General features: G+C 46.2%; 31 protein-coding genes across 31 annotated transcripts; 11 read left to right on the top strand and 20 right to left on the bottom strand.

Moving 5' to 3' along the window:
• Positions 1–20,342: 20,342 nt before the first annotated feature.
• M406DRAFT_358511 (uncharacterized protein) lies at positions 20,343–22,988 on the bottom strand. Its single transcript, XM_040923918.1, has one exon. The coding sequence runs from the start codon at positions 22,672–22,674 to the stop codon at positions 22,240–22,242; it is 435 nt and encodes a 144-aa protein (XP_040772186.1). The 5' UTR covers positions 22,675–22,988; the 3' UTR covers positions 20,343–22,239.
• Positions 22,989–33,497: 10,509 nt separating this feature from the next.
• On the top strand, positions 33,498–34,019 carry M406DRAFT_268448 (glucose-methanol-choline oxidoreductase; the record flags this gene model as incomplete). Its single annotated transcript, XM_040917942.1, has 1 exon — positions 33,498–34,019. One exon carries the CDS (start codon positions 33,498–33,500, stop codon positions 34,017–34,019), a length of 522 nt encoding a protein of 173 aa, XP_040772185.1.
• A 2,124-nt stretch (positions 34,020–36,143) lies between these two features.
• M406DRAFT_73640 (uncharacterized protein) lies at positions 36,144–36,788 on the top strand (the record flags this gene model as incomplete). The annotated part of the gene is made up of 4 exons (XM_040925638.1): positions 36,144–36,218; positions 36,269–36,354; positions 36,405–36,572; positions 36,629–36,788. 4 exons carry the CDS (start codon positions 36,144–36,146, stop codon positions 36,786–36,788), a joined length of 489 nt encoding a protein of 162 aa, XP_040772184.1.
• A 561-nt stretch (positions 36,789–37,349) lies between these two features.
• Positions 37,350–37,992, bottom strand: M406DRAFT_73639 (uncharacterized protein; the record flags this gene model as incomplete). Its single annotated transcript, XM_040925637.1, has 2 exons — positions 37,350–37,717; positions 37,977–37,992. 2 exons carry the CDS (start codon positions 37,990–37,992, stop codon positions 37,350–37,352), a joined length of 384 nt encoding a protein of 127 aa, XP_040772183.1.
• A 965-nt stretch (positions 37,993–38,957) lies between these two features.
• Positions 38,958–40,718, top strand: M406DRAFT_267336 (alpha/beta-hydrolase; the record flags this gene model as incomplete). Its single annotated transcript, XM_040917872.1, has 2 exons — positions 38,958–39,643; positions 39,773–40,718. The coding sequence occupies 2 exons, from the start codon at positions 38,958–38,960 to the stop codon at positions 40,716–40,718; spliced, it is 1,632 nt and encodes a 543-aa protein (XP_040772182.1).
• A 4,619-nt stretch (positions 40,719–45,337) lies between these two features.
• On the bottom strand, positions 45,338–46,784 carry M406DRAFT_73637 (family 79 glycoside hydrolase; the record flags this gene model as incomplete). Its single annotated transcript, XM_040925636.1, has 6 exons — positions 45,338–45,367; positions 45,527–45,973; positions 46,031–46,177; positions 46,315–46,378; positions 46,411–46,479; positions 46,534–46,784. 6 exons carry the CDS (start codon positions 46,782–46,784, stop codon positions 45,338–45,340), a joined length of 1,008 nt encoding a protein of 335 aa, XP_040772181.1.
• Positions 46,785–49,923: 3,139 nt separating this feature from the next.
• M406DRAFT_73636 (uncharacterized protein) lies at positions 49,924–50,684 on the top strand (the record flags this gene model as incomplete). Its single annotated transcript, XM_040925635.1, has 6 exons — positions 49,924–49,972; positions 50,030–50,095; positions 50,157–50,251; positions 50,306–50,340; positions 50,394–50,479; positions 50,530–50,684. 6 exons carry the CDS (start codon positions 49,924–49,926, stop codon positions 50,682–50,684), a joined length of 486 nt encoding a protein of 161 aa, XP_040772180.1.
• Positions 50,685–52,369: 1,685 nt separating this feature from the next.
• Positions 52,370–53,746, bottom strand: M406DRAFT_229850 (uncharacterized protein; the record flags this gene model as incomplete). The annotated part of the gene is made up of 1 exon (XM_040915822.1): positions 52,370–53,746. A coding segment is annotated over one exon (1,377 nt), but the record flags the coding sequence as incomplete, so codon positions are not given.
• A 905-nt stretch (positions 53,747–54,651) lies between these two features.
• M406DRAFT_73634 (uncharacterized protein) lies at positions 54,652–56,221 on the top strand (the record flags this gene model as incomplete). Its single annotated transcript, XM_040925634.1, has 4 exons — positions 54,652–55,050; positions 55,110–55,672; positions 55,721–55,828; positions 55,975–56,221. 4 exons carry the CDS (start codon positions 54,652–54,654, stop codon positions 56,219–56,221), a joined length of 1,317 nt encoding a protein of 438 aa, XP_040772178.1.
• Positions 56,222–57,205: 984 nt separating this feature from the next.
• Positions 57,206–58,288, bottom strand: M406DRAFT_348469 (uncharacterized protein). Its single transcript, XM_040922393.1, has 3 exons — positions 57,792–58,288; positions 57,615–57,721; positions 57,206–57,573 (listed from the first exon to the last, which is right to left on the bottom strand). Exons 1-3 carry the CDS (start codon positions 58,174–58,176, stop codon positions 57,466–57,468), a joined length of 600 nt encoding a protein of 199 aa, XP_040772177.1. The 5' UTR covers positions 58,177–58,288; the 3' UTR covers positions 57,206–57,465.
• Positions 58,289–59,800: 1,512 nt separating this feature from the next.
• Positions 59,801–61,257, bottom strand: M406DRAFT_73632 (uncharacterized protein; the record flags this gene model as incomplete). Its single annotated transcript, XM_040925633.1, has 3 exons — positions 59,801–60,230; positions 60,538–61,015; positions 61,089–61,257. 3 exons carry the CDS (start codon positions 61,255–61,257, stop codon positions 59,801–59,803), a joined length of 1,077 nt encoding a protein of 358 aa, XP_040772176.1.
• A 4,078-nt stretch (positions 61,258–65,335) lies between these two features.
• Positions 65,336–66,696, bottom strand: M406DRAFT_73631 (uncharacterized protein; the record flags this gene model as incomplete). The annotated part of the gene is made up of 4 exons (XM_040925632.1): positions 65,336–65,647; positions 65,767–65,922; positions 65,983–66,262; positions 66,560–66,696. The coding sequence occupies 4 exons, from the start codon at positions 66,694–66,696 to the stop codon at positions 65,336–65,338; spliced, it is 885 nt and encodes a 294-aa protein (XP_040772175.1).
• A 1,554-nt stretch (positions 66,697–68,250) lies between these two features.
• M406DRAFT_343282 (cytochrome P450) lies at positions 68,251–71,826 on the bottom strand (the record flags this gene model as incomplete). The annotated part of the gene is made up of 6 exons (XM_040921856.1): positions 68,251–68,295; positions 70,092–70,213; positions 70,262–70,340; positions 70,406–71,408; positions 71,482–71,575; positions 71,787–71,826. The coding sequence occupies 6 exons, from the start codon at positions 71,824–71,826 to the stop codon at positions 68,251–68,253; spliced, it is 1,383 nt and encodes a 460-aa protein (XP_040772174.1).
• A 694-nt stretch (positions 71,827–72,520) lies between these two features.
• Positions 72,521–73,327, bottom strand: M406DRAFT_334797 (uncharacterized protein; the record flags this gene model as incomplete). The annotated part of the gene is made up of 3 exons (XM_040920972.1): positions 72,521–73,086; positions 73,129–73,233; positions 73,279–73,327. The coding sequence occupies 3 exons, from the start codon at positions 73,325–73,327 to the stop codon at positions 72,521–72,523; spliced, it is 720 nt and encodes a 239-aa protein (XP_040772173.1).
• Positions 73,328–75,254: 1,927 nt separating this feature from the next.
• M406DRAFT_343281 (DUF1212-domain-containing protein) lies at positions 75,255–76,836 on the bottom strand (the record flags this gene model as incomplete). Its single annotated transcript, XM_040921855.1, has 3 exons — positions 75,255–75,628; positions 75,799–76,344; positions 76,479–76,836. The coding sequence occupies 3 exons, from the start codon at positions 76,834–76,836 to the stop codon at positions 75,255–75,257; spliced, it is 1,278 nt and encodes a 425-aa protein (XP_040772172.1).
• Positions 76,837–79,180: 2,344 nt separating this feature from the next.
• M406DRAFT_73626 (uncharacterized protein) lies at positions 79,181–80,779 on the bottom strand (the record flags this gene model as incomplete). The annotated part of the gene is made up of 2 exons (XM_040925631.1): positions 79,181–80,662; positions 80,723–80,779. The coding sequence occupies 2 exons, from the start codon at positions 80,777–80,779 to the stop codon at positions 79,181–79,183; spliced, it is 1,539 nt and encodes a 512-aa protein (XP_040772171.1).
• Positions 80,780–83,093: 2,314 nt separating this feature from the next.
• M406DRAFT_296776 (cytochrome P450) lies at positions 83,094–85,186 on the bottom strand (the record flags this gene model as incomplete). Its single annotated transcript, XM_040919273.1, has 7 exons — positions 84,913–85,186; positions 84,810–84,858; positions 84,633–84,724; positions 84,450–84,534; positions 83,847–84,366; positions 83,590–83,759; positions 83,094–83,521 (listed from the first exon to the last, which is right to left on the bottom strand). The coding sequence occupies exons 1-7, from the start codon at positions 85,138–85,140 to the stop codon at positions 83,094–83,096; spliced, it is 1,572 nt and encodes a 523-aa protein (XP_040772170.1). The 5' UTR covers positions 85,141–85,186.
• Positions 85,187–86,875: 1,689 nt separating this feature from the next.
• Positions 86,876–87,929, top strand: M406DRAFT_343277 (uncharacterized protein; the record flags this gene model as incomplete). Its single annotated transcript, XM_040921854.1, has 3 exons — positions 86,876–87,174; positions 87,311–87,770; positions 87,903–87,929. The coding sequence occupies 3 exons, from the start codon at positions 86,876–86,878 to the stop codon at positions 87,927–87,929; spliced, it is 786 nt and encodes a 261-aa protein (XP_040772169.1).
• Positions 87,930–89,024: 1,095 nt separating this feature from the next.
• On the bottom strand, positions 89,025–90,677 carry M406DRAFT_296771 (MFS general substrate transporter; the record flags this gene model as incomplete). The annotated part of the gene is made up of 3 exons (XM_040919272.1): positions 89,025–89,858; positions 89,942–90,398; positions 90,466–90,677. The coding sequence occupies 3 exons, from the start codon at positions 90,675–90,677 to the stop codon at positions 89,025–89,027; spliced, it is 1,503 nt and encodes a 500-aa protein (XP_040772168.1).
• A 7,660-nt stretch (positions 90,678–98,337) lies between these two features.
• M406DRAFT_358509 (uncharacterized protein) lies at positions 98,338–99,567 on the bottom strand. The gene is made up of 2 exons (XM_040923917.1): positions 98,587–99,567; positions 98,338–98,533 (listed from the first exon to the last, which is right to left on the bottom strand). The coding sequence occupies exons 1-2, from the start codon at positions 99,492–99,494 to the stop codon at positions 98,371–98,373; spliced, it is 1,071 nt and encodes a 356-aa protein (XP_040772167.1). The 5' UTR covers positions 99,495–99,567; the 3' UTR covers positions 98,338–98,370.
• Positions 99,568–100,759: 1,192 nt separating this feature from the next.
• On the top strand, positions 100,760–102,901 carry M406DRAFT_358507 (uncharacterized protein). Its single transcript, XM_040923916.1, has 2 exons — positions 100,760–100,863; positions 101,522–102,901. The coding sequence occupies exon 2, from the start codon at positions 101,546–101,548 to the stop codon at positions 102,845–102,847; it is 1,302 nt and encodes a 433-aa protein (XP_040772166.1). The 5' UTR covers positions 100,760–100,863; positions 101,522–101,545; the 3' UTR covers positions 102,848–102,901.
• Positions 102,902–105,418: 2,517 nt separating this feature from the next.
• On the bottom strand, positions 105,419–105,619 carry M406DRAFT_235109 (ankyrin; the record flags this gene model as incomplete). The annotated part of the gene is made up of 1 exon (XM_040916010.1): positions 105,419–105,619. A coding segment is annotated over one exon (201 nt), but the record flags the coding sequence as incomplete, so codon positions are not given.
• Positions 105,620–106,721: 1,102 nt separating this feature from the next.
• Positions 106,722–106,985, bottom strand: M406DRAFT_32256 (uncharacterized protein; the record flags this gene model as incomplete). Its single annotated transcript, XM_040919653.1, has 1 exon — positions 106,722–106,985. A coding segment is annotated over one exon (264 nt), but the record flags the coding sequence as incomplete, so codon positions are not given.
• A 4,040-nt stretch (positions 106,986–111,025) lies between these two features.
• On the bottom strand, positions 111,026–113,451 carry M406DRAFT_296766 (amino acid permease; the record flags this gene model as incomplete). Its single annotated transcript, XM_040919271.1, has 5 exons — positions 111,026–111,481; positions 111,586–112,646; positions 112,868–112,936; positions 113,003–113,210; positions 113,326–113,451. 5 exons carry the CDS (start codon positions 113,449–113,451, stop codon positions 111,299–111,301), a joined length of 1,647 nt encoding a protein of 548 aa, XP_040772163.1. The 3' UTR covers positions 111,026–111,298.
• A 3,358-nt stretch (positions 113,452–116,809) lies between these two features.
• M406DRAFT_268110 (PC4-domain-containing protein) lies at positions 116,810–117,434 on the bottom strand (the record flags this gene model as incomplete). Its single annotated transcript, XM_040917914.1, has 3 exons — positions 116,810–117,034; positions 117,098–117,205; positions 117,294–117,434. The coding sequence occupies 3 exons, from the start codon at positions 117,432–117,434 to the stop codon at positions 116,810–116,812; spliced, it is 474 nt and encodes a 157-aa protein (XP_040772162.1).
• Positions 117,435–118,177: 743 nt separating this feature from the next.
• M406DRAFT_348463 (uncharacterized protein) lies at positions 118,178–121,800 on the top strand (the record flags this gene model as incomplete). The annotated part of the gene is made up of 4 exons (XM_040922392.1): positions 118,178–118,261; positions 118,394–119,603; positions 119,635–119,703; positions 119,805–121,800. 4 exons carry the CDS (start codon positions 118,178–118,180, stop codon positions 121,487–121,489), a joined length of 3,048 nt encoding a protein of 1,015 aa, XP_040772161.1. The 3' UTR covers positions 121,490–121,800.
• Positions 121,801–123,015: 1,215 nt separating this feature from the next.
• Positions 123,016–125,136, bottom strand: M406DRAFT_108428 (uncharacterized protein). Its single transcript, XM_040915300.1, has 4 exons — positions 124,490–125,136; positions 123,744–124,406; positions 123,501–123,687; positions 123,016–123,440 (listed from the first exon to the last, which is right to left on the bottom strand). The coding sequence occupies exons 1-4, from the start codon at positions 125,121–125,123 to the stop codon at positions 123,098–123,100; spliced, it is 1,827 nt and encodes a 608-aa protein (XP_040772160.1). The 5' UTR covers positions 125,124–125,136; the 3' UTR covers positions 123,016–123,097.
• A 1,783-nt stretch (positions 125,137–126,919) lies between these two features.
• On the top strand, positions 126,920–129,988 carry M406DRAFT_348462 (putative mRNA splicing factor; the record flags this gene model as incomplete). The annotated part of the gene is made up of 2 exons (XM_040922391.1): positions 126,920–127,279; positions 127,370–129,988. 2 exons carry the CDS (start codon positions 126,920–126,922, stop codon positions 129,812–129,814), a joined length of 2,805 nt encoding a protein of 934 aa, XP_040772159.1. The 3' UTR covers positions 129,815–129,988.
• A 43-nt stretch (positions 129,989–130,031) lies between these two features.
• M406DRAFT_358505 (uncharacterized protein) lies at positions 130,032–130,905 on the bottom strand. The gene is made up of 3 exons (XM_040923915.1): positions 130,670–130,905; positions 130,452–130,567; positions 130,032–130,321 (listed from the first exon to the last, which is right to left on the bottom strand). The coding sequence occupies exons 1-3, from the start codon at positions 130,779–130,781 to the stop codon at positions 130,133–130,135; spliced, it is 417 nt and encodes a 138-aa protein (XP_040772158.1). The 5' UTR covers positions 130,782–130,905; the 3' UTR covers positions 130,032–130,132.
• A 979-nt stretch (positions 130,906–131,884) lies between these two features.
• Positions 131,885–133,308, top strand: M406DRAFT_267991 (uncharacterized protein; the record flags this gene model as incomplete). Its single annotated transcript, XM_040917903.1, has 2 exons — positions 131,885–132,219; positions 132,411–133,308. 2 exons carry the CDS (start codon positions 131,885–131,887, stop codon positions 133,306–133,308), a joined length of 1,233 nt encoding a protein of 410 aa, XP_040772157.1.
• A 395-nt stretch (positions 133,309–133,703) lies between these two features.
• On the top strand, positions 133,704–136,776 carry M406DRAFT_108424 (uncharacterized protein). The gene has a single exon (XM_040915299.1). It carries the CDS (start codon positions 133,740–133,742, stop codon positions 136,740–136,742), a length of 3,003 nt encoding a protein of 1,000 aa, XP_040772156.1. The 5' UTR covers positions 133,704–133,739; the 3' UTR covers positions 136,743–136,776.
• Positions 136,777–137,456: the final 680 nt, after the last annotated feature.

The raw sequence follows: 137,456 nt of genomic DNA, 5'->3' as shown, positions 1-137,456 counted from the left end.
ATAGTATTCTGTGGCAAGTGGTAGCAGATAATACTTTGTTTCTTCTTCTTCAGCAAAATATACAAGATGGAATAGGAAAGATGAAAAGAAAATATATTTTGCAAACAAAAAGAAAATATAAATAGAAAGAAATCAATCTTTCTTATGAGCTAAAAATGCTGATTTAGTTAGGATTGATATAAACATCTTACTTCTATCTGCTTTCTCTTGTTCTTGCTTCTTCTTCTCTGCTATCTGTATGAAATGTTTACTATTACTAACTCCATTTCCATTCTTAGCATCATCATTCGTTTCAGTTGCTAGATTAACAATCTCTGAATCAGAACTAGTTTAGCTAGGTATAGAATTGTGCTTAATGATGTCTGGAATCCAAAATGTAGTGTTGTTGCTTGAATCTGCTTTCTGAACTTCGAGAATATTGTTGTTTGATTCTTCTTGCTAGGAAGCTTTTATTGAATCTAGCTTTTCTGCTAATAGTTAGCTAGATTAAAGCTTAATATCTTCTTCTTAGAATATAAGCATTTTGGGTTTTCAAATGCTATCTATATTCTATATGAACTTTTTGAGATTAGTAGCTGAATATATGCTTTTTAGCAGAATTCCATTTGTAATCTTAAGCTTATAAGCATATTTGTTTAAGATCTGAGCAATCAGATATGAATTCTTTCATTTATAAGAAATCTTAGCATTGTATGAATAGCTTATTTTCCGGATATAGTTATAAACAAGTATAAGATTTTTAATATTCAGTTAAGATTTTCATATCAGATTCTGTATTTAACTTTTAGCTGCAATCTTTTAATAGTATGCCTGAATAGCTTTAATTGCCTTCTGCATATTATCTTCCTTAGCTATAATCATTCTTAACTGCATTTCAAATGCTTTCTGAGAGGATTGGTTTTCGATTCATATAAGAACTCTCTATATTAGAATTTCAGTTTTAATTGAAATAAGCAGCTTTTAATCAAAAATCAAATAGAAGGAGCTGTATTCATGCAACTAGCAGATCGTAATCCTTTCAGCAAAGAGTGCAAGTTTCAAATACTATCTTCATCTCTAGAATTAAGCATTAGCTAGCTTAGCAAAAGCATTTGCTAAGGAAAGATAATTAGCTTCTACTTGTTCTTGAGCATAGGGATTGTAACTGAAGATCTGAATAAGCAGGATTCCAAGAGCTCTGATAATCTTAGCTATCTTAGCTTTGTTTTCTAGTTCTTCATTAATAGTAATTTTGAGAGAGTATCCGAATATAAGAATGATTTCTTTCAAAATAAACTTTCTTATTTCTGCAGCTGTAGCTTTCTTGAGAAGTCTTGCAAGCATATAGCTAGTTAGGTTATAGCGAGCCTCTGCAAGATATCTGTAATTGCTATTCTCAGCTATATATTGAATATTAATGCTAATTCTTATAAAGAATTAACTTGGAAAGATTGGAATTACTTCTTCCTTTTATATTTTTGAATCAAACTTTGCATACTTCTTGCAATCCGAGATAGCATTAGCTATATTTATTCAGAAATCTCTCTAGTAGTAGAATTGCTTAATACAAGCTATTATAGAATCTCAATCTCAATATTCAAACTTAATATAATATTCTCTAATAATTCAGTAATAAAGATTAGAATTATCTACTATCTATTAGCATAGAAGTTTTGTATTAGCATAGCGCTATAGAGCCTGATTAAGTACTTAATGCTTTAATGCTTCTATTATAAAGTTCTTGCAATTCCTTTTGGAAAGTTTTGATAGAATGATTCTATAATATAAGAACTCTATATATTATTTTGATTATTCTGTTTACTAAAGAGTTGAATTTAGCAGTAATATTAGATTAGCTCTATTTGAATTTATATTATTAAGCTAAGCATTATACTAGTTCTTAATATTACTATCTTTATTTTCCTTAAATAGTATTAAATATAAAGATTGAGAAAGAGCATTAGCTATAGAATTCTTTGATTCAGAAATGTATTTAATAATAAAATCAAACATTTTAATTACTGCTACTTATCTGTTTAGAAGAGTACTGGATATATTATTCATTTCTTTATTAAGTTAGTTTACTAGAATACAAGTATTAGTTTTCAGAATGAAATAGCAATTATAGAGATGCTGCTAAAGAGACTGTAAAGCATAGAGAATAGTATAATACTCTCTCTTAATAGCATTATACTTCTATATTGCAACTATTCAGGTTCTGCTAACGAAATGTGCTAGCTTTCATTTATTCTTTATTATCTGCATCAATATAGCGCTCCAGCTTAACAAGCTTGCATTTATTATAAGAATGATCTTCTTAGTATTAATGCTATAATCAATTGAAATGATGATTGGATGAGATATGAGTATTTGAATAAATATAGCAACAGCTTTTTTCTATTTCTTCTTCTATCTTTATGCAGCATCTTTTTTGAGAAGATTGTAAAGTGATTAAGCAATGATTGCAAAGTTTCAAATCCAAGCTGCATAATAGATAATCAGTTCAATAAAAGAGCAGATATTCTTAATATTCTTGCATTCTGTTCAAGCTAGAAGCTTTTTTATCTTTCTGTTCTGAGGTTATTATCTGCTGGAACTAATGATATAATTAATCATATCAACTTTCACTCAGCATTATTCTGACTTAAATACTGAGATTGTAGCTTTAGCTAGCTCTGTATTTACAAGAATCTTATTAAGATTTCCGATATACTTAGCAATATATCTATATATTTTGGAAAGGCTCGGAATCTCTTCATTCTTATAGATTATTGTAGAATTATAAACAGAAATATTGTTAAGAAAAAGCTAGTATATATAAGGAATAAGATTATATAGAAGTTTAACTATTATTCTTATAAACTAAGCAATAGAGTTAGTAGCACTCTGGAATAGAATATATATTCTAAACAAGCTTAAGAGCATTAAGAAGATTGTTATATTTCTGCTATTAGGATGTAGTTATACTTAGTTATACTTGGAAAAGAAGTTAAGCAGTAAAAGAATCTTGCATATAGCAAACTTCTTCGAGAATTCATCTAAGGCAAGCAGTATGAAAGCATTCTTGAGGCTATGCTTGTTATACTTTTAAGCATTATTAATCAGATATAAGCTATTATTCTTTTTAATAATAAGAAACTAGTTGTTTCTGTATAATATATAGCTTTTCTTAATAATCTTCTGCTTAATATATTGTTTCAGAAGCTTTATTAGCTTTAGCTTAAGAGCATTAGGAATTGAAATGTGCTTCGCTTGAAAGATCTTATAGAATATAGTTCTGATTTCTTATAAGGGAGCTACTTTCTCAATAATCTTTCTAATCTTAGTAAAATCTCATGCAAGAGCTTTGATTCTATTTCTTAATATATATTTGAATATTTCCTTCTCAGCTTCAGAAAACTCTTCATAGTTTTTCTCTTGTATAGCAGCCTATTAATCAGATCTTAGATACTGATCAGAATTCAGATTGCTAAACTTGAATTCAATCCACTCATCATACTTAGTAAGCTTTGTGAATTGCTGAGCTCATCTTATCTTCTCAATCTTAGCAAGCTTTCATTCGATTATTCCTTTCAATACTAAACTATTAGGCTAGGAATCATTAATTAGCTTAATCTTCTTATCTTTAAGCTTATAAAGAGTATTAATCAGGCTTAAGACATCTTTTCTTTCCTTCCCCATACAATATAGCTAGTATGAATAGCACTAGCTGCTATGCATTCTATACAAGCAAGACTCTTGAGTTGCTCCTTTCTTATTCACTATAGAGCAACTCTTCTTCAACTTCCTCTTTATCAGTTCTACTATTAACTCATTTATAACAGCTGCAATATCTCGTTCAGATATGAATATTACAGCTATATCTCCTTTCTTTAACAATATTCACTCTAGAACAACTTCTCCGCTAATAGCTCTGCATTCCTCAGAGTAGCTGCTAGCATTCAGTTTTTTGATATAGTTTTGTATAAACTCTTCCCTTTAAGGAGTTTCTAATCGCTGATTATAGTGATCAGTTATACTTCTCCAAAGGCGAAGCTTGTACAGAGAAATCCGGAAATGGAGTAATTAAAGGAAAGCTTGATCTGCATTACAAATAGCATTTCTAATAGCATAGAATGATTTGATAATATCAATCTATTGTTAATAATATAGAATATTATTTGTTTAGAGAAGCTGCTACAGAAAATATTAGTTTCAAGAATTTTAATAAGCATTATATTTAATTCATTATATATATATAAGATAATATTCAATATTAGTATATAAGATAAGCATATACTTGAATATAGAGAGAGAGCTACTAAGCTCATTTCAGCATCTGTATTCAGCATTGCTTGTATAAATTCATTCTCTTTATCTCCTAGTTGCAAAGGGATATATGCTACCAGAGCAATGCTCCTATCTCGGATGCTGCTAAAAGCAATTATGGAAGCTGTTACAGAAGGAAATAAGGATTTGTTGAAAGCTCGAATCATGTTAACAATAAGCTTGATATAGCTAGGTTTAGCAATAAGAGATAAAGCTTGAACTGCGGATAGTTAAGCTAGTTTTGAAAGATACTTAGTAATATCTCAAGTATTAATAATCTAATTATCAATAAGCTTTTCAGGCTGGGAAAATATCAAGATTTCGAGTTTATGCTGCAATGAATTAGCTAATCCAGCAGTATTTATCTTATACAGATTCAAGCTAGTTTGATTATTGAGATTAACAACTTTTCGAGCTCTAGAGCTAATTCCTTGAAAACTATGAATCAGATAAGCTTCTTATTCTGATAATATAACTATTATCTTTCAGCTTAAAATCTTTAATAAGTAATTTAGAAACTGATTTAGAAGCTTGTTACTAATAGCTTGAACTATTAGCTTTCTATTTAGACTATTGAATTGCTTATTGAATTTCTCTGATTCAATATTTCCGAAATATATAGAAATCTTAATAATTCTTATACTTGCATTTCCTCCAATCTTACCATCATTATATTCAGCCTTTTCAATATAGCGCTTCTTTGCTTTATCTGCATTTATCTGAGCTTGAATAAGCTTAATATTTACAGCATTAATGCTAAGAAGCTTTGATAGATATAGTTCAGCTTGGGTTGAAATGAGATATAACTTCCCTACTTGAATCTTGCTAGCATTGCTAAGAATCTCAATATTATTAGTTCTATACTAATTATTGCATTTGGGAATAGAGTTAGTTTCTTCTTATAGTATCTTATTCTTGATTATCTTAGAATCTTTATATTATTTCTTGTTCTCTTAAATCAAGCTAATATATTAAAAGATCCAAGAATTCTCAATACTCTTTAGCTGCTAATTCTTACAGAAACTGAGAATTAAACGGATTATATTGCTTTTGGGATTATCTCGAGCGGATATAATCTAGCTATATAATACTAATTTTAATCTAGAATCCAGAAACTCTAAGCAATTGCTAAGATGCTACTCTAGCTTTACTAATACTAGAGTATAGCAAATGCTACAGTTCATAATAGTACGGAGTTCTATGCATTCATGAGCTCTATAGGATTTCGATCTATAGCTGTAGCATCTGCATAGAGTTCCGTTCTTCTTCAGAATTTTATTAATCTCTGCTTGCTATACTTCAGAGTACTGCTTACTCTCATTCTCCAAACTTGTATAGATAATATCCATCTACAAGGAATTTGCATTTCTCTAGAAAGAATTTCTTGCAGAAACAGTTTAGAAATGCTTGATTAGTTATAAGATCTTCTGTAGAGCTTTAGTTTGATTATATAAGATATTCTGTATCTGTTTGAAAGTATTAGTTTGTAGCTTTAAGGATTTTGCTATTGCAATTTAGTTAATATAAAGTTGCTTTATTATTAAAGCTAACTGGTTATATTCTTAATTGCTCTTCTGAGCAGATTCAGCTTTCAAGATCTGCTTAGTTAGTTTAAGCTAAGCTTACTAATTATAAGTTAACTATTGAAGCAGTTAATAGTATGATAGCCTTACTGCTTATTTCAATGAGTTTATTGGTTAACTAGAAGTATTATATATTAAATATAGAATAGGAATGAGCTATATCTGATTAAGGACTAGCTGAGGTGAAAGCATAGAAAGATCTTGAAATTAAGCTTATTGATGAAGTTGAAGATTAGTAGTATTGGAAGCAAGTTAGTCTTGAATCTTCTTCTGAAATGCTTTACGATGAATCTCTAACAGCTTTTCCATAAGATAAGGCTACTTCTTATTGCTGATGCTTTCAGCAGTAATACTATAATCAGCTTGGAAATGCTTAATCCAGATCGAAGAGAGCTTCATTCATGCTTCTGCTACAGATTAATTATCTCTAATCTTAAAATAAGTAAAAGCATTGTTATAATCTATAATGAATAATCAGAAGCTAGTAGCATTAGTAATAAAACAGTTATTAATAATATTCAGATGCTTCTGCTTGGAAATATATGCTTGAAAATAGTCCCAAGAGCAATAAGCAACTAACAGTTGCTCCTTCTGTTCATTCTAAGTTTTAGCACTTGTAATAAATCTCTCCACTTCTTCAGCAACGATTGTATCTGCACAGAAGCCTTTCATGAAGTTGAATGCTTGAATATCATCAATCCCTTTAATCTAACGCCACCAGTTGAATTGCTTTAGCTACAAGAAGACTTTCATACAAGCAAACAACATTAACTTACTATTAGCAAGCTTACTGTGAAAAGGAAATCTGAAGTTCTAACTATAGTGATTATTAGCTAGATAATCAGCTGAACTGAATATCTGATTGGAAGAGCTTTCAGATGTGAAAGCTATCTTCCCTCTTGATTATTGCTTCCTCCGATATTTCTTTGCTTTCCTGATTCGAGATCCTTGAGTTGAAAGCGCTACAGCTGGAATGCCTTTCATATTCTGCAGAAGATAATACTATAAAAATCAAGAGAGTTCAGATGCTTAAAGAAGATTTAATCTATAAGTAAAGCATATATAAGATTTATCTTATAATAAATAACAAAGGATTGAATTAGCTATTCTATACTGCATTGGGATTTCCTTTATTAATAGTTCTGCTAATTAATAGAAGCATTTCTGATTAGATATAAAATATTAATTAAAATTCGATATTGGATAATATTATTATAATCCTTAATTTCTATTTCTTGTATATATTAATAGTTTCTTATCTTTATTTCTTTGTATTCTTCGCTTTTAAAATAATGCAATCAGCAAGCTTTTGATCTAAAGAATCAATATAGCTAGATATATTCAGATAAAATATGCTAATCAGACTATTGTAAGAAGCATAGATCTTGTTAATCATGCTATTTTTCTCTACAGAATATTATTTACCAAAAGCATTTCATTCTATAATTTAATCATAAACTCATATCCAACATAGTTAAACTTTTTGCTGCAGCTTATACAGATCTAAGCTATATCAGCTTCTATATAGAATTGTTGATTAATATGGGAAATGTTGGAAAAAGGAATTCATTTCTTCGTAATATTAGCTCGCAAGCTCAATGCATCATTTACTAGCCTATAATCAGAACTTATACTACTCCTTCTCTATCTACTCATCTCCTCTCTACAAGAGATCTCAAGCATGATCCAGAGTTCAGATATAATGCACAGCTTATTGTATAAGCATAATAGATAAAGGAAATAGAAAAGCTCAGCAGAGAAAAAGAGTACATCTATTCATAGGATAAACTTGCTACTCTTACTAATCCTTACAAACTGTAACGCAAACAGCCCTAAGCTACCAGCCTAAACAGCTAAGTTTATACTCATTATACCATTGAATCAGAACTAGAGCGCTGTTGCTCTCGAAAGAAAAAGGAACAAATAGCTACTGAAGCAATAAGCAAGAGCTCATGCAATCCAAGCATGCCTGTACAGATGAGAATAGCAAACTAAGGCTACACAGGCGCAAGAACAGAGTGAAAAACCTGTCTTAGATCTGTCCAAAGGGTTCAAAATTGAAAGGAAGAGAAAGGATGCTTGATTGTTGCTTATAGCTAAAGAATTTGAAAAGTGGGTGGTATTCTTTATATGTATAAGGACTCTTGACCTACTGTACTCCATGTCCCACGGACTACCACCCTGGCCACCACAACAATAGCAACAGTAGAATGAGAATATATGCTTAGCATCCTTATGAATAGCAACTCGAACTGCTCTAATATCGTGGAACAGAGCATTCAAGCATTGGAAGAAGAGCTTAGTAATAATACCCTTCATCATTCCTTATTACCTATGCTAAGCACTATAACCAGGGATATGAATAAAGGATAATACCTTCTTGGTTATTGATATGAATATTTAAACAACACTGAAAACGCTTCTCAAGCAACAGAAAGATCAAGCCAGAATAAGCAATCTAACAGTTTACTAGAATCTCCTATAAACAATGAACCCGAGAAATCTATAGGAAGATTCCCCTTTGATATTGAGTAGAACAAGGAAACAATAGAGATTAAATATCTTGTTTATAAGATAGAATTAGAAAAGCTCTTTATCTGCATTCCCTTGCAAGATATTAAAGCATAATAAAGCGAAGATCCTTGAATTAGTTCACTTTACAACCTATATCACGAACTAGCTTGAATCTTCTGTATTTATCATAGCTGCAGAACGCATTTCTTGAAAAAAGTGCAATACGAATAGTTCCCTGTTAGAGAACTAGAATAGATTCTTCAAGCTGTTAAAGAATAGAAACTCCGCTTCAGAGAAGTTTTCAATAAGCAATATTATAATGCATACATCGAGCTACTAAACAATTATTCTATACAATACGTAAATAAAAAGATAGAATAATAGCAATGCAAGATAATATTCTGCATAATCTATATTAATAACAAAGTTTGCGATTAGCATTGATAGAAGAAAGATTAGAAATAATAATAATACAAGCAAAAGCAAGCTAAGAAGCTCGCTTAAGAAGCAGCAAAGCAAGCTCAGAAGAACAAGCAGTTCTTAACAAACTCAAAAGAACAGGATTGCTTGTAAAGAGATTGCAGATAATCAGACTAGAATAGTTTCTATATAAAGCTTCTAGAACAGATTATACTCATATCAAGTTCAATATATATATTTAAGAATACAAATATAGCGCACTATTGAATAGTAGCGCTTAAAGAAACTTTATATCTCTACACATCATCAATTAAGCATAATTACAATAAAGATGAAAGAGATGCTTATATATTCTCAGTATTATAAAAGAATAATCTGTTGCATACAATCAAGAAATAATTGATAAGGAAACTAATCATTTATCTATCTTAATCCAAGAATACATAACCAGAGCTTCCTTTAATATCACGGATATAGTATAGCATGAGCTGATTATAGAGCTTCTATAGCTTAAGAAGCATAATTCTCAAATTGATTGAATTACTAGCTAAGTCTTATGGAAACAAGCTGTACCTAGAGAAATAGTTATAATCAACAGCGCAGGATCAAAGCTAGTAATTGAAAAATACTCAGAAAAAGAAGCTTTATACAACTTCTCATATATTTCCAAGTTAGCAGAGCTAGCAGTTCAAGGAAAAGAACCTAGTAATAAGCGAATTCAAACAGTGCTAGAGTACCAACAGATTAGCAAAACAATAGAAGCGAGACTCTTAGTGTTGTGGTGGCCAGGGTGGTAGTCCGTGAGACATGGAGTACAGTGGGTCAAGGATCCTCATACATATAAAGAATACCACCCACTTTTCAAATTCTTTAGCTATAAGCAACAATGAAGCATCCTTTCTCTTCCTTTCAATTTTGAATCCTTTAGACAGATCTAAGATAGGTTTTTCACCCTGTTCTTGCACCTGTATAGCCTTAGTTTGCTGTTTTCATCTGCACAGGCACGCTTGGGTTACACAAGCTCTTGCTCATTGCTTCGGTAGCTATTTGTTCCTTTTTCTTTCGAGAGCGATAGCGCTCTAGTTCTGGTTCAATAGTACGGTAAGTGTAGACTTAGCTGTTCAGGCTGGTAGCTTAGAGCTGTTTGCATCATAGTTCGTGAGGATTAGTAAGAGCAGCAAGTTTACTCTATGAACGGACGCACTCTTTTTCCCTGCTAAGCTCTTCTATTTCCTTTATCTATTATGCTTATATAATAAGCTGTATATTATGTCTGGACTCTGGATTATGCCTGAGATCTTTTGTAGAGAGGAGATGGGTGAATAGAGAAGGAGTGGTATGAGTTCTGATTGTAGATCAGTAAATAATGCGTTGAGCTTGTAAGCTAATATTATGAAGAAACGAATTCCTTTTTCCAATATTTCTCATATTAATCAACGATTCTATACAGAAGCTGATACAGCTTAGATCTGTACAAGCTGCAGCGGAAAGTTTAACTATGTTGGATATGGATTTATGATTAAATTACAGAGTAGAATGCTTTTGATAGATAGTACTCTGTAGAGAAAAGTAGTATAGTTAACAAGGTTTATGCTTCTTGCAATGGTTCGATTAGCATGCTCTATCTGAATATATCTGGCCACATTGATTCTTTGAATCAAAAGCTTGCTGATTGCATTATCTCAAAAGCGAAGGATACAGGGAGGTGAAGATGAGAAACTGTTAGTACATACAAGGAATAGAAGTTGAGAATTATAATAATATTATCCAATATCAAACTTTAATCAACGCTTTATATCTAGTTAGAAATGCTTCTATTGATTAGCAGAACTATTAATAAAGAAAATCCCAATGCAATACAGAATAGCTAATTCAATCTCTTATTATTCATTATAAGATAAACTTTATGCACGCTCCACTTACAAACTAAACCTCTTTCAAGCACCTAAACCCTCTTGATCTCCATAATATTGTTTTCTGCAAGATACAGAAGGCATTCCGGCTGTAACGCTCTCAACTCAAGAACTTTGAACCAGGAAAGCAAAGAAATATTGAAGGAAGCAACAACCAAGAGGGAAGATAGCCTTTACATCTGAGAGCTCTTCCAATCAGATACCTAGTTCGGCTAACTACCTAGCTAACAACCACTATAGTTAGAACTTCAGATTCCTCTCCTATAGTAAGCTTGCTGATAGTGGATTAATATTGTTTGCTTGTATAGAAGTTTCCTTGTAGCTGAAGCGATTCGATTAGTAGCATTAGATTAAAGAAATTAATAATACTTAAGCATTTAACTTCATGAAAAGCTTCTGTGCAGATACAATTGTTGCTGGAAAAGTAGAGAGATTTACTATAAGCGCTAAAACTTGGAATGAATAGAAGAAGCAACTGTTAGTTGCTTATCGCTCTTGAAACTATCTCCAGGCGTATACTCCCGAGCAGAAGCGCCTGAACATTATTAACAATCGTTTTATTACTGATACTGCTAGCTTCTGATTATTCATTGTAGATTATAATAATGCTCTTATTCGTTTTAAGATCAGAGATAGTTAATCTGTAGCAGAAGCATAAATAAAGCTCTCTTCAATCTGAATCAAGCGCTTTCAAGCTAATCATGATATTACTGCTGAAAGCATTAGCAACAAGAAGTAGCCTTATCTTATGGAAAAGCTGTTGGAGGTTTATCGTGAAGTACTCCAGGAGAAGATTCAAGACTAACTTGCTTCCAGTGCTACCAACCTTTAACTTCATTAATAAGCTCAATTCCAAGATCCTTCTATGCTTTTATCTTAGCTAGTTCTTAACTAAACACAGCTCATTCCTGTTCTATATTCGATACATAATGCTCTCAGTCAACTAATAAATCTGTTGAAACAAGTAATAGAGCTATTATACTATTAACTGCTTCAATAATCAACTTGTGATTAGCAAGCTCAGCCTGAACTAACTAAGCAGATCTTAAAAGCTGAATCTGCTTAGAAGAGCAACTAAGAATACAATCAGTTAGCTTCAATAATGAAACAACTCTGTATTAATCAAATTGTAATAGCAAAATCCTTAAAGCTGCAGACTAATACTCTTAGATAGATGCAGGATATCTTATATAATCAAACTAAAGCTCTATAGAAGATCTTATAACTAATCAGACATTTCCAAACTGTTTCTGCAAGAAATCCTTTTCAGGAGAATGCAAATTCCTTACAGATAAGTATTATCTATACAAGTCCGGAGAACGAGAGGGAGCAGTATTCTGAAGTATAGTAAGCGAAGATCAATGAAATTCTAAAGAAGAATGGAACTCTGTACAGATGCTACAGCTGTAGATCGAAGTTCCATAGAGCTTATAAGTACATGAAACTCCGTATTATTATAAACTATAGCATTTGCTATACTTCAATATTAGCGAAGCTAGAATAGCATCTTAGCAATTGCTTAGAGTTTCTGAATTCTAGATCAAAACTAGTATTATATAGCTAGATTATATCCGCTCGAGATAACTTCAAAGGCAGTATGATCCGTCTGATTCTTAGTTTCTGTAAGGATTAGTAGCTGAAGGGTATTGAGGATTCTTGGATCTCTTAATATATCAGCCTGATTTAAGAGAATGAGAAATAGCGTAGAGATTCTGAGATAGCTAAGAATAAGATATTATGAAAAGAAACTGATTCCATTCCTAGATGCAATAATTAGTATAGGATCAATAATATTGAGATCTTTAGCAATGCTAGTAAGATTTAAGTAGGAAAGTTATATCTTATTTCAGCTTAAGCTGAACTGTATCTACTAAAGCTTTTTAGCATTAATGCTGTAAGTGTTAGGCTTGTTCAAGCTCAGGTAAATGCAGGTGAAGTAAAGAAGCGCTGTATTGGGAAGGCTAGGTATGATAATGGTGAGGTTGAAGGAAATGCAAGTATAAGAACTATTGAGATCTTTATATATTTCGGGAATATTGGACTAGAGAAATCCAACAAGCAATCCAACAGTCTGAACAGAGAGCTAACAATTCAAGCTATTAGTAACAAGCTTCTGAATTAGTTTCTAAACTACTCGTTAAAGATCTCAGGCTAGAAGATAATAATTATATTACTAAAATAAGAAGCTTATCTGATTTATAGTTTTCAAGAAGTCAGCTCTGAAGCTTGAAAAGTTATTGATCTCAATAATCAAACCAGCTTGAACCTATATAAGGCAGATACTGCTGGATTAGCTAATTCATTGCAGTATAAATCCGGAATCTCAATACTTTCCCAATCTGAAGAACTTATTAATAATTAGATTATCAATACTCGGAATATTACTGAATACTTTTCGAGACTAGCTCAACTATCTGCAGTTCAAGCTTTATCTCTTGTTGCTAAATCTAGCTATATCAAGCTTACTGTTAACATAATTCGAACCTTTAACAAATTCTCATTTCCTTCTGTAACAGCTTCTATAACTGCTCTCAGCAGCATCCGAGATAGGAGCATCGCTCCGGTAGCATACATTTCTCTGCAGCTGGAAGATAAAGAGAATAAACTTATACAAGCAATGCTGAATACAGATGCTGAAATAAGCTTAGTAGCTCTCTCTCTGTATTCGAGCATACACTTATCTTATATGCTAACATTGAATATTATCTTATGCATATATAATAGATCAGATATAGCACTTATTAAAATTCTTAAAACTAATATTTTCTATAGCAGCTTCTCTAAACAGATAATATTCTATATTATTAATAACAGATTAATATTGCTAAATCATTCTATACTATTAGAAATGCTGTTTATAATGCAAATCAAGCTTTTCTTTAATTACTCCATTCCCAGATTTCTCTGTACAAGCTTCGCTTTTGGAGAAGTACAACTAATTACTACAATCAGCAATCAGAAACTCCTTGAAGGGAAGAGTTTATACAGAACCATACCAAAAAACTGAGTGCTAGCAGCTATTCTAAGAAATGCAGAGCTGTTAGCGGAGAAGTCGTTCCAGAGTGGGTATTGTTGGAGGAGAGAGATACAGCTGTGATGTTTATATCTGAATGAGATATTGCAGCTGTTATGAATGAGTTAATAGTAGAACTGATGGGAAGAAAGTTGAAGAAGGGTTGCTCTATAGTAAATGAGAAAGGAGTAACTTAAGGGTTTTGCTTGTATGGAATGCATAGCAGCTAGCGCTATTTATGCTAGCTACATTGTATGGGGAAGGAAAGAAAAGATGTTTTAAGCTTAATTAATACTCTTTATAAGCTCAAAGATAAGAAGATCAAGCTAATTAATGATTCTCAGCCTAATAATTCAGTACTGGAAGGAATGATTGAGTGGAAGCTTGCTAAGATTGAGAAGATGAAACGAGCTCAGCAATCTACAAAGCTTACTAAATATGATGAGTAGATTAAACCCAAATTCAGCGATCTGAATTCTGATCAGCATCTAAGATCTGATTAATGAGCTGCTATATAAGAGAAAAACTATAAAGGGTTTTCTAAAGCTGAGAAGGAAATGTTCAAATATATATTAAGAAACAGGATCAAAGCTTTTGCATAGGACTTTACTGAGATTGGAAAGATTATTGAGAAAGTAGCTTTCTTGCAAGAAATCAAAACTGTATTTTACGAGATCTTTCAAGCGAAGCACATTCCAATTCCTAATGCTCTCAAGCTAAAGTTAATAGAGCTTCTAAAACAATATATCAGGCGGAAAATTATTGAAGAAAGCTATATATTATATAGAAATAACTGATTTCTAATTATCAAAAAGAATAGTAGCTTATATCTGATTAATAATGCTCAAAAGTATAATAAGTATAGCTTTAAGGATGCTTTCATGCTGCCTGCTTCAGATGAATTCTTGGAGGAGTTTGCTATATGCAAGATTCTTTTACTGCTCAATTTCTTTTTCAAATACAATTAAGTGCAACTGCATCCTAATAGCAGGGATATAATGATCTTTTCAATGCTTTTAGGCTTGTTCAGGATATATATTCTATTCCAGAATGCTACTAACTCTGTTGCTCAGTTTATGAGGATAATAGTTAGACTTCTGTATAATCTTATTTCTTATATATGCTAGCTTTTTCTTGATAACATTCCTATTTGTAATTCTACAATAATCTATGGAAATAAAGAGGTTTCGAGCCTTTCCGGAGTGTATAGATACATTGCTAAGCATATCGGAAACCTTAACAAGATTCTTATAAATGCAGAGCTAGCTGGAGCTATAATCTCAGCATTTAAGTTAGAATAGTGCTAAGTAAAAGTTGATATAATTGATTATATTATTGATTCCAGCGAACAACAATCTCAGAATAGGAAGGTAGAAAAGCTTCTAGCCTGAATAGAATGCAAGAATATCAAGAATATCCGCTTTTTCATTGAACTGATTGTTTATTATGCAGCTTGAATTTGGAACTTTGCAATTATTGCCTGATTACTCTATAATCTTCTTAAGAAAGATGCTGTATAGAGATGGGAAAAGGAACAGAAAGAAGCTATTGCTATACTTATTCGGATATTCACATCTCGTTTAGTTATCATTTCAATTAATTATAGCACTAATGCTAGAAAGATCGTTCTTATGATAAATGCAAGCTTATTAAGCTAAAGTGCTGCATTAATGCAAATAGTAGAAGATAAACGAAAGCTAGCATATTTCATTAGCAGAATCTGAATAGTTATAGTACAGAAATACAATGCTACTAAGAAGGAGTATTGCATTATTCTCTATGCTTTACAATCTCTTCAGCAGCATCTCTATAGTTGCTATTTCATTTTGAAAATCAATGCTTACATTCTAGTAAACTAATTCAATAGAGGAATGAATAACATACTCAGTACTCTTCTGAATAGATGGATAGCAGTAATCAAGATGTTTAACTTTACTATCAAATACATTCCCGAGTTAAAGAATCCTATAGCTAATGCTCTTTCTCAATCTCTATACTCAATGCTACCTAAGGAAGATAAAGATAACAATATTGAGAACTAGTATAATGCTCAGCTTAACAGCATAAATTCAGATAAAGCTAATCTAATACTACTGCTAAATCCAATTCTTTAATAGATAGAATAGTTGAAACAGTATGCAGAGTTCTTATATCACAGGATTATTCTATCAAAACTCTTCAAAAAGAATTGTAAGAATTTCATAGTAAAGGCATTAAAGCATTAAGTATTTAATCAGGCTCTGTAGCGCTGCACTAATACGAAACTTCTATGCTAACGAGTAGTAGATGATTCTGATCTTCATTGCTGAATTATTAGAGAATGTTATACTAAGTTTGAATATTGAGATCAAGATTCTACAGTAGCTTGTATCAAGCAATTCTACTACTGAAGAGATCTCTGAACAGATATAGCTAATGCTATCTCGGATTGCAAGAAGTATGCAAAGTTCGATTCAAAGATGTGAAAGGAAGAAGTGATCCCAATCCTTTCAAGTTAATCCTTTACAAGAATCAGTATTAACATTCAATATATAGCTGAGAATAGCAGTTACAAATATCTTGCAAAGGCTTGCTGTGATCTGATCAGCTATATGCTTGCAAGATCCTTTAAGAAAGCTATAGCTGCAGAAATAAGAAAGTTTATTTTGGAAGAGATTATTCTTGTATTCGGATGCTTTCTCAAAATTACTATTAACAGAGAATCAGAAAACAAGGCTGAGATAGCAAAGACTATTAAAGCTCTTGAAATCCTGCTTATCCAGATCTCTAGTTACAATTCCCATACTTAAGAATAAGTAGAAGCTAGTTATCTTTTCTTAGCAAGTGCTTTTATTAAGCTAGCTAATATTCAATTCTGAAAATAGAAGCAATACTTGAAACTTGCACTTTTTGCTGAAAAAACTATAATCTGCTAATTGCATAGATATAGCTTCTTCTATTTGATTTTCGGTTGAAAGCTGCTTATTCCAATTGAAACTGAAATCCCAACGTAAAGAGTTCTTATATAAACCGAAAACTAATCCCCTCAGAAAGCATTTGAAATGCAATTGAAAATGATTGCAGCTAAGGAAGATAATATACAGAAAGCAATTAAAGCTGTTTAGGCATACTATTAAAAGATTGCAGCTAAAAGTTAAATGCAGAATCTAATATAAAAATCTTAACTGAGTATTAAAGATCTTGTGCTTATCTATAATTATATTCAAAAAATGAGCTACTTATGCAATGCTAAGATTTCTTATAAGTGAAAGAATTCATATCTAATTACTCAGATTCTAGATAAACATGCTTATAAGCTCAAGACTACAGATGGAGTTCTGCTAAAAGATATATATTCAGCTACTAATCTCAAAAAGTTCGTATGGAATATGAATAGCATTTGAGAACCCGAGATGCTCATGTTCTGAAAAGAAGATATCGAGCTTCAATCTAGCTAACTATTAGCAGAAAAGCTGGATTCGATAAGAGCTTTCTAGCGAAAGGAACTAAACAATAATATTCTCGAAATTTAGAAAGCAGATTTAAGCAACAACGCTACATTCTGAATTTCAGATATCATTGAGCACAATCTTATGCCTAGCTAAACCAGTCCTGATTCAGAGATTATTAAGCTAGCAACTGAAGTAGATGATAATGCTGAAGATGGAAATGGAATTAGTAATAGTAAATATTTCATATGAGCAGCAGAGAAGAAGAGATAAGAATAGAAAAAAGCAGATAGAAGTGAGATGTTTATACTAATTCTAACTAAATTAGCATTCCTAGCTTATAAGGAAAGTTGATTTCTTTCTATTTATATTTTCTTTTTGTTTGCAAAATACGTTTTCTTTTCATCTTTCTTATTCCATCTTATATGTTTTGCTAAGGGAAGAGGAACGAAGTATCGTCTGCTATTACTTGCTACAGAATACTATAAATTCATTTAAAAATTTCAAAGCACTCAGCATAGAGCATGTTAATCAGCTCTGAAGCTATTTTCATTATTCAAAAATTGCAGTATATTGGAATGCAATGCATAAAAAATGCAGAGTACTAAAGAAACACTGCAATCTATAGAAATCTCTTACTTTTATATATCATTCTTATTATCAGAATATTTATAAATATTATTCAATAGCTCTTTTCTTATCCTGTTTAGATTCATATCATCCATATTATCTGCTAAAGAATTATTATCAAAAACAGAGAAAGAATCTTAAAACTAAACAAACTTAGCTCGTTTCTCAATACAAGATCCTATTATAGCCTTGCTCTTGCTTTTATTCTTGCTGCGAGATATAGATTATAAAGCTGCTTGCTTAGACTCAGATACTCCCTTCTTAGAAGCAGAAGGAGCAATACTCTTCTTGCTAATCTATACAGATAAAGTTAGCAGTAATCTCCTTAAGTATTGCAACTATAGTTAGTTATAAGACTTATAGTATTCTGTAAGTATTATTTTCTTAGTATAAGAAGAATTTATTTAATCTGATTATATACAATATCTTTATTCTGTATAAGCTTGTATTAAGCTTTAATAATATGCTTGATATTAGCATTGGAGTTGATTTGAGAATCTATCTTAATTATATATTGAAAGCTGAGTTAGTAAAATGAGTGCTAATGCTGCAAGAAGAATAATGATTAGTATATGCTCAAATCTGATTAAGAATATCAGAATGGAAATCTTATTTATATACTGCACTCTTTAATATAAGAGAAGTTTTTAGTATAGTTATACTCAGACTCTGTATAATAAATGCAGTTGCTGTACTTCCTATTGAAGAAGCTTTTTATTAAGATGCATTCTAGAAAAAGCTAGTTGATATTGATCTGCTATCTCTGAACAGGCATGCAAGCAGTAGCATACTGATGAGAGCAGCAATTGCAAGGAACTAGATTATGCTAATTATAGAATTGAATGAGAAGAGAATTTACTTGCTTAGATTGGAAGAAGATGCAGGTAAGATACTTGCTGAAGAGCTTCTAACTGGCTTTATATATCACAATAGGATTTAGTTTGATAGAATTCTTATTATTCAGCCTTGCGAAATAAGCAGCAAAGCTAGAGCTTAGCAGTGAGTTGTTCTAAAATATAATATCGCTTTGAATATCTTAAGAAGCGTATATCAAGCTAAGGTTTCCCTTGATAGTATTGAAGTTTGTAATATTAAGGAAGTTAATATGAATATTCTTGAGCTAGTAATAATTACTGCTCTAAGAAGAAGGAACTGAAGAAGAAAATCAGATTCAAACCTTATTAACCTCTTGAGAAGCAGTATTTATATGCAAAGAGAAAACAGCATTAGTAATAATTCGAGATATCTTGAGCATATTGCAGAGCTGGGCAAGAGAAGGTTGATAGAAGGAGAAGTTGTTGTGCAAAGAACGAATTAAAAGGCAAGATGAACTGAGGGAGAGATTATTAAACAGATTGCTGAAGATTGATGAGATAGCAATGAGTAATAAATACATTCAACTGAGTTATTATATCTTCTATCCAGTCTATTGCTAAACAGCTTTTATCTAGCTAAGAGTAAAGCTATTTGCTTTGTAATAAATGAAAAGCAGTGAATTACTTGAGTAGTTGCTAGATAAGATAAATTAGCTATTTCATCTATACTTGCAGCTAGCTATTCTTCTTCCTCCTTCAATCTTTTTATAACTATTTTTCTCAAGCATATATATACTCTTTTTCTTTCTTATCAACGCTGCTCTAGATCTATATACTAATATCAGAGCAAATTATTAATTACTCTGCTTATATAACATTATTTTTCTTAATAGATCTTTAGGCTGAAGCTGCATTCTTCTCTATCTTTCTTTCTCAGTTAATACTCTCTCAGTTTCTTGATTTTATATCTTTGCAAATCCTTCTCACAATTGCTTATCTTCCGATAAAGCTGTTCTTTTCTTTTTACTTTTCTTTCAATTCAGCAGCAATAGCCGAATTCAAGTACTCTCTGTTCCTATCTATTCAGCATAGCTAAGAGGACTGGATAATCAAGACTTACTGCTTTCGAACTGTTTTTCCCAGAGCGCTATACTCAACTGAAGTAATCAAGAGTTGTTCGCTCTACTTCAGTCTAAGGAACGAAGAAAATTATCTAGCAGCAGGACTCGTCGAGAAGTACTTTCCAGAGTTACTCCCTTGCAAGTTATACTTGCTTATGATCTTCAGCGCTAATTCTTTCAGATATCTTCTCGATATCTATGATCTGGTTGGATTCTTAGATGCAGGAATCTCTCAAGATATTAGTTTGCAGCATGCTGTAGCTGCTTTTCATCATTATGCTCAGTATAACTAATAAGATGTATTCTTGATGAGATGTCTTCGTATTTCATTAATAGCTTATCCATCTAGCTCTTCTAATATTCTTAATAAGCAGGATCTGCTTAGATATAAAGCTAGATAGAAGCATCTATGAATTCTCTTCTTAGTTAATATAGTGAACCAGAACTAGGGCGCCGTCGCCCTCGAAAGAAAAAGGGACAAACAGCTGCCGAAGCAATGGGCAAGGGCTCATGCAACCCAAGCGTGCCTGTACAGATGAGGACAGCAAACTAAGGCCACACGGGCACAAGAACAGGGTGAAAAACCTGTCTTAGACCTGTCCAAGGGGTTCAAAAATTGAAAAGAAGAGAAAAGGATGCTTCATTGTTGCTTATAGCTAAAGAATTTGAAAAGTGGGTGGTATCCTTTATATGTATGAGGACCCTTGACCCACTGTACTCCATGTCCCACGGACTACCACCCTGGCCACCACAACAGTCCTCCCCCAGCAACTTTCTTCCAAAGTTGCGACAAGTCCAATGGTGTGCCAGGTCTGGTCAGATAGAAAGGAAAAGAAAGAACTAAAGAATCCATCGCAAGCTGTCGAAGGAAGCACTGCAACCCAAACCATTTCGCAATCCGACCTCTGCACCCAGTTTGATTGTCTGAGTCCTCACTCAAGTCAACGCAGTATTACCAATATCCGCCCATGATCTGTTTGCAGCGCGGGCGCAATCTGGATACATCCTAATGTCGACCTTCCCTTCGTCCCTGTCTGTTCTCGAACTCCGCCCGGGCAGCAGCAGTAGCAGTGGCCCTCTCTCTATTCTGAACCACCGTCCGTTCAATCCTTTCACAGTCTGCTCTCCACACATCCATCCTGATAGCATGCTCGAATCCTGTCCAATTCTCAAGACCTACTGAGGGTCTGACAGGAGCAAGACTATGGAGCTCACTCCACAAAGGCACATGAGGTTGCCGAGGTCTGTCAGGAAGATTAGAACGCATGATATTGCTGCTTCTCAATCTTCGGTGCAATGGAACATCAGTAGTCTGACCAGGCCTGGCCGTTTGCTGCATTGACAGCTGGATTGTTGCTCCTGGACCGGCTGGCGATCTTCGAGGTGAGCTGGCATAGGGGTCGGAAGGAGTTCTTTTAGGTTGCGGCGTTCTTCAACGCTTTGCATTTTCATGCCTTGCATTCCAATACATTGCGTTTCTGCAGCTGCGGTCTTCATAGTGAAATGGTCTCAGAGCTGGTCAACATGCTCTGTACCGGGTGCTTTTAAAATTTGGGTGATTTTATAGTATTCTGTAGTGGGTGGTAGCAGACGACACTTCGTCCCTCCTCCCCCAGCAAAACACACGAGATAACATAGGAAAGACAAAAGGAAAACGTGTTTTGCGAACCAAAGGAAATATGGATAGAAAGAAATCAGCCTCCCCCACGAGCCAAGAAGGCAGACTTGGTCGGAATTGTTATAAACATCCCGCTTCTATCCGCTTTCTCCTGTTCTCGCTTCTCTTTCTCCCTTGCCCGTGTAAGACGTCCGTCGTCTCCACCATTATTTTCTTCCCTGACATTATCATCGGTCTCGGTTGTCAGATCTATGTCTCCTGGGTTTGGACTTGGTTGACCAGGTATAGGATCATGGCCAATGATATCTGGGACCCAGAATGTAGTGTCGTCGCTCATGTCCATCTCCCGAACCTCGAGGGTGTTGTTGTCTGGTTCACCCCGCCAAGGAGCTCGCATAAGCAGTGCTCATCTGCAAAGAGTTTGTGCTCCCTTGAAGGGGATTCCTTGCAGAGATGGTTTGGGGGCGCCTGATCAGCTGTGAGATCTCCCGCAGAGCCTTGGTCTGATCGTATGAGACATCCCGGGTTTGTCTGAGAGTCTCAGATTGCAGTCTCAAAGAGTGAGCCATTGCAATCTGATCGATGCGAAGTTGCTCCATCAGAGATGCCAAGTGGTTCAACCCCTGCTCGGGCTTCTGGACAGATTCGGGCTTCAGGATCTGTTTAGTTGCTTCAGGCTGGCCTTGCCATTCGCCGGTTGAGTGCTGAGGAGGTTGGTAGTGCAATGGTCCCCCCAGTTTGCCCAACCTGAGCTGGCGGGTGATTGGGGAAACCATGAGTCGGCTGAGAAACAAGCACAGGTCGCGCCTGGTCAGGAATCGGTTGAGGTGGTGGCACCAAAGGAGCTTGGAATTGCGCCTGCTGATGGAGTTGAGGATTTGCAGCGCCAGATGCAAGCTAGTCTTGAGTCTCCTCCTTCTCAGCGGTAATACCGTGGTCAGCTCGAAGACGCTTGATCCAAGTCGAGAGGAGTTTCATCCAAGCCTCAGCAATAGGCTGAGTATCCCTGATCTTGAGACGGGTAAGAGCGTTGTTATAGTCAACAACGAATGACCACAAGCTCGCAGCATCAGTAATGAAACGGTTGTTGATGATGTTCAGCCGCTCCTGCTCAGGTGTGTATGCTTGGAGATGATCCCAGGGCTGATATGCAACCAACAGTCGGTCCTTCTGTTCGCCCCATGTCTTGGCACTCGTGGTATATCTCTCTACTTTCCCAGCAACGACTGCATCTGAACAGAAGCCTTTCATGAAGTTGAGCGCCTGAGTGTCGTCAATGCCTTTGATTTGACGCCACCAGTCGAAACGCTTCAGCCATGATGAGACTTCCATCCGAGAAAACAGTGTCAAGCTGCCACCAGCGAGTTCGCTATGGGAAGGGAACCGGAAGTTAGATCCATACTGTCCACTCGCAGAGGAACCAAACGAGCTCGGGGTTGGGTCAGGAGACTTGTCAGATGAAGAAGCTATCCTTTTTCCTGGTTGTCGCTTCCCTCGATGTTTCTTTGGCTTTCTGGTTCGAGATCCTTGAGTTGAGGGCGCCACAGCCGGAATGCCTTCCGTATCCTGCGGAAGACAATACTGTGGAGGTCGAGGGGGTTCAGGTGCTTGAGGGAGGTTCAGTCTGTGAGTGGAGCGTGCATGAGGTCTGTCTTGTGATGAACAACAAGGGATTGAGTTGGCTGTTCTGTGCTGCACTGGGATTTCCTTTATCAATAGTCCTGCCAACCAATGGAGGCATTTCTGACCAGGTGTAAGGCGTCGATTAAAGTTCGACATCGGATGATGTCGTCGTAATCCTCGACCTCTATTCCTCGTGTGCACTGACGGTTCCTCATCTTCACCTCCCTGTGTCCTTCGCTTTTGGGATAATGCAACCAGCAAGCTTTTGATCCAAAGGATCAATGTGGCCAGACGTGTCCAGGTAGAGCGTGCTGATCGGACCATCGCAAGGAGCACAGACCTTGTTAACCATGCCACTTTTCTCCACAGAGTACCATCCACCAAAAGCATCCCACTCTGTAATTTAACCATGGACCCACATCCGACATGGTTAAACTTTCCGCCGCAGCCTGTACAGGTCTGAGCTGTATCAGCTTCTGTGTAGGATCGTTGATTGATGTGGGAAATGTTGGAAAAAGGAATTCGTTTCTTCGTAATATTGGCCCGCGGGCTCAACGCATCGTTCACCAGCCCACGACCAGAACTCACACCACTCCTCCTCTGTCCACCCATCTCCCCTTTACGAGAGGTCTCAGGCATGACCCAGAGTCCAGACATGATGCACAGCCTGTCGTGTAAGCGTGATAGATAAAGGAAAATAAAAGAGCTCAGCAGGGAAAAAGAGTGCGCCCGTCCATAGGGTAAACTTGCTGCTCTTACTGATCCTCACGAACTGTGACGCAAACAGCCCTGAGCTACCAGCCTGAACAGCTAAGTCCACACTCACCGCACCATTGAACCAGAACTAGGGCGCCGTCGCCCTCGAAAGAAAAAGGGACAAACAGCTGCCGAAGCAATGGGCAAGGGCTCATGCAACCCAAGCGTGCCTGTACAGATGAGGACAGCAAACTAAGGCCACACGGGCACAAGAACAGGGTGAAAAACCTGTCTTAGACCTGTCCAAGGGGTTCAAAAATTGAAAAGAAGAGAAAAGGATGCTTCATTGTTGCTTATAGCTAAAGAATTTGAAAAGTGGGTGGTATCCTTTATATGTATGAGGACCCTTGACCCACTGTACTCCATGTCCCACGGACTACCACCCTGGCCACCACAACAATAGCAACTTCAGCTTATGCTCTGTCTTAGCTCGATATAAAGACTGAAAAAGGATTTTACATTGCTATATACAAATTCAGCAATATCCTACTAGCTTATGCAAGCAAGTACTATCTGAATAGTTAGCTCAGAAGTACTGGAGCTAATCGGGATTGGGATTTTGAGAATGTTCTAACTATACTGCTAAATAACGATTCGAATGCAGCTCTGCTCTATGCAATCGAACTATTTCGCCTTCGAATCCTGGAATCTACTGATTTCTACTAATCATCTAGTAGCTGTTCAGACTGAAAGCAAGCTCTCTATCTTAACTATAGAGAGATTGTATAAAATGTGAAAGAATGGGGTATAGAGATGGCTATAATGAGCTTGCACTGCTAAGCCTTCTCCTATGAGCTGGGATACAGCAACTATATGCGATATCCTAATCAGCTATTAAGAAGAAGTGCTTTACTTCAAGAATACAAGGCTGTACAAGTGAAAGCTAGTGGAGTACTGAATATAATCTACAAGCTGAATGTTATCTTCTTCGTAGGAAGAGTTGCAGATTTGCCTGAACTATCTATTAAAAGCGATTTCAATAGAATGAGAAGAAATATATTAGCCTTTGCTCTAGAGAATTTCAGAGCGAGTAAAGCATCTAGCCTAATTCTGTTAAGATAACAGTTCCGAGAGAGTACAGCTCCAGCTAGCCCAATCTTGCATTTATCAAAAGGATGTAATATCAGCTCAGAGTTAAGTTAACTCCTATTCGAAACTCCTACTAATCCTTACTCCTCTTTATCTCGAGAAACGCTTGTCGGTTCAGAACCGATAATCAATCTATCAATGCAGCAAACAGCTAGGCTTGAACGTACTACTGAAGCTCCATTGCATTAGAAACTGAGAAGCAGCAATATCATGCTTCTCAGTTTTCCTGATAGATCTTAGAAGCTTCATATGCTTCTATGGAATAAGCTTCATAGCCTTAATCTTATCAGGCTCTCAGTAGATTCTCTGAACTGAATAGAATTCGATTATGCTATCAAGATGGATATGTATGAAGCAGACTGCGAAAGGATTCGTCGAATAAGAATGCAGAATCAGAAGAGAACTGCTGCTGCTGCTGCTGCTTAAGCAGAGTTTGAAAGCAGATAGAAATAGAGAAGAGATTAGCATTAGAATCTATCCAAATCGTGCTCGTATTACGAATGAACTGAAGATGAATACTAATACTCCTGCATTGATTTGAATAATAGCTTAAGCAATAGAGAGAGATATAAGAGTTGAATTGGAAGGATAGTTTGATTTGCAATGTTTCCTTTAGCAGTTTGCAATAAATTCTTTCTTTCTTTACTTCATCTCCTTCTGATCAGACCTAGCATACCATTGGACTTGTTGCAACTTTGGAAGAAAGTTGCTGGGGGAGAACTGTTGTGGTAGCCAGGGTAGTAGTCCGTAGGATATGGAATACAGTGGATCAAGGATCCTCATACATATAAAGGATACCACCCACTTTTCAAATTCTTTAGCTATAAGCAATAATGAAGTATCCTTTCTCTTCCTTTCAATTTTGAATCCTTTGGACAGATCTAAGACAGGTTTTTCATCCTGTTCTTGCGCCTGTGTAGCCTTAGTTTGCTGTTCTCATCTGCACAGGCACGCTTGGGTTGCACGAGCCCTTGCTCATTGCTTCGGCAGCTGTTTATCTCTTTTTCTTTCGAGGGCGACGGCGCCCTAGTTCTGGTTCATTAGCAAGTTAGTTCGCTTCGAAGCAACAAGGAAAAGCTTCAGAATATGAATTGTAGAACCACACAGGAAAAACTCCGAAACTAGGCTTTCAAGCGCTCAATCCAGCCCGGAGCGAATGCTCAAAGCTCTCAAAAACGTTACCAAAAACGCTATCAGAAAAGAAGCATGCTCAACAGTACCTACTATTCCTCCAGATAGCAGAAATAGTACAGAGATCAGAACTAACACTTGCGAACATACTACGAGAATATTACAAGTTTAAGAAACTGTTCCAGAAAGAATTGGATACAGGATTGCTAGAATACAGCTTATACAACTACAAGATCCTGCTACAAGAAGGAAAATAGCCCAAATTCTTCCCTATCTATGAACTAAACAAGATATAATTAGAAGCATTTTAGAAATATCTTAATGAGAATCTTAAGAAAGAATATATACAATTATTACAATTATCAGCAGAATATCTTATTCTGTTTATATCTAAGAAAAACAGTAAGCTTAAGCTATATATTGATTATAAGCAACTCAATAATATTATAATCAAGAACTGATACTTGTTACTACTTATTAAGGAACTATGAAATAGATTGCAAGGAGCATAATAGTTTACAGTTCTAGATCTAAAAGAAGCTTACAATCTGATTAGAATAAAGAAAGAAGAAGAATGAAAAACTGCTTTTAGAATATACTATAAATACTACAAATATTTGATTATGCTCTTTAGTTTAATGAATGCTCCAGCTTCATTTCAAGAAATAATCAATTACATTCTATGCAAGCATCTGAATCAGTTCATTATTATCTATCTTGATAATATTCTTATCTACTCTCGAATACTTAAAGAATATAAGGAACATGTGAAAACAGTATTGCAAACGCTTCAAGATGCAAAACTTCTTATAGAACCTGCAAAGAGTTACTTTCACATACAAAAGATCAATTATCTCGGATTTACAATCAAGCCAGAATGTATTAAGCTATAGAAAGATAAAGTAGAAACTATCAGAAATTAGCTAGTTCCCAGAAATATTAGGAATATTAGATCTTTTCTTGAATACATCAATTTCTATAAGCAGTTTATTAAGAACTATAGCTAGATTATATATTCCTTTATAAATCTTACCAAAAAAGAACAGCTTTTCGAATAAACTCCCAAAGCACAAAAAGCCTTTAATAAGATCATCAAGTACATCACCTCAGAGCCAATTCTATATAAAGCAGATCTCTATAAACCTTTTGAAGTTGAGATCAATACATTAGAATATGCACTCGGAGAACAACTTGGCTAGCGAGATAACTAAGAATATCTAAGAATTATAAGCAACTTCTCAAAGAAGTTGAATAGCTCAGAAATCAACTACAGAATTCCTAATTAGAAACTTATAACAATAGTAAAAGCTTTCAAGAAGTAATAATACTACTTCATTAGCATATAATATCCAATTATAGTTTATTCGAATTATAAGAATCTGATTACATTTATAATAACTAAGATTTTGAATAAGCAATAAGTTAGATAAGCAGAATTCCTCTTACAGTTCAACTTCAAGATTGTATACTGCAAAAGCTCAGAGAACGGATAAGCAGATGCTCTTAGCAGAAGATCAAACTATCAAGATACAGATTCCTTGAACATACAGAACATCTTTGCCCAAGACGAGTTGGAAAATCTTATTAATGTATACAAAGAACTGAATGCTGCTCTCAGAATAAGACTCTCGGAAAAGAATTCAGAATTAATAACTTCAGATGAATAAGATAATTATATCAAGAATGTATATAGTATACTAGTATATGGATATTAGAGAATTAAAGCAATCTATAAATATATCAAAAGATATTAGAACTTATCAGATCTTAGGAAAAGAATTAAGAGCATTCTATAATAATATAATAGCTGCAAAAAGAATAAAGCAGAAAGATATAAGCCTTATAAACTACTGTATCTCTTACTAGTATCTATAACTATTTAGCAATCTATTAATCTAAACTTTATTACTAAGCTATTTCTCTTATAAGAACTCTTAATTAAAGTGCAATACAATAGCATTCTAATAGTAATTTGCAAACTAAGCAAGTATGCTTATTTTCTTCTTTATAAGAAAAGCAATATAGCAGAGAAACTCGTATATGCATTCCTTAGAATGATTATTGCTAACTATAGTACATCAGAAGAAGTGATCTCCAATAGAAATAGAAAGTTCAATTCAAAGTTTTGAATTTCGCTTATAAAACAGCTTGAAATATATTACAGAATATCTACAGCATTTCATCCGCAAATAGATAAACAAATAGAAAGAATAAATCAGATTATCGAATAATACTTTTAATACTATATTAACTAGAAATAGAACAACTAAGTTAATCTATTGCTTCTTATATAGTTCGCTTATAATAGTGCGGATACAAGTATAACGAAGAAATCACCATTCTTCACGCTTTACGAATATAATCCAACAGCTTATTACAAAGCACTGCAAGAAGCAGATGCAGAAGCTGCAGATAAAAGAGTTAAGAAGATTAAGAAAGTTCAAAAGGAATTCTAATTAGAATTACAATTCATCCAGGAACAAATAGTACAATATGCAAATTCCAAGAGAATTAAGAAACTAATTCTACAGAAGGAAGATAAGATCTATCTACTTCGGAAAAATATCAAAACAATTAGACTCAGCAACAAACTTGATTATAAGAAGCTAGGATTATTCAAAATCTTGCAGCAGATTTCTCTAGTTAATTACAAGTTAGCATTACCTTATGAGATGAGAATATATTCAGTTTTCCACATTTTACTGCTGGAATCAGTAGTACAGGAAATACTAATAGACAATACAGCAGAAGTGGAAAATAATGAATCAGAGTATGAGATAGAGAAGATTCTTAAGCATAAAGGCATAGATAATACAAGAGAATATCTTATTAAATGGAAAGATTATTCAGCAAGCGAAAATTCTTGGAAACTGAAGAAAAACGTTGAAAATGCTTAGGAAAAGGTAGCTGAATATTGGAAAAGGAAAGCTAGCATCTAAGATAATCGCTCCGCCCCGGACTGAGGTTCAGGAGCCTTAGAGACCTCGCTCTCCAGGAAACCCGACCAATCCACCACTGCATTCCTCACATCTACAGAATTCCAGTCGAAACCTTCAGAGGAAGAACCTCCAGAAGCAATAACGAGCTCCGCAGAAATCACAGCCTGCACCTCAGCAGCTATGCGCTCGCGCTCCTTCTCCTCCAAGCTCTTGTTTACCAGCTTTATCCCCTTCTCCTGAAGAAAGCGTTGCTGCTTCTTCAGCTGTAACAAACGAGCTAGCAATTCGTTCATGCAAGCCTGAAATTCCAACAACCGCTCCTCCTCCTCAAGCTTGCATCCATCGATACGGATTAACTCATCAGTAATCCGGGATACTAAGGGAAAAGTCTTAGTTAATAAAGAAAGATATTCAGAAGGAAATACCAACAGAAAGAAACGAGCATGCAATCTGCATTGCAGGAACAATCCCGCTTGGTGCATTGCGAATAACTCTTTATCCTATCTACCATCTTATACAATACCCCTTCTTCCAAACACAAAGAATATAGCATTATCTCGTATCCGTTGGATTTAATATAACCGAAACGTTCCCAACGAGCAAAGCTCTTCTTGGAAAGAACAAAGGAAGAAGATTTACCAACGCAAGAATTTAAGGTTCTATTCGATATCTCGATTAGGAAGGCATAACCACGCATTCGGAGAACTTGCTGAATACTTACAGGAGATTGTTAAGAACAACAACTGATAGGAGGGAGATGATATTATGATTCATCCAACATGCAGATCACGAAAACAGGTTACAGGCAGATAAGAACCAGATGTTATAACTCAACGTTAGACAATTCACAAGGATTACGTAATCCAGGGTTAGGGTTACAGGCTAACCAATCAGAAGAGCTCATCTGTGCTTACCGAGCCTCAGTGAGCACCACCGAACAGCAGTAAGCCCCAGTGAGCATTAGCGAGCTATACTGAAGAGCTGAATATATAATCCCACGTTCATTACCATTAGACAGATTATCGTACATAGCTCTTCAGTTGTCAATCTAAGTATCCGATTACTCTCTACTCGGATAGCTCCAAAGGCAGTGAACACTTGCATCGCTTACTGAGACTTGTACGGTTCCGTATTCAAGGACTTGGCACTTTGACACCGCTCTTGTTAGCATAAAACCCCCTTTGTGTACTTTGGAATCTTCGGATTGCTGCAGTGCTCATTACATCTCTGCATTTGCTAGCGCCGAAAATTCTCCTACTCAAAAAAACTATTCTCTACCTTAAGGATACTTTGACTTTAGGATAGGGCTCATGCAACCCAAGCATGCTTGTACAGATGAGAATAGCAAACTAAGGCTATACAAGCGCAAGAACAGAGTGAAAAACCTGTCTTAGATCTATTCAAAGGGTTTAAAATTGAAAGGAAGAGAAAGAATGCTTTTTTTTTTTTTTTTTTCTATAGCTAAAGAATTTGAAAAGTGAGTAATATTCTTTATATATATGAAAACTCTTAACTCACTGTACTCCATATCCCACGAACTACCACCCTAGCCACCACAACAACAGATACAAATATAACGAAGAAATTATTATTCTTTATACTCTATAAATATAATTCAACAGCTTACTATAAAGCACTACTAGAAGCAGATACAGAAGCTGCAGATAAAAAGATTAGAAAGATTAAGAAGATTTAGAAAGAACTTCAGTCAGAATTACAATTCATTCAGAAATAAATAATATAATATGCAAACTCCAAAAGAATTGAGAAATCAATCTTACAGAAAAGAGATAAGATCTATCTATTTCGGAAAAACATCAAAATAACTAGATCTAGCAATAAACTCGATTACAAGAAGTTAGAACTATTCAAAATCTTGCAACAAATTTCCCTAGTTAACTACGAATTAGTATTATTCTATGGAATAAGAATACATTCGGTTTTTTATATTTCATTGCTAAAATCAGCAGTACAGGAAATATTAATGAATAATATAGCAGAAGTAGAAAATAATGAATTGGAGTATAAGATAGAGAAGATTCTCAAGTACAGAAGTATAAATAGCACAAGAGAATACCTCATCAAGTAGAAAGATTACTTAGCAAGCGAAAATTCATGAAAACTACAGAAGAACATCAAAAATGCTCAGAGAAAAATAGCTGAGTATTGGAAAAAGAAGGAAACCAGCATCTAGAACGATCGCTCTGCCCTAGACTGAGACTCAGGGATCTCAGAAATCTTACTCTTCAGGAAATCCAATCAATCTACCACTGAATTTCCTACGTTCACAGAATTCCAGTCAAAGCTCTCAAAGAAAGGATTACCAGCAACAGCAGCAGACTCCTCTGCAACCACGGAACAAACCCTGGCAGCTACACGAGCTCGCTCCTCCTCAGCCTCCTCACGCTCTAACTCCTCCACGCTGGAAAGGCCTCGGCGAATAGCCTTCATCATCCTCTCAAACTACAGACGTTTCTATCTCTGCAGACATTCCATCTCTGCAGCAGTATTACGCAGCCGCTCCTCAGCACTCTCGAGTTGGTCCTCCAGGCGTTGGTATTGAACGCCTATCCAGCGAATTTCCACTGCGCTCAGCCCTTGAACATCGTACCGGGAGCGGCCCAAGCGAACACATTCAGCGCAGCGGGAGGAGTTCTCAACAGAGACTTAACAAAGCTGAATATCACAACCCTTGCAGAAAGAACAGAAAGGCATGGTAGTAGCGTTTGTAAGGATCAAAGAGAGAAGGGAATCCTTTTGTTTAGTCTTCTTAGCACGAGAACAAGATTTGTTAACTCTGTTTAACATCTCGATTAGGAAGGCAAGATCATGCATAAAAGATTTGCTAGGATACTTATAAAGGATCGTTGGAACAACAACTGATAGGAGGGAGATAATGTTATAACTCATCCAACATGCAGGTTACAGAACAGGTTATGAGTAACAAGAACCAGGTATTAAGAACCCAATGTTCTAACAAAGCATTGATTACCTAATTCAGAATCAGAGTTATAAGCACAACTAATCAGGAAGGATAGCTTCGGATATATGCTATTCAGAGCTAGCAGGATAACTTGGATATATTGCTATCCAACATATCCATACTGAAGAGCTGGATATATAAGAACACGTTCATTACCATTAGATAGATTCAGTATATAGCTCTTCAGTTATCAATCTAAGTATCAGATTACTCTCCTACTCTGATAGCTCCAAAGGCAGTGAACACTTGCACAGTTACCCCAGTTGTATTTCCGTATTCAAGGCCTGTACTTAGCACTGCTCTTGTTAGCATAAACCCTTTGTATACTTTGGAATCTTCGGATTGCTGCAGTGCTCATTACATCCTACTCAAAAAAACTGTTCTCTATCTTGAGAATACTTTGACTTTAGGATAGGATCTGAGGATCTCCGAGCAGATCTATAGATCCTTCTTCTATTACAACCCTAACCCTGGGTTATGTAATACTGTCTGTTATCCGATGCTGGGTTGCAACACTTGGTTCCTTGTTGGTGGGGCCTGTTCTGTGACCTGCATGCTGAATGGGTTATAACACCTGGCTTACTGTAATCCTCGATCCGGAGCTTGGTAATCCAGTGAGCAGCTCACTGTGATCCAGTAAGCAGCTCACCATGATCCAGTGAGTGGCTCACTCTTTCCATTGTAATCCAACCCTAACTCCTGCTTATCTAATCTCAATGGTTGTTCATCGCTGGATCCTAATCCCTGGGTCCTTGTTTGGCGGAGCCTGCTTCATGACCTGCATGCTGAATGAGTCATAACAGCAGACAAGATATAAAGCTATTTATAGCAGTATTTGCAGCAACAATATGCATTCTATTTTCTATACGTATATTCCTACCTTTGATATGCATAAATCCTGGTTTATGTGAAACTCTAAGTCTGAAATGGGAAGCTCACTCTAGAAATAAATAGCTAATCAGCAGCACAGCTCAGCATTAACTGATTCAGCAACAAAGCACAAGCTACCTAATCTGGTTTGTATGGCGGATTCTGGCAGAATTGCTGAAGAATAGAACCTAGGGTTGAAAAAGAGGTCTGAAGATGTGAATATAGTTAAGCTGAAAGGATATAGTAAAGCTGGAATATTTAATAGCTATACTCATCTCTCTAAGCGCTCTTAATTCAGCTGGTTTAAGGAGCGCACGGGCTACTGCGTGTGAGTCGGCTAAGTAGGTTGTATGAGCTGGTATAAGAGTCGGCAGCCCGCTTTTGCTGACTACGGATGCCATGGTTGTGTGAGTACGGGCTCTCCCAAGACTTTCATATGTTAAGGAATCACAAGTGAAGGTTATTAGCGTTTCAGACTTCGAACGCTCTCACGTCAAGTTCGTCACTTCGCTTTTGCAAAATCCGTCAGAAGCCACGGGAGCACTATGCGAGGGCAAAAGGGGCTCGTATTGCTGGCGCTGAAGAAAAGAGAAAGGAAGAGAAAAGCCACAGGGGCAACTATCTGAGGCTATCAACAGGCTTGGCTGTTGGCTGGCTGGCTAGGCTGTGCACGGCCTAGGGCCAGTGACTCACTGGCCCTCGCACAAGCACTGTTTGCCATCCCCGCGCAGGTGAACCTGCACAATGGTCCTCGACAGAAGGGTATGACTGCCGACCCAGTCGAAGGTGACTACATGAGTCTGGGCGCTGCTCTCATGCACCCACTCTCGCGAAGCAGCTGCCACATTTCGTCCAGCGATCGTGAAGTACACCCGATCATCGACCCTCGATATCTAAGCCATCCACTCGACCTGGAGGTGTTCGCTCAGCACCTCATGGCTATAGAAGTGCTTACTAAAACAGAACCTCTAGCGGGGTTCCTCAAGCCCAACGGCCGACGGGCCCAACCGGGGCCCAATGGAGCAAAGGTCGACACATTAAACAGAGCAAAGGAGTACATCCGTGCTACAACGCTCAGTGACAACCATCCTGTTGGGACTTGTACTATGCTGCCTCGTGAAAAGGGCGGCGTTGTAGATTCAGCTCTTAAGGTGTACGGAGTCGACAAGCTAAGGATCGTCGACTCGAGTATCATGCCCATCATTCCGCGAGCTAATACGCAGACGACGGTTTATGCTGCTGCGGAGAACGCGGCGGATTTGATTAAGACTGAATATTCAATCTAAGATAGAAGCATTGCTAGCTCTTAATGATGAAGCTCTATACTCAAGATTATGATTTGTTTCAAAGATTCCACGCAAAATTTAGTTAAAGAATATCAACTGATTATAGAGTACTAGTAATCATTCTGAGTAGTAGAAAATAACATAGTTTATAATTAAAGATTAAACTAGCAGCGATCGCGAGTATTCTAGCAATGTATCTAGTACTAATATCAATGTAACTCTTTCAGCATATTCATAGATGGTAGTTTGAATATGACAGAGATATAAATTAGACAGTTATATCTATGTACTATTAGACTCTGAAGACCCTTTCTTTCCTTGAGGCACCCCCTTCCGCGAGGTTGTCGAGTATAATGGTTCCGAGGCTAATGTTATAATCTTCCTCTCAACCGTGCGGAAATCCTAGCAACAAAGATTTGAAGACCAGATCTAGCAATAGGATTCGATCGAGTTCTAAGACTATTATCTTATCTTACAGCAATCCGAAGATCCTTTGAAACAATTTTTAAAAAAGACCCCCTTCTCTAATCTGTTTAGTGACGCTGGACAAGGACCAAATCTCGTTCCTCGTTGCATGCCTTATCCACATACCACTGGGGCAGCATCTAGGCAGCGAGTCGCATGATAAATGCTATAGAAACATATCAGATACAGCCCTTTGTGCCGCTCAGCAGCTGTATAACCAGTGAACCAGAAACAGAGCGCTATCACTCTCTGAAAAGAAACGACAGCCAGCCTAGCAATAAGCAAGAGCTTATGCAGCATAAGCATTCCAGTGTGAATAACAACAGGGAGTCTAAGGCTACACGAGCATAAATACAGAGTGAGAACCCTACCTTGGACCAGAGGATTTAAAAGAAAGATGAGAAGAGAAGTTGCTTGATTATTATCTCGTCAAGAAAATCTAAGGTGGGTAGTGTTCTTATATACATAAGAATCCATACCTTGCTCCACTCGATATCCCAGGAACCACCACACTAGCCACCACAACACTAGGTACTCAACAAAGGCGCTGACCTGCATCGACTCCTTAGCATAGTCCATTGGCTGCTTATAGGCTGTATTGGTCATGTTGAGTTAGTGGGATGTCTCAGGCAATTGCATCTTGCTGCTGGACTTGTTGAAGATAAGCGTTCTCACGGATCCGCACACCCTGAGCAGCTTTGACACAACCCGGGGGATTTCGAGCATGGGCACCTCAGCTGCTTTGGAGCTAGCGTAATTTCCCTTTTTTTTTTCCTTTTTTTTTTTTTTTTTTTGAAATATATAACACACCGGATACATGGGCATACAGCGTTCTTAGCTTCTGAAAAGCGTTAATCCAATGTTTAGTATAGTGGAGCCCAGAGAGCATGAACGCCTCCAGACGAAACTATTGGTCTGCTATTAGCATTGACTTATTTTATAGCTCAGCTAAGACTAATAGAATATCTAGCATAGCCTCAAATGCAAAACGTTATTTCATAAGTTACACATCATGTTCTTTGGTTGTTGGTTTTTTTGAATTCAAACCTATTTAGAGAACGACTGTGGGACTTTGATTCAGAAGCATTTACATTGTGCAGAATTCTAGAAGGACTAAGGACATGAACATATAATGCAAGCTATTAGATGTATAATGCAGCCCCTTTATTTCAAGCCAGACTTAAGCTGTTTTAAAGAACTACAGAAACTATTGAATGTGACTAAGGCTCTGGATTTGTGAATTGAGTGCAATTTCGGTCATAATACGAATGCAGTGGTCATTCAGGTTCTTGCATTCATTATAGTTTCAACTAATGCCCAATGCTAGAAGAACTATCGCATTCATGTTCTCAGCTAGCCACTACTATAGTGCTACTAATGCATTCTCAGCCAGCCACTCCTAGTTCGTCTAGCATAAGCGAATTCGGCGGGTCCGGGTCTGAAACTAGAATCAATACACTAGCCAACCATGACCGCGCACGTAACAGATGAATAGCCTGCCTCATTCGAATTGCGGTGTTCCGATAAATATATAAGCGAGCTCCAGGTATCTAGTCTACATCAATCTTCAGACGTTTCCGGATGAAAAACACTCTAGCATTCAATCCAATTCGCCTTACTCAATTCAAGTATTCAAGCACTTCCTGCTTTCCCTTCAAAATGCCTTCGCAGTCGACCTCCAGCGATGCCGTCAACTACACTCGTGATTGCGGAGAATTCTTCTCTTGGTTTGATGTGCGTGAAACCCCATCCTCAAATGTCAAGAAGACGCCCTAACAAGATAGATCTGCTACGATGACGACAAGCCCAGTGGCTCCATTGAAGAGATCAGTGGTCAGTCTGCCGATATCAATAAAGGCCATGGAGGCTCGTAAGTCGATCAGTTCCGGCAGCAATTAAGGCAATACTAACAGTACACAGCTATGTCTGGCTTACTGTACGCCGGGCTCCCAAGCCTACCATGATGGTCGACAAGATCTGGACCGACATCCGCAGCAACTCTGATGGCGGCCGTAAGGACGACCTTGCTAAGGGTGCTGGCGGACCCTACCGCTACTTCTCGTGGTCTAATAATATGAATGCCAACAAGTAAGTATTTCTATAACCATTTATGCGTTTGTCAGAATCTGATGAATCTCCTTCAGCTTTGTCACCGATGTTGCTCTCTGGAGGTCCTCTGACGCTCAGGGGAACCCCCCGAATGGTTGGCACCACAAGTCTGATGATATTAATGAGGGCCGTGGTGGTGACTACCTATATCTCGTCTGGCGAACTAAGTCATACTATGGGCCCAGGAGCCCCTAATCTTTGTACTCTCTTAGATAGAAAGCATACTAGAGGAACTCATAGCTCACTCGTTTGAGTAAGCTTTAAGAACTATTGAATAGATAGAAGCACTATCAATACAAGGACCCATCTCACCCTTGATGCAAATGCTTATGAAAATGTTTCGATAGCCAAATAGTTCAGAGAGGGGGGGGGGGGGGGAATGAAAAAATATTCTGCTCATGAGTATGTATAGTCTGAGTTAGAAGGTAGTATAATCAGGTGTTATGCTAATGAAACCCCTTCATATATTTAATACCTATTTCTATTACCATGAAGATTTGTGATTCACCGCTACTAATTATTGTGAAAACGTCTCTGAAACTATGCATTGTGGATCTCAATTTTCTTTTTCGGCTTAGAACATTTTAGTGAACCTCGCTCGAACAAGAACGCCCTTGAAGAATACCATTTCCTTTTATTCAAATCGAGTGCTGTTAACATATGCGTCCTATGTGCCTGAATAGTGCATTATCTGATGCCGGATTGCGCAATTTGAGAATTCTAATCTGAGCTAGTGCAGTAACGAACGGTTTAGTATTATATGACTCTGAACATATTTGCTTTAACGCCCCTCCTCAGGCCTTCAGCTTTTCCATTCTCATATTCCACGCCGGCCGAGCCCCCCTCCCCGGATAAACCCTCCATCTTCAGCCTTAGTTCCTCATCCAGTTGTTTGACAGTCTTTTTGGCGAAATGAGTAGAGTTCTGCTGGATCTCCTTGGAGTTTGATGTTTCAGCCATGCTTGTCCCTTTGACCTCTTGGTTTGATACGATAGCCGTATCCTTATTGCTCGTTCGTAATGTTGAGTGTGTTAGACTGATATATCGCGCCAGCTGATTGTGCAGCATCTTCCGAGGAATGATATAATGCGCACGTCGGAGGAATAAATACATATTGCGAAAGACTGAGAAAAGCAACTGTAAGTAGCAAGTGTTATGATTTAGCTAGAATTTTGAGCTTCCGGATTATTGCGTGACATCATCTCAGGAGTGATAAAGCACGCTGCTAAAACCCTAACCCAGTGTGAGGCGAAGAAGCAGAAATGACGTCAAGATGCAGATTTGAGTAATTAGTTTTCCATTTAATCTCAACCCCTAGCCCTTGTTTACATCAGCACTGTGCTGAGTATTGAATCTGACATCCAGCTTTCCAGGTCCACTCACTATTCTTGTAGTTCATGTCAGGTTTATAATGAACAGCTCTCAAAGCAGTAAACACTTGTATTAGTTATCTAGTGTTGTTTCTATAATAGAATGTACTCTTTGATACTGCTCTTATCAGTATGAAGTCTTTGCGTTCTTAAGAACCTTTGAATTATAGCATTGCTTATTATATTATAATTATGAACCTCAGTAATCTTGGTGGATTTTGAGAGCTAACCAATTAATAATAGAGTGGCATCTTTTCTTGAGGTAATGGAAAGATCGGCGAGATTCAATGGTGAACCATGTAGAGTAGACGCGTAATCTCGGCGCTGGCATGACAAAGTAGAATTCGCAAGTGGTCACTTGCGCACACCACTACGAATTGACATGTCAAGCCTTGATTAATTTGAGTCTTTTGATGTAGCATTAGTGCTCCATAAGGAGTGCCATATTCTTGATAAGCTTTGACTGGGGTTTGTAGCTTTGAGTTCTTGTTTGCCGGCTGCTCGGAATTAGGAGAAACGGTCTATGGTCATGCACAAAGACCCACCAGAAATGTCACTGCAATTTTCATTGGAAGGAAGGGGCCGATGAAGGTTTACTGGGTATATACCCATCCTATGAAGATCTTTAATATTTCAGGGTGATGACATTACGTCTACTACAGCCCATTGTGTGTGTGCATAAGGTGACAGCCGCGCAATCGTGCCCTGTATTGTTAGTGCACTTCACCAGCTCGGAGATTCGGACATCCCTACTTTGACGATCGTACTCCACAATAGCTGCATCGCTAACCAACCTTTCTACATTCCTGCTAAGATAGGGGATTGTGAAAGGCTTGAGGCGGATTAATGGATTTTACATATGTATATATATATGTTAGCTTCAGTCCTTTCTATTAAAGACGATTCCTTCATTATTATCTCTATCGGTTCATAAAGCCTGGACCTCGCTTTATCCGCTAGAATCGCTCATTCGTTTCTCTTCTAGCTCTCTACAATGGCTCGCGCTCCCGGCCTTCTTGCAGGTCTCGCTACCATATCCCTCGCTCTGGGCGCAGCACTGCAGCCTCGGGTCTCTCAGCAAGTGACTACCTCCTACGGCACGGTAGAGGGTGCTACTTCCGACCTCGAAAGCGGTGTCACCGTGTACAAAGGAATTCCCTTCGCTACCCCGCCAGTTGGTGACTTGAGATGGACTGCGCCGACCCCACCGGCTAATTGGACTGGCGTTCTCAATGCCACGTCTTTTGGCGCCGACTGCGCCCAGTCTTATTCGGCACTGGGCATCTTCTCTTCTGGTAGCTACGACATCTCCGAAGACTGTCTTTACATGAACATCTGGACACCGTCAAATGCTACATCTACATCAAACCTTCCAGTATTCATCTGGATCTATGGAGGACGTTTTGAGGGCGGTGCCGGCAGTGTGCCAACCTACGACGGGTCTCACCTTGCCGCAAAGGACCTCGTGGTTGTCACATTTAACTACCGCATGGGTCCTTTCGGTTTTCTCGCCCACCCCGAGCTCAGTGCCGAGTCAGGTCACAATGCGTCCGGAAATTATGGGCTGCTTGACCAGATCCAGGCCATCACCTTTTTACAAGAGGAAGTAGCTGCATTCGGCGGCGACCCGGACCACATCACCGTTGGTGGACAGTCAGCTGGTTCAGCAAGTGCGTTGGAGTAAGTAACCCCCTCGCGCTTGCCCCATATTCATCCGGGATGTTATAGACAGGATCGATTCCTGTTTTTGATATAAATCACTCAGCACTAGTTCACAACTTACGGGACCGAATGCTAACTGTGTCATAGCATGATGTACAGCCCACTGTCCAGTGATAAGCTGGTTGGATGTATCTCTGAAAGTGGCGCGCGCGACCCCCATGATCCCGAAACCTACGGTTTGGCCACGAGCCACCGCCTTCTCGCGACAGCCGAGGAACAGGGCATTACTTTTGTTGCTGAGATGAACGTGACGACTATTGCGGAGCTTCGAAACGTCTCGATGGATGATCTTTTGGAGTATGATAGTGCTATGGATACTATCCTAGATGGCACTGTCTACGAGAACAGCACGCTTGGCTTTGTTTCTGAGCCGCCGCTCTGGCGTCCTGTTGTTGATGGCTATGTTTTGCCTTACACCTATGGGGAGAGCCTCCGCAGGAATGCCCACGGTGACATGCCTATCCTGACAGGAGACAACGAGGGTGAATCTACAGATAGCGACATGACCCTCACGGAGTATCAGGAGGGATATGCCGGAATAATGGGCAACCTCACAGACACTTTCTTGGAAGCATACCCCGCATCGAACGACACCGAAGCCACCGCTCAGAATGCCGGGTTCGGCCGAGACGTCAACCGGGTCTCAACTTGGCGTTGGGCTGAAGACTGGTACAGCGGAGGCGCTACTAATGATGTTTTCGTCTACTTCTGGACTCACGCGCCCCCGAACCAAACAGCTGGTGCGTACCACGGATCCGAGCTGTGGTATACCTTTGGCAACCTGCCCACATACTACAACTACACTTGGACAGAGCAAGACTACGAAATCCAGGCAATCATGGGTGATTACTGGGCCAACTTTATCAAGACTGGAAACCCCAACGGCGGCAGTCTCACCAACTTCCCAGCGAGCAATCCAAATGTGTCTCAGATTATGTGGCTAGGTGACTCATTCGGTGCCTCGTATATTGCTGACAATTCCAGCAAGATTGCTGTTATCGAGGAATTCTTTTCTCAGAACATAGAGTTTTAGTTAGGGTATATATCAATTGAGTGTTGCCTGGACAATTTCTTTTAATAAGAGGTCGAGCTATCTATGCAGATTTGAACAGATCTTTCTTTTTCCCTCCTCTCCTTGCAACGACCGTATTTATATGCATATTGTGAGAAAAGATTCGTAGCTTAGGACAGAACTGTTAAGGAGGAATCTTCATCTAGCTCAGTTTAGGTGAATGTTCATCATCCCGGGATTGCTACTGAGCGCCTGAGTTTATATGCCAGTGATTCTTTTCCGACACGAAGTTTTCATGTTTAGAACCTGCATAATAGCCCTCATAAGTCGAAGCACCCCCTTGTGGACACCCCCCTTGTGGACACCCCTGGCCAGCCACACCGCATATATATATATATATTGATTTATATACATTTCTCTTCCTAATCAGCCACCACGATGCAGTCCTCCTCATCAGTAGGTAATTCGGCATCGCTCTCTTCATCTAGACTATCGTCATTCCTATTGACTGCATTTTGAGCCTTCTGTATAGCTTCAATATTCGCAAACCTCGAATTTGGGCTTGTATCCACCTTCCTTCTTTTAGTTGGCTTTCTGGCTTTAGCCTGCTTTTCTAGTACCTCATTCTTCTCTAGAGCCCTAGCCAGTTCGACATTCCTCTTACTGAATGCTTTGCATATCTTCCTAAAGAGTATATGTTGTACTGGCAAAGTTGAAAGCTGGTGCTGATTCTGCTGTAGTTGATGGTATAAATCTCGAGCCTTGCGAGGCGTTCGAAAAGATAACTGGCTGGTCTGAGGAGGCTTTCAGGGTATTCTGGGCTGCTGTTGATGCTGTTCATTTTGAATTTGCCTGAGTTTGGATGAACTGAGGAGTGTTCTCGAGGAGAAGAGGGCTGAGGAGTGGCTTGGAGGGTCTAACAGGCTATAAGCCTAAAGCATTCCACCCAGACTTGATATTCTGGCTCGAAAGGCTTTCCAAGCGAGCCTGACGATAGATCTCGAGAAATATTCGCTTATCAAAAACTGTTGAATCCTCCCACTAGCTTATAGAACTAACTTTTCATCTATATGCCCTCTTGAAAAACGAGAAGACTTCTAGATCAAGAAGCTAACATACATGAGAAGTATGAGAAAGAAGTAAATCAACAGAATGTTGTTTTAATAGCATTGCTACATAAACTCATCAGTTGTATAGCTGCTATAGCTATCCAAGATCAATAGTCTAGCTTCTAAGGGATTTATTAGCTAGCTGCTTGGAATGAAGATCTTTTTCAGCTATTCAAGAGCTACAGCATTATTAATCCATCCATTGCTTGCAGCTGTAAACTGCCAGCTTTCAAAAAAGTTCAAGAAGAGAGAAAACTACTACTATTATACTGTTTAGCTCTTGAAGATTACTAGAGGAAAGAGATAAGTGCTTATAGCAGAGATATACTCGAGAATTGAGATTCAGAATCTCGATTCAGGCTCTTTTCGATGAATTGAATGTAAAGAAGAGCTTTCAAGAACTAATCCATTCTCTCCTTAGCTTTCAGCTATTCCAGCTTCATTCATATTCCATCTATTAGCTGGTTTGATAGCTTGAATCTAAGGAAGATTGAAAAGACGAAATCAAGGCTGTATTACCTCTGTTGTAGCTCCATTGATTCGTTCAGAAGCTATCTGTTTATGCTTTCGTATTCTTATCTCTGGATTTCTCTTCAAAAAGCTCTCAGTTCATCTCTTTCCTAGCTCTCGAGTATCTTTATGGACCTCGAGGATCCTCCGCGCGAAGTGCTTGAGCTCTGAGTAGCTTGGTGGAAGCCCTAGGCTTTCCTGAACAAGAATTCATTCAGCCAACTTCTTTTCCTGAGGAAAGAAGAGCTTTTGATGTTGATGGGCTGTTTGATGCGATTCTCTTCCTGCCAGGCGATGAAGAAGAGTAGTCCTCGGGATCCCGTATTCGCGTGCAGCTCGTTTCTGAGACCAGCCTTTTTTGACAGCCTCGAAGCCTGGGCTAGCTCAAACTAGTTATATGACTTCATTATTGTCGTATGAAGGCCCTGTGAAAAGATGAAGTTATTTGGATAAGAATTGGTTGAGAAAAGGTTATAAAAGAAGAGGTGGTGGAAATGGCGGTGTGGCTGGCCAGGGGTGTCCACAAGGGGGGGGGTGTCCACAAGGGGGTGCTTCGACTTATATTCTTAGCGAGATGAAGGAGTTACAGCGGCTGGTGGGTTCAAGAACCCCACGTGCACTGCGAGAAGTGAAGATGCAGCAGAGACCTTGACTGACTGACCTACGCGTACTGGGATTCGTCCCAGCGGCAACGAGTTGCTACTATGCTTTGAAAACGGGAGCAAAGACCAGTATGTTTCCGGCAGTACATGAAACCATGTGCTAGCTTTTATATGTGTAGCATACGGTCACCCGAAGTAAAACGAGTCAGACTGTTATTGGAGTTCGAGAGGAACACAATTTACCACAGCTCTCAGCATTATATAGCAGGCAACAACCTCGACAATAATGGGATTGGTTCTTCATATTAATACCTCAAAGCCCCCTAAGACGTTCACGACCAGTTAGCGCCGACGAGCCGACCCTTCACAGCTCATGTACCTCTACCTCACTTTAAGACCTATAAAATTTCATAAGCACTTGTCACACAAAGTCGTTCTCAACCGGTTAACAGGGATAAGCAATGAGGCTCTTCGTCAAGCTACATCTCGTCACTTCAATAGACCCAACATATTTGACAGAGCTGTTATACTAAGCCGCCTGTCTCATACTATGGGATAATAGCCTTGGGAGCACAAGAGCGGTCTTCTCTGCTTTACAAAGCAGGCTCCGGAAGCGCTATGTCTTGGAGTTAGTCTATCGCTTAAATTCTATTATTTTTCGTTCACAGATCCAGTGTTCTTGAAAAATACTTTCGGCTCAACTTCGACCTCCCAATTCGCGTTCTCAGCGTAGGTGCACTCGGTCCGAGAGCAAGTCACCGATCCCTCTCCATCTATGCAAGCTTATGGCTTATACTAAAAATAAAGTCTGCATGTCCGCATCAAATTTGGCATAATTCGGCTTATACTCCATACAAAGCACTCTTATAAATTCGATCAACTTTTCCCTGTTCATATTTCTACCGCCTATCATGCCAGCACAAATGCTTGTTGTACTGCTCATAGCCTTTCTGAGAATAGGCGAGCATTTTCATCTTATTCAGCGAGGTCTTTGTGATTAATTTCTTGCTGAGCAGCTGCTCTGTGTAAGATTTGGTATGGTTTGCTACTATTGCATTTCTCGTTAATCTGCATCTTCCGAGCTTCAAAGAGCTGTAACTAGATTGATGTTGCTTTAAAGAATTTCATCAACAGACAAACATACATGTTAACAGAGGAACAGGGATTGCTAAGAGGTTATGATATTGACTTGAGCATAGCGCTCGATAAATTATAGCGCTACCCGCTCTGAGAGCCAACACATTGAGGCATGAATATCTCCGACATATAGCACTTACTTGCCAAATAAGGCTCTTTTGATACTTGAACAACTTTTTCAAGAAGTGCTCTAAGCCTGCAGGGTGTTTTGTGTACTGCACAGGTCCTCGCAGCTGACTGGCGCTCTGGAGCCAATGTCTTGCTCAGCTGCTGATATTCAATGCACGTCTCAATGTAAAGACAGCAAAGTCAAAGTTGAGATTTGCAAGAGCCAAGGCGTTCTCATTACTACAAGTAAGTGCAGATAGGGCTCATCCACTTAGATTAGTTATTCTTATCGCTAGAAACTTCTACTCGCAGACTGCTACGATTAAAAGCGAGATACACTACTCAGCGTAACAGTACATTAAAAGCTACAAGCATTGTGGAAACACTTTGCTGAAAATGTTCTGTACAGATTTCAAGCTTGGAAACTTCTGCGCCATTTGCATTTTCCTCCAGATGGAGATTTTTATAAGCAATGCTGCCCCCGGAATGTGAACTCGTGCTCAATTGATAGCCAGACTACCAGCATAGCTACAACACAATTATGCAGCGACTGCATCCCACAGCTATAATACTCAGTCTTCAAGAGCTACCTTGGAATCTAGACAGTTAACTCCTTGGAGGCTAAGTGGTGTACCCAAATGCTGATCATCTGAAGCAAATTTGGATTGACTAAAACATAGCGCACACTGAGCATAGCAGCTTGTTAATATTACTACTGGAGTCAGATCAACCCCTGTTCTAATCATCTTCTCTCCAAGTGCAGCAGCTCCTGTCAGCCACATTGTCTTTTTCAACTACTCTAGTGCACACTTTGCGCCAGCCATAATCTAATTTTAAAGCCGTCTTACTTTTCATTTCCCTATCATCCCGACCGTTGTTATACAATGTTATAGCCATTTCAACTTGCGAATTGCAAGAAACGAAAATAAAATGTCAGAAGCCAAGGTTCAACCCGTTAACTCCTTTGGACAGAAACTAGAAAAAGTACAGTTGGAGATGTATTAGAACAATTGCATTGCAAACTGACGCAAATTCCAGCATTCGTTTGGCATCTCAAGCAACGTAAATTAAAAAACGACGCTCAAAGTAGTTTGACATACGTCGAACCGCCTGCAAAGCGTTCGTCTAGGTGGTGTTGGAAGAGCAGGCAAGAGCGATAGGAAAGTTCAAAACTTCAGTTTCTGTGTAAATACCGCTGTCTTTTCTATGTACACATATAAGTTTTGACGGACTTCACTCGATTTTCGTCTATTCTCTCCCTCCCTCCACCACGTTACCAAGTGATCAAAATTGTTGTAGTCGCATCAAGAGCTACCTGGACACTTTTATCAACTACCGACAAGAACTCGGTATCATTTCTCACTTTCACTGGCGTCCCCCCTCCTGTGATATTATTGAAAGGCCAATCTAAGCCTGCCCATGAAATGTTTGTCAATGTGTTGGCGCTTGGTCCCCATAGTTTCTGTACTTTGACACGTGCCGGGACGTCTGGTCCCAAGGCTTCCAGGTTCAACGACACGTTGGACGCCCTTGGACGATTTGAGGACCCCAACCACAACTCTTGATTGATTAGAGCTACCTTGGTCAACGTGCCATGATGAAACCTTGCATAGGCCGAGATATTCTTATTTCCTGATGGTTGGGGCAGCTCAATAACTCGCAAGCTGCCCTGGTTGCTGATGAAGTCGGCCACAAAAACATGGCCATAAAACCCGCCTTTGAGGTGAGGAGGTGCGTCCTGCAGCTGGTTCGGCTGCCATGCAGCAAAACCAAAGATACGCCCCATCTGCATGTTGATACGAGTTACATTCTATTCGATCCTTGTAAGTATTGACTTCAGCTCATTGTTGCTCAGGGGGTGGCTTACAATACTCATAACACACAACATCCAGTCAACAGTCCAAACAGCACTTCCGAGACTCGATTCAAGGATCGCATCAGTAGTCTTGTTACTACTGCTTCCTATAGCATTTCCAACTTCGCTCAAAACAAAGTCAAGCTGAGGGTTTCGAGTCTGCAAATATTGTATCATAGGTCGAAACTCTCTTCGTGTTGTGCTGGTGGTTATATCGTGTGTCAATAGAGCAGTTGATTATCGGATTTGTATTAACAACACACATCCGGTCTGCATATTGAGTTCCTTTTACTTACTTTGTAGATCAGCGTTTCTGCCAGCATGTGCCTGGTAGCTAAGTAAGAAGTCAGTTCTGGGCGGCTTAACGTGGTCAGTAAGATACGTTGACCTACTAATGTTGTGCGACTTGCTTAACTCTGGTAAGATCCTCGACCTCGGAGATGCTCTGCATGAATGGTGTACTGTCATTCATTATCAGAGAGGTATTAAGCAAACTGGAGCTCTGACGGGCTTACAGTGTCCACTTGGTATTGGTGGGCCAATCAATCTCAGTCCCTTTGTCGAATATCTGGAATATACGCCCAGTCTGGGGAAAGTTGGTCACATTCTTCGTCAACAAGTCGATGTGTCCCTGCACTTCTTCCGCATAAGTTTCTGAATCCCAGGTCTGAGGATTCCTGATGCAAGAGCCGTTATAACATTGTCTCGCGTAGACATCGACCTCGTTTCCTATCTCAAGAGCGTATAGCTTGCTGACGTTGCCCATGGTATCTGTTACAAGGGCTCTAGTAGAGGGCTTGGAAGTAGCTTCGGCTTTTAACGATGATTGCTAAGGGAGTCTAAGGAGTGCTTAAGGCTCCTCTCTCTTTCCTCAGTCAGGTCGTCCTGGCCTCGCCTTCTTATAGACGGCGAGGGTTACATTGGTAGTGATGCCTTGATGCTCAACTGTTCCAGACTCCTGCACGTTGGTCGACGTGTTCACGAAGGATCATCGCCAACTCATCGTTGCTGAGGTGGTGCCAATTTGCCCCGGCGCTTAACTCGGATGCCATTGTGCTAGGCGCACCCTATCCGTGTAACAGTATCTATACAATGCTGCGTGAACTTGACTGCGTTTGTCTGGTTGTTGCGGGCCAGCGGTACGTGAAGCAGGAATTGGAGATTTTGGAGACTGAATCCCTGAACCAATTCTTTCCGAAGGTGATATTTGATTGAAGACTGTCGTACATTCCATTAGGATACTTGTAGTCCTCCTCTTTGGTTTTAGTGACGATGTTTCATCGTGCAACAACTCGGGTGTAACTTTACAGGGATGTACCGCCCACTCTGAAGATAACAGGGGCGCCTGTCTTGTGATAGAAGACATTGAAAGGTTCTGGGAGAAGTCCGTGTAGGTAAAATTTGGAAGACTGGCTGCTTCGGTAGCGAAACCAAGAAATGATTGATCAATCACTTGACTTGCGTAGATTGGGGCAGCAGCAGGGGCTACAACGTTGTCGACAGAAATCGACGGCATTGCGGCAAGTGCAATCATACCCAGAAAGCGGATGCTTATCAGATAGTTCGCTCTCATCTTCGACCGTTATTGAGTATCTGTCAATGTTGGAAATATGTTGAAGAGATTTTGAGGCCGATCAGACCTGCTTCTTCACTGCAGCTATATATGTGTTGTTGAGTATTATGTATATCAATGCTTGGCAGGATGACTGAATCTTGATCAAGGCGAAGCTGTCAGCTGCTTATCGGTTCGAGGGCCCGGCATCATCTTCTGCCTAGTATGATAGTGAATCTTTGTCGGAGAAATTGTCGTCAGCGGCTTCTCGACCCGAGAACCCAGCAGCGCTGCCTGCTGACATACTCAATCTTTGTTAATTATAGGAATTGTTATCAGCCGCTTCTCGATTCGAGAGCTGTGTTTCGCCCAAGGTGCATGCATCACCTTGTTTTGCAAAGTCCTCTGCTCAGATATTAGGTTATTCAAGGTTCTAAATATTCTCAAACTAAAATCTCGGTGGCTTTTGTATTGGAGTCGCTACTTTGGGACTGAGCTCAAACATTGTATTATTCACAGCGGAATACTCTTGTGTTCATACAATATCTCCCCTCTGTCTAATGGCACTTGCACCATGCAACAATACTCACGGAAGTCAAAGTCGTCATTTGTTGGCCACATTTACCCAGCGCTTCCAACAGCATTTGCAACAAGGCATTATCATTGTTGTCGGTGTTGAACAACACATGAGCCGAACCTGGAGGAGAACAGCATCAGTGCATCATACTTTGTGCTGATCGGGCGGCGAAACATGTGGACAGTGGTAGATGAAGTTCATGCCTCCTAACTGAGTACGGCATAATGAATACATACTTAGCATGTGCTGCTATGTTCAATTTAACATTATTCGGATAGCACATTTGATAATCCAGACTTTGAATCATTCGTCGATAGCTCTCGAGTGACAATTTCATTCGTGACCTCGGTATAGCCGACTAGGAAGAAAGTGAAAGCGTTGTAATTCCGACGAAGAAGAAAGAGGCGGAGATAATAAAAGGCAGGCCCAGCCTGGTCCCAATGTTATCCCAAACGCAAAGCTTCACGCAACTATCGGTCCTGCAACGATGGAACCAACACGAATTATCATACTCATCATAGAATAGACGAGTGTGAATTCATTCGCAGGTACCAAATCCGCCACGAGGGATCTCAGTACGGTGATGATCGCCATGCTGAAAGACAGAATGACTATGGCTAATTGATAATTAGGCTTGATACATCCCGCTCCCAGATGCTCTAGTCATCTAGTGGCTATCATAGCTAATCCCAGCGCTCTTATTCCAAATTTTTGCTGCCGAAACAAGTCAGAGAATGAACTCTTGGTTGCTTATCAAAGCGCATGCTGCGAGGGTTTACAGCAACCCACCTGAGGCCTGTTGGCATTGAAGTTTTAGTCCGTCAACGCGGAAGACTTGCATGTAACCCCGTAATTGTGCAAGGGGTGTCAGCTATATACAGTATCGTGCCGAAGGTAATAACGAGATCGGGTCAGCTCCTATACCCTGTGGTTTCGCTGCCATGATCTAATATCGCCACTATTATCATCTGTATATGTTTTTCCATACCCAGGTTCGAAATACTTCGGCTTTATAGACTGCCTACATAGTACATTACCTCGCTCTTGTGGAATTACACAGCTTATCAAAAAGCTCTGCAAAAATGGATTTTGGACCTATATCCGCTAGAGGATTCGACTTCGCCGTTGGCTTAAACAGTGCTGTCCTGTCAATCTTGTTTTCGGTGTTGTTCTTCTTTCCAGTACCACAGCGACTGCAGTGACTACGCAAATAGTCTTACAAGGTCGTAGAAGTTCCTAGCCCTTGCTGAAACTAGTTAGTATCATCTCACTCGTCTATAATCAGAGATGAGTTCGTCTTTTGTACCAGCTTTTGGATGTAGAGACTTGTCGGATTGAACACGGTCTTGCAGCACAACGAGCTTCTGTTGCTCATCGTGTCGCACGCCGAGCACACGCAATACGTCGGACCATCTATGCTCATTGTTGGTAACGTTGCTCTTCGATTGTGTTAACGCCAGGACATTGTGCAAGCTTCGGGACACGATCGTGGTGGCCAAGTTGTTAAGTTGTTTGGCTCGAATACCACGGTGAAATGTCTTATTCTGGCAGCCAAAGCATGGGAGAAAAGATCCATTCTTCTGTCTCAATATCAACACCTCTCTCCCGAGGCAACCAGTGGTATATTGGGTCGCAGTGTCTTCTGGTAGCTCAATCCACTGATGAAAACTTGTTTCGGTCGAGTCTGACTGATGGAGACGTGTAATATTATTGCAATTTCGTCTGTATTATACTTAGCACCGCTGACATGCCGCTAGGTACCCAATCCACGAGGATATGGCCGCGAGTGTGTTACTACCTCAAGCACAGGGGGCGTGGAGATCAGGTATGTAGCATTTATATGGCTTTCTCCAAGTTTTCATTATAACTAAGTCAATAACAGATCAAACGATGAAGAATTTCCGCTCTGTTGCAACAATGTTAGCTACCAAATGCACTTTTCTGCCAGGTGTGCTACCCCATCTTTGCCTCATGGTATTCAAGTATATGTTACTATTTCTCATCAACAGAACTCAATTTGCCAATGATCCCCATCAACTCGATGAAATCAGCTGGGACTGACTGGATCCTAGTTTCTCATCTTTGTTGGTTTGTTAGCCAGGCAGTAGGTTCCAGCATCACAAATACATCTCTGCCTATACTTATTGATAAATGCTAGGTTTGCAGCGGAATATACTACGAGCTAGCTTATCGGTAAGCTATGCAGGACAGAATACAATGAGCGTACAAGACTCACACACGTGCAGACTCGTTGCCTCAGACAGGGGTTCTCTTTGTTGCTCGATATACTCCAGAGCATTGAGCCTCAACATCACGACACTTGATGAATCAAGTAGGTATCGAAGCCCACGTGCTATCTTACTCTTTCTGACTTTGCTGCAGTAGCTGTGACGCTCATGTCCACCGATATGGAAAATCTTTGTCAGAGTGCTGCCACTTTGCGAAACCTGGGCCTCCCTGCTAGTGTGAAATTGCTTTATCCCGCTGGTCTAAGCAGCTCAGCAGGGCTGCCCTGGGCCCTACCATCGCTGCAATAGGTGTGTCTGCGACCAGTTTTGCTTTTCAAACGATATCCAACATCGAAGCAGTATCCACAACAAATATCATGTAACTGGCAAGGTTCATAGCTCAGAATACATGGTTATAGCATCCAGGGCGGGTTGACGTAATGTCCTCTGTGCTCGCATTGATAAAGGTTCATGTCCAGACAATTGTAGAACTCAGGCGTTGGCACGAGTTATTAATACTTCCTTCCAGGGGGTTAAGACGCTTGAACTCACAGATGCTATATCTAAAACCATTCAAAGCCTTAGTGTAAGCCAATTAAAGCTTTCAAAAGGCTATTGCAAGCTAATATGTCTGCGTGTGTTTATTGGCAATATCACTCTGGGTTGTCACTCATGTGCAGTTGAAATGATAGCAATCCTAACACTGTGTAGGAAGCAGCCTACAGACTATAAGCCCGTTGGTAACTTGTGCAGCCTTCGTTATTATTTCGCTGAGGAATAGTCAGTCACTGAACGATGCATCCGCATACAATTCTAAGGGTACAATTTTCACACTTCGCTACCCGGGGGTAACATACTCGCAAGCTGGAAAGAAATATTTCTTCTCTCATATTTATGCATTGATTTTTTGAAAAGGACTTATGACAAACAGGTCTGGCTTACATCATAGTATCTATTCCCTAAGTTAGCATTTATGTATCAAAGTAAGTCTGATTTCACATGTGTAGCACGGCATGTATTGTTCAGGTGGCGAAATGTGGAAATTTTACTCTGAGAGTTATAAATCTCACCATTGTTGATCTAGCTTTTGTCAGATCAATTAGTCATTGTGATCCGCACAACACCGATGATTAGTGCTGCGCTGGCATGTCTGGATTGTATCCAAAGCTTCTTATTGTCAGAAAGCTGCGAGGATTACAGAGTCCATCCAAGTCATTATCGTCAAAGCGCAAGCACTCGGTCAAGCAGGATGTCCTTCCCGGAAACGAGAACCGATCGATTGAGCTTCCAAATCTTGCAGTGGGCTCCTATATGGCAGTAGGAGACCCCTTAGTGGTCATCCAAGGTGTCACATTTGGGTGGATTCACTACGAGACACTCTACTCAGCAATATTAAAACCTGCAAATCATGTTACACATTTATAATTAGGCATGTGGGTTGTGGTGAAAGTATTTTTATAAAGGCACTTCTGGGTGAAATGTGACTGAAAGAAAGCTTAATCTACACCATGATCGCCAATGCAGCTTTTCTTAGTCAGGAACCCTTGATACAAAACTCGACAATCCGCGAGAACATCCTTAGTGCCTCGAGCTACGACTCAGACTGATACCAACGAGTCGTATATTCGTGCAGGCTTGAGCGAGATTTCAGTGAACTCCCACAAAATGACAACACCAAGGCTGGCAGCAGCGCCATCTCCTTAAGTGACGGTCCAATATAATGAGTTGCTCTTGCCCAAGCAGTGTATTCAAGGGAAAGCTTTCAGCTATGTTAATATTCTGGCTTCTTTTTAAACTTTTCTGACAATAAAGACCCCATTACTCGCCATTCTATGCCATCCTATGTCACTTGACCGTACGAAAGCAGGAGAGATACTCTAGAAGCTCTCGAATTTTGTTGACTCATATACTAGCATTATTTCGGAGCTTGAAAATTCCATGGTCCTTGGCCGCTTTGTCCGATATCTACGGCATGCCCAACTTCATTGTACTTCCACGCCTACTCCCTCAGCTTCTGCTTTCACTCTATTGAATTCTTCCTTAAACGCATCATCTGCCCCCCTTTCCAAAGATATATGAAGATGCTTGAGAGCAGGTACCCAAGACTGCTTTCTCGTGGCAAAACTCGAAAACATTATTTTAAGAGCCTTCTCATGGCGATCAGTGCCGTTCGACAATAGTGAGAGTCGAGAAACTGAGGCAGGGACAAGGTCCTCGGTTGCTTGTTGCAGGTCCTTGTCTGCTGTAGAAAGATTAGATGGAACCTGGGCAACGTTGCACATCGCAATCTCCAGAGGGAACTCGAGCTTCTGGAGGCGCTGAAAACCTCTCATTGACGCCCTGCCCGGAATTATCGACCCATCTAACTGAGGGATAGAGATAGAGAGCTCCTCGAGGGTCCTTCCCGCCCCACTCTCGATTGCCGTGGCGAATTGGCAAATATTCCAGTCCTGACGCCTCCCCCTCGTACAATGCGAGTACTTGAACTTCCGTAGGCGTGGGGTGTGTTTGAGAAAGGCGGCAATGGCCACTTCATCAATACAGCTGCTTTCAAATCTGACTGTCTCCAATCTCGCACCGTAATTTAAGTATGGATCTCTTGAGGTAATTTCGATAAAAGTGTTGTCTGCGGTGACGCAGCTGCGGCCATGAAAGGATCGTACTTTTGGCAAGGCTAGAAAGGGAATCGCTTGGTCCAGCCCAAACTCATGCCCGATCCCTGTCGAGCTGTATGGTTCGAATTCGACAAGTCTTGCGAGACTAGGTCTGTCCCAAAAACCGATGCTTTGATTCGCGGCCGCGATGTGAACGATGGTACCCAGTAGCTGCTCGGCTTCCTCACACTTCTGCCATAGGCGCGGTAGCTGCAGGCTCTCGACGTTTGGCAGTAGTGTCAACAAAAAAGCAGCGGCATGCTGTGAATAGCGAGAAAGTTGTTCCAAGTCATCCTGGATCAGAGCATAGTACTCTTTCCAGTCCAGACCCGCCTGTCTTAGATAGGGCGAATCGGCGAAGAGTGCGACCACAGGCCCGCCACTGTCAACGTCTGGTAGAACTTGGACGGGCCTCGAGCGAGTAGGCCAGGTATCGCAGGTGAGGTCTGCATGCCTAATGTAGCGAGCCACTACCGGCTCATTGGCGATGTGTGTAATGAGATCGAGTGCTGTTGGGTTCCGCGGTGAGAGTCGTGCGTCTGCTGGGTATCTGTTGTATGCAAAGTCTTGAAGGAGAGCGCGACGTTGGTTGTAGTGTTCGAAGAAAGGCTTGCATGTCTCATACATTTGCCTGCAAGTCAATGTCATACCCTCGAAACCTTCTGGTCTAGCATATTCAATAATCTTGTCCAGAATTTCAGTTGGCAAAGTAGAAAGAGTTGGGGCAACCATGATTTCGCCGAGCGATTTACCGCTCCAGAGAGTGCTCAAAGAATGACCAAAGTTTGTGGGAATCGGATAAGGGAGTCAAGGGAAAGGAAAATTCGTTTATGGGCTCGATATGATTGGTAATTTGGTAGACGCGCGCTGTAAGAGGGGGTGGTCAGCTTTATGTACAAGAGCGCGATAACACCCGCTAACACTTCGATGGCAGTACATAACGCCCATGGCTGCGAGACTTGCACTAATTACATCATATAGGGATGGGAGGTGAGATGTCCTACCATTGCGGTCAGTCCTGCTGCCTGGGGACGTCGTGCGGACCCCACGTCTGAGGTTGCCTTCTTCCTCTTCCTCTTTGGCTGCCTACCATCCCAAAGTCTCGTTAATAATTGTTTTACTTGGCCGAACGAGCTCCTACCTACCTCCTGCGATGTTGACAGCGTTTTGGAATGGCCGTAAAGGCCAGGCCACGGATTGAGAGATCTCATCCAGTATTGTCCCAGGACGCCCCTGCGCCTCGCACATCAGAAACTCGGCCCAAAGGCGGCTGTTGCCTTCCAACAGCTTCTGGCCCCAAGGTCACTATTTCACAATATGTGTAACAAGGGCGGCTTAGTATAGCAACCCCTGCCCAGTACGGTGTGGCCCATTGAAGGGACGAGATGCGACCTATGAGGTTCAGGGCTAGCAATCTCGCTGGTAGCCTTGAAATAACTACATCCTACCGCCTCTGTCCTCAACAAGACAATCATTTATAAATTGAGATATTCCGTCCACTCCCCAACCCTCGAAACGAACATCAATGAACCCTCCAAGAAAATTTCTATCATTTCACATTATTACTTTTGTTAACATTATCAAGGTTCCATTCCATCTTATCACAGTGCTGGTCACTCATCATGCACCGTCTTCTTCTTTGTCTGTCATTTCTGGCCACTGCCTCAGCAGCCTTTGTACCTTTGAAACACCGCGGCTTCAGCTTGCAAAATGAGACAATTGAGGATTACATGGGCAATGCCCCAAACGTGACCACTCTCGATCATTCCGCCGGCATTGGCGCCGAATTCGAGACTGCAATGTTTACTCTTGTACACAAAGGCTGTGCAGCGGAAGATAGTGACCAGCTGAAAGGAGCAGTCATTGGAGATCACAAAGATGAGAATTCCCAGTGGGCATTAACAGCGGATACAACTTCCAAACCTGACCAACTCCATGCGGAATACATATTCTACGGCCAGAATATCAAGGTTGGCAGTGGGGATGCTGCCAAGGCGGGCGCAGTAGCTGCAAAAGATTTTGTGAGTGCAAGGCTGACCTTAGTGCTGAAGACTCATGCAGCTGATTTTAACAATGCCAGGTGAACTGGTCGCCTTGGGCTGGTGACGATGCCGATAACATCAAGATTGGAGACGGTGTTTGCGATCCGTGGAAGATTCAAGGCGCCAGTAAAAATTGGAAGGCAGAAGACGTGACATGGGACGCACAAGTGACTGCGCCGATGCCCCTCGAAGGAGTATACAGCCTCATGCAAGAACAACAGCAAGATCCGCAGGAACATAACATCCTGGACGGCTATGAGACCATAAGGACTGGAGCACATCACAGTCCGGGGGGCGTCAACCTCGTCGTTGTCACCAAGGACTTCTTCCAGACCAGCCCAAATGGTATCGCAGCAGACAAAGTCACCGATGATGTTCTCGGCTTCTGCTCCCTGGTGCTATCTTATGCTAAGGGAGTTGGAAATGACTACCTCTTGCGCCCTGGCGAAAGCGTGAAGCTCATGACGACTTTCATGCCTCGGACCGAATTCAACACGATATTCAAACAGGTCAAATCCAAGATCTCAGGCGACCTCTACGACCTCTTCAACATTCTTGCGTGTTACCAATCAGCAAAGAGTAGCGGGAGCACGACCACTACGTAAGTCATTCGAATTCATTATGATTCCTAGACTGATAGCTTGTGTAGCCTAGATAAGACCTACTGCTCCGGCAGCGTCACGAAGCCAGTTCCCAACGGCGAATTCGCCAAGTTGAATTTCCAAAACTCCGAAAACTCGGTTAATGTCAAAACTTGGTACGGTAAAAGTTGAGTTCGAAGCATCGGCTCATTCCAAAAACCCCGGACAATCCAACCTCAGATGCCCCGAATGCTCTACACTTCTCAAGCCCTCGAATATGATGCAAATCGGAAACGTAATTATTAGCTGACAGATTTAATAGGATCCAGGGCATTGGTACCGGAAGCGGCACTCAAGATGCACTGTCCAATCTCGACTCTAGTCTTGACAAGTCTATTGGAGGGCTTGGAACACAGACAGAGAATATGTACAAGACACAGCGTGCGGTGCCTTTGTTCGAGTTCAGGGATCTGCCTCAATCGCCTACCACATCGGGATTCGAGAAGTTTCTGAATGACGCAGATGAGGCTGTGTTGACACTTCATGAGAAGTTTGCTAGTGTTCCATGAACAAAGGAGGCATCGGGGCCACGAGGACCAATTCGGTTACACGTGAGGCTCGGAGTGTGTCATCAGAAGCGCATCGAAGGCTGGAGTGCGTTTGGTAAGGCCGCGGATCTGAGTTCCAGATCATATATGAGGACATATTCTGCACTATAGTATTATTTAATGTCTAATACCCACGTACTACGTTTCTCATTACTGGCACATAATTCAGCATACTAGAACTGTTGGCTTTCGTATAGCTCGCTATACTGTTGCTGTACCTGGACCCGCCAGCTTGCACACGTGCTAAATTTGTCTTGTGCAGTGAGAGGTTAGTAAGTGCCTGCTTCAGCCCGACATCTACCCTGGCCGAACAATGTGATGCCTGATGCATACCTAGTGTCACATGAAGAATACTCCGCATTATCCCTTTGCTCCATGTGCAAAAGAACCGTGTTTACTCTGTTAATCGCACCCCTCGAATAGTTTGTGCCTTTGTCAATACTCCTAGCCAAAATGCCCATCTAAGTCCTGTCACTAGTGACATGTGGAGTATCACATTTGCATTTTTGTCTATAAGTCTCCTCTTCTAACTAGTTCTATCAGAAGGAGGAACTGATCGGAAAGCATACATTAGTCCAAGGTGAAATAGCAGTCTTGATGTCTTCAATACAACAGCAAGAGGGATAGGGTCACTGCTGAAAAGCCTCCATATAATGTTATTCTATCCGATGATAGCAAACGTATAGTTGCGTATTTAGCTCTGTAAACTGATTCACTCGCATTCATGCCTCTTTCGTATTAATTATTTACTAGTCCAATGCTTGAAGTAAGCAGTTTTTTTGATACGCTGAGTGACCCTAACACTAACAAGGGCTATGTAATTATTCCTCATCTAAGCTCGGATGATAGATACTCAGTTTTAATACTTGGTCCCAGTTGCTTGTGACTTATCATAGCCTACTTGTTCAATATTGAATGAGTCATAATGTTGTATCCCTTAACAATCTTTAGTACTCTTTGTCAACTTTTTTGTACTCTTCATAAGCTAGAATGTCGTCTTTGGACTCCCATCCAGCTCCGCTGTCGGCGGCATTTGACCGGGTAGTTCTTGTGGATATCCAGCACTCTGCTTTGCTAGGTGTTGATTGGGCAATTCAGCTGGATCTTGCGAGAAGCTTTGTCCCTGCTGCTGATATCCCCAGGGCCCAAACCGGTCGGCGAGTGTCTCCTGAGGCACTGACTCGAGCCGCCGTTGCTTGTCCTCTCTAGCCCCCCGCCGTTTGTTCTGAATCCGACGCCAGAGCAAGCAGCCAATGAGCGAGAGCCCTATGACGCCTACAGGGACTGCCACGCCTGCTGCGATCGCGGTGGTTCTGGAATCGTTCGATGAAGCCGACCCGTTTGTCGACGAGACAACAGCGGATGAGGCCGTGGAAGTCGTCGCAGATGCTGTCGCAGAAGCGGCTGTCGAGGCCGTTGCAGCAGGTGTTGCGGATGCTGTAGCGCTCGCTGTAGCGGCTACTTGTTCCTCAAGTCAACAGGACAGCCTATTTTTGATACGCGACCCTTGGACCCGAGTTTCTCCACTCACTAGCTGTAGCTGGAACCAATCCAGCCTCCACCCCTAGATCACAGTATGAATTGAAGATTTGGATCGCGCTCGTGGCTTGCGCTGACCAGATGGATGTAGCGCAAGACTCGGAGATGGCCGACGTGATCTCGTAGCTGAAGAGAGAAGAGCTGTCCGTACAGAAGCAGGTGTAGCTAGTCAAGGCACCATGGTCTCCGCAGCCGCTATATTGTGCACGCACAATAGTTGACAGCACATTCTCTGCGCACGTCGACAGCTCATCGTAGCCCGATATGGTGTCAATATAGTTATAAGTGGGCACTGCCGACGACGAACTGGTATCCGCCGCCCGGGCCACTAATGGCGCTATCGCTGTCAGAAGTAGAGGGAGGAGCGAGGAGGACATGGCTCTGGATTCGGTTGTGTCAAGTTGGTGGTCTAGTTCGATTCCGCCCTAAAGCGTGTGGAGATGTAGTTCGAGATGGCATAGACCAACTTCAATTTGAACCTTGCACTTTCACAAACACAGAAATTTTCCGGAGAGTATCTGCGAGTTGCTCTGTGGAGACGGGACTGCGTTCACCAAATACTGTAATATACTGGCACTATGTTACATCGTCCGTGGGGTCCATCAGCTCTGTCCACTTATTTCGTATCCACCCTGCCGCCCCCTTGGACTTAAATTTGGGGAATCCTGCCGAGTTACCGGGATGTTTTGCCGTCACTGGTAACGAAGGATTCCATTGGGGAGAGGCATGGATTCAAAAAAGTAACACAAGTTGCTCATTCGGTAAAATACGTGGTATAGTAATAACCGAGCCCTGCTAAGATTGGAGGGCTGGCGCAGCAGCACCACTACGTAGTACCGCGCATGGGCACTTTGCTTAAATTGGTTAGGTGGTGTCACTTTTTTTGGTTGCGGGAAATCTGACCATTTTACTCTTATTTTGCGACATTCTCAAGAGACCCATTCGCGACCAGCCTTCTCCCTGCTTGCCTGCTTGAAGATTCAAAGAAGAGGGCTGAAAATGGGTCTATGTTTTGTAGGAGTGAATCACAAGACGTATGGTGAGGTAGGGAGATGGACCGTAGCATACAACTATAAACTGCATACTATCAACGCTATTATCCAGCTCCATCGAAAAACGAAGATAGTCATGACGGAGAATCGGCACAGAGTCCCAAGGGCTTTAATCGAAGTTGGCTGTGGCCGGTTCAGAAAAGGTTACATGTTCAAGCAATGTAGACCCGCTCTGTGCTGAGTCTCGTCACTTGTTGTAAATGGATCGCAATAGCGGGCGGGAAACCAGCTATATTCTCATGGCCCTGCTAGGTTTATGCACTACAGACTGGAACGATTATAGCATTTAAGTAAAGGAATCATCTACACACCTGGAAAAAGTAAAGAGTCTTCGCCTGTGTGTGCTTGCAAACAATGCAGAACAAGAACAGCAAGGGTATTTCGTTGGAGTTCTCTTCCTGATAGTAATTATTGTTTATCCCTATAGAACTTCTAGCTGCATCAAGTAGATCATGACATTTAGCAGGCTATTAATCATTTGTGAATGTCCTCAAATTGCGCTCTGTTAAGCAGGCGAACTCTGTAACAAAAGTGTTGGTAGTGAAAGGAAAGCTTAAACAGCAATGCCAAGCTAATTTGCTGTTTTAGACGGAAGCAAAACTGCAAAGAAAATTATTGTTATTGTACAGAGGATAACATGTACAATTATGTGCGCAATCCACTAACAAATTTGCAAGATATAACCAATCCGGTGTCTGCAAAATGATATACGAGCAAGGTTGCAAAATTGCTTGATCAGCTTCAGGAAGTCCAAATTGCCGAAACATAGACTACTGCCACTATTGTTTGAAAGAAAAAACGAGAGAACAGTAAAAATAATCAACACCTTGAACAAGATATGTATCAATCGTGGATTTCATTGCAAATACTCTGCCATGAGCTGTTAATTATGCTGAAGGTTCATGTTAGAAGATATTCTATGATTAATAGACACTTTTCATCAACAGTGCTAGATTTGAACACCGACCTTCATACGGATCCGAAATAGAACTTTGTCTGATGGCGGTAATGTCCCTGTTGGATACCATTTCAGATCCGGTTTGACATCACCAACACCGGGAGCTAGCTCCAGCTCGTATCTGGTAAAAAGCATAGCAAATGTTCCCAGCATCCGGGACTTTGTGAAATGCCGCCCTGAACACATACGTTGGCCCCCTCGGAAGGGCAGCCAGCATCCAGCTAGGCCCTCTAGCGAGAATGTTGGCTCGTCACGTTGAGTTGTGGCGTTAATATCCTGGGCGACAAGGAAACGTTCCGCGTCGAAGATAGCCAGTGGTTTTCCCGGACTATGGCCCATAGCGTTCCAGGCCTCATCGATGAAAGCGGCCTTGCGATTGAAAATAGAGTGTCTCGCCCACAGGAATGGTTCATTCTCCAAGCTTCAGATCCCAATTTTTCACGGTACGCGTTACACCAATAGCGACGTAGAATCGACAAGCTTCCGCAAAGGCGGATTGAAGTAAAGGCTGTCGACCAAGTGCTGCAATGTCAAACAGACTATCGGGCCGCTGGCACATATGTGTCTCAGCAAGCAGTTGAGATTGTAAAGTGACGTCTCGAAGAGCGTGGAGTGTGAACCAGAACATTGCTCGGAGCACGTTCGAGTTTACCCTTCCCCATAGCAGGAGCAATTAGTATCTCGGAATTCAAGACGACAACCGGGGTAAGGTCTCAGTATCCACTTACGCAAACATCAAGCCTAAGTCTGGAGTGGCTCTGTCGCGGTCATCTAAAACGCCCATCTTCATCATCGCACTCTGTCTTGCTCTGATCAATTTGAAACCGAAATACGCGTCGAACTCCGGATCCTCGGGCGCAATTTTATCAACATTCTCACTGGCTTTCTTGTGTGCCTTGGTATGCCACTTCTCCACTGCCATCAGAAGTCGATCTCGCGCCTGATAGGCGCCACGCGCCAAGCAGCGCGGCCAACCAAAGAGGAACTTGAGTAAATTTTTGTCGTAAATCTGGAAGTCATCCAAAATGTCTGGACTTAGCTCCAGTAGATATGGGCCCATTAGGGTCTTTGTAGCGGACCGGCCTACTACTGATTGAACGAAGGCGTACAAGTCTGGGTAATGTGTCCGTTGTTCCTGGATACCCTCAGCATTGAGCTGCTTTTCGAGGGCCAGAATGAGACGCTCGTTTGGAGCCTTGTAGATGGCTTCCGGCCAAGAATATCTATGCGGTATGAGCCGTCCAGAAATGCACGCGACATTCTGGAGGCACATGGCTACCCTTGCGCGGTTGAACCGCGATACCCGAGTCATCCGCGTCCCAGTATTTGGCTGCTTTTACTGAGGCACCGAATGCTCTGCGAAGTGCCATACTGGTTGCCGGCTTTGCACCAGCTTGCTTCGTGGCCTTGAAGATAGCGATGATGTGTTCTGGGTTGGAAAGCAGCATGAAGAACCCAAACCCAGCCCTGATACGGACGGGTCTGCGCCAGCCGTATTTGGAGCTGGAGGAATGAGTGAGCCAGTGCCGTCCTTCGCCTGTCGCCAAGGTTGCAGCTACGATGCTCAGCTCACAATATACTGGATACGAATCTTTCAGGGTTGAGCATAGCTGACACGATATATCCTATGAAGGGTGTCCGATATGGAATAAGTCAAAGCACCCCCTTCCCGATCACCCTGGTCAACCACGCCGCCTTTTCAACCCCTCGATATATTTTTAATTTTCTTCATCAATCCTCTTCCAATTCACTTCAAACTTTCAGCATAAAGTAAATACAGTCCAATGAAGCAGTATACGGAATCTGAAATCGTTGCCGCCCTCGAGGCTATCAAGACAGGCTGTTCTCTTCGCAAGGCCTCGATCGAATGAGGTATCCCTTATACAACACTTCAGAACTGTTTAACAGGCGTTCAGTCTCATCAGATAGATACTGAATCTTTTCAAAGGCTCTTTTCTATTCAAGAAAGAAAACTAGCTGAATGGATCCTGGTTTAGGAAAGCTTAGAGCTTTCATCAAGCCATTCAGAGTTGAGATTCTTCGCACGGAAGATCCTTCTCATCAAAGGAGATACTGAATCTCTTGGAAAGAGATGGATCTAGGGTTTTTTGAAGAGAAATTCAGAGATGCAGATCAGAAGAACTCGCTGAATAGCTTCTGAACGAACTAATGGAGCTATAACAGAGATAATACAGCCTTGGTTCTATCTTTTCAATCTTTCTTGCATCCAAGCTATTAAGCCAGCTAATCGATGGAATATGGATGAAGCTGGGCTTATGGAGAGCTAAGGAGAGAATGGATTAGTTCTTGGAGGCTTCTCTTTATGTTCAATCCAAAGAAAAGAGCTTGGATCAAAAGCCTGGACCTCTTTCCTCAAGTGTATCTCAGCTATGGAAGCTTATCTCCTTCCTCTGGTGATTTTCAAAGGGCAAACTGTATAGCAGCAGTAGTTTCCTATTGATTTGAAGCTTTTTAAGAGCTAGCAGTTTACTGCTATATCAAACAGATGAACTAATGATAAAATAGCACTTGAATAGCTAGAAAAGATCTTCATTCCAGACAGCTTATCAGTGAATCCCTCAGAGATTAGACTATTAGTTCTGAATAGCTATAACAGCTATAAAACTAACGAGTTTATATAGCAATGCTATCAAAACAACATTCTGTTGATCTACTTGCCTTCTTATATTTCTTATATACTTCAATCTCTCGATCTAGAGATTTTTTCATTTCTCAAACAAGCATACAGAAAGAAAGTTAGCAATATAAGCTAATAGGAGGATTCAACTATTGCAAGCAAACGTTTATTCCTTAAGCACTATCATCTAGCTCATCTGAAAAGTCTTTTAAGCTAGAATATTAGATCTGGATGGAAAGCAACTAGTTTATAGCCTCTGAGATCCTCCAAAGCGCTCTTAAGCCCTCTTCTTCTCGAGAACAGTCAACCAAGCATTCAGAGCTAGTCAAATTCAGCCTCAATACCATCAATAGTATCTAAGCTTCCTCCAAAAGCCTCATCAAGCTAGCTTATAGTTTTTTCAACGCCTCACAAGGCTAAACAGCTATATTACCAGCTATAGGAAACTCAGCAGCATCTTTCAACAGACTCAGACTGCTGTATGCTATTCAGAAAGATAAAAAAGGCTTATAACGAGAGAGATCTCGAGTTTGCAAGAGCATTGGAGGAAAATCAGATGTTGAGAAAGCAGATTGAGGCGCTGAAGCCTAGTAAAAGAAGAAAGATCGATGTAAGCACGAATTCGAAGTTTGCAGGGGTTGAGGATATACAGAGGGCTCAAAACGCAGTCAATCGAGATGAGGATAGTCTAGATGAAGAGAGCGGCCTTGAATTACCTACTGATGAGGAGGATTGCATCGTGGTGGGTGAATAGGATGAGTAAATCTATATGAAATATATATATTGTGGCAGCAGCCATAGGGCCTGAATGAAATACGAGGCCCCAGGCCAGCAGTCACAGGAAATAGTGACTAACCTTTTAGCCATTCACTGGGCTAGGGCAAGTGGTGAGTCACTGGTGTTTCTGTCCCAATTGGGACTAGCGCCTACTGTCCCTTTCTATATAGACGGGCAGTTGGCAAGGCGCCTTTTTGAGATAGAAAACAATGAACGATCTTCCCTTATACCATTTGTAGTACACCATAGAGTGCCTTCTACATATATATATATATACGGTGTGGTTGACCAGGGTGATCGGGAAGGGGGTGCTTTGACTTAGTTGGGACAGGCTTCATATCATTTGTGTCGCGAGTCAGAAATCTGCCCGCAAAATCGATACCAAGTGAGAAGCCACGTTAGAAAAGGGGCGGCGAGTAATGCGCATGCCAGATATGGTAGCAAGCCGAGATTCGATGCCATGATGGCTCCGTAAGTGAGTATCATGGCGTATTAGTATGTTTCAGCTGCACGTATGCTGACTAGGAGAAGGAGGAGGAGCAGAAGGAGCAGGAGGCAGGCGTGGCTGGTTCTAAACCGATAATCACACAAGAGGCGCCTCAGAGCAAGAGACCGCTCGAACTATATACGAGAGTTGCTGATATCAGTTTGCTGCAATCCTGACTAAAACATGAGAGGAGATCATCTGAGCACGTCACATAGGTATTTCTGTTCAACACGAGTAATATGTACTATGCATGCCAGTATATATGTGGCAGTGTCTAGCGTTGTATAACCCAACAGAGCTGAGATTCCCCGAGAATCTCCACTTGGAACAGCTAGCAGCGATCATCTTGTGCGTTGATTTGCACAAAGCGCATGCACTGTACCTTTTCATTCCCACTGCTGCATTTGGCCCCCAAGGACAAAATATACCGATCTTGTACTATGTACGTACTGCAACCCAAGGTCCATTAGCGCAAGATGTGGCTGAAATCCATTCGTGGGGGCTAGAACATTAATGCAAGCCGAGACGTTAAAGGGCCCTGCTGCCGTCAACGAAAAACTTCGGCGTTTCATTACCACTCCATGATAGCCCTATTCACTAATCTTGTCTCTGCCAACCTCGTTCAGTAATTAATATGGCTTCACTTTCAAGCGCCACGCTGCTGATGCTACCTCCAACAAGAAAGTGGTCCAACCTTTCCAACCGAATGTCTGAAGCCTATGTCGATCGTAGATTGACGTATACTCTTCTGCCCGTGATTCTTCTTTGTGGCCGCTTAGTATTTCGCTTTGCATGCACCCGCTCTTCTGGCGCCAATAACTGTACACTGCTACCAGCTACTTGGCTCAGTACCATGATCGCGGCATCCAACTCACGGAAAATGAACAGGTCTGTGTATCGTTGCAGCTGTTATTAGGAGAGCCTCATGCAGCACATGCATGCCGTTCCTCCCTTCCTCCTCCCTCCCCCGGAATAAAAACCCAAGCCCAAATCCACCTCTTTGTTCATCAACCCTCGCGCTGTCCAGAAAATGCGGGTTGTAAAACTTGGTTTTTGCTGCAGTGCTCGAGCAACCTCACGGCTACCATATAAAGACCTACTGATGCAGGCATCTTCTTAAAGAAAAATAAGTGATAGATACTCTTCATATCTGTTCGAGTGCCGTCGTGCGGTGCCCAGGTGTGGGGCTTAACATTATCCTCTACCGCCGCCCTTGTGACCATATAATTACGCCACGCAAACTCATCCGGGGGAGCCTCTGCATCGTTGTACCATGATTCACGGCTTTATTTATAACCCACCTCTACTATTGTAGCCCGCGCCTATATCTGTTTGAAAACTTGAGCATGAGTATCATTACCCCGTCTTAATCACCCTAATCAACCACACAAAAGTAATGTATTTTCCAAGCCTCTAACACAAAGCTGTTCGCTCTATTGGAACTATTGGGATTCGTACCTGGGGAGGGGTTTATGCGGCTACGCAACATGTCCAGGCACAAGTAACCAAATCGCCTCTATGAACTTCAATGACCCGTTTCTCTGAGTCCTTCTGGATTTAAATATACTCGAAAGCTATTATTAGCCTAGACTAGATTATAAACGCGAAAGGTGACATATATGTCCTAGAAATCTTCTGAGATTATTGCACTGTTTTCATTTGCCCCGAAGTTAGTGGGATGCGCTACAAGTGACGGGGCAATGGGGGGTTCAAGCTCACTCGACATGGCGAACACATATCCCTGATCTTTCTTCTTCCGCGGAAGGTATACCTTGAGACCTGATAGACCTTCATCAATGTGTATAGTGGCTCTCTTGCCTTCCACAATATAGAGTTTATCGTGCTGATGGAGCCTGAGGTCGGAAGAAATACCATCTGCCTCGCGGATTTCTGCGTTCTTCAAGACCTCAGAAAAAGTTTCCGAATCTGCCTGGGACTATGTGCGTGGACTATTGAATTTGGGTAGCAATTATGCAACGGGTCAGCGGACTGGGGAAGTTCAAATTTGCTGGCCGTGAATGCTCACCTGAGCAGCACATGAGCTCGATTTCGAACCTGTCGGTCCGACTTTAGTACTGGCCGGGCTCCTCCGCTGTGAAACGAGTCGGCTTCTTTGATACGCTCTGAGAGATATATGTCGCCACGGGAAGACCAGTCGAGGAAGTGACACAGCCAGGAGACGTCCTCGACTGGGAAGCGGAGGAGTTTAACCTGGTTTTGAAAGGCTTCCTTTTACAGCTCGCGGTCAACAAGAAAGAATTGTGTGCTCACCGACACATGCGCGATATGTCCATTAGGGCCGGGGTACCTCACAGGAAAGATTTGGCCATTCACAACTCCCAACGAGGTAAGATGGTTGGTTTCTGTAGGAAGCAGAAAGTTAACCGTCCAGGTAGAGTCCCTTGGAACCTTCATTGAAATGGATACTCTACGACCTGCCTCCTTCAACACATCGATAGGCTTGACACCGAGAAAGCCCACCAAGAGCTGTTTCAGGTCACCGTAATCATCGATGAGTCCCTTTGAGCCGAGCTGCGTGAGACCACACGCACTCCGATGCCTTGCGCCATGCCTGCATGTCGTCCGAGGGGGCGTCAATAAGCGAGTTTCTCTCAAAGGCATTCCTGAATAACAAGATTCATAATCAGTCATATTTGTCCTTCTACCGATATCCTGCTCAATTTGGCTTGCCTGAGGTTTTGATGGAGAGGCCGAGACTTGTTCTCAAGATGTCCAAGCCCTTGTAGATGCCGGTGATGGTATGTAAACGTAATCTCCGCTCGAGAATATTCTTCTGTGTTCATGTGTCAGATTGTATAGGACATCGAACTGGATGACGGAAACATACCGGATCTTCTCCTGAGCTTCTAACCGGTTCTCGCTCTCACTATGTCTAGCTCGAATGTGATCGTAAAGTTTGAATGGCTTGGCTTTGTCCTCAGAAGTGACTCTGTTTGGGAAAGCTTTTCGACTATACTGGAGCATGTCTAGAGCAAAGTCAAGATCAGTTGGGCGTGACCCAAGTCCTATCTCGGACAACAAACCCTTTCACTCGCGCGGAAATGATATCATGTGTGGCACCGGAGTCCAGCCACAACCATGGAAAGAATGCATCTGGCTGCACATATCGCTGAACACGGGCTATCAGCTCCTTAGCCGGGAAGTACGTCTTGGCTAGCGGGAATTGATGATTTCCTCGGCACAGCACCTTTGTGCCTCGAAGCAACCGACGAAATCCGCCGTGAGGCGCAAACAACGTTGATGGTCCACTCAAAGCACACCCCAAGAATACTCTGCTTCATGTTGCAGAAACTTGCATTGTGGGAATTAGATGACCCGGTTGCAAGCGACTCGTTGGTGAAACCGTTCCGCCCATGCCAGGTGGCCCAGAGGCGTGAGGGGAGTGTCCCTGAAATACTCTTGGTTGATGAAGCATGCAGAAGAGTACCCCGGTGGACTGTCTTCGAAATTTGAACCCGCATCGGTTTTCCCGAGCAGCTACCGGGGCCCATATGGCTTGTCGTCGACCATGTATACCACAATCGGTCGTGGCATGACTCCACGAGCATCGCAGACTGTGAGTGAGCTGTAACTGGATTTATAATGGCAATATTTGCTTTCGATAAAGTAGAGAAACTTCAGGTATCATATGGATGCATCAAGCAATACGCCTAAAGGGATTTCCCTTGGCGGGTACCGCTGCAGGAATTTGTCTCGAACGAGCTCTGGAGTGGCCGTCTTCACACCTAGACTCTCGAAAGGGGTAAGGCAATGAGAGTTGGTTACATTCTATAAAGCGGGGATTGACGCTATCAGGAATGTACAATGCATTCCCCGAGTAAAGTAGAGCAGGCCCGATACCGCGGAAACCCAAGTGCCATTTTGGAGCGCCTGCAATTCCTCGACTTGCACGTATTTTTTCTCGGATAATTAAGACGTGAAATAATTTTGGCGGCTCGTGTATGCCAGCCCTCAGACGTCCTACTTGACTTCATTCGGGACAGTGAGCCTTGTCCAAGGTTTTCCCGAAGCTACCTGATGATTTCGACGAAAGAGGCTGTTCGAAACCTATAGGGGGCGAGACGAGTCAAGTCATCCCATTTGTAGCCATCGGACACGATCTGTTCCGGATCGCGATCATAAAATAGGGGCTCTCTGATTTCGTCCACACAGAGGCTGGGGAGACGGTAAAGACCTGATATATATCGTGGCGGCGGGCACTCGATGGAGTAGACAGCAGAGGGAATATGTGTTCCGTTTTCTTCGTGAAAGCTGACGTAGGTCCTCCTCAGCTTCCTAGTGAACATCAGGAAGGTTTCATCAAGATCCTCGAACTGATCTTGGATGATCTTTTGCGTCCTTGCGAGAACGTCTGGATCGTCAGTGTCGTTTAAGTGAAGAGTGAACCTTGTCGACTGCGCGTTGACTCCTTATCCGTGTCTTCCCAGACAGGAGCTACCATGCCCATGCCCAAGTCACTCTTCTTGTGCTTGAAGGAGCAAGAAAAGATACTTGACTGAATATGGGCATAATAAGCTATCATGAACATGGCCTTAGACCTAATATCTTTCTCCTCAGTGTAACCTTGGGCTCCCTGTTTCGTGATTTGTCTAACCGAGCAGATGGCGGCGAGGTTTTCATTATTGAAACTATCTTCGTTGCATTCGATCACGATCTGACGCGGATAAACCTGGGACGAACTATAAGGATCAGATCCCAGTTCTACGGCTCTGTCATAGCTGTTGTCGTCGGCGTTTTGGAGTAGCTCAAACATGAAGCGGGCTTTGCTCGTGTAAAGTTTCTTGGCGAGCCTGCAGAGAGTGGTTAAGGTAACGTTCCGTACTTTTTGGGAATGGTGTTCTTGTTTCTATTGTACGCAATCACATTAATTCCTCCCAGTTCCTGCAGACCGAGTATAACCTCTTCGACCTCTCAGCACGCTTCTGCGTCCATCTTCCTGATAGTCTCTTCTCTAACATAGCCTTGCGCTTGGCGATTCGCTGCACGAGCTCCCTCGCGTGCTGGCGGGTGGCAGGGACAACCATTTTGCTTGATAGGTACTAATGGCGCCAAAAAATCAGAAAGTTAATAATGTCTTGATTGATCGTATCCTCCAAGTCTAATACAGAACGTTCGTTGAGATATACGCCATGTTTGCTCTGGGGTTTTTAGGAGATCTTGGGACTCATATGCGATCTTGGGAGGTACTACGCCCCGGCCTCTTCACGGTACTGCACACCCCGCGCTGCTCGGCTAAGCCGCAATAGGTGCATTGCAACATGTGACAACCCCTAGAGCCGGTGTCGAAGGCCTTCTCGGAGCATGTCCAATGAAAGATATTTCCATAAATGGTCGACTTGACCCGACAGTCTGGATGCGACAAGCGCTAACCCCTCGGAACCGAGGATATCGTCTTGATATCCTGCGCCTCGCAAAAATCTTAAACAAGGGGAAGGCGACTGGCACGGTAAGTGAGATTATCAAGAAGTGGACATATGCAGGAGCTTAGCCCGCACCTTGCTCTTAAGGTGATGCTGTACCTTAGTTAATGGCTGCTCCAGAACCCAATAACTCGAGACTTCCAGACACCTTCTTTAGCCAAGACAAGCTCGTTACCGACATCATTGCGTCGACAGGTTTAGGAGCCGTGAGAGTTTCCTAGCAGGTCACTCTTTGACGCATTTTTCGGTGACCATTATGGACCTGGTGTGCAGCTGGAAGTCGCATTCTCATGTAGCGTGGGCCTACAACCGAGCCTAGAGCGTACCGGTCCATGCTGGCCTAGTGACTGTTGATGAGATTTGTGTCAGAAATTCGCAATGCTACCCACACTGCAGTAGCCCTCCCGCTTGTCATGAAGACGAAACAAACTCGACGGGCTTTCTGAACCGTCCCTGGGAGCAATGGTGTTTCATCAAAAGGCATAGTCGCCAGCAAATTGAACGTCACTTCCCAACTCTATTCCAGTTCTTGCCATCTAGGGAGGCCCCCTCTTTCTGGGGGGACCCCCCCCCCCCAAAAAAAAAACCCCAGCCCTCAGAACACTCAGTATATGCTGTACACTTCCTGTCCCAATCCCTATCTTGCGTGTTAAGCAAGCCATTCACCAGCCCTGGTATCATCGTAGCTTTACCAATTCAATGAACATAAGAAAGATTTACCGTTTGTTGACTTCGTTCGCTTGGAGTGAATGAAGTGATAATTAATCCAACCGATTCACATTCTTGCATATTATTTGTAGTCATTTCTCAGGCAGCGGTTGCGCTTGATCGAGATTATACGTCTCTGACAACTGGGACAAACTTCACCTTTGCCTCGGACTTCTCAAAGAATCCGTAGTGAAGCAGAGTTTCTTCCAAGTTTACATGTTGGCCCGGTACTTTGACGACATCAAACACCCACAGCACCTTTGCTAGGAAAAGCTTCCCTTGCATCCACGCCATCTCGCGGCCAAGGCACGCTCGGGGACCCAGGCTAAAGAAAGGAAGACTCTTCAGCTCATCTTTCGCGAAGCTTGCGTTCTAGAGTGCGTGGTCTGGCTGCAGCCAACGCTGTGGTCGGTAGCAGAGAGGGTCACGAATGTAATCCGGGCTGCGAGCGAGCGTAAAGATACTGCTCTGCACGGTGGTCTGTGATGTGGGCGTCAGCAGGATTTAAGGCTTTCGTTCAAAGCTACGGAGAAAATGTTTCTTACACCCTTAGGAACAAAATAACCGTCCACAACAGCGCCGGGGCTATACCGCGGCAGTCCTGTAAGGTTGGTGGGAAGCAAGCGTAGCGTCTCCTCGAGACAGGCGTGAAGGAACGGGAGCGATGCCAGGGTGGTCGGGTTGATGTCATCATAGCTGTAAATATTGCCCCTAATCTCCTTGACCAGGTGGCTGTAGCATGCAGGCTCGTCCAGCAGGTACAACAGCGTGCCGTACCACCAATCCGCCATAGGACCCCAGTTGGCAAACATCATCTGCAGTCCCAGGGAGCCCAGATGCACAAGCTGGCGCTTCTCTGTTGGTTTCGGCTCATCCGGAGGCAGGATATAGTCGAAAAAGTCGGGGTGCTCCGTCTTGCCGATCATATCGATGCATCGCAGGGTCGCTTGCCGTGTTGCCGTCTCCATGGCCACAAAGGCGCCCAACTTGTGCAGAGGAACGAAAAAGTACTGCAAAAGGACTAGGAGGGGGAATTTCTTGAAGACCTGCATGACAGTTGCGAAGGAATTAAAGGCAAGGAGGGCCTCGAGGTAGGTGGCACTCTTCATATTCCGCATCTCGTGCATCTTCTGGCCCCACGCAAGATCTGCTGCCAGGTCTAGAGCCAGCCAGTTTGTCCAGTCAAGGAGGCTCACGCCGCCCGCAGCAGAAGGACCGAGATCCTTCATCCTCTGGATAAAGTAGTCCATGTACTCATGGACTAGTGGCTCCATGGCCCTGATGGCCCGGCTGCTGAAGGCGGGGGCGAGCTTCTTGGCGACCTCGCGATGCCGAACGGGATCATTCTCCCAGGCAATGCCGCCAAGGTCTTTGCCACGATCCTGGAAGTCTGTCTTTGGGAAGCTTTCGAGGCCCCGGTGTTGCGTTGCATAGATATCTGTGAAGGCCTGAGGAGTGTAGAAGACGAGCTCGTTGGGTGCAATGCGCACGACGGGGCCGTACTTGCGGAAGGCGTCCTCTATGGCCCACGGGTATCTACCGGACATCCTGTGTCGTCACTGTCAACCCGCTGCTGGCATTTGCCTTGGGAGGACAAGAGCATGGACGAGACAGCACTTACCAGTGGTAGGCGTACCAGAGGTTCGAGACGGCTGCCACCCGTGGGCCAGGAAACTTGGCTAGTGGGTGGTGGAACACGCAATATGCGCCTCGTGCTATTGCATAGACAGCGACCTGTGAGTATACAGTCAGAACACGGCTCGGTGCTATGTGGTTGTACCCTGTTTTTGACTCTTGTAGTCAGGGACCTCGGATATATACATGCCGCAAGGAGGAGGGTCAGAACAGACCATGCCGACCAAAAGTCAGACTGAGTGATTTGCTCTGACTCTCAACGAGGTGTGTATCGTATGTGCATGGCCTCACCCACTTGCGACAAGCCTCTTATCATGGATGTCCGGTGCATGGGGGAATAGACCGACGTCGTTTACTACTACTGTACAGCAATAGTGTTGGTGGGGGATGAAGGATTATCTCATGTTTTTGTTCGTTGGGTTAGGACGTCATGAGTCGTGACCTTTGTCCTACTGAACACAGGATCATTATACGATTTGGGGGCCAAGCACAAAGGGAAGGAGCCGTGGTCTGCGGCGGGGTGGGGGCGGCAGGCACGGCGTAAGCATTTAGTGCTAACGGGAAGCCGCGCAGCTAGTTTTTGGTCAGCACTAGGCACTATAGGCGGGTGTATCCACAATACGTTCGGACAGTGCGGGGTCTTGGACAGAGCTACATGGTACATGATAGACCTGCTGGAGAAGGCGCTCGGAAATTCCTGATGTGTCCGTAGAGGGATGCGAGGCAAGTGCAAACCAACCCGACCGAAAATAGCTTTCCACTCCGGAGTGGCATGAGGTAACGCACGGCTCGCATTTCACAGCAACGCCACGGCTTGCTGTCCCCGAGGTTTCCTTTCCATGCCTGGCACAATTCCACCAGTCAACGCCTTGCATTTCAGCCTTGTTGTCTCTTGTTTGAAAGGCAAGTCATGTCAGCCCTAACATGGGCAGCCCTAACATAGTCAGGAACCCCCTTTCCCATACACGTGCCACCACCACTGGAGGCCTGCGCGCACGAAACAGGCCTTTTTCTGAGCCCATTATTCATTTGTCGTCCTCGTTCAGCCCGTACTCGGTCACCAGCTCCGTCCGCAGAGGGATGTTCTTCTCGAACAGACATATCACGAATGCGAAGCTGGTGAAGGCAATGCGCACGAGGAAGACCCTCTGGATGGCCAGGCGGTAAACAGCAATGATCTCAGCCTGGTCAATCAGCGACGGAAACGCACGCACAAAGGCCGCTGACGCGTGCTCGTACGCGCCGCCGCCGAGGAGCATCGCCGCGGCTTCGGGGTTCGAGACCCGGCCTGCAGCGACAAGCCCGTCGACACGGTTGGCAAAGATGGCCGCTGGGATGGCGACGCCCCAGACGCCCCCCAGAGTACGCAAAAAGTTCCAGCAGCCTGTCGCCAGAGCCTGGTCCGCCTCGGACACGGGTGCCTGAAACGCGGGGAGCTGCGTGTTGAGGAGCAGGCCGCCTCCAAAAGGGCCTGTGAACATGTAGCCCACCCATACGCCCGTAGGGATGTTCTCGTCCAGGCGGGAGAAGAGCCCCAACCCGAGACAAAAGAGCGCAAATCCCGAGAGGTGGATGGGTACCGCGGGCGGTACTTTGAGTCCTCGGCGAGGCTCTTAGCAGTCGACGGCAGTACCGTTGTAGACACCGATGCGGCCTCGGATGACGAGGACAACTGATGCTGGCGCCGAGGCTCGAGGCAGGTCGTCGGCATGGGGACCGGAGTTTGTTTTAGGTTTTTCTATTTGGGGGGGGATTATAACGTCTTAGACGCCAATCTTCTCACCGCCAGCAGCAACATCAGCGTTGGCATCTGCATCAGTGATATAGCTCATGGCATTCTGTGCTTGTGATAGCGAGGCGAGCTACCTGGAGATCAGCCTGGATACGTGCTTCTGGTCTGGTATGGTAGATCAAAATCCTTCTTCATATGGTCTCTTTGGAGTTTTGGACATTAGCCGTGTGCGCTTGAGTCATTGTGAACCATGAACTTGTTCCATCAAGTCTATCTTGAACATTAGGATAACCACCTGTGACAGTTGCCAGGTATGGATTCCTTACCCCATCGCTTGATGGACATGTAAATAACCCACAATGGTTCAGGTTTAGCACGAATGAATGGCCAAAGAAACTTACGCCCATTTATCCCGGTCCATGAAGTCCTTGCTTGGTAAGATGAGGCAGCAGTAGTCACAGACGAACTCCATTCCCTCCTTCGATGTTCAAGGCGGCGGAGGAACGAGTAACTTCTCGTCTATATGGAATGGTGCCGTTGTTGCGTGGGATATCCGAGAACGAGCTGCCAACTTTTCATACTGCTCGCGGTCCACCGTAGTAGCCGTGAGCCGGCTAGGTGTATGCTGGAAGGGGACATCAGGTCCCCGCTCTGTCTCTCCTCCTCCACAGCTCTCCTGGCCATGGTCGATCCCCTCTACTTCTTGCACGGACTGAAGCTGCGGTGGGTTAAAATGGCGCAGTCGATGCTACTCCTGTTCCATTACTTTTGACGGGATCACCTATAGAGGATCCAACGACGGCTGAGCAGCATTGTCTGTGCTAGTCGATCTAACATGTGTTCCGCCAAATCCTTACACTCAAGTCTGATCGCACTCCGGCAATTGTCAGACGTGCATTGTGTAATATCATCGTCATCTTCTTTTTTTAGGGGAAGGCTGGCCGTCCTCTGGTTCTGGCTGGCAAAGCTCGCCTTCCGCACCAGACTCGAGAGCCTGTGGAGCCAGTCAATGATTACATGTATTGACTGCACAAACTCTACGGTCACATCCTTTGAGTGCACAGGGGTGCTTGCTTGCCTCGAGGCATCTTTGCCTGGCGTGTCGCTGTGATCATCTCCGTTGCTGTCCGTAAGTTCTTCTTTCACTGCAGCGGTGATGTCAGCTAATTGATCTCTGTGTTTTGACTGTCTCCTACAAACATTGGACGAGCTTATGTTCAGCGTATCAAGCTGTCTCATGAGCAGGCTCTTAATCTCGGGGATGTCGATGAGTCGGAAGTCCAGAGAGGCCTAAGCAGGTACGAATACCCCAATGTTTCCAGCCCATAAGTTAAACCGTCCTGATCCATCTTATATCAGGAAAAGAGCGATACAGGTTCGTTGCATGAGAGCAGGGACAATATGTCGGCAAACAGAACTCGGCATTCCTTTGCCTCAACCTGAATGGTCCGCTCTTGTTCTTCATCAGGGGGCTTAGCTGAGCGAGCATTAGCATGATGAAACTGACGTTGTGGCACATCGGAACAGCAAAAGACATTCCAGCACACATCGCTCCTGAAAGCAAGCCCCCACATCCGCTAGCCGCATTGCTCCTGCAGAATGGTGATTAGGCATGCTCGCATGTACGACACGCCCACTCCCGGTTGGTGTAAGAGAGAGCGTTGCTCAATTTCACGATAATTTGAAATTGGGGGGTTCCTTGAATGCAAAACATGCCACGCACACTCTAGCTATATGCGCACTTGTATTAGGAAGCCAGTCATGTAGATCATGTTCACACATTTCATCGTCACTACTCGCTGCGGTCACGAAGAAGTCTTCCATCGTCGAGTAGGCTCAACGAGCCCACTTATCTGACTCCATGTGTGTGGTCACGGAAGCCTGCTGTAGTTGAGACAAACATTTCCAAACAGTAACAGTCTTCCTCGTTGAAAGGCGTCTCTTCCGATTCTGTGGCAACAACAGCTCAACCTTTATCAATGCTTTTCAGAATGTATATTTGCAATTTAAACCCTGATATTCCATTTCTAGAGGGAGCACAAAGCATTATTTTTCTTACCAAACGGATACACTATGAGTGCTGACAAAAACACCCCTACTGCCAACCCCAACGCTACTTGAATCATCTGTCCACCAACGCTAAAGCTCCTGTAAATATTATCACCCCATAATGTTTGCGCGTTGGAGCTGTTTGAGCTGGTATAGATGAGCGGCATCGTAATTCCCGTGACTAGGCCACCCTGCGCGGCGAGACCTCCTGGTACCAAGGCCATAATACTGGCCACCACAGTTGCGTAGGCGAAACCATGATGAGATCGTGCCCAGAGGTTGCCAAGGATGCCAACGACCAATGCAGAAGCCGTGTCAGCAACTTGAGCGGTTGCCTTTGCCGAAACGAAGTCTGCAGGTTTCGTGAGTGTCAGCTAGGCATCGCCTCACCCAGACCCGAAAGCTGTCTTCGTACAGCTGATGGTGAGCTGCCAGGATGTGGGGGAAAATCCTTCTCTTCCACTCTCGCTTTGTACATTCCATAACTTGGAGTGGACCAAAGGGTCAAAGGAAGCAACTTACAGTTCACCAGTACCCCCGCTGAGCCGACAAGTATTTGGCCTGGTAACTGCCGGGGTCTCGAACGAATGATGACACCTTGTACGGCGAGATAACATGGCACAAGCAGGATTTTCCATTTGGGATCGATGGTTCTCGGGCACGTTGTCGACGTCGGTGCATCCGGATCGGCTAACTCCCACAGCTGCGAGCCAACGCTCATGCCGTAACCCAGGAGGAGCGAGTACATTATGGCATAAAAGAGCCGCGTAGATCCCGCGGTGATCGACTTGGACTGTAGTTCCAGACTTCCCGTCAAGACAATGAAGCCAGGTAAGATCATGGCGATAGAGGACTCGGCCAACGCGCCGAAGCAAAAGTATTTTTGTAATCCGCCGCCGCCGATGGAAGCAAAGGCCCGCGATCCGAAGGATGTGATGAGACAGGCGGTGACCTCGAGGACGTTGGAATAGAGAGGATTCCTAGTGGCGAGGATGATCTGAAGGACGCCAACAACAGTGCCGAGGATAAAAGCAATGGGCATATCCGTCCAGTAACCTCCGAAGGCCCCTGGCAGGAGGTTGTTAGTAAGGCAAAAGGGGGAGAACCTGTTTGGAATAGTAAATTCCACGATCCGCTTGGAAAAGATGATGCAAAATGGCCGGATATGCACAATGCAAGCTGAACAGAGTTGGAGTACTCACAAACACAGGCTAATGCTGATGCGAGCCCGTAGAACGGTACCAGCCACAAGGAGTTATAGTAAGAAGGCGCTTCAATTAAGGTTGTGAGTTTGTCCGTAGCTTCCTGGACGGTCAAAGCCCCAGCCACCACATCCTTATAAATGCGAAATGCAACCTCGCATGCTCCAACATCAAGACCCTGCGCCTTAACAATCGTCGTATACGCCGACTTCGTCAGCGGATCCGCCGGATCAACGGGATTGATGAAGCAGATATCCATACACCCGACTGAGTAGTTGACCCTCCCGTCTATGTCCAGGGCCTTGAATAGCTGCATTGTGTATTCCTCGAGCCGGTGCGACGGCGCGCCATATGCCATGAACGCATACACAACGAGCAGCACCAGATTACGACAGTGAGCCAGTTCAGCCTTGGCATTCATATATTTGACCTGCTTGCTGTCATGGGCCGTGATCTTCTTCTTGAGGTTTCGTAGGGCGCTCGTCAGCTCGTGTGCATCAACACCAGCGCCAAAGATGCGGCGGAGGGTGCTTGGCGTGGCCACACCCGACGCCGTTCCTGAGGCGGTGGCCGTGTCAGAGCGGACGCTGGACGCAGAGATCGTGCGTGCACCCAGTCCTGGGCGTGCCAGTGGTACGGATGCGCCGACCAACAGGTTGAGGCTCGAAGTTCGCTTATGCTGGCCCCCCACCTTGGAGACTCTCCTCGCCTTATTTATGACGTCCATGTCGATGCCCACGTCACCCATGATATCTTGGATATCCTGTTGCCTGTCTGGCCAGCCGATGTCCTCTCTCCACTCCGATATCCAACGCCGAAAGGATGGCAACAGTCCGCGGTGCGAAGCCGGCATTGGAGTTTCCTCACCATCGCAAGGCATGGTGACAGCTCGTTCTGGGGCAGGGTAGATCCTCTGTAGCTTTCCCACATCAGAGGGGAAGCGCGCCCTTCCATGTTGACGTGCGTGCGGCGTTGTCGCTGTGTCGTGCGGAGATGATGGGGCCAAGGGGGTGGCTGGGCGTGTGGGTGGTGGAAATAATGGTGTGCTTGGAAATGGTACTGTATCTGCACACGGCGAACCTCTGTGTGTGAGATCCATGGCGTCTAGTATTTCTGTCCAGCTGGTCCCCGCTTCGCTATACACAGAACTGTTGTGCGGATTCTGCGGTGGCCCAGAGCTCAATGCTTCGTTCACCGGTGTTGGTGAGTCGTGGATGAAGTTGAACGACTCATCTTCCTCATCAGATGTCGGCGAGGACATGCCAATGTATGCATCTTCCGACATAGTCTCTATGAAACTTTTTTCCTCTTCCCCTTTTTATACAGTCTGACAAGGTCCAGTTTGCACACTGACCTTCCTTCAAGTGAACGGGCCTTCTAAGGGTTGACTGTCAGCCGTTCGGGCGCCCGTCTTCGCTAATACAAGAGCATCGAAGGGCCGTGCTTGATGAGACACGCGAGAGAAGGGATTCGAAGTGTGGAGGGAAATTTCTTCGAGACTTGACAAGTTCTAGACTTTTGGAGCCCTGGCTTATTTTCCCCACATCGATCTAGTGTGGTGATTTGTTCGGGAGAGCCCGCCATGCCCGCGAAGACTCCGCGAACGGATGCGTCGTGACATGGAGGAGTCTTTTCATTGACATAATAAGTATCCACTTGCCCCGCGGATTGGACGCCTGTCACGGGCAGTGTGACCCGGGCAGCCCTGTACATGAAGTATCATATGCATTGGCCACGTGGTGCACTCAGAATAACACTTACTCCTATTTCTTATATGAATCGCTACATGTAGGTGAAGGAGATCGGAGGATATAACGTGTTGTTTAAACAGTGGCTGGACATTGTACTAGTAACAGGCACTGGAATCTGAATCACAACCGGCTCCATTTTGTTTTGGTCGTTTAATAGCGGCGTGAACCTTTGCATAGAGGATGTTCAATTTTTATAGGGGTTTTTTTTTTTTTTTTTTGGGTTTCTTGCTCACCTTTTGCTCTTTTTTCTTTCTTTTTGGATCAATTCACTGGGTTCGATAGGAATGGTAGTGGCAACCGGAAGATGATCTGTCGAGATGGATCTTTTCCATGCACAATCTTCCCAAGGTCATATTGAAGCACGCCAGACAGACTGGACCCAGAGGTGCTCAAGACAAGAAGAACTTCGTATCCCTTGATGATGGCGTCGCAGTAAATACCGAGTATGAGGCAGAACAAAAGTTTCAGCATGTTCCTTACAGGCGAATGGTTGTATTATTTAATTTATATGGAGCGGGAAATGTCTTTCGTCATTTAGAGCCAGATGAAGAGCTACAAACGTCGAAGCTCAAAGAAACTCGCTTCCTGCACACGCGTCTGACATCTGAGTTTGCGGAGTATTTGAGATGATGTTTTTGAAGCCTCTGGGCTATCACGAAGATGCCAGCGCTGGATCAATACTTGTACGGATGCTTAAATCATGAGGACTCACTTCAACAAGTTTGTGACGGGTCTCTAATATTTGTCTATTGTGAATGGAGCAGCATGGTACCTAAAATAATCCTCCCACCACCCCCGAAGATAAAAGAAATTCCAAAAAGAAAAACGAAAAACGAAAAGATAGTCTATAAACTCAGCGATAGAAGAGTTTCGTTCGTTTTCCAAGAATGATCACGGAAAGAACTTTAAGTATGTTTAAGCCCCGTAGAATGAGGACAAACCAGCACCTTTTTAGGTCTCGATGCTTCGAATGTGCACCCTTGCCATCAGTGGCCCTTTCTGGTACAGCCCAAACACCAGCTGCGAATCGACCCAGTCTTTTTGCCCCTCGGCCAGCTCAAGATCGAAGTTCCAGAGCAAGCGCGCAATCACCAAGCGCATTTCGGAGTACGCCAGATTCTTGCCAATACAGTCCCGAGGTCCAGCTGCAAAAGGACGGAAGACGGCCTTCTTGTCGTGAGCGTAGCGACTGTTATACAGAGGGTGTGACGCGGGCAGCCATCGCTCAGGGGCATATTTTTCCGGGTCGGCAAAATTGTTTGGCGAGTGGTGGGTGGCCCACTGGTAGTTACTGAGTCTTGTGCCCTTGGGAATCCAGTACTCGTTGCCGTCATGGTGAATGTAGTCTCCCGGCGACACACGCGGCGGCGTCTCCGAGGCGGGTGGGTACATGCGCAGGGCTTCCTCGAGGCACGCATGGAGATAGGGAAGATGGGCAGTCGACCGCATGGTAATGTCTTCTTCGCAGGTAAAAGCGGTGCGGATCTCGTCCGTCAACCGCTGGTATGCTTCTGGACTCTGACAAAGGTGGAATGACATCCCCGACAAGGCTGTGGCGGTGGTCTCGCTGCCTGCGCCGATCAAAGCTCGTGAGTTCTCGAACATCTCATCCTGGGTCATGCGCTTGCCATCCGTGTTGTGGTCAATGATGTACGCCATGATATCCCTGCGAGACTGGTCCTGCATGGCCAGCCGTTTCCGTGTCTTCTCCTTGCTCAATTCAATGAATTGCTGCGATTGCCGAAAGAGGCGCATGAGATCACCGAGCCCGACTCGGAATCCCATAAGTGGCAAGAGAAGAGGATAGTGCATCAAGAACTGAATAGCGGCTGCCTGTCTCACACTAGAGGAAATCATGGAGATCCAGGGGTGGGATTTTCCACTCTCTAGTGCGTCGAAAGGGTCCGCGAAGGCAAGCTCGCCGATGATGTCGAACGTCGTGAAATTGTACCACTGCGTCAGGTCTAAAGTCTCTCCTGCCACAGCACGCTCCCTCAGTCGCTTCACGAGCAAATCCACATAGTACTTAATGTATCGTTCTTGCTCATACATAGCCGCGTCGGAGAATGCGTGAGCAAGCAGCCTGCGTTGGCGTCGGTGGTTTTCGCGAGACTGCGTAGGAAGGAGGCCCACGTACTTTTCCTGGGCGGGATAACTCTCGGGGACTTTCGTAAATTCAAGTTGGTTTGCACGCCGGGCGAAGACTTGAGGCCAGATGATCGTGCCGTCAACGGCGATGCGGTTCGGGCCGATGCGCACGATGGGGCCGTACTCCTCGTGTACCTTGAGCATTCGTTTCGTAAACGTTCCCTCGATCTTGTCCTCCCAAACAACGGGAAGGTCTGAGGCAGCCCATAGCTTGGGGCCGGGAAAGCAAGATAGCGGGTGGAAATAGACGCGGTAAACCGCAAGGCCGATTCTGTAGGCGAGGAACTGTAGACTTTGAATTAGACAGGTCGCCCTGTGAGAATTGTGGTGAGCGAAAGGACTTACAGCGCCAATAAGGAGGGCAAGCAGTCGAGGGGTCTGAGACCACGCAGCTGCTTCCATGTCGATGACCGCCATCTCAGAATATCGTCTCTGTTCAACTTGCTCCTTCTTCGTGCTTTAGTTTTGTTTGCTGGGCTTGATCAGAGATTGGCAGCAGGTTATTTTGAGGTGATTCTTGGGCGCAAGAAGCTTTATATAATTTATGGATTCTCTACCACGAGTTGCACACACGCACATACACACGCAAATTTAAATATGTACATATACACGTATGTGTGTATACACATTGATCCATTAACACGGCATCATGGCTCTTGACACGTTGGAGGACCCTCGTCAGAAGCTAACTTTGACTGCTATACATTCTGCGGAAGCAATGGGGTCTTGTTAAAACCCGAATGCTCCAAAGTTTGTCGTACTACTGCCCTCAGTCAAGACGACCGGCCCACAACCAATTAACATGACCGTTAATAACCGCACGACTCCACTGCAACAACTGCCGGGCGCGCCGGGCCTTGTAAAGCCGGCAATTTCGGCACGATCGGGCGCTTTTAAAATCCCGTCATATGCACGACTCCAATGTTCTCGATTGTGACTTGCTATTACAACCCAATTCGCTCCGTAGGATTTCGAAATATCAACCTGCAAGAGGCTTGTTGCAGTGGAAACCCTTGTATCAAAGCGAAGTAAATAGTGCGGAGCTGGCGCCGCCGGGGAAAATGCGGGCACTAATGGCTTGTACGCGTGCTTTGTGAACGGGGGCTTGCTGCAGGGCACGATCAGGTCGGGCCAAGAGGACGAAGAAACGACGCTCGAGATGGAGCCTGTGCCTTCCTCCCTCCCTCTCTCCTCCTTCACAAAATTACTTGCTGAATTGCCTGTACATGTTCTTCGTGAATCTGCCCGACTTCCACCATCGCAAGCGTAATTCTGCAATCTCGTTACTTTTTTTCATGCCGCTGGTCCAAATCAACGTCTCACTGTTCCTACATTGTTGTCTCATCTAATGAGCAACGAGAAATTCAGAATTCGTCCTCTCCACCTTGCCCTGCTCAAATCACATCTGGAATGATCCCAAGACTTCGTCAAAGTTTTGAGCAGGTTCTCTTTCTTGGTGCATACCCAACGCTTCTACTCTAGCTGAAGCATGACTTTGGGCTCCCCAACAAATCGGTATTCATGCAAGTTGAAAAGACGATGACCAGCGAGAAAGAAGAAATTGCTAGTGTATTAACCACCAATCAGATCGTTCTTGCGTTGGCCTGTTAACGCCTGGCTGCTGTTGTACTTATCGGAGTGCGAACATGCAATGCGGACTGCAGGGAGGTAGTGCAATCCAGATATCCATGCATGGTGCCCGGGACATGTAATTTTGAAATATTTGTGCACAATATATGCTTGGAGTCCGAAAAGTATCCTTTGTGGTTGACTTCTTTGGCTTCCGTGATGGGGTAAACGGTGGTCTCGGTCTGAAGCTGGGCCCAAATGGCAAGTTGACAAGACAAATTAAAGATAAGGTGGATATCATTGCACAATGAACTCTAGAGTTTTGGAAAGTGTTGATAGTAGGGAGATTGCAAATGGGATCTTGTCCCTAGAGGTTTTCAGCGTTCATATATGAGGAATCAAGCGGCACATGGGTAGACTTCTCATCCACGGGCCTCATGCTCGTTCAACATAAATAAAGAAGAGTTTCAATAGCGATGTCTTACTAATTACTGCCATCAATAATTCTGTATAGTGCTTTATTTAGTAGGCTTAGCGGCTGTACTTACTTGGTAGCAACATCCTAGTCGAGCCCGAAGGGAGGGCGGGGGAAAGCAACAATTTATTACAAGGATATGGAATATGGCTCTATAAAGGTATCCCGGCATTGATATGGATCATATTAAGTCGTTCTCAGGCAGCAAAAACAACGAAAGGGGGCCCATCTTCTCATTGTGAGTGGGTACCTACCACGAATCATGAAACAGCTACTCTAATCAATCCAAAGTGTCCTCCAAACACACATTTACTATATACGACGAAAAAAACTTGCTAATTAGTCCAGAACACTACAGACCTTTCGCAATGCAATCCACTAATAATTCGACTTCTTACGCTATTGTATTGTCTGATGATGCAGAAGTTTGCATCATGATTACTTTCCAGGGACCATAACGCATCGAGTATGGTCCAAAACATAATATTATTGAGTGCAGTCTGTTTGGTTGCAAGCTAGTGAAACTCTTGAAATCTACATTATTGATACGGCTGAATATGATTTGATAACGTTGGAAATGGATGGCGTAGACACTTAAGTGGTCTTCGCTCTGAAGAACAGAGTTTTGGATGCATCCGGAATAGACTATGATGCAAGAGCATTGAAAGTCAGTCAATCAAGGCTTGATGATAATTTTGAAGCAGTACTCGAATTATTGAGACTTACCATATGAGCGAACTCAAGGTTGGGCCACCTTGCGGCGTTGTCTCCTGGCATGCGAACGTCGTAACGGATGAGTGTGTTGGCAAGAATCATTTTGATCTCATTCGCGGCGAAGAATCGGCCAGGGCACGCATGACGTCCAAATCCAAACGTCAGACTTGTTTGGTTGACGCTGACGAATTGATTAAGCGCCGCGGCCCCTGCTTTGCCTTCCTCGCGGATCCGAGAGAAGCGGAACGGGTCGAACTCTTCCGGGTTGGGAAATATCTCAGGATCGTTATTCACGGCGACGGCAGGGATCTCAATTGTTGCGCCCTTGGGGACAACCTGGCCGTTCGACAGTCGGACATCCTGCAGTAGTTTGCGTTGAAACGATGCTGGCCGGAAGATTAGTCGGGGCGCTGTCGAGGTCATACTTTGCTGAATAAGAAAGTGTGTAACGTACCCATAGAAGCAGGTGTCATCCGGAGCGTCTCCCTGAGGAAACTGTCAAGCTTTTTCATGGATTGCAGACATTTGCTTGTGAAGACTCCGTCATTTTCCGACAGTGCTTGGACAGCCTCTTCCTTGAGCTCATTCTTGACTGCCTCGCTCGCGGCGGCCAGATTGTAAAACCTAGGCGATCATGTAAGCGCACTGGAGCACAGCCAAGGTAGACTGTGCGAGAATATGAGCCAAAAACAAAAGAAAGAATCTACATACGCATTGGTAGCTGTCAGCGTCGTGGTGTGAATAGCGGCAAAGCTTAATCCCAGCTGGACCTTGGCGAAGTTCCGGCTTGCTGGATCGGTGAACTTGTCTTGGCTGTCGAGCATCCACTGCAGGAAATCATCAGGACCGTCCTCCGAGTCAGGTTTCTCCGCATGCAGCTTCTGCCGGCGATCGACAAGCGGCTTGAGGAAGGCCTGCGCCTCGTTGAGACGCTGATTCAGATGCTTGATCTCGGGCAGCGTGTTGGCCAAAAACGGTCGCATCCAGGGCCGCATCCTTTGAACGGCGCGCTGAGCCTTCATAACGTCCATCGTGTAGTTAATTGCGGCGTCCAAGTACTCTTCAGAACGGCAGAGCTCTGGTCCGATGAAGATGCGGCCAGACACCATGCCCACGATGCGGAGGAGCTTCTCGTGAATGTTGACCTCTTGCCAGTTGGTAAATTCCCGAAGTGGCATCTCCAACTCCAGGGCTTCGGCAGTCTCGCGTGCAATTGTAGGATTGAGGCGAGCTATGAGCGAATGAAGAACATGCATTTCGTCAGTAGCGAACATTATAGGCTGCCTCTGCCTTCAGAAACCTGGGTATACCTACTCAACGACGGGGTCAATTTGCCCGTGACAGTGTGTGGGATGATAGGCACGTGACTTTCAATCTTGGTGTACTTGGTTTCCATGGCCTAATCATTTACACAGAGGGGGCTCAGTAAGTGTGTCTGTGTGAGACAAGTAATGCTCAGGAGGAGTCCCTGGTGTGCATGTAGGTAAGCCAGCTTACATCGTCAACCGCGGCCTCCATGCTCACGACGCTGTCGGGCAGCTTATTGAGCTCTGGCAGAAACTTTGGCGAGACCACAATCACGTTGGCGTCTAACACATGTGCGAAAAGATGTCAGCACCCATCGCTCAACACAAGTTGACTGGCAAAGTCCCATCGCAGAAAATGGCAACTGACTTCGTGAAGTGGTGAGCCGAGCCGCCCCCTTGAAGAGTCCATTCTTGAACTAAAATGACAAAGGTTAGTAAGTGTTGCTGCGATGAGCGTGAAGAATACGCACATTGTCATAGGCTGCGTAGTATAGCTTGCGTGCGCCCTGAAGATACGCCTGTCTGCGTTTTTCTTCATTGCCCAGCTCAGTCCCGATGACTGGTAGCGCAGCAAGACGGATGATGGAGATTATCTTGGGACCAAGGTATGCTAGGGCACATGCGAGCACCGCAGCGACAATCACAAGAAAGCGCTCAGAAAGCGTCTCTGAGAGGGAGGATGTCGTTGATGTCGCCATGGTGAAGGTATGTGAGTTGTCGTAGGGTTACGGCGGCCAGTGACGATATGTTGAGCTTTTCTGAGCTCGACCTGTGGTTATAATTCGAACGGTTGTTGCCAAACTCGTACCAGGTTAAATAGAAAACAGTACATGAAGTGTTTTGGTTTTAATTGATTCCTGTCAATAATTATCATTGACCGGATACGCGACGGCAAGCAAATTGAGCCGGGGATCGATGCCCGTTACCTTATCTGTTGCCTTGCGATATGCAAGACTCGCTCTCGCTGTCGTTTTTCAAGGGCATCTGCAGAGCCTGCCATGGCTAAGTCAAGCCTCTTAATTGCCACGTATTATTAAACACTGCTCAGCCTGCATCAAACACAAGCTACTGCACAAGACACAAAGTGGCAGGTCAACGCTCAGGAGAAGGGAGCAAGGACCATCCTACCCTGGAGAGTAGTAGGAGCGGGAGCGAATTCAATCTGATTGGCTCGCTCTCGCTTTCGTTTTGTACCCACAGTTTGTGGATAGGGGATTTTTTTGTATCTCCGTCACGGATCATTTTACCGTGGTAGCTAATGCACGGGTACGATAGCGCCCACACACATCTTTCAGAGGTGGACGCCAAGATCTCTTCAAGTTTCGGGTAGTGAACGACAAAGCTCGTGTTTTTCTTTCTTTTCTTTTCTTTTCTCCTTCCTTTTTCTTCTTTTGTGCTTTTCTTTTGCCTTTAAGGCCTACAAAGTATTGAAGTTTCTCAAAGAATAAGAACAACGTTTGTTTTCGCAATGACAATTCATATCGAAGATGTAAATTATATGAGGGTTATGGAGCATGATCAACAAGATTCACCATTGGTCCTGGTAAAAGGAGTAAGAAAGCTTGATAAGCATATAAGAGATATAAGTACAACTCAACGGCTGGTGGAGGGCGGGGATCAGGGCTATGTAACCCCCACCCGCCACTCAACGCACCCGTAGAAAGAAAAGTGGTCTGGAAAAGGAGGCTTGCAAGAAAAATTAGAACAAAGGTACAAGAGAAGGGACGGAGCAAAGGAAAAGGAAACTTTGTCGGTTAATCTTCCCGCTGTCGCGCACGACATCATGTTCCCACGCTAGATCATCTTCAAATGCCGGAACTAGCGAATGATGAACAGGGGCCTCGCATACACGTTCTGCTGGTATAGGCAGCTTGATTTCCCTTAGGATAAAGCTCGCTATATCCAGCCACGACTATTCTGCGCGTCCACAGTTCTTGATCCCCGCCGTACACAGCCGAACTCATCGGATAGTTATTTGTCTGTATATATCGTTTTGACTGATCCACATCCAGCTGCCAAAATCTGCCTAGCCATGTGGGAGGAGATCAACAATCATTCCTGCGTTTTGCTTGCTCCTGCGTTGATATCATGGTTCCGCCACACATTGCATTATAACCTGGCGCAGCACTTTGTCTTTGACAGCTGCCATGTGCAAGACTATTAAAGAAGACGACTCGGTCTTGCGAAGATTTCCAGTTATCTTCAGATCAAGATCACCAAACTCTCGTTCATTTTTGGATACCGGCCACTTGTGTTCAAACCTGCTAGCGTTCCCAATGCCAGCCGTTTACGCTTGTGTCCCGCTTAGACCTTAGTCCTATTCGCTCGGCCCTTGCTCCTCATTTATCTCTCCTTCCTGGGCTCCCCCCCCCCTCTTCTTTGGAACTGTTTCTACATAGTAGGATATCAGTACTTGCAATCAACCTCATCATTATGTCCTCTGCCCTGCTCCCGGGCCCGCCTCCCACGGACATCATCAATCTCGCCATCGCTGAGCTTTCTCTATACATAGTCCTATTCAGTCCGGCTGTGTGGATCACTTGGAAGCATGGAAAGGCGGGCATGACCTGCTGGCCGATGCTTGTGTCCTTCATGGCCATGCGTTTCGCCTCCGACATAAGCCAGATCATAAACAAGCATGAACCTCAGGTGACCAACCAAACTCTGATTATAACGGAAGCCGGCACACTCGCGTGTCTCTCATTGACAATCATAGGGCTGGTGTATGAAGCGTAAGTCCTGACTCCCGCTTGGCATGTCTAGTTGCTCGCACTCCTTGTGTTCGCCCTTCCCCAGGAGGTATTCCTGCAGCATGGGCCTGGAGAGATAAGTATGTTTCGGGAGCTGACTTTTGCGCTTCAATCTCAGGAATACCATCCTGCCCGTCTCAGGCAAAGGTTGGACCCAGAAAATTCTTCTTGCCTTCACGCACCTTACCAACACGACGGGCATCGCGATGTGCACCTATGCCGGATCACCATCCCCAACCGGGGGTGTGTTCAGCGCGCCATTGAATAAGGTCGGAAACTTGATGATGGTATTTGTCATGCTCGTCGTGGGTGTATGGATATGGCCTACCTGGAAGCGAACCAAAGTCTTCCCAAGACATCTCAACGCCCGCAACGCTCGTTACCTTCTATTTACCGCAGCCGCCGCCCTACCTTTCCAGATGGTACGCCTCGTCTACAACACCACCTATGCTTTCGACCACGTCACAAGCCTCGACCCCGTCATGGGAACCTTCGCCACCCAGTTTGTTCTCATGTTTCTCATGCATCTGAGCGTTGTGCTCACGTCCCTCGCGGGCGGCTGGTTGAGCCGGCGTGTTGTGCCCAAGAAGCTCATCCCTGACGATACTCTTATACTGGAAGGCGAGGGAACACAGCAGGAAGATTACTTGGAAATGACCGTGCAAGGCAGTTTGACGGATAGAAAAGATACCCGGGCTCCTGCTGGGCAGGCAGCAATGATCAGCGGATCCGCCTAGTGGCGAGAAGGAAATAGGGGGTTACACGAATGGAAGGTTTCCTTCATTTTATCTCTGCTTGTTTTTCCCCTCTTTTTTATTCCTTCTCTTTGCCCCTGTATTTATCGAAGCTGGATGATAGAATGGCATTCGATTGCTGGCGGAGGACATGGGGTTTCCATCTTCTCGATTGAAAAGCTGTTGGACAATGTCTTGGGACCCGCTTCAATCTATGTTCTGAGGACTACCACATTGGTAACTTTGACAGCATGAGAATAAGAGCCAGATGTTGGGGTAGGATTTTGGTATCGTATCCATTTCTGGATTGCTCAAGCCTATGTGCAAACAAAGATCCATCCCATTTGTCTTTGTCGTTGTCAATATGGCTGGAGCATTTTGCAATTGTATCTTTCAGGTCCTTCCTCAAACGGTAAACTCGAACAGAGAGACTCCGTGGCATTTGGCCTTTGAGAGACTTGCCCCTATCAGCAATTTGATAGACATTCTGCTTCGCGCGCGGTTCCCCACACACGCACACTCAAGACGCTTGACCAAAGGAGTGTCGTGGTCAAAGATCCTTATTTGATCCGTTACACCATCACCAGCTTCCCCACACACATCAGGGGCTGATTTGGCAAGACAGCTCGTCAAAGAACACTTCTGCTCAAGGGATCCAATCCACTTGCCGGGACAAGAATGCACTTTAGGTCGTAGGGGCGGGAAGTCAGGAGCGGGGGCGCCCTGGTGGAGGTTACATGGGTCCCCCTTCGCTTTCGTATCCGGCAACACGATTAGCGATATGACGCAACAGAGCACCCGCACTTTTGTCTGTGTAGGTACGCAAGATTTCTGCCTTCACCACCAACAAAACACACCACACACCCTTCAAGCCACCCTGAGTGCTTGCTCCTATCGAGGAACACCAATGATAGAGCTCCGGGCCGAGTTCTATTCTCTGCCCATTCTGTGGAAGATACATTGTTCCAAACTGTGTGAGCAAAACAAGGCAAGTAAATTGAATCGTAGAGGCAAAATGGCAATTGCTCGCTATGGAATATCTAGGAAACGCTTGAGGTCTATATGCATATTGTGTGATCGGCTCGGAACCCTGCTTTACTAGGACTTTTTTCGCAACGCTGAACCATTCCTCATCCGCTCTCCAAAGATTCCCAAGAGGATAGGTACAGGCGCCATTAACAATGCAACTCCACCAAGCAACGTGTTGCCCCATCCGAGACCAAGGGCGTCGTAAAGCTGCAGTCCACAAAGAGGCAGGACTGCACCCAGAGTGCTACGCAGCACGGCATTAGCTGCTGTAGCCGACGCAGCGTGCTGGGTAAAGGCATCGACAAGATATGTCTGGCAACACATGAAGACGCCCATCATGCCGCAGCCCATGATGCCATTGCCGATCATGGGCACGATCCAGTGCACATGCTTGTCGGCCGTCCATCCGTAGATAATGAGGCCCGTTGGCAACAGAAGAGTGGACGGCACGGTAAGCGCCGGGTGGAGACGGTCTTCGGGGCGGACAGGCAGATTCATTGCTTTCCGGTTTTTAATGATCTTGTCCGAGAAGACCGAAACATAAAACATTCCGATGAGGTTGCCGACGCCGCCGGCTATGAAGGACAGACCGGCGCCCTCGGAGCTGAAGCCGTATTGTTCCTCAAAGACGAAGGTGTACGTGGTGAACAAAACGTACATGAGACCGTAAATGATGGCGATGTACAGGCAGACGGCCCTGACAACCGCAGCAGTGAGAAGCAGGCGCGCAGGCCGCAGGATGGCCGTCATAAAGACCTGCTTCTGCGATCCAGGGGTCTGTAGACTCGATCGGTATCTTGTGTCGCCAGTCTGCTTACGTAGTTGTGCAGCCTTGCGTTCGAGGAGGACCGGTGCATATGTCTCACGGAGCACGGCGAAGGAGAAGAGGGTAGCGACGCCAGCCTGTTGATTTAGTCCTGGTCAGCGCCCACATTTTCCGAGGGATCTCAATAGTAGTGTGTTGTGAGGAGGACAAGAGAACATACCGCTATGGCTGTGACCCAGAACACCCATCGCCAGCTCTTGTCCGCGACAAGAAAACCAGCACAGACGGGGCCGACAACAGGTCCGATCAGAGGCCCGACCGACCAGATGCCCATAGCCTTGCCTCTGATCTCGGCCGGCATCATGTCTGCGATCGATCCGCTGCCACATGTGAGGACACACACCCCGGAGAACCCAGCCCAGAAACGGAAGGCCATGAGCATGCCCATGTTAGTCGAGAGGGCGCAGCCGATGGTGAATACCACGAAGAGGCTGTTGCAGACATGGTACACTATCAGCCGACCATGGAGCTCGCTAGCGGGCGCGATGACCAGTGGGCCAGCTGCAAAACCCAAGACAAAGACAGATACGACAAATGTCCCTAACATATCGTTTGTGACCTTAAATTCTTCAAGAATCTGGGGTACAGCCGGGGCCATCATGGAGCTCGCAAGCGGCCTGCAAACGCAGTCAGTAACCGGGTTTCGGGGGGGACGTCTTGGTAAAGGGAAACAGTCTCGCTTACACGAGGAAGCTGAGGAATGACAGTGTCGATACCATGCTCCATTTCCGCGCGTTACTCCAGTTCATGGGGTTTGCGGGGTCTTTGTCGGCAGGTTCGTCCCAGGTCACCAAGAACTCGTCAGCGGCAGCAGGGCAGGGCTGTACGGCCTCGACATCGCTAATGTTGTTGACGGCAATGTCATCGTTGGAATGGTTGAGAGAGGCGGCACCCATGCTGTGTGTGGTAGATGTCGGCAGGGACAGAGATTCGTCTTTTGTTTCTTCCATGCAGGGCAGTGATCTGGCGACTCCTCCTCCTACTAACAGCTGAGGAACTCGGGAGAATGCAACCTTTTATCTAGCCGATCTGTTGACAATAATGCAACGCTGGGTAGACTGCGGAGGGTCAAGCTCGGGCCCGTCTGCATCCCGAGCCCTGACCGTACAGAACACTTCAAGGATTCTAAGCCCCCTCTATACAATTCAACAGGTCTAGAATCGCCCCTCTTCTCCCCTACTAGACCCGCAGGGCTCTTGGTGGACCAACCCATCGTGGTGGCAGTTCCACTCGCGGTCCCACTTTTCCGTTCTACGACCTCTTTTCAATCCCGCTCTCGCTCCCGCTCCCGGGATTCTAGCTGAAAGGGGCAAAGAAGCAGGGCCTGTCACTTTACTGCTCGGCTACACCGCATAAGATCATGTGTGCTTCACTCGCTTGTGGCTATCGTTCTCGACTGGGCAGGCCCTCCAAATCAACTCCACACCTTTTTTTTTTTTCTGCTTTGCCTTCCTTCATCGCGAGACCGAAAGAGAGAAATTCTAGTTCTCGTATTATTAAGTCCCAGCACAAGGAAGACGAAAGAGAACCCTTCATTGTCATTAACATAATTTCGACACAAGGAGAGACAATCCATCCTAAAAGGAGCAAAATAAGCATCATAGAGTTGGTTTGATCGAATGCACAATATGAACAAACCTGAACAAATCTTCTGTGGCTATTTGATGAAACCACTTTTGCGCCGTATAGTAATTGCCCACATTTTTCACAACTCTAACTTGAGCCATCTCAACCAGCTCAGCATCACCTTCCCTAAGGCTTACGGGTCCTCATTTCTGTGGCTGTATCTCTGCGATCCCCGAGGCCGCAATCCCGTGGAGTAGCAATCTTGCCCGCCTGTTGAAAGAGACAGATGATCCCATTTCAATCCGAGAACAAGTCTGGATTTTCCTTCCTTTCAATATCGCCTTCTGCAGGAATCGTCTGTTTGAAGGATGGACCGATGGATGGTGGGCATCTCGAAAGCACGGTCTGAAGGCTGATCTTAAGGCGCCCGCACTTGGTCAAAACAATGAGTTCATACATGGTCCTCTGAGATACTTACGAACGAAGGCAGTCACTGGTACAGGCTCCTTAGTAACCGAAAGCTACTCAAAGGGCTCTCATCAAAAGCGTACCCAAACCTGTGGAGCCAACGTGAGTACTCATCCTGGTTACCGCAAGAAAGTAGGGGTCAAACCAAGACATCAAGGCTTGGTATAAGCACCGGGTATCACGAACACCAGTAATAAGAGTATCACTGCCTTTGTTGGCAACTGCAATTCAAATTTGGACGTTGAGTCTTGGTCGGATCTTGCTATTCGATGGCACAATGACTATGGTCTTTGCGGTAGGCCTGACTTTATGAACTATATTTATTGAACCCCTCATAAATGAGGATGAGATCTGGAACCAATATGCAGAAATACATCCGTAAGTTGGTAATCAATGACAGTTGCAAATTAGTACGTTCATATAGTCAAGATTTCGTCGCTTATGAAGTATTCCGACATGACTTGGGCTTAGTCTACATATAAACTGTCACTCATTGCTAGTCTCACATACTACCTTTGAAAAGCCTTATTCATATGATGGAATCTCCGCCAGACTGAAGGCAGTTGTTCCGAAGTCGGCATGCTTCCGTCACGACGCTTCTATTTACGTGAGAGGCTTGAAGCTCAAACAGCAGTCATTACGATCTTCTCACGTCAGCAGGTATCTAAGTCGATTTATTCGGCGGTTAGATACAAAGCATAGGCTTGATTCATGTCTGGTTGATGAGTAAACAAGATTAGCAATTGTGTTAGTCTGCAATGCAGTAAATATATGTGAGAATAAACATCTCCAATTCCAAGCTGCTTCACAAGTCTGATGGTCGTCACAAGCAATTTGACAGACATTAACAAGCCCAAAGAGCAAGTGAAATGTGCTCAGTGGCACCTTAGATGTCATTTTTAGGTGGAGGGGACGAGAGATAATCCTCAGTCCATACACCAGAACCAGAGAAATGGAGATCGACTGACTCTGAAGAATCATCTCACAGCAGTTTTCGAAAAATCGCAAACATTCTGAAGCCCCAAGGCATCTCGTAGCCTCCTCTCTACTTGTCCACACACAATCGAATCTTTTTGAGCGACAAGTGTGATGATGTTAGAGGCAATGAGTAAAGTAGTATCATGGAAGCATCCATCAGACAGCCGCTTATAGCAAAAATAACAAAATGTTGCCTATACTGGTCAACCTTGTCTATATGATTGGCACAAAAAGACAGGTGCATTGTACTATTACCACGTGGTTTAACCTACAACTTTCACCCTTTTCCAAGATCGGTATTATAATGGCTCGCCGCTCGGCTGGTATAATTCAATCTCGGCTGCTGACGCACTATTTGATCCACCTTAGACTAGTTGCCAACAATATACATAGCAGATGCAGGGCTACGCTCCCTGACCTACTCATGCAGAAGGCCAGGGTGTGGCAATGTAGAGTAACAGCCAGTTCATTACATATGGAAGTCAAAAGTGTAAAAATGAAAGATTGAGTATGGCTTGTTTGGTTTTACGTCATTCTGTGAATGTAACAAAAAGCTTGGTGGCTGATCCGAGTGTTGCATCATAAATCCATGCCTACATAGCAGCGCCACACCAGACGTGGTGGTGCACAGCCTCGATTGTGCTGCCAGCTCGGCCACGTTCAAGGATCTATGAAGAAGTTAACAAACACGAGCGAGGCTCTGCTGACTGCCCTACCCTTCTTATCTTTACATTTCGTCCATCAACAGAGCCCTATCCTCTCCTGGAAGCGAATCATTCCGCGGGGTTGATTCGCCCGGACATATGCTTTTCAACACCAATTCTCAAATTGTCTTCTGTCCTTTTTATAACACTCGTGGGAGACTAAGTGCTCTGCCATTTTTCACAATGCATCGGACTTTTCATGTTCATTGTATGATTATTGCTGTTGCCCAGTGTTTCAGGGAGATTTTGATGTTGCAGGCATCAATGGAAGCGACAATAGGACCACTGTTTGAAAGACACATAATTGATGGTATCAGATCAGGTTGTCATATCGTTCCTCGTTACTTCCGGTGTCACATTGGCCGTGATGATCGCATGCAGGGTCTTTGACGGGCTAGCCAGGCGCCACGTGATACCAAGCAACCCTATCGACAGGTTCTATCACCGCAGAGTCCACGAGCCATTAAGGAAACGCTGCGGCAAAGATTTTTGCAAGATGCTGTGACAGTCACTCCCCGAGGTATCGCTCTCCCTAAGTGACATACAGCTCGTCACGAGCAACGCGCTCTTGGTCGCCACCATATACAAGATGTCCGTCAGCGCCTCCTTTTCCGGCTATCACCTGAGCATGGTATCTGATATGGTATGAATGAGTGCGGTTACGTATGCGCATGCTCGGTGTGCTTCGCCCGCTTGTCGGGGCGGAACATAACAGGTCGAGATACACTTGCCTGCCCAATGTCATCCGACTTTCTCTGGAGACTTTGTTGATAGGAATGCTGCTCTATGCTTGCCTTATGGTATCTACTCTCCAATTATAACTGTCCAGATTCCTGCCTTTCCATACTCCCAAGAGGAGATTCGACACTGGTTAACCTAGGTTTCACGGTCGTGAAGCTTCTCGTAATTTGCCCTATGCTATTCCTACGCTACTTTTCGAAAAGACTGAAGGCGAACTTGTTGGCCAGGGCTCTGCTCTTCTATATCGACTATGAGCTACGTCTACAGGAAAAGCGTGATTCAGGATCAACAACCGTCTGCAAACCTCTCACGGGGCCTCTGTAGCCGGACGGACCTAGCAGGTTCTCGCCAGTCTGCCTTCAGAGGCGCGGGCGGGACAAAGACTTGCCATCAGACCAGCACTTCGGCTCTGGCAACGATTCGTAGTCGAACACCTCAGTCTCCTGCTGGTATCAGAGTTCACATATATTCTTTTGGTGGTGTGGCAGTTCCTCACTACACTCCAAACGGCGGTGTTCCACAGATATTATTGGCCATTCCATGATGAGTACTAAAGAGAGCGCGTCAGAGAACTCGTGGGGCTTTGGCCAGCTGGTCTCTGTTCTGCTGCTGCTCATTCCTTCGTTGCAGCTGTTGGATGCGATGGATGCAGAGATTCAGTTGAAACGTCATAACGGGCGAAGGGAGGGAGGGAGGGAGGTCCCAGAAGAACAGTGATCGCCCGCTACGCATGTCGGATGCAGAGAGCTGCAACACGGCGCGAAGAGATGAACCCCACGGCATTGAAATCATAGTACGCTGTAGAGAACGTGCGTTGATATAATCATGAACATAGCTACCATAATGCTGGACAGGAGACATGTATTGTATATAAAACATGGTCTATAATGATTTGAAGAAGGATAGACACCGGGAAAGTGGGCATTTTCTGTCGCCTCCTTCTCCCCCCCCCCCTTTTTTTTCTCATTTCTCCTGTTCATTTGTTATCACTTTCGTCCTACAAGCCAAATAGTTACCTCATACGTTCACATAATTAGATAGCAGGGCTGCTCATTCCCCATACGTTCCGAGGCGCTCTGCCTCCGGTCTTGTCCATCCACGCTAATTGGTTTATTTTCGCCCATATGGTTATGGACGGCTGGATCAGCTATCTACCTCTTCTCGTTCAGTTGCAGTCTCTGCTGTCAAAACATTCTGCATCACGACAAAACGACTGGAACTTTGGCCCACTCACGACATTCCCAGGCGGGCGAGACAACTTCCTGGTCGTCATCGGGTCATCAGGTCACACATGAAGTGCCGTGATGTAAAATAATTCCGAGCCTCCTTCTTCTTCTCCAACTGTGAGCAACCATGTAATTGCATAAGTGCGAAAGATAAGGCCCCATTGTGTACAAACATCTGGACGTCAGCAGAGACATTGGCTGGAGCTCAAACCCTCCGTGTCAGTCCCGTATAGGGCGCCACTAAACTATTCCTTATAATGCAAACGGCCGATGGATTTCTGGACGGTTGAATGGGCTAGCACGAGGGAAAAGAGGTAGGCTTTGGGGCTCATCAAAGTTGCTGGCACACTTATTGCGTATTTGTACGCAACGTGAATCAGCACGTACATACCCTAGGCCCTTGAATATAGGTGCGCTGTCATATGGCCTGGCTCTCTTCACTTTCTGAGATATCAATCAGAGAATCATCAAGAAAGGGGAAAAGGACAGCTGGTGATTACGCACTGGTTGCTGACTAAGGGCCATCATCATCCAGGTGACCCGGGAGAGAAGGTGAAGAATCTTAATCTTCTTCTTCTTCTTCTTCTTCTTTCACTCTTAGATACTTCACCCTTCCCTCCCCCCAACAAGGGAAATCCACAAAGGGCAGATGACCAGCACACATCAACTCGGGCTTGACATCTTGTTTTGGCATACCCGGTTCAGGGGGTGGTAAGCCAGGTTATAGTCTGCTATCAGGTCTGGGATACATCCCGAGGATCTGACCAGGGCTGAAGCACGACAGGGGATACTTGGTGGTCTTAAAACAGCATCTGGCCATTACCTTGGGCAGACATGCAGGCCGACTAATTACTGACCTAAGTCTCCATCTGCGAAGACACTGTTATTGTGAATCTATCTTCCGATCAACCACCTTGGTATCATGCGTTCCGATCCCCGTGCAGCCGTACTCGCGATCGCCACCGTCCCTCCATCTTAATTCCCGCAATAATTCTGTATCCAGCCTGAAAACGCTGCCGAGGCGGCAGTCATGGTGGGAGTACTTGGGCTGGTGTTTATACTGTATACTTATGGGAATATCCGGGGGTGCCTGGACAAACCCCAGTTAGTGGAGTGAGCGAACCGTCACCCCGCTATGGGGTAGACACGGATAGTGGGGCATAGTAGGCTCACATCCCTGTAACACGGCGCAGAGCCTCAAGTTAGCTTGCTTATTAGGATATATATTACACTGTATACTGTGGCGCTGGGGCGGGGATGGATACCTCGTCTGGCGGAATTCACCTCACTAGATTGTTGTAAATCCCATCAAACAAGCAAGTCGGAAGAACAATGACTATAGCAACAAACATGAATCTCAATCAGTTGCTACCGGTCTGCGGGCGCTGAAAGGACGGTGGCTATTCACTCGGTCAGTAGTTATGCGCCAGGTTACGAGAAGCTGAAGGTGCGAAGTAGTTTCAGTATGTCCTTCTTTGAAGTATTCTACAGGAGAAAAAATCCAAGAACAGATCAGGCCGGTGAAAATGGACTGTTACCCTAGGGCTCGTTTCGATTCGGAAGAGCCACTCGTACATATTTTCATTCTCAGAAAAGATTCTTGATGCATACATGGACGGAGAATTCCCACCACAGCCCGAGACCTTGTAGTCCACACTCAGTTCATCATCAACAAGTTCGACCTTAGTAAGAAAATGCAGATGAACACGCCAATCAAATTGGTACATTTTTTAAATCAAAAAAAAAAAAAAAAAAAAAAAAAAAACAAGAGACACCAACTCATCGTTGCTAGCCTAACCTAATATTATCGAGTGTCGATGTCGCTTCCTCGTCACGCCTATGGGAATCCTAGCGACGCTGCCCAACATTCCCGGTGTCAATGACCATAGGGGAATGCGTGGCAATACCACGCGCCGGCCAGACCAGTAACTGGCCCTCAAACAGATTGTTTTGCCATCATTAGAACGGGCACGACTGTGATTCAGACCCTTCAAAAGAATTATAAGACTGTCGGGAGCTTGTAAATCTTCCAATGCATACCCCACGGGACTGCACCACTTTGCAATACCAAAGACCGGATGGCAGACATAGGTAAGCTTTACTCGGATATCTTTCAAAAGTGTCTTGATTTATACCTATAATTTATGTATGTCAGTATTCTAGAAGCAGCCCGACAATTCTGAACAAGGAGCCGACAAAGCAGTGAAAGCACCGTACACTAGACCATGTTTCGCCGAACTCCTGAGCGTATCTGGTAATATTACACCTACAAGAAGGATGATAAGCTGTACAGTGAGTTTCAGACCAGGAAATTCTGCCATATTATCAAGGATCCACAGAGGACTTCCAAGATTTATGCGTTCCAAACTCGACGCAGCCGTTTCGAAAGTGGCTAAATACTACGAGGCATACAACCAGTCTGACAGGAGATTGGTAGGCCCAAACACAAGTCCGATCAGGATGATCCCCGAGCGCGGGTTCAAGATGCAGTCCGAGTATCTCGAATTCGAAACAATCATTTACGCTACCGGATTCGACACCGTCACTATGTGCTTCGACGTGCGATTTCCAGAGCATTGACAGCTTCAAACTGACAGACGTCTGAGTTTTAGGCATCCGAACCTTCCCAGTGCTTGACCATCAAAGGCTTCCCACACATGACCATGTCATGGAACCGCACTAGATGTTCGTTAACATTCCGCATAGCATCGAGCATGCTGTCGACTGGACTGCTAACATGACCCGCTTCACGAGATAAGAAACCAAAATACGTCCAGGCAACAGACAAAGCAAGGACAGGAGTGGACGGAGAATATGTGAGATGTGACACGGGCGCAGCTGAGAAGATACAAAGTCTCCTGAAGACACTCTGGTAGCATGGCTGAACAGTATGGTCGATTCTAGTGCTACTCTTCCACAATGAACTGTCCAGTGGCTTTGGGACGTCCAAGGGCCCATTGTATTCCATCCTCTACCACTTTGTCCCACCTTTTGGTCTCGCTCAGTTGATCTCCAAACCGTCGGAAGCCGTGAGGCAGGCCTTTGAAGATATGTGTCCTTGTTGGAACTCTGGGATCTCGTTAGCCTGAAACTCAACCCGATGGGGGATTATCCGAACATACCCGGCTTCTGAAAGCATCTTGGCGTACAGCAAGCCTTCGTCTCTCAATGGATCCAAGCCAGCTACCCCGATTGTAGTCGGAGGAAGCCCTGTGACCTTTTCGGGGGGAACATTTCCGGGGTTCAACCGGAGATCGTTGGCATCTGGATTATCGACTTTGAGAAGATCCAAGAACATCATGCAGACATCCCGTGACAAGATCGGGGCATTTTCGTTCTCAACATAGGATGCCACTGACGGGTCCTTGATCCGGCTCATGTGGCCTTCGTAGCAATTCATGTGTACTAGACATGGTATCATCAAGACCTGGCCGGCAATGGGAGGACACGCCCGAGCTGCTGCACCCAGAGCACCAAGATGCTTCCCCAGGGTGAGTGCCGCGCTGAGCTGACCACCCGCAGAGATGCCTCCAACTACCACCTGTTTCTCATCAACCCCAAGTTTGTCAACAGTAGAGTGTAGCCACACGAAAGCATCCTCGACATCGTTCCAGGCCGTCGGGTACGTGAACTCAGGGGTGTGCCGATAATTCACATTCACCACGACGACACCAGTGTTGATGGCTATGCGCGCACAGATAGCGTCTTCGGATGCGAGAGTACCAAAGAGAAATCCGCCTCCATGCAGATGCATGTAGACGGGCGATTTCCCCTCACTGCCAGCGAGAGTGGATCGGTAGCTTCTCGCCTCGAGTTGCTGGCCGTCACGGGTTGGGATCGAGTGATCGTATGTCCTGACTTTGCCGCTGAGCGATTCCATGACTCTGGCGGCTATCTCTTCGCGCCCCTTGTTCACCAATGCCCGGCGTTCGAGCACGGCTTGACCAGTCACGACGGACGAGAGGGGCAAGCCTGCCTCAACTGCAAGCCACTCCTCACTACGCCCGCCATATTTCGAAAAATCGCACATAATGTTGAAAGTCTCAAATCTTGTCAATATGCCGTGTATAAGCAGTCCCTCGGATGGTCAAAATTTCCTGGAATCACCATCGTAGAACGACGTGTGGATAGCGATGGAAGCATCAGCTGAGAGGGGTTTGAGAAAAAAAAAGGTCGGAAATACGAAGCCGACGAGGGGTGGAGGCGGATTTCCCGGAACGGTTAACCGCAACAGTTCCCTGCCCATAGCAGGTGGTGATTAGAATGCAGTAAATACTCACGATACGACCCTGGGCAGCTTGCCTCTGCCGCAGACGGTACATACGAAGCGACCTTCATTGGACATTGGCTGGAATCTCTGAGCCCGATGTATCGCACGTCAGCTTGGTGATTTAAAGATGGTTCCTCGAGACACCAGCTGCTTTAGCCGTTAACAGAGCCAGTGAAAGAAGGGACTCCACTGTGAAGAGGGTCTTGCACTACGAGTCTTCATACTCCGGCAAGGATACGGCGGGCCTGAGATAGCATGTTGATGTTCGTCTGAGTGTGGACATCCAACGGGAACCTGAAGACAAAGTGACGCATACAAGAGCCTTAACCATTAGATGAGAGAGGCATCCAGGCATTTTTTGGTTCACTCAACAAGTGACATGTGGTGGCTGTGGGAGGCGCTCATCAACCGTGTGTGCATTGGATTCCAACTGAAGCTCGGAGCCGATACGGAACGGCTCCTGTCATTTTTCCCAGGAGCGATTTACTAAATATAAACAACGAACACAGGGCAAGTCCAGTCATCATTGAATGACCCGTTTTCCAGGAAACGATCACATAGCGTAATTCACAAACGATTGCAGAAATTTGCTCGACTGCAACTGTAGACTCCCTTGGCTTGCTTCCGATTACAACCGATCTGGTTTTGCGCGAGAAATTTTGGCCAAATTTGCATCAAGTGACTTGTAGGTGACAAGATGAATACATCCAGCATTACCTCGATATTTTGATTGCAGTCTGCAGTCATGATCAACAGTGCTGTCCATTCTGTGAAGGGTCTTCATACGAACAAGTGACAACCCCTTCCTTCATCAATTGATAGGCTGGATGAGTGAACCCCTGTTCATAACAGCATCCACATACCCCTAACCCTAGATATTGGCCCCTGCTGACCCCACTCTGAGTCCCCACACCAATGTCCCATCCACCATCTGGTACATAATTCAGCGCCTGATCTCCTCTGCACGCCCATCGAACCTGATTCTTACTGTCCCGACTCCACCTCTGCTTAGAGCCCCCAACATCATCATCATCATCATCATCAACCACAACTATGCCACCATCGCCTCAGCCCAGCTCGGCTCGGATTGAAACCTAATCCTCATCTCGCCTCGGGTCAGTACTCAAAGGTATCCGCGCATTCAAGTTAGCCCAGCTTAGATGCCGGGTAGCCGCACACGACAACCAGCCCGACACGCACGTGTCGCCCGATTGTTGCCATGCCATTGCTTCCTCGCCTTGCCATCGTATCGCCCAAGCAGCCAGTCAACCCGCGACCGAGACTATTTCGACTGACAGGCTTCTACTCACTATCCGTTTTCACGGCTGGTGAAAGACCCTGGGTCTCGGGAAGGGGCAGAGACAGTCCTGTTCTGCTTACTTTCATCCCCATGGATTAGACAGGAGCAGAGCAGGGCAATCTATGCCGCCGCCAGCGAAACTGCGCTACCTTCTTGGAGCAGAGCAAGGCAGAGGGAGTATAGTAGTCTATGGAACATACAGACGGGCTATACCTCTGTGTCGGGCTCGGTCAGATCGTGTGGGGATACGGCGCCCCCTTTCCATCCTCCCTCGACACCCCCTCTCTCTATCATTCTATAGAGTCAAGGCTGCTCTGCCGTCAAAAGAAAGCCTGGGAGGGTGGGATCCTGTCGTCTCTCGCGCATTCCCAAAATGCCGGTCACAGGGGGCTACTCTTTTTACCAAGAGCTGCTGCTCAGCAGCCTTTTTCCAAGCCTTTCGATATTTGGTGATTCTTTGGGTCTCGTGTAATTAACATGTTTTCAGATTTCGAACTCGATCTTTCCTCCCATGGCCTCTCAGTCTACAGCCTCGGCTGCCTCGACCTCTCCAACCAACACTCCTCGAAATGAATCTATCGGGCCGTCTTCGCCTGTTCAACCGTTGTCGGGCGTATCTCGCGACGATGGCGACGTGCATATCCTGAATGCACCTGCTGCTATAAAGTGGCAAAATGACCAAGATCAAGACCAAGACCAAGCACAGTCGCAGTGCCTTGGCCATGAAGATGGAGCCAGGGTCTCGGTGGACTTCCATCTTGACTCATTGTCCAACACCGCCTTCTTCAGTTTCCACACAAGGGTTGTTCTCAAGGCTCTCCCGTTCTCCAAAACTAACGTCTACCTCTGGCTGCCTCCCGAGAGGGTACTGAGCATCATACTGAATGAACAAGAAGAAGATGTCATCATTGAAAGTAAGAAACGAGCAGCCACAAGCCTACATTTCGAGCTCGATAAACCTGCAGCCCTGGTCGGTCCATGTCTGTCTCTCACCCCCCGAAACAAGAAACATGGTGACACGCTGGACTCGATGCGATTGCTTGCCAATTCCAAGCGCTTCACTGTGTTTCTCCAGAGCAGGTCGGCCAGTATGAACGACTTGCGGCAGTTATGCAGAGCTTTCACACCCATTCTCACTAGCTCAAGCTCCAGCGTCACCACATCTGCCCATCAACAGCAACGTACGAGACCAACGATGATGATCAAACACACATACATCGCCAATTTGTACAAGGGTCACGGTGGTTCGTTCATTACTGGAGGCTTCGAGGCAGCTAGCGACCCTGGACAGCCTCCAGAATACGACCAGATCGAGCCAGGCCCTCCCCTCCCGCCTCTTGATGACTCCGAGGTACGGCGTGATAAGCAGACAGAATTACAGCGTCCGTCCAGAAAGCGAAGGCGAGCAGGCTCCCTTCCTGAGACTGTCGTGGGACGTCAGCTGGCAGACCACGTGCATGATATAGGAGGAGACGTGTTGTCGGCCCTGCGCGAGGAGATACGCGCCGAGCTTCGACAGGAGTTCCAGGAGAAATTGGACGATGTGAAGCTGGATTTCAAGCGGCAGCTAGACAAAATGCGACAAGAGAACGAAAGCTACTGGGCAGAAGCACAGGCGACATTCTGGTCCGCAGACGAATTGCCGGAAGCCGTGGCAGATGTGATCGACACTGAGATCGAACAGGCCAAGTCTGGATTGCGCGATCATATTGACCAGGAATTGGATGAGGCCGAAATCAGGATCGAGGAGAGCGTCAGGAACAGTCTAGTAGATACATTACAGGAAGCGTCCCTGCATTTGAGTCTTCCGTAGATTTACATGTGTACTTCTCTAGATGGTAGACTTGAAATATTACTTCTTGGATACATGGCCGTGCTGTTCAGTGCTAGTGCATTACCAGATCTATGGAATGGGCCGTGGAAATGAGTCTCAGCAGAGACATGCAGGTTGGAAGCCAACAACGCTACATCAATTGCTGGCATTCCCCAGGTACCTAACATTCGTACAGTGATGCTAGGTGCATTCAGGAGGTGTCATGGACTGACTTCACACAGGACTGCTTTTATTCAACATCAGCCGCCTTCACAGCCTAATGCTCGCGTTCATGCATGTCAATTATTATCGAGTCACTAAATGCTCCACGTGCGGACATACTCTGTTATCCACGACGCTGCTGAGGCCGATCTGGCTGTACCGTAGCTCGAAGCGCGGTTACTTCCATCGTTGCTGCTGGGCGCCGAGGAGTTTGGTGTTCCGGGAGCTGTAGAGTAGCCCACATACTGATCCACAATGTCTCTGAGTGGTGGGCGCGGCGTGGCATGGTAGACTATTGCTTGGGCCATCTTCCAAGCTGTCTCGAGCACCAGATCATCCTCGTCCGTCAGGGCGTCCTTTTTGACAAGCTGACCCCGGGTCTCCAGTAAGTTCTCGAGTATTTCTTCAATCTCGATGTCTACCCTGTCCCCAGATTGGGAGCGGGTGGGTAAGACACTGTCATCTGAGGAGGGCAAACTCGAATCGATGTCCGAGCCCTTCGAGCTGTCCGAGCCGTCCGAGCTGCCCTGGCCGTCCGAGTCCCACGAGCTGCCCGGTGCACCGTCAGCCCTGTCTTCACCAGCAGCTATGGCGTTGACCGTGGTTGGCTCGAAGGAAAATAGAGACTGTAAAGCTCCTTTCGTCTTGTATTCGGCGAGCGGCTCAGAAAACCGTGTAGAACGAAGCGCTTCGACGTCAAGACTTCCGCTGTTCACAGCATTCTCGTACTTCTTTGCAAGCAGGTCGAACACTTCGGTTGAAATTCTTCCATCTGAGTCGAGAATGATGTGGTCATCCTTGGAGACTTCGGCTTTCGGCATCACCTTTATGAAACTGTCGTGTGTGCAATGTGGTAGAGGAATGCAATGCGGCCCATCAACATTCGAGTAGGCGTATATATCTTGCCATTTCTTTGTGAGGTCGCCCCAATCATCTTTGGAATTTTGGCTGTGCGAAGCATCAGTGTCGAATGTTTCAAGGTCCGAATCCGGATGTAACGAGAGGGCCATGATGCGATCAATAATCTGTATGGCCTCCCATCCGACAAAGTCTGTCTCTTGGAAATGGGCAAACGAAGTCCCAAGGTTCCATGTTGCGTACTCTTGTTTCTTGAGCGAAGTCCATCCCTGGAGCATGTTGTTCTGGCAGAGCACCTTGCCCAGGATTCTCGAGTCTCGGTGAGCTAGGTCTTTCAGAGCTCCTAGAACAGATATGAGGTCCTTCTCTAATCGCCTCAACAATTGGAGGGGCTGGAAATATTCCCTGTCCAAGGGCAGATAGCAGCTCTTGCAGCAACCCGTGAAACAGATTGAACAGACATAGTACTCGTCTTCGATGTCGCTGCAGCAAAAATCGCATTCCAAATCAACACTTGTATCTGCACAAAGGAACTTCCACTCCCTGAAGACCTCGGCTCTTAGTACTGGCACAGCGGTGCGAGCATCTCGAGAATTAGAGGGTCGAGTGGACTCGGGTACAAGGTGTGATTGCCTGAGGGGCAATAGAGCTAATCGAGTTAAAGCTTCGATGAGCAAATACAGGCGTGGTTGTCGGAAAATGGCTTCATACATTGGTTTCCTTTCGATCAGCAGCTTGCTCTCCGACGCAAGCGCTGTGGCGGTCCGACTTATGAAGCGCACCAGAGTGTAAGCTCGGTCCTCATAGTCCTCAGGAGAACTATGAAAGGTATGATTCCAAGGACTGAGGAGAGCCATCATAGACGGTACGCCAACAGCAAGGTCGAAAGCGGACAGACCCTGTCCATCAGTTAGATAAACATGCAAAGTCCTAATAGATCGGAAGAGGCGAGGGGAGGGGAGAGGGGGAGGGGGCAGAGGCGATGACCAAGATCTTTGGAATCAGTGTCACTACCACATGGATGGAACGAAATCCACTCAAACGCACCATAGCATCTCGGAGGTGAGGATTTGCTCCAGCTTTGAGTAGCTCATGCGCTATCTTCAACTTCTTGCTTGTGATAGCCCATGACAAAGCTGTGCGCAGAAATTCATCTGTCTTATTGACTGCAGCTCCATGTTCCAAGAGTGTTGTGACTGTTCTGAAATTTCCCGCACGCGCCGCTGAGATCAATGGGGTTGCTTTCGAGTTCTGTAGCCCATCTGGCGGAAGTCCGGATCGGATCAAGAACTCGACAATGAAGTATTCACCTGACTCCGCTGCAAGACCTAACGGGTCTTCACCGAAAAGATCTGTCTTTAGGAGGACTGATTTGTCTTTTTCAGACAGCTTACGGAGAATATCAAATCGTCCCCGCTGAGCGGCTATATGGGCGTACGTCCAGCCTGCGGAGGATGACTGGACAGTCAAATCTTGGAGTCCCCGGTCCCAAAGAAATTGAATCATCTCTGAGTGATTTCCGTCGAGGGCATAGTAGAAAGGAGTCTTTCCTTCGTCGCTGAGAGGCTCGAGTTCACAGCCCGAATCCACAAGCCGGCGCGCCAGTGACAAGCGACCTTGATATGCTGCGAAGTGAAGCGGCCTCCATTTCTCTTCATCGGCAGCTTCCAGATCAGCCCCCTTATCCAGAAGGGCGTTGCAAATATCTTCACTTCTCTTCTCTAATGCCTTTATCAATGGGGAGTCGAGGAGCTCGTTAGACTGATCCCCGCCGTTGACATTGGCCCCGTGCTCCAAGAGGTACTGCACTAAAGTGAGGTTATCCTCGATGACGGCGTAGTGGAGTGCCGTTTGACCGTTCTCGTTTCTCCCAGGTCTGTTAATAACATCGGGATTACAGAGATGTTTGATGCATTCAACGTGTCCCGCTTTTGCTGCTCGGTGGATAGCGAGCTCCCCGTCCGGATCCTCTGAGAGCCCCAATTCAGGACACCATTCCAGCAGACATTTGACGATCTCATCATAGCCTCTTTCAGAGGCGAGGTGAAGCTGTACAGTTTAATTTGACCCATCTGTTAGTGCCTGACTCGAAACTTAACCTGTGCTGATAGATAGCTATCCGCCCGATGGCGAAGTGCCCAATGAAGTTGGGAATGCAAGAGGAGATGGGATTTTTCTGATCACATACTGAGGTTCCTGTTAGCTTAGCTCATAATTTAGGTATAGAGAGCCACTTTTTCGAGCACTTCTTCCCTCATGAACTTGCACACCCACACAATTTTGAGACAGCAGAGTCCCGCTAAAATGAGGCAACAAGAAAGGACATAATCTCACCCAAACAGTTTTGGTCTTGTCCCTCTTCAAACAATTCCTCAGCAGGAACCGTTTTGACAAAGCTTTCCACAAACCGTACATCATTCGACTCCACCGCATAGTAGAGTGCTGTCATTCCATAATCATCTGGGGCGAATGCCTCAATACCCCATGACAACAGCGTTTCGATATGCTCGGCCTGACCACATTTGGCTATCATGTGCATTCCTGTTGCGTCTTCTCTATCAGTGTGTTTCGGGTTGGCCTTGTAGACATCGACAAACATCTGAGCAAGTGAGAAATGTCCTTTCCTCAGAGCGATCAGCATTGGTGTTCGACCCTGTCTATTGGCCAGATTGACGTCCGCTCCTTCATCGAGCAGCCTGGTTGCACAATCGGTACGACCGAAGTACGCTGCATCAGACAACGGTGTGTACATCTCCGAATCAGTATGGTTGACCAATTTCTTAGCCAATGGACTTTGCAAGAGAAGAGAGAAAATCTCGACCGACGTCCTCCTGGCTGCGTAATGAAGAGATGTGATAGAGTTAGCGGTGATGGCCGTGATATTTGCCCCTTTCCTTAGAAGCACGCGTGCGACATCTGGGCTGCCTTCTTTTGCACAGAGCAGTAGAGGCGTTTGACCTGCGTCTGTCTTCGCTTCTTTGTTTGCGCCATGATCAAGGAGTACGGTGACTGTTTTCTCTGATCCAGCCCTTGCTGCCTCGTGGAGTGGTGTGCGTGATGCCCACGTTGCTTCGATATCCGCACCCTTGTTTAGCAGCTCTTCAGCTATTTCTGCGCCATCGTCTACCAGGACTGCAACGTAATGGAGCGCGGTAATTCCATCGTCCCCGCAGCAAGACACGTCCGCACCATGCTGGAGAAGCGTTTTCACAATTCCAATGTGTTTAAACTGGGCTGCAACAATAAGAGGCGTACAGCCATTGCCATCTCTGGCATTGATCTTGGCCCCGAAAAGCAGAAGCTTTTCCACGGTCTCGGTATGGTCAAATCTTGCAGCCGTGTGAAGAGCACCGGCAGTGGAGTGACCCAACTCCAACAATGTAGAAAGGATGTCCGCCCAGTGGTGTCGAATGACGGCACCAATCAGCCATTGTCTGCTGTTGACACACCTTTTTTGGTCCTCTAGGCTGCCCCCTTCAAGTCGACCCTTGTGCTTGTTCACTATCCAGCTGCACATATCTTTGCGCCCAAAATCAGCCGCGTAGTCCACAGCGAAATTCCCAAAGCCGTCGCTTTGGTCTATGTCCACTTCCTCAGGGGTCAAGGCCTCAAGAAGTCGATGGAGTCCAAAAATGGATAGGAGATGAAGTGGTGCAGTTCCAGGGGGGAATGGACAGATTGTGGGATTTCCTTGAACGTAGGACTTGATGTGGATCTGGTGCAGGAGCCCGTGAGCATTCTGCGACCGCAGGAGGTCACAAGCGCTTTTCCGGAGCTCAGGATCATGGTCTTCCTCAAGTACTTCTCTCAGGTGATCGCCCCAGAAGGCGCCCGCATAACTTAGGAAAGGGTGTTGCTCCATCAGCTCATCGAAAGAAGCCTTAGTTGGCTCTGGACCCGCTGTAAATGCCCCAAACTTGAGATACGTGAGGCAGGCTTCAACAAGGATCCGAGATGCTCGTTTTTGTAGATCCCCGTAAAGTTGAAGTCCTTCCGCATCGTCGTCCGACAGACCTTTGAGGAAGTCTCCGAGAGAAGGATGGAGAAGCATGTAATGCCCATCTTTGAGAACAAGCAAGTCAGAACAGTCCGTCGTCAAAGGAACACTATCGTATATCCTGTCGTCATCCTCGATGGCAGTCATCCCATCCTCAATAGCCAGGGCCTCCAGGAGCTGGGCTTTGGATAGAGGCCTTTTACAGTTAGTTGCCCACAGAAGCGCTTTCAGCGCTAGGTCTCTTGCCGACGGTTCGTTGCTGATGATCCGTTTCAAAGCATCAGTATAAGCACCAGAGAGGCCCCTAGGCATATTTCGTGCAGCGGCCTTCATTTTCTTGGCAGTTCTCTCCTTCTTGATAGAGTCGATAACGAGAGACACCCAAAGAAACATTCCGTCGGCAGCATCTAGAAGATGGCTCTGGATCACTTCCAGCGACGCCGAGACTTTTCTGAGTTCTTTGCTTCTGTCTTCAATGAACCGGCTGATGTCTTCATCGTTTGCGCCTTGGTCGACTTGGATGTTTGGACACGCGTGGAGAGCGCTACTGATTGCCTGATATCCGGGACGACTGAAGACCAATACGTTTGCTGAGGAGTTCGTCCCACCAAGATCCGCGAGGCTCGCCAGATAATCGCAGAGACCCTCGAACTCGAGACTCGCAACTCCACTGCACTCATCTAGTCCGTCAACCACGATGAATGCTTGCGTAAACATTGGGATGACACTCTTGATTCCCTTCATGATGTCATGCCTGCTTGGTTGGTCTGCCTTCGTCACGAAGCAGAGGTCTCTGAGCGCGGCAACGTCCTCATTTTTGGGCAGGAACTGGTAAAGTTGCTTCAATAGGGAGCTCAAGAGGCCTGTGGTGTCGTATCCAGTTTTTGAGGTTGCACCATGACCGGCTTCAATGTCTCCGGATCGACGAATGAGCTGAGAGCTGCAGTAAACATATGCCAGGGCGAACCTGTTGCGTTGTTCCAAAGTCTCTGACATGACACTTGGATTGTTCCTGCTGATCATGCCATAGGGCCGGTCGGTGTTCCTTGGGGAGTTCCTCGCAGTAGTATCTGGCTGATGGGTCTCTGAATACAGGACGAGAGCATTTCCAGCAGGCTCAATAGGTCCCGGAGAGGGTGGTCCCTCTTGACTGAGATCAGTCTCATAGAGGACATCATCATCTCTGCGATTGCCTTCCTGAGAACTGGCCACGAGGTTCCTCTCTTGGCAGAACAACCTCAACTCCTCAATGACGCGCGCGGCGAGATGGGATTTGCCGCTGCCGTGCTTTCCGTACACCCAGAGAAGCGATCCAGAGACCCTTTCTTTCCACAGAAGGTAGGCCTCATGAGATAATAACCATTTGCCAGTCTCATCCAGAGTTGTGGCCAATATGCTGTTGTGCGTACTTTGGAAAGAAAGTGAAGATAGCCAAATCAAGAGACTCTTGCGTTTCTCATCTGAACGCATCATCACATTAGCTGACTGGAATGGACCTGGAGGGACAGGCCACTTCATTACCTTGCTCCCGTTCGATCTGTCCCTTGTGTCGTTCTCTCTCTTCCTGCTCTCGGCTAGTCTCATTCTTCCGTACTGCTTTGTATGTGTCCAGCTGTATTCTCAATTGTATCAACTGCGTCTGTTGCACGTTCCCTATCTTTTGTCCGGAAATGAGGTGAACCGTCCTGTCGAAAGTACGGAGACTGGTGTCAAGCAACCGCTCCCATTCGCCAAAGTCTTTGGCAAAAGATCTCCGAAACAGCCGAGCGCTGCTCCTCTCTTTCCCTTTGCTGTCAACATTGAGTGTCGATGCCCGAACACAAATCTGAAGAATGATATCAAAGACGTCAACCAAAGCCGTCTGGAACTCAGGTGTGTCCGGAAACGCCTTTTTGAACTTTTCTAGTTGCCCGAGGCTGCTCGTTACTTTGGCCAGGAACTGAACCAACGAGTCCTGATATTCGACGGCTCGCTTGGTTGTATCGAGTGCGAAGTAGATCCCGCCGAGTATCGCGCCCGCCGGCGGATAAATGTCGCCCAACGAATCCACCAAAGGACGACATAATTCTATGAAGTCCAATAGAGGCTGGACCCAGTGTGTCGCACGTACTAATTTGCTGGCTTTGATCTTCTTGTCGATTATCCCATCAACAGCATCAGCGTATTTGGCCAAGGCCATGTCGGGCACTGCTCTCAGAAATGTTTGTCGTTGCTCGTCGCTTAGAGTTTTGACATGTTCTGACCAACGCGCGACGGCTTCCTTGGATCTGCGGGTTTGCATCAGGATAATAAGGCCATTGGCGTTCTCACAAAAAAATTACTAATTCATCATTACTCACACAGGGACGGGGTCCAGATTAGAAAGTGCACCAAGTCCGATATCCGAAGCCCATGAACTGATTCGAAGTGGTGGTCCCAGGGCCGAGTCACCCTCTTCGTCCATAGCTGCCGAAATACTTTCAGGTATCGCGAGTGAAACTTACAAGATGACTCGACTAGAGAGGTGAAAACAAGGGCTTAGGGACCAACTGAGACTCCTAGGTTTGTGAGAAAAGACCTTGGGAGGCCTGACATAATATTAGTGCCGATAGCAAACGCCAGCTGAGTCCCTCTCCCCCGCTCCTATGCGGCTCTGCTTACATGGCAAAAGTGAGGTGTCCTCAGCCAATGGTTCGTGGGCGCTTACGAGGCACGTCATGGCGTAACGCTGTATTGCTCTTTTGCCTGTCCAGGATTCATGGGCAATCACACGCTGTACTGTGTGGAATATGCTAGCAGTCAACCTCTCTGGGCATGCATCCTTCCCCCAGCGTTGGCCAAAACCCTGAGTCGTCATGGAGCCGAGGCAGCGCTCACTGCAAGCCAAAATCATCCAGGTTACCAGGTCAGTGGGAGCGGAAAAAGGATGCAGAGTTGTTTTTGACGGAGTTGTTGAGGGAGAACCCTCTGAGGCTAGCTGGCCGTTAGAAACTCCCCTGTAAGCACTAAACACTGTTACCTGCTCCCTCCTGCCCTATTGAGGCTAATTTTGAGAATAGCGCCAGCTGCAAGTCCATAAAATATGGATTTCTGGGGCGCTTCCTTGTGGCCCTGTTACAGATGCAGTGCCATCGTGACAAGATGGACGCTTTTGAGTAACTAAAATCTGAGCACACTCGTCGTCAAAGTCATTTTCAACTCGAGCCTACGAGTTTTTTTCTTGGTTGGAGGATTGCTCTTTTGTGGCTACAGAAGTTCTCCATGTAGTAAACGCAGTATGACATCGAATTGAGGTCTCGCACCAACCCAAACCCGCCCGCTGAGTTTTCAATCCAAATGCATCTCTCTCTCTCTCTCTCTCTCTCTCTGTCCCTCTCTCTCTCTCCTCTCTTTTTTTACTCCACAGTGACAGCCTTCTCTCTGTCGTTGACGTCTGATTCGCTCGGGTCTTTGATGATGACACCGTTGACAATGTGTGCGTGCGTGCGGGGTCCAGTGTAATACTTCTTTCCTGCAATGAACCAGTACGAGAATGACAAGATGAAGACGAACGCCATGATCACAATCGCGTAGTTCATCTTCACACACGCAAGGTTAGCAGCGGTCATGTGCGTGTGAAGAGAGAACGTGGGGAGGAGAAAACACAAGACATTGCCCGGGGTGGGGGGGGGGGGGGACATACCGTATCAGCGGCAACGGGCATAACAGTTGGGAAGAAGAAGATGACAGAGACAAACGCAGTCCAGCAGCAGGCCCACGCATTGATGAAGACGCTCGCTGGGCCCAGGGACCATGGGCCAGGCTCGAACTTGTTGAAGAACAACTTGCACAGGATGGGGATGCAGTAGGACCAGTCGAGAGCGATGGCGCAGAGGTTGAAGATGGCGGAGATGGTAACGTAGCTGCCCAGGCCGATGAGATTAATCAAGATGCAGATCAGGGTGTACAGCCACACGGCCAGGACAGGGGTGTCAGTCTTCTTCCAGATCTTATACCAGATCCTACTACCGGGCAGCATCTCGTCTCGTGAGAAGGCCCAGATGGTCCGCGAGCCTGCCTGGAGGGCGGTGATGCACACAAAGTTCATGATGATGAAGGCCGCAACGGCGAAGAAGATGGAAGGGCCCTTGCCCATCACATTGTAGTAGATCTGGACGACAGGCTGCTCGATGACGCTGGCGAGGATGTTCCTGGACGGGTCCCTCGAGGTCAGGTCTAGTGGGCCCATGCAAAAGGCCAGCACAATGTTGAACAGCCACCCGACAACATAGGTGAAGCCCAGAGCACTCGAAATGGCAGTCGGAACAGTGATGGCAGGGTTCTTGGTCTCCTCAGCGATGTGGGCGGCCGCATCATAATCGGTCATTGTCCAGGCGACGGAGAGGAATCCGAACAGGAAGCTGAAGCCGGGCGGTGTCCAGCCAGAGTCGGGCTGCACATCGGTGAAGACGTATTTGGCCGAGTTCTTGTCCTTCTGCAGGACGAGCAGTGAGACGCAGCAGGCAAAAAGCACAGCAATGTGGATGACTGCATAGGTCCTCGCAATCTTGGCGAGCCAAGCCGTGTTCAGACAGTTGACAGTAGCGTGCATGATGGACAGCGCGGCCATGACCCCAATGATGTGTCCTTGGGTGGGAGTGTAGGAGAAGTCGGAACCAATAGACACAGCAGCGAGCAGCATCTGTGCAGCTCCGTAAGAAGACGAGGCACTGCCGCAGATTTGGCCAATCAAGTTCAGCCAGCCTAGAAAGCACAGGTATTGTCAGCAACAAAGAAGGACATATCCTCTCGACAGGAAACCCCTGAAGCGACCTCTCCGGTTCTTGTTTTCTTTTTTACTTTCTCTCAGAAAAGGGGCACGCATATGTAGGCAGAGGGAACGGGGAGAGGCCGGGCAAACACCGGGTGGGAAGGAGGCGGCGTTCCGGGCAAGGAATCGGTCCGGGCAGGAAGACATCACATACCGTCGATCCAGGCAATGATGGGCACGTATTTCTCCGGGGCGAGGTATTTGATTGTGAAATACATGGCACCTTGACAGCAAAGTCAGATCCGTTTGTTCTTCTCTCACGCAAAAAAAATCACCGTTGTATTCGCACCAGAAGTAGGGTAGGCCGAGGCCACCTCGGAGATAGACAAGGCAAGACACATTGCACCGATGCCAGCAATGAGCCAGCACCACACGGCAGCAGGGGCACCTCCAGCGTAGAGGGGATATGAGTAAGTCGTCATCACTGTGCCGTACAGACCAGAGATACTGAGGGCGAAGCTGAAGGCAGACCACAGGCCAAACTCTCTTTTGAAGACCTATCAAGAGATCGACCACATACTCGCATTAGACAAAATAGTTCTCTCTCCATAACGCCCAGGGAGATCAGGCCAGGACGCCTTGGACCGACAAAAAAGAATAAGAAAGACTTACAGGTTTGTAGCCCATGGCCGCCAGAGCCATATCGGCTTCATCAGCATTGATCTCATTGCTAGCGAATCGTGGTTGGCTGGTGGTGGGAGCCTCGGCTGACTCCTTCTTTTCCGAGACAGAAGCCATGGCGAAAGGTGTAAGCGTGCGTGTCGGGTCACGGATGAAATTAGTCTGCAAGAGAAGAACCCAGCCTGGTGGTTATCGTTTCGTCTCTCTCTCAGTTTGAGACACACCAACAGTAATCTCTCTCAAGAGGGAAGAAAAAGTTTTGTCAGGTCCAATGAGAAAAGATCACGCAACCTCCAGTGGCAAGCCTGTGGGAAAACCTTCGAGGGCAGAGGGGGGGTAAGGGTTATCGAGAGCGCCGGAACGGAGGTGGGAGGGTGAGCCCGGTATTTAAGCAAGGCGAAGAGTTGCAAGAAGGGGGTCCTTATCCCGGGGGTAAGTGGGCCCCGAGACCGTTGTGGATACGCCGAGATAATGGGAGATGGAGGAGTGAGCGGAACTCGAGAGGCGCTGGGAATCCTGGTTCTCTCCACGCGCAGGGGAGTGAGAGTAGAGTGGTGTGGGCTTCGAGTCGCTGTACGGTCGAGTAGTATAGCGTGGTCGTTGGTGGATGACTAGCCCTTTCGGTGCCAAATGGTGCCACCCTTATTTTCCCTTTTCTTGTTGATGGTCTTCTTCTTCTTCTTCTTCTTCTTCCTCCTCCTGTTCGTCCACCGCCTTCACCACGACCTTCTCCTCCTCATATATGTATCCCACAGGCGAATCTGCAGAAGCGGTGCCACAGATCGGCCGAGGAGCCACACTTAGACGAAAGCACCGATACAGGGCTTAGCACCTTAGACTCATTCCGGCAGACGCTCTAGGGGGTGAACGAACAAAGTTGGCTACCCGCATCTGGCAGATAACAGGCCGCTGGGTGCTGAAAAGAAGCCGCGAAGCAGGTGCGAGAGAGCGCTGTGAAATGCAATACTTACTCTGGTACCTATTGACTAACCAGAAATCCCTAGAGCAGGTTTGTACCCAAGCCCCTAAGTCAAGGTCGCTAACACCTCAAAGCCTTGGCAAAAAAACAAAGCACGCTAGGGTCAACCGATTACAATGCATGCAAAATGCAGAATCTTCACACGCTCATCTGACGGTACCAATCACAAGAGACACAGGCACTAACTGCTGGGGCGGAGAACCCGATGCAATGCACTATGGTACTTTGTAGCTGTCCACACACTCTCTCACCTCTCACCCTCCCTCTCTCTCATCGTAAACACAGCGTGGGGTTCCATACCATACTGCATGATTTGGATCCGCATTGTGTATCGAGTATTCTCTGTTACATAAACCACAAGGATCATCGAATTTCGTCCTGGTGATGACCCTCCAGTGCGTCCCTATTTGTAACCCTGGTCGCCTGGTAGCGGCCAGCAGAAGCCTATCCAATCTACCCCCTCGCTCGCTCTCTCTTCGAGTCGGTCCTTTGGAGTTTGAACACAACCTTGTTGCTTACATGGGGCAGAGCTGGGGCTGTCCTAGTCACATACCTTTTTTTTTTCCTTTTCTTCTTCTTCATTCCTTTCCTTTCTTCTCCGAGGCATCTTTTCCTTGTCCCTGTCATTTTTCTTCTCTCTCGCCGTTTTTCTTTTTCCCTTCTTCACTTCCTTCCAAAACCATAGATTTTTATCCCTTCTCACCACGTAGCTAGGCGACGTTGATGATGACGAGTAATTATCGCGGGGAAATTTGAAGAGATCCCACATGCTAAACGCTCATACACCTTATCCACCCCCAGATGGTCCACCGGATAAGCTGCCGCCCCGGCCCGTACTAAGTAAACCCCATTAATCAGGCTATCAGTGCGAAATACCAAGCAAGAAAGAATGTGAGAGAGAAGGGCGAAAACGCCTCACGCCCATTATTGATAGGTGACGATCAATCAATCGGACAAGGGAAATAACAGAAAATTCGAAGCTATTTGCAATTCAGCTTCACTTGCAAGGGTCCAACGTGGCTCGCAACCAGGCGCAGGGTCTAAGCCAGCAGATTAACCCGTAGTGCCTTGCTCTCTGGTAGACAACCGCCCTCAGTCAGCCCTTCCTTTAGCCTATCTAATGCTGCACTTGCAATGGCTCACGGGACCTCCTTTTGCCCTGTGTGAGTCAGCTTGTTGAACCTGAAGACGCCCCAGCCGTACCCGCATAGAGCTGATGTGATGTCATTGCGGGTCTAAAAAAACTATGGAGCCCAGGTCTCAAAGCGACATATCATTAAGGGGGAAAGAGAGGAGGGGGGGGGGGGTTGCGCGCTCGTACAGAAAACACGCGGAACGGATGAAAGTCGGGATCTCGACATATAATTATAGTATAAGAGCACGATAGACGCGGTCGACTCTTATCAACAGCCAATCGTCCTGTTGCCCTGCGGCTGTTTCTACATTACAGCTGAGATCATGTCCATTTATGTCACTTCCAAATCACAGCACAGACAGTGGGTTGTCTTCAGCCAAGAAAGATATCGGTCGTTGTCCTAGGCAGCTCTTGTACGTATGTGGACTCCTCAGATACCACAGTTGAGACAACAGCACATCTAGGCGGAGCGTCTCGGAGAGCCTCGGGGTCAATTACATATCCATCGACTCATCAGGGTTACACACACATCAGACACACATGCGCAGGCGGAATATCAGAGAGAAAGAAAAAGAAAGAGAAAGAAAGAAAAAAACCCCGGAAGGTATGCAACCACTTGAGAGGTAGGTAAAACAAAGAGATCTTCACACGCAAGCGGTGATACTACTCTGCATAGATGCCAGACATGAGAACTCTGATGCTTAAAAATAATGAAATGCAAGATCCTGGGCCAGGCGACAATGAAAAGCAGAACCTAGATACACTACATCGTACTCGGCATCCGTCCCACCGCGAAGGTGGCTGTCCCCATCCCCACCGAGAATGAGATAACGCAAGTGCTCCTAAGCACCAAGGGAAGAGTCCAGTATTCAAGATGAATCTAGGCCGTAGTCGTGGCTATCGCCTCCAATTCCCCCTCCCCCTTTTAGTTACGTGCACGCCATGGCGAAGATTGATACCAGCTTGGCGTATCGGCAGGGAACCTGACCACTGTGGCGCAGGATAGATAAGCCAGGGGCTCATAGTGTTCGCTCCTTGTGAATGTTGACAATCCCTAGCAGGGTGTGTCAGGCCCGAGAAGCTGGATCAGGAACGAAGATGCACATCATAAGTACTCGAGCAGGTCATTTTCAACTCGCTCAGGAGGTGTCTTCAAGTAGACCGAATATGGGAGTGGCTCCACCCCGTAGAGAACCAGCCGGCTTCGTACACTGAGCCTAGCCACTCCCATGTTCCTGTGGAACAACAGACTTCGAATCCAGTGAAACCCCAGCCAAGATGTCGAAGGCAGGCCGTCGTAGCCCGTCATGCCATCCACGTCCAGGTAAGTATCGTGACAATATTGCCAGGTAGTTCTGCTCCTAGTCCTCATCGTCCTCGTCGCTAGTAGCCTCTATGTTAGCCCTCTTGGCCTCCGACTTGACTTTCTTTGATATCTTGCCGGCCTCCATGGCCTTTCCGCCGGAAGGCTGGCCGTCGTCAACAGCGTCGTTGTCGATAGCAACACCATTCTTGCGCAGCTCAGCATTGATGGAGGGAACCAGGTTGGCAAGTGATCTGTACTGATCGATGGACATCATGATGCCCTAGCTTGGAGTAAGTACGGGTGACGGTGTGGACGACGTCGAAGAATTCTGTGCCAGGCTCACCTTCTTGCCCGGTTTCATCGCACCAGAACTGTCCTCATAATACTCTCGTAGGTTGACAAACATGTTCCCCTTGAATTTTTGGACAACCACCCGACGCTTATTGGAAAGCTATACAGATACCGTCAGTGACAAGGACTTTGGATGAACAGCCCTATCAGAGGAGACCCCCGCAATCAGGTGGGCGGCCATGATTTACCTCCCAAAAAGTGTTGCCCTCAGAGTCAACATCAGCCCCACCGCTGGACTTCGAGCCCTTTTCGGCCTTCTTGGCGACCTTGACAGGTCGCTCCTCGCCAGAATCATCACTGGCGACAAAGCTGCTTCGACGTTTGCCCATACTGACGAACTAATGCGATTGTTGAATCGCGGTATGACTTCTGAAGTCTGGAACAGCCCCGTCAAGAGCAGCAATGGTCGGTATGCTGTCAAGGGGTTGACTAGATCTAGAAACAAAGGACCTTAGGTTTGAAAGACGGCGAGCTTTGGAGAAACCATCCCGGGCAAGAATACAGGCAGTTCACTGACTGCTTCCTAAAACGAGGGGACAGACGCGCCGCGCTTACAATGACAGGCGCGTTAGAGGGACATCTTATCGTTATCGCACACATTGAGAGTATTCAGGGTTAGGGTATTAGCGGTCTCTGCCCAGACTGGTAGAACCTTGGACCTGGGAAAAGTCGAGAACCCAGCTATCCAAAATTAGATTGGCACGAAACAAACCAGATTATACATCTTCATTTCCCCCTACGCGACCGCATCCTCACCCGTCACCACATGAAATCGCCCTTTTTTCGCTGACCTCTTGTCCGTCCGCCTTACTTTAGTACTTACTTTAATTTGTTACTGACACCCTGTCTTTGTCTAAGACCAAGCGTCTTCTCACCCTTCTGTCTCTCCCCCACCCCCCCTTCTCCTACTTCGAAGTCGACCTCGAGCTCGAGCACGAGCACTGAAGACGGCGGCGACAGAGGCTTCCTTGATGCGAAATGCTACGACCTGCCCCCAAGGCCATACAGTGAAGATCGAGGCCTTCCGCCGTCCCTGTACCGCAACGAAGCTTATATCTCTGCATCACCTGTCATGACCGTGCAAGATGCGACCCAGCCACGGCCTCCCGACGCCGACATCATGGCTTCTACCGACACCCAGCCAGAAAGCCCCGTCGTTGATTCGCAGAATCTCGGCGATGGGATGCTGACACATCCAGAGAAGGCGAAGGACAGGGAAATTGCACAGCAACAACTGTCTCTCACCAGGAAGCTACCGAAATCGTCGCCGACAAGCACCCATTTCCAGGCCCATCCGAAGGCGTCGAGACCTGATGAAGACGTTACCACCAGGCTCTTCCAGTTCTTGTCCACCGCAACCCCGAATACACTGTGTGCGATAGCTGTAGGCCTTGGTGCCGTCACCTACTTCATCCTCGGGCAACTAGGCTTGCTTCTGATTGGCGCATTTGGAGGCATCGCCTGCTACGTCCATTGGGAGGCTTCCAACCCGGACTATGCCCGAGCCGTACATGGCGAACGAGGTGTCGACATTGTGGCAAGACTGTTGAGGGAGAGAAATGGCGCAAAAGGCATCGACGAGGATGGGAAGACTGCAGCAGAGGATGAGGACCAGTTCCTGGCACAGAGTTTCGCCGACTTCCAGCCTGAGACCAGGGAGGCTCTCAATGGCTTCGTCGATGCTGTCATCAGGGACTACGTCAAATGGTGGTACAGCCCGATTCTCCCCACGGATCGATCGTTCCCCTTTTCCTGCAGAAAAGTCCTGACCTCCTTTCTCGTGTCCATCGCCAACCACCTGGGCAAGAAGAGGCCGGCAGACAGCTTTTTAGACTTCCTGACCAACTCCTCCTCCATGGTCATCGTCTTCTTTTCCGAGCTCTCAGCTGCGTTCGCAGACCTTCCTCCCGACTCGAAGATGACTGCCGCCGACGCGGTCTACGATTACCTCGCCTCGAACCCCGACTCGAACCTGTCGCATCTACTCAGCCAGAGACACCAATCGTCCAAGTTCAAGGCCGTGTCCGAAGACCTGCTTGGCTTTCTTGACCGACCAACCTACGACTGCGATCCAGCCCGGACATTTTTACGAGAGATCCTAGCTGGTGTCATGCTCGAGATGTCGCTCCAGACCTGCTCCAAAGCCGAGTGGATCAATGGCTGGATCGTCTACCTTCTAGAGGCCGGAGAGCCAGATTTCAACCAGGCCATCGACGTTGGGATGCAGACCGGCCCAGATGCCAACAGTGCGGTCTTTGCTGACCTGGATGGCAATGTCGGGAACATCGGTCTGACAAAGACCAGCCGCACTTCAGCAGAAACGGACAGGTCACGGCGCCGAGACTCCGGTCAGGGCCACAAGAAAAAGCTGAGCAAGGCAGACGAGGAGATGGAAAATGCAGTCGAGGAGATGAAGCGCATGAATGACCTGATCTTGCAAGAGCAAAAGCGGAGGTCAACAAATCTCACACAGGCAAACTTGTCCACAGAGGCAGACGGTCCGGAGACATTGGCGGATGCCCTGGGTAGGAACGTGGATGCTCTCGGTCTTGAGTCAAACTCGGTGTCCAAGACGCTCCCCACGGAGCCTGGAGCACCGTCGTCAAGCTTTACCGAGCTGCTACCTCCCGAAAAGAACCCCTGGAGCGAGGAGCGACTCAGCAGCGAAGCCGGCAGAAGCGACTTATCCCACATTGCAGACTCCCCGGTGCCCAAGGTGTTGCCTCAGCACAGCCAGCAGGCCAGTTTCACCAACTTCGAGCAACTGGTGCCTCTCGCGCAAGATGACTCAGATCTCAGCGATGCGGAGCAGAAGAAGCCAGCGTCGCTGACCTTGCAGAACGCAAAGATCACCATCTATGATGACAGCACGAACGACAAGAGTCGTATCCGCTCGAAGCCAGCTTGGGACTACCTTATCCAGATTGAACCCAGTTCCTCGTATTACTCTGGATGGATGATTCCCAGACAGTATACTGATTTCGAGAAGCTGCATGAGGTTCTCCGAAGAATAGCGACCATCTCAGGGATCACAGCATTCACAGAGCAGCACAAGGAGCTGCCAAACTTCAAAATCCACACGCGGGAATCTCTGCGGGGCGAGCTAGAGCGGTACCTGCGCGATGCGTGCTGGTACAAGGCGCTCGCGGAGAGTGAGGGCATGAAACGGTTTCTTGACAAGGATCAAGGACACACTCGGCAGGAATCCAAGACGGGGTTCCAGGCAGTCGAGAGCTTTGGGAAGAATGTGTTTGGCGTCCTGGCGAATGCGCCAAAGGGCGTTGCCGAGGGCGGAAAAGTTATTACTGGCGTATTCGGAAACATGGGCCTATCGAGGAAGACAACTTCGAGTTCTCTACCTGACACAAACGGTGCTACCAAGCGATTTTCCCAGCCAACGCCACCAAGGATAGACAGCACCCTGTCATTGAACGGCTCCCGAAAACCGCGAGACAGTCTTGACAGCCAGCGGTCATCTGTGATTTCGGTGCAGCCTGGAAAAACGCCTCCCATGGAGCGACGGCCAAGCCTTCAGATCCCCGGCGACTCGGATGCTGAGAACCGACCGGGCCGTGTGGATCATTGGGATCGACCGTCGCCAAGTCCCAGAGACAGCAGGGCCAACAGCCGGGCAAACAGCCGGGCGTCCAGCCTGGCTGCCCTCCGCTCTCCACTACGATCCCCGTCCACGCTGAGCCTTGAGGCGCTCAAGCTTCCGCCCCCACCTGACGCCATGCCGGACGACTGGGGCTCGCCTGAGAGTCCCCTAAGGACACGGCCCATCGAGAATAGCACGCCGCAACGCACCCCGGTGAACAGTGAACACCAGGCCAAGAGGGCAACAAGCGACGGAGTATCGCCAGTCGCCAAGCCCAAGAAGCAATATTCCCAGATCTCGGAGCAGGAGACTCGCGTCGCCGTGGAGCTTGTCTTTGCCATGATTAACGAGCTTTACACGCTCTCCTCAGCATGGAATTTTAGGCGAGCACTCCTAGCCGCCGCCAAGTCGTTTCTGCTCCGGCCAGGCAATCCCTCGCTGGTGTCCATCCAAAAGATGCTTCAAGATTCTGTAATCGATACCAACTGTTCCGATGCGGGCATCGCTTCCCACCTGCGTAAGCTCAGGGAGAACACTATGCCGACCGAGGAAGAGCTCAAGGCATGGCCGCCCGAGCCGAGTATGGAAGAAAAAGAGAAGCTTCGAGAAAAGGCCCGTGGTCTGCTGATCCAGAGCGGTGTGCCTGCTGCTTTATCCGGTGTTATGGGACAGAACGCAACGAATGAGGCTTTAGGCCGTATCTTTGACTGTCTTCAGATCGAGGAGGTGGCAAGAGGCTTGATCTTCGGCATTATGCTTCAGGCTGTGAGGGTTCTCACGCACTAATCGCAATGTGCCTCCGGGTCTTGTAGAGAGATGCCGTGCGATGAGGCGAGCAAACGATGACACGATACCTAACGACAAAGACTTACGATATGGGCGTGTCATGAAATGAAGCATTACCTACATGGCTGGTTTACAGGCATAAGGATATGTCTGAAACTTCGTGGCCGGCCACCCTACCTGCATTAGGGACCATTATAATCTATTGGAAATTTCGGCGCTCCGAATCGCCGAGGTATAGACCTTTGATCCGAGTGTATCAACATGACAGCATCTGGCATGCATAGTATATATAATAATAGACAATCTTTAAGAAAAGATCTGAAAGAAGGCATATCTCATAATCACAAGAACTCTCCTGCAAGTCTCAGGTGTTCAGGTTGTGCCAGAGCTATGTAATTTCTCTGGAATCCTCTGCTTGGTAACGTGGTTAAAAGTGTAGACCTCGACGACTTTGTCAACTATCTAAGACAAAAATTTCAGCTTACCAAATCATTCTGATACTGGGGACACTCTGGTTCTCTGGGATAGAGACCCAAATTGAGAGGGCGGTGCTGTTGCTATCATGGGCAACGACGGGGAAGAGATACTTTACAGATCAATGCTCGTGGCTTTTTTTCACCTTGAATAGTCACGAGGTAAAGTATAATTTATATACGCCTAAATCCAAAACCTTCCAAGACATTATTATTATCCGTAGATAGCCTCCAAATCCTAATCAACGAAGCCTCAAAGGCCCTTTCCTCAAGACACTGGCAGTGTCCTCGCCATGTGTTATAGGGACGGCCTCCACTGCTGAAGGTGTGGTTGACTATTCCCGAGATAATTATTGTCCACACGAGACCAACGACAACTTGTCCTGTAACTACTTGCGAACTTCAGTTGATAGGTAACAGGGGACACGAGGATATCTCTTGTGCATTCTGATATCATGTGTTCGGTCGCTTCTGTTCGGGAGCCTGAAAGTTCTGACAACGCATTACTTGGTAGACAATCCGAACTGACATCCTCTTCATCAACGCTAAAGCTTTCTAAGTGAGCCCAGAATTAACCTATACCGTCCAGAAGGTGTGCAGCCAGGTTTAAGTGTCCAAGGCACCGTAAACACAGATAACTGCATAGAAGATGGAAGTTCCGATTATTACTGCGGAAGTTATGCATGGTTAAGAATAATGTAGGCTAATTATGGCAGTAGTTACAAGCACGACGTATTTTTAAAATTTGTTACCTTGATTTCTTTTATAAGATTAAAAAGATTGAAAAAAAAAAAAAAAGGAAAAGGAAAAGGAAAAGGAAAAGGGAAAAGGAAAAGGGGGGGGGGGGGGGGAAGAAGAACAAGAAAATAGCTTGTATGTGCGAGGGCCAGTTACTCAGCCAGCCAACAGCCAGACCTGTTGATAGCCTCGGTTAGCTGCCCTCGTGGCGTTTCTCTTCATTTCTCTTTTCTCTTCAGCGCACTGCAATGCAAGCCCTTTGCCCTCGTATATTGTATCAAGACTGAGGACTGGATTTCGTTTGCTACTGGTTTTGAGTTATATCAATCTTGAACGCACACGTACCCCTCCCTTTTTTTTCGGCCCGGTGCACGGAGTGTTTTATGACCTCGAGAAACTACTTCCCATCGTGAGCTTGGAGCCGCCATCCCTCACCTTCTACATTACATAAGTACACAAGTTGAGCCTGATCGAGCGGCGTTGATTCCGACTCGGTCAGTATCCCCGTGCTAGCATGTTGCAGATTGGAGCTCAACGCATGGAGAACAGCGGAGGGAGACGACTTCCACGCAAGACTCTTCAGAACGCTCAAGCGTGTAGCGATCAGAGTAGAAGACAGCAAAAGCAGACACAGTACGATAAATGATGCATGCGCTGCAAACCACTTCCATCGGACCTTAACTAAAACCTCTTGCGAATGTGAGGTGCCATTGGCGACTTCGGCGTTATTCTCCCTTATACTGTTTATATAAGTTAGAAATATTACTCATCAAATAGGACAGCCGCTCTTCCTGACGTACTAGTTTGTCATGCTGGTCCCCATATTGTTAATGATAAACTCAAGTCCAGTTTGGTTTGTACCTCTGATACTACTGTTAAGTGAATAATGTATCTCGCCCAGCGATATGTCCTGGAACACATTGTATGGCTCATATAATGCTTGGATTGCGTCCGAAGTTGCATGCCAGTACTGCTCGGCGTCCCAGTCTGCAACGTCTCAGCAGGTAAGCTTGGAGGAAAACTATCTGTGGCGCTGAACATACCTCGATAGACATATCCTTGAAGAATGCGGTCTAGGAACACCGAGGTACTGACGTGAGTACTCGGATCGATCGTATAGGTTGTCGAGCCCACTTGAAGTGTCGGGTACAGCGGATTGGTGAAGTTGCGAGTTGCCTTTTGACGTGAAGTGTTGACGCTCCCGTTGACCACCTCGGTAGTATATTCTTGGACACACCACTCCATAATAAATTCGACAGCGCCAAAAGTTGTGGAGCCGCTGGCATTGGTTCCGGTTTCGTAGAGAACGAAGATATCCGCCAATGGCAAAGGAACCTCTGTGAACGCTATTGAGTTGTTAAAGTCCAAGGGACGCAGATATCCATTGGCGGTTGAATTTGTGTTGTTGGACGACGCAGAGCCTGTGTTGAAATACGTCATTGTTTCTATAGAAATGTTGGATGATGAGCCGGATAGATACCAAAGGAGAAACTCATCATCCTCCGGATCGATCTCCGAGACGAGATGGGAGGTGATGTCGGCGAAAGACGAGCAGACTGCGAGGGATGCGTAGGACGGAAAAGAGCAATTAAGACTGGGGCATGATGGAGCAATATCCTCGACCAATACGTTTGCGCTGTACAAGCCAGTTTGAATCGCACCCTTCAAGCCAGTAGGGATGGCATTGTATGCAGCATCAGCAAATCCTACATCTCGTTAGTCTAGTGCACAGGGGAGCAAACAAAAAGGGGTAACGAATGAATGCAAATAAAGGAGCAGAACAACATACCTGCACCATCTATGATCATTCCTCCGTCACCAGTTTCGGCGACCCATGAGGTGGCGATAGGTATGGTGGCGCTCGCTGATGTTTTGACAGCGACGGAGTGATAATAGACCAGCTGTTGCGACAGCGGATCCATAGCAAGTCCAAAGAGCATCAGGAATGGGCCCAAGATAGCAAAGGTCCTCAGCCTTGTCGCCCAGAGCAGCTGGAAGCCCCCGCGGATTCCACGGCTTGCCTTGTCGAACATGGACATGTCGTTCAGCTGATGGGATTCTTTGGAGAACCATACCCACTTCAACTGACTGACGCACTCGGTGACAGGATAGAGCAGGGCAGCCTTGGCCACGGTTGAGAGAGTGGCGATGATGGTGTTGAGTGTGAGCGATGTTCCCAAGGCCGAACCGTAGTAAGGAGTCGGCCTGCCATCGTAATGGCGCAAGACAATGAGCAGTGCTACGACGCACAAAATGCCCAGCAATGTGCTTGCTATTTCAACGAACCAGCCGTCCTTAGCCCACGCGGCCCGACACCCACGATGGTTGGTCGTGTGGCTCGAATTGTCCGGTGGTGGCCTGCCTCCCATCTCCTTGGAGGCACGGGCTTGATCTACCGGGGTATATGTCACATGGCTGGCCATGGTCTTGCGATCGGGTTGGATTTGACGCGGCATCAAGAACATCGAACTGGGCAGGAACTTGAAAAGTCACGGAGGATATTCGACGATGGAGGAATCCGGCGGTGGGGAATGATTTATGGGCGAGCACTAAGAGGATGGCCATCCCCAATGCAAGCTGGAAATGATATGATCTAGATAGACAGGACTCGCACAATGGATGTATCTATCTAGATTTATCGTCCTCAAAGGTCTATCTCAGCCGCCTGATATATTCCTGGACGCGTCTAGACCTCTTGCGTGCATTCGAAGGGGTCACGGACCCATCGCTGCATGCACTGCATGCGAGGAGGATCTGGAAATGCGAGCAGAGTCCTGCAACAAACCAATCAGCAATAAGCATATAATTAAGGCTGGAGATCTAAACACTGCCTGCCCCTCTAAGGCAGCAACTATGCATGAATGCTGGCTCAAGTGGGGTCGGAAAACCACCCCTGCAGATTTGGTTTAATCAAATCAGGATGCATATTTTGGCGCTGGCAGCAGCTTCGTGCACCGAAGGCAGCAACACACCATCTTTATGCAGGGGGTACAAGGCTGTACAAGGTCGTACAAGAGATCTTAGCAATCTTAGGGACTTAGTCGTAGTGGTGTGTAGGCGGAGAAAACAGTCCTGCCATCATGGCGCACACATGCATCGCCTCAAAAGTAAACAGAGCATTGCAGTAGTACCATAATATATTTCAGGGAGATGAAACCAGCTGGGTTGATCAATCAGGCAGAAACAGCCCCCAAAAAAGTTATTGACATGATTCGTGATTTCCAAAAACAAAAGCATCGAGATATATGCATCGCCTGTGTCAAACCTTGGAACTGGATCTGGAAGTTTGGATCTTGATTCAAGGTCTAGGAGATTGTTGTTCAGGCCCGTCCCGTAAGTCACACCCGCCAGCCTGTGAGGATTACGGTCCCCTTCCGAAAGCACAGATTCACGGATAGCATTTCAGGGGCCTTGGTGTGTCCTATGTGTTGTTTTTACCGTACTTGACTGACAAAAAGGACGTATCTGTCTCAATATTTCCTCGCTGTCTTTTCTGGTTATCTTAGAATCTTCGCTCGGACTTACTGCCTCTTCAGCTGAAAAATATTATTGTCTCTATATTTCACATTGAATTTTATGATTTGTCCAGCCAATTCCCAGGCACCCTAGCTTATCGGTGAGGTACATCCGTGGTAATATATTATTCCTGTGATGGGCGCGAGCTCAGACTGAAGCAAAACGTGCCCGCAATAAAAAGCTATTGTTGGGACATGTTCATTTACGGCATGCTTGAAATATCCGGATTGAGATGCTGCATTCCACCTTTCCCCTCTCTGAGGATCAAAGTCAACATCATTTGGTTCAATCCTGCGTGAAGTTGCAAAGTAAGAGTTAAATATGAGGAACAGCACAAGGCTCTGCCAATTCCTGCAGACGAGACCTCACAGCATCTGAGTTGGGTCCAACAATTAGCCTGGTGAATGATAAGAGCATAGATTACACCGTCTTGACACAAGTGGCATGCTCAATCAACCACAGACTTTTGATACATTTATTCTTCACATGTGAAGCAGTTCCCTTAACTTCCTTGACTTCCAGGTTGGACTTTCTCAGGGTGTGAGTGAAGCTGCTTAGTAAGCCATCTACAGGGGCCACCCTGCAATCTAGTCAATGCCTTGGCTTTGCTATTCAGGCCGTATTGTCAAGTTGCCTCGAATCTTTCCACCACCAATTTCAACAAGACCATTTACCCCTCCTGCCTCGCAGGTCGCTTTCGAACATGACCAGCCGTCGTGATTTCCTGAGCCAGCCGGCCCCAGAAAATTATGTTGCCGGTATTGGTCGAGGTGCCGTCGGCTTTACTACACGGTCCGATCTGGGTCCTGCGCGCGATGGGCCCAGCGAGGAGCAGATCTCATCAGCCATCAAGAAGCGCTCCGAGCAGCTTGGCCTGACTGAAGCAAAGGATGACGGCGGCGGCGGCGGCGGCGAAAACGATGGCGATGGGCGCTACCAAGACCCTGATAACGAAGTTGGTCTATTCGCAGGCGGTATCTACGAGAAGGACGACGAGGAGGCAGATCGCATATGGAAAGAGGTAGACGAGAAGATGGCCAAGCGGCGCCAGAAGCAGAGGTTAGTCTCGCGCCCCAACCCTCCATCATGTGTGTATGCGTTTGTGTGTGTTTGTAAGCACAGAGTTCATCGTTTGTGATGATAGATGAACCAGAATACCGACACATCTTGTCTCTACCACAGGGAAACACGCGAGCGCGAAGAAGTGGCCGAATACGAGCGCAAGAACCCAAAGATCCAGCAGCAGTTTGCCGACTTGAAGCGCGCCCTTGGCTCTGTTACCGACGATGAATGGGCTAATCTCCCTGACGTCAAAGACATGACCGGCAAGACAAAACGCGAACGGGAGGCTCGCCGTCAGAGGTTCTACGCCGTTCCCGACTCCGTCCTCGCAGCCGCCCGCGATGCTGGCGAGATGGGCACCACGGTCAATGATGACAGTGCTGCGGATGCCAAAGACGGGTCCATGACGAACTTTGCCAAGATTGGTGCTGCTCAGAAGAAGGTGCTCGAGGCCAGGCTCGACCAGGCGTCTCAGAACAGTGGCACTGCTACCTCCCTCGGTACGTCGACGAGCGTCGACCCCAAGGGATACCTCACATCCATGGCCAAGGCCGGCGAGATACCTGAGGTCAGCGTGGGGGATGTGGATTTCGCGCGCAAGCTGCTGAAGTCGGCCTACGAGTCAAATCCGTTGCACCCGCCCGCCTGGATCGCAGCCGCCAGGGTCGAGGAGCTTGCCGGGAAGGTGGTGACAGCGCGGAATCTCATCGCCAAGGGGTGTGCCAAAAACCCCAGATCCGAGGACTTGTGGCTCGAGAATATCAGGATGAACGAGAACCGAAACGCCAAGATCATTGCGGCAGAGGCTATCAAGGCGAACAACAAGTCAGTGCGGCTCTGGGTGGAGGCCATGAAGCTAGAGTTGGACTCTCGGTCCAAGAAAAAGGTGATCCGGCAAGCCCTGCTCTACATACCCAAGAGTGAGATGCTGTGGAAAGAGGCGATCAACCTCGAGGAGGACCCGGCAGACGCACGCCTGTTGCTGGCGAAGGCGGTGGAGGAAATTCCCAACAGTGTCGAGCTCTGGCTCGCGCTGGCACACCTAGAGACACCAGCGAACGCGCAGAAGATCATACAAAAAGCACAGAGGGCGAATCCCCAGAGTCATGAGATCTGGATCGCTGGTGCGCGCCTTGTGGAGCAGATGGGCCAGACCAAGATCAACATGATGAAGCGTGCCATCGTTGCACTTGCCAAGGAGTCCGCCATGCCGAAACGCGAGGAATGGATTGCGGAAGCGGAGAAGTGTGAGGCGGAGGGTGCTGTGGTCACATGCGCGAACATCATACAGGAGACGCTTGGCTGGGGCCTGGATGAAGACGATGACCGAAAGGATACCTGGATGGAGGACGCGAAGATGAGTATTGCGCGCGGGAGGTATGAGACAGCACGCGCAATCTATGCCTACGCCTTACGCGTCTTCCCGACGAGCAAGACAGTCTGGCTGGCGGCAGTGGATCTTGAGCGGAATCACGGAAGCAAAGACGCCTTGTCGAATGTCCTCAAGAAGGCCACCGAGGCTTGTCCACACTCAGAGACCCTCTGGCTGATGCGCGCCAAGGAGAAGCTGCTGGCTGGCGAGCTGGACGAGGCACGGAAGGTTCTCGGCGAGGCGTTCCAGCAGAACCCGAACAACGAGGAGATCTGGCTGGCAGCCGTCAAACTCGAGGCGGATCATGACTTCAATGATCAGGCACGGGAGCTGCTCAAGACAGCAAGACAACAAGCTCCCACCGACCGGGTCTTCATGCGCAGCGTGGTCTTCGAGCGGCAACAGCGCAACAGCGATGGCGCGCTCGAGCTCGTCGGCGACGCCCTGCAGCTCTTCCCGGCCTCGTCCAAGCTGCACATGCTCAAGGGCCAGATCTATGAAGACAGAAAAGAGATTCCCCAGGCCCGCCAAGCCTATAGTATAGGCGTCAAGGCTTGCCCCAAGAGCATATCCTTGTGGATTCTCTACTCCCGGCTCGAGGAGAAGGCCGGTGCGACCGTCAAGGCACGCAGCGTCCTTGACCGCGCGCGCACTGCCGTCCCCAAGGCCCCCGAACTGTGGTGCGAATTAATCCGCGTCGAAAGGCGGGCCGGCAACATGGCGCAGGCTAAGAACCTCATGGCATCCGCCCTCAAGGAGATGCCCAAGAGCGGACTGCTGTGGAGCGAGCGTATATGGCACCTGGAGCCCCGCACGCAGCGGAAGCCGCTCGCGCTGCAGGCCATCAAGGAGGTCGAAAATGACCCAATTCTCTTTGTGGCCGTAGCGCGAATTTTCTGGGGCGAGAGGAAATTGGATCGTGCGCAGAGCTGGTTTGAGAAGGCTATCGTGCTTGACGGTGACGTGGGTGACTCGTGGGCCTGGTATTACAAGTTCCTGCTGCAACACGGCACCGAGGAGAAGCGCGAGGAGGTCATTTCAAAGTGTGTGTCCAACGACCCGCGCCATGGCGAGTATTGGCAACCTATTGCGAAGGACCCTGCACGATGGAGGTGCTCTGTCGAGGACAACTTGAAGCATGTAGCTGCTTCATTGCCAAACTAGGAGACGGTATGACATTGTCGCGGCAGTCGAGCTGTATCAAGCAACGAGGGGATTATGGAGTATGTAAAGGAGTTTTTCTACCCCGTCGTAGGAAGCGGCTGTCTTTTTAGGCAACACAAAATGGAATGATCAAGCCACAAAAATCGTTAGAGATGTGAAGAGGTTAATTATCCTATGAAGTTCCAAATCCGCAAATCCACCGTGATGATTATCCCTTGCCCATTGTCACTCAAGAAAAACAAGCCTCGCAAAACACAAAACGCCTTTCGGGTCATCATGACATATCATGCCAGCATGGTGAGTACCACGCCGCCCTTTTTATTTTCCACCGAACCAGCTCGAAACGCCAGATTTAGCCTTGGAGGCATTATCCTCGACCTTCTTGTCGAACTGGTCGACTTTCTTGAGAGTGGCATCCTTTGCATCCTTCGCGTAAGCCTCAGCATTCTTCGCGTAGGCCTCAGCATTGGCTTGTGCCTTGGATAATTCGGCTTGCGACTTGGCGACCTGAGAGAGCAGATTTGGTCCGTGTCAGTCAACTCTGATTCATCTGTCTGCCATATCATGCCGAAATGTTTGAGGGGACTGGCATCCAAAGGCGATAGGGAGGTGGCAGATGAGGACAACGACTACTTACAGCGGAGTCGAACTTGGCGCCGACCTTGTGGCCCAAGGCCTCGGCCTCCTTCTCGGCCTGTTGACCACGGCCGGGAAGCTCGCCCTTGACCTTTGCAGAGGCCTTGTGGACATCAGCTGATTTTGGGCTTGGTTAGCACCTGTACATAGTACTATGTAGCGACCCTGCCTGAATCAATTGGAGGGGGACACGAGTCCAAATAGGCTATCTCAGCTCACCTTCGAAGTTCTTCTCAGCTACCTTGGCATTGCCGCCAGCTCCATAGAGGTAGTACCCAATACCACCAGCGGCCGTGAGACCGAGGACGAGAGGTGCGCGGGAGCGAGACATTGTGAGGTTGGGAGATTATGAGTATGAGGTGTGTATGTGTTGTTATTGTTATGGAGGAAGCACGAGGGGATCAGCTGAGATCGAGCAGGTTGGTGCTTGTGGGCGTGTGGTGAGATGGAGGTGAGGTTGAGGTTTTGTCAACATGGGGAGGAGGGGGCGACGATATTGGCTGATGTTTTCCTATTATACCTGCTGCGGGAGGGGTCGCCCTTCTCCCTTCCCTTGTTCCTGTTCTGGTCCTGGTACGTACCACCTAAATTGTGTACGGATTCACGTCTATAGTTGGGGACGGCAGCCTCGAAGAATGACGTAGGCCCCCTGCCAGAGGCAGATGCAGACGCACATGCAGTGCATCTACAATGGGTCTTCAGTGCTCTTCCCCGCTGTGACGATCCGATCGTTCCCCACAGTGCCCAGGCCAGGTCAAGAGCAGAACGGCCCTGTTTGAGGAGGGTTCTTTCCGTCCTAGGCTCAATTACATCATCACCCGCTGTAAAGCCCATGGCAACCCCCTGTAGAGTCTGGACTGTACTGCGTAGAGCTGTCAACCCGGTGTAGAGACACAGTAAGAGAGTCATCATGTTTTCGTGTTCCAACCTAGGTATTCTTGCCCATCAGAACCTTGCTAAACGTTTTCTCCTACAATCTCCACCCTCCGAAGAATACCGAAACATAAACGCAGACCGTACTTTCTCTTCTCCTAATTCTAAATATTCCTTCACCTTTGATCCTTTTTGAGATTTTGTCGGTACGGGTCGGTGCAGGGGCTGTCAGCTGTGGCTGCAGTCGAGACCCGCCAGTGGTGGTACGTCGGGTCGCTGCGTCTCTTGTGGTCCCAGATATCGGTCTCCTAACTGTCTTCGTCTTGGCCTTGACATGGTCGTGGGCCTGTGATCTTGGCCTGGCGACCCCATAAATCGATGGGCAACTCGCTGGTTGGAGGCTAATTCTGGCCGACGCATAGTGTGGCGTAAACTCGAGACTCCTAGCCCCCCCCCCCCCAACCATTCAAGACATCAGGTTATTAACCTGACCATCTCGCCATCAGGGCCGGTCTTCGACTATTCCCTCCTGGCCGCCATGTTCGAGATCTTGCTCCTGCGATGCGGAAGATTTCCAACGCGAGAAGCTCACGCAGAGCCCCGACCCTCAAGGACAGCGATTACGACCATGAGATAAACCTTGTTGACCATGTAGCTGAGGCTGCGACCGCTCAGCCTCTACCTCCAGAGCCCTCGGGCCCTTCAGCGCGGACAGATAATGCTCTTACTCCATCCCAAACTACAGGAACCCCAAAAGATCAATCTCTGTCAACTTACACGACCGCCGCCTCGGCTTTTTCCGACCCGCAACCTGGTCCCTCACAGAGCAGGGACCGTCCAAGCCCTCCTGCGAGTGTCTCACGGGGTAGGGCCGGCAGTCTCAGTGTCTCGGGCAGGTCCCAAAAATCAAAAGGTTCTCGCGAGCGGTCCTCTGCTCCCCGGAGTTTAAGAGAAGGAGCTGTCATACCCAGGGTCGAGGTCAGCGGTAGGTACTTCTCCGCGGCGATATGCTCAACGTATGATGTGTCTGATGACGAGCAGGTGCTACGCCGTCGTACGACCCGAACCGACCGGTCCCGAGTGATAGTCCTCGCGACAAGAACACGCCTGAAACCGCCATTGATGTCTTGTATGAAAATCAGAGAGGTGGTTTCCTTTGCGGCATCCCCCTCTTCTCGCCCAAGGCCCTAGGCCAGCTCGACCCTCCCGCTTGGACCAATGTCGCCCACAAGCCGAGTCCGACCGATATCTACACTGCACAGGTCCCCGACCCCAGCTGGGTATGGGTGTGGGACGAGTGGCACATCAACAAGGATGTGGGGGTCGATGAAGATGGATGGGAGTACTCCTTCATGTTTGCCAAAACCTTCTCGTGGCACTCATCTAAGTGGTACAATTCCTTCGTCCGCCGCAGAGCATGGATCAGAAAACGAATGAGAAGAATCCCGGATTCCAGCGATCCTCACATGTTGAACACGGAGTACTTTACGGTGCGGCCCAGCACCGATACAGGCAGGACAGGTAGCAAGCCTAGCAGTCGCCACAGCAGGGCCAGCATGAGCATATCCTCTTGGGCACTCGAGAAGACGGACATTGAAGACATGGACACCCTCATGGCCATCTTGAGCCGGGCCAGGATCGATCGTGAGAAGATCGAGGCTGTTGAGAACTTCTTGGAGCACGGAGAGGAGGAGTTGGTCCACCTGCAGCACAGAATGCACGATATCATGGCTATCTTTGTCTTCCAGGCCTCGAGGAGGGTACTCCTGTCCAACCTGAACGATCTGTTCAATGCGGCGCAGGAGGAACTGAAATGCAACGACACAGGGAGGCTGCAACGCAGATCTAATAATTTGAGGGCGGCGATACGACATGCAGACGAAGAGGTTCAGACTCTCGAGTACTGGAGTGATGTCAGGAAGTTGGTGAAAGAGGGAGACACAGATGCGGCCGCAGACAAGTCTCAAGGATTGGGGCCAAAGTGAGCGGGGGGTGGACAACGGCGACCCTGCCATGCCCAACTTGAACAAATGCAATAACCAGAGAGGTTGATTCAGCACCAGCATAAATACCCAAATATCATATATCAGTTGCGCAGAGATGGGCTCGAAACGTGCGTGGACTTTGCCATACAAAGGCTGATGCAAAGTGCGAGCACTTGACTCGTATTAACAGGTTGCCTGCCACGCTGCCTTAGTACTCGGTATGTGCATGTGGTTACGTAGAGTGTGCAGCAGCGTATCGATAAGCTATTTTACCAGGTTCGGCGACAAAACCTTTTTAATTGCTTATCCCACTCACCACTCCCAAAGCTGACTCTTTCGGTTACAACAAAAGTGAAAAGGCCTCCGCCCTCCGTCACATTGAATTCGGCGTAGAGCACATGTTCAAACGCAGAATGATCTCTTCATAGCAAATGTCCCTGGGAATCATTGCAAGATGGAGGGTTCGACCTCTGCGGCTGGAACCCTCGATTCCCAGGGAGGCCCTCCTCTGCCCAGCGAGACCGCGATCTCGACCAACTCTTTCCTACTCGACTATCACCGAAGATTCCAAAGCCCATGAACAAGAACGACAAGCACAGTCACTAGAAGATGGTGGTGGGGTCGGCTCCATTGCATCTCGGCGCAGCAAAGGCCAAAAAATACAAGAAAAGGGCGCTGGCTCGTTGGACGAGTTGGGGGCATTCATCAAAGGGACGTGGGGGACGAAGAGCCAAGTCGCTGCTGAAGACCAAGACTCCTCGGAAGAGCTTCGAAACATGGAGGCCGCGCTGGAGCGGAGCCACTTTGCCAGCTCCGTCTTCGTCAAGCCGCTAAAGAACCTGCAACATCGCGTGGAAGCACGCGAGAGCTGGAGGGAGCACCACAAGACCATCTCGGCGCAGGTCTACCAAGACAGGAACCGGAGGAACCAGGACGCTAAGCCTGCCGACTGGCGCAAGGTGCTCGCGAGCATGGCCCAGAACACGCCCCAGGAGTCGCTACAGTGGATCAAGGACGGCATGAAGATTGATGTGCCGCGGAGGACCCTGGCTGCGATCCTGGACGACGTTGGCGACGACAAAATTAGTTCCATCAGACAGAGGACAGGCGCTGCTATCAAGATCGCCCGAGACGAGTCGACGTTGCTGCTGTCAGGTTCTCGACAGGCAATTAACAGGGCAACCCATGAGTTCAGGAGGATCGCTGATACAATCACAATCACGCGCCTGTACTCTCCTCTGGGTCCCGGAGAGGCGAAAACGGAACATCTAGGCAAGGAGAACATCTTCTTTGAACCACCCTTGTCTAGAGAGGAGGGTGCATTCCCTGGTCGTCGTTTTATCACCCACCACATCTATACCACGCCCATACCATTAGCCTGGACCTCCGAGGCACTGGAAGAGTATGTAGCTGGGCTTGTGGATTCTGTGGTTGCCCCTCACTTGCATTCTCCGTTGTATACATCAACCAAGGGAGTGAAGCTGTTGGATCACGAACGAGCCACTACTAGGCGCCTCAAACGGATTTTCCAGAACGTCCCGGCACAAAAGGTGGCCACATGCGCGGCATTGAAGATTGCGCTCTCGCACATGTGCGAAAAGGGAGACAAGTATCTGCCCGAGGCCAGGACGCTCTTTGTCATCATGGACAGGCGCGGGCTGAAGGTTGATGTGGACGTCTTTAATATTCTTCTGAAGGCGGCGGTCAAGACGCGCAACTTGCGCAAGTTCCAACAGATCTTGGGTCTCATGAATAGCCGAGGCCATGCACCGAACCTCGATACTTGGCTTCTCTTTCTGCGCATGTTCGAATCGGTCGAGGTTAGGTCCTACATCCTCAAGTCTATGGACAACAAGAACATATTGGCAACGCCCGAGGCCATCCAGCTCGTGGCCACAGAGATGGCCGCCATGGATGCCGAACATGCCGTCACCCAAGGCAAAAGCCTCTCTACCTACTTTTCAGAACAGAAACAACGCTATGGTGAGAACTGGCTCACGCGCGACGCAGCAAATCAAGCGATTGATGTCTTTGCCAGCCACGGCCGCTTCGACGATGCCTTTAAGCTGTTGGGCATGCTGGGCAAGCGCCACGTCGGAACTTTCAGCAACCGGCACAAAGATCGTCTGGCTGTCCACCATGATGCCAGCAGCTTCATCAACATCATATTGCATGCCAGCAGAAGAGGAAAATTACCCCTCGCCGTCAATGTGATGCGTTTGATGAAGACACCAGCTCTCGCCAGGCAGCCCAACGCGGCCATGCTCCACCTGTTGTTCGAAATGGCCTGGAAGAGCCGCTTGCGTACAACCATCGTCGTCATCTGGCGATATGCCTGTCTCGCTCGGCTCACCTCGTGGCGCATGCGTAGGCGAGTTGCTAGCCTGCTGGACGGCAAGTTCGGCGTTACAGGAGATGATCTGACAGAATCAACGTATCGTCAGCTGGGCGGAGAGGCGCTTGCACGGGAGCTCGCTGGTGGAGATGCGGCTCTGACGAGCATCAAGACTAATCTGCATAGGCTCTGGGGTGCCGGCCCCTTTCCTCGTGATGAGTTGGGGACTTTTACAGCGAAGGCTTTACCCCTCGCTTTTGAACACTTCGGCCCCGCGCTTGATATAGGCAAGGTGCTGTGTCAGTCGATATTGCTCGATTATCAGTGTCTCCGTGCAAAGAAAAGTGGCCACCTGAGCGATGTTCTGCAGAGAGCCAAGATTAAGAACCTCCCATTATGGAGAAGATACTCACATGAGGAAAGGTGGGTCGATCTTGCGCCGCTCGTGCCGGATTCATCCACCGAGATCAAACCTGACGATACGTGGCCGGAGGAGTGGGACAGTGATGGATGGGACATCCTGCCCAAAGCTTGGGAACCTGGCCACAATAAGCCGAGAGCAGCCATCTCCAATCCCCGTGGCATGCCCTTGGACCCGCCTCCCTTGTCGGGCAAGGCCGCTTTGGAGGAACGGCGGGACTCCGAAATCCCATATATGCTCGAGGGCGGGAAGTCGTATGAGTCTGCTTCCTCAACAGAAAACTCCGAGGACGAAACGGCCACGAAGCATGAATCTACATCTGCCGCAGAAGAATTGATCACGGAGAAGCAGATGTGCATTATCAACCCAAGAGTTTGGGCTGAACCGGATGAAGACATATCTGCACGAGCTCAGGAGCCCCAGACCGAGGTGCAGAAGCAGAATGAAGCAGCGATCCTCGCTGCGCTGGATGAGCTGAGAAAGGAGAAGACGCATATTCGCTATGTCATCTCAAACACCGAGAATAATGGAGACGAGGAGAGAGCAGACGGCATGGCCAAGAGCCTGGTTTTACGCTCGATCTGGGATAGTGTCATGGAGAGCCCAGCAGAAGAGAGTCCATCGACAGCGCAGGCTGATCAGCAACGAGCGGAAGAGAGACAGTCGCAGGATACCTGAGTCAATTATACGCTTACATGCTTACCCCTGCATGAACATCTACCAGTACTGGCAAGCCCTAAGACAAGTCCCGTTGCCTGCCAACGTCTTGAATAAACAGCCAATCTTCTCAGATCCTAAGACTTTCCAGATCTTCCAAACATAGTCCTCATTCAACTCACATCTTAGGGCCGGTGCAGTATACGATCCATGATGCCATGACGCAATATACCGAGATGAACGGTGGCCACACTAACCCTGAGAACTCATCAGCTCGATTATTGGCCTGGCCCTCGACAACTCTGCACTTATTCCCCCTTCAGGTTGTCTCGACAGATCCAGGGACCATCTTAGTGTTCGTAAATGAAAGATTGGGGAGAAAGTCAGTGGACCTGTTGGCAGGATAGTACCGAGATACAGGTACATCATGGCGGAATACAGTACAAGATATAGGCCTGATGGTGCCCTGCTGCCATGCCTCCAGGTCTTAAATGCAAACATGCCAGAGCAAATTGCTTTAAGCAAAATCAGCATTTCTAACAGAGGGTAATCAGCTGAGCTTTTCGAACAAAGGTATCAGCTTGCCGGGTTGACATGTCGCGTGTACATGGTACGTCATTTTCTGGCTGTGGCTTAACCCCTGTAGCCTTTAGCGTGTGTCCTTTCCATTTTCTCTTTTCTTATTCAAATAGAAAGGGAAAGCTCGAGGAGGGGCTTGTAATGAAGCTGGGGATT

The sequence above is a fragment of the Cryphonectria parasitica genome (assembly GCF_011745365.1).
Source record: "Cryphonectria parasitica EP155 unplaced genomic scaffold M406scaffold_9, whole genome shotgun sequence".
Classification (NCBI taxonomy): Eukaryota; Fungi; Ascomycota; class Sordariomycetes; order Diaporthales; family Cryphonectriaceae; genus Cryphonectria; species Cryphonectria parasitica.
The sequence above is the reverse complement of the archived record's forward strand: the minus strand, read 5'-3'. Positions and strand labels throughout refer to the sequence as shown.

Bases quoted from the DNA above. Each gene is read 5' to 3' on its own strand.
- M406DRAFT_358509 (XM_040923917.1), bottom strand. From the start codon at position 99,494: ATGTGCGATTTTTCGAAATATGGCGGGCGTAGTGAGGAGTGGCTTGCA. The intron at 98,534-98,586 runs GTATGTTCGGAT...ACGAGATCCCAG, and splicing joins AAGATGCTTTCAGAAGCCGG to AGTTCCAACAAGGACACATA.
- M406DRAFT_108424 (XM_040915299.1), top strand. From the start codon at position 133,740: ATGTCCCTGGGAATCATTGCAAGATGGAGGGTTCGACCTCTGCGGCTG.
- M406DRAFT_358507 (XM_040923916.1), top strand. From the start codon at position 101,546: ATGGCCTCTCAGTCTACAGCCTCGGCTGCCTCGACCTCTCCAACCAAC.
- M406DRAFT_348469 (XM_040922393.1), bottom strand. From the start codon at position 58,176: ATGTCCTCCTCGCTCCTCCCTCTACTTCTGACAGCGATAGCGCCATTA. The intron at 57,722-57,791 runs GTGAGTGGAGAA...TTGAGGAACAAG, and splicing joins ATTGGTTCCAGCTACAGCTA to TAGCCGCTACAGCGAGCGCT. The intron at 57,574-57,614 runs GTCTCGTCGACA...GAACGATTCCAG, and splicing joins CCACGGCCTCATCCGCTGTT to AACCACCGCGATCGCAGCAG.
- M406DRAFT_108428 (XM_040915300.1), bottom strand. From the start codon at position 125,123: ATGGCCAGCCATGTGACATATACCCCGGTAGATCAAGCCCGTGCCTCC. The intron at 124,407-124,489 runs GTATGTTGTTCT...AACGAGATGTAG, and splicing joins AATGATCATAGATGGTGCAG to GATTTGCTGATGCTGCATAC. The intron at 123,688-123,743 runs GTATGTTCAGCG...GAGACGTTGCAG, and splicing joins TCAAGGATATGTCTATCGAG to ACTGGGACGCCGAGCAGTAC.
- M406DRAFT_358505 (XM_040923915.1), bottom strand. From the start codon at position 130,781: ATGTCTCGCTCCCGCGCACCTCTCGTCCTCGGTCTCACGGCCGCTGGT. The intron at 130,568-130,669 runs GTGAGCTGAGAT...GCCCAAAATCAG, and splicing joins AGCTGAGAAGAACTTCGAAG to CTGATGTCCACAAGGCCTCT. The intron at 130,322-130,451 runs GTAAGTAGTCGT...CTGCTCTCTCAG, and splicing joins GCGCCAAGTTCGACTCCGCT to GTCGCCAAGTCGCAAGCCGA.
- M406DRAFT_358511 (XM_040923918.1), bottom strand. From the start codon at position 22,674: ATGGAAGTCTCATCATGGCTGAAGCGTTTCGACTGGTGGCGTCAAATC.